At 35.6% G+C, this 144,179-nt stretch overlaps 1 pseudogene; it reads left to right on the top strand.

Annotated features, from left to right (window-relative positions):
• The first annotated feature begins 35,173 nt into the window (after positions 1–35,173).
• On the top strand, positions 35,174–118,453 carry LOC103218729 (putative solute carrier organic anion transporter family member 1B7; annotated as a pseudogene).
• The last annotated feature ends 25,726 nt before the right edge of the window (positions 118,454–144,179 follow it).

Consider the following 144,179-nt stretch of genomic DNA (forward strand, 5'->3'; position numbering starts at 1 on the left):
TGCCTAAATTACTTATCAGAATTATTTAAAATACTGTTTTTTAAAGGAATATTTAAATAGGTCAGTATCACAATGTAGTTGGCAAAACATTAATATTCTAGGTTTATAGGTTAATTTGAAGTATTTTTAACATATTATTCATTGCACGTTTTTTATTTTAATCAGATTCATAACTATCTTTTGATCTATCCAAAACCAAAGAGAAGCTACCAAAATATTTCTAAATTTTTCACATTGATAAACTACAAAGCATGAAAAATTTCACCAAATGAATTCTTTATCAGATTAAAAGACTGATTTAATTCAAGATACAGATCATTTCATTAATATTGGAATATATGCTTCCATTAAAAATTTGAAATATAATGTTCTTTCTAACAACTTGCCTATCTATACATTAAAGTTCCCCATTTACTTATTTTATTTCAAAAACACGAAACTTATTTCACCTCGAACTCATCAAAATGTCTTGTTTTCTTATTCTCTCAAGATTGTGCCTCTGCTTCTTATTCAAATGTTGATTTTAGTCCATGTTTGAACTGCAGATATCAATGAATGTTTTTAATTGTTTTTATTGCTTACTTTGAAACAATCACTTTTTCAGCAAGAAAAACTATAATTTATTTTATTTTTACAATATATAATTTAGAAATAAGAAAAGCCACAAGGTCATCATCAATCAATCAACCAACCATTCACTAATATTAATTCAGGGTCTACTATGTTCTGATTATTGGGCTAGGTCAATGCTGGACACAAAAGGAGAAAAGACAGACACAAACTCTGAGCCTGAGAGCATTATAATTTAACAGAGAAATAAATTTATGGAGATAAGTTTGTACAAGTAAGTAACATAGAATCACACACTAGATTACATGAGCAAACATTTAATAGTTTAAAAAAGTGCCAGTTAGTCCCTTGCACACAGTAGATACTCAAAATACGTAGAAAAATAATGTAAAGAATTAAATTAGAATAACCTCAGAGAGTTTTATAAAGGAAATACCTCTGGAATCAGATTTAAAAAAAACGGATAGAATTTGGATTTGTTAAAGCAAGCAAAGCGTACTCCAAGTACCTCTCAGAGCAATTCTGGTGATGCTTGACCTTGACACCATCATGATCTTGCTTTATTTTGATATTACTCATTTCTTTTTCAAGAGAAAATACATGCAGTTGAAATGTAAACTTAAAAAAAAGCAAAGATTTTTTCTTTAACCATTGTCCCCTTATCCAGAAATATAATATGTATTTTAATTAAGCACATAATGTTTTCTTTTTATAACACACGTAGCATACTATTAACACTATTCTCTATCTTTGTATTAATAAAAGCCCTCCTCATTTTTCTTTTGGCAGCAGGATATTAATTTGTCCATAATATATGTTACTAGTTCTATATTGATAAGCATTTAGGTTGTATCTAATTATTTCATATTAGAAAACGATTTTTTAGTTATTTTAAGTTCTGAGATACATGTGCAGGACACGCAGTTTTGTTACACAGACAAACATGCCATGTGGGTTACTACACCTATCAACCCATCACGTAGGTATTACACCCCACATGGATTAGCTGTTTGTCCTGATGCTCTCCCTTCCCCTGTTCCCTGACAGATCCCAGTGTGTGTTGTTCTCCGTGTGTCCATGCATTCTCATTGTTTGGTTCCCACTTACAGTGAGAACATGCCCGATTTGGTTTTCTGTTCCTGTTTCAGTTTGCTGAGGTTTATGGCTTCCAGCTTCATTCTTGTCCCTACTAACGACAGAATCTCATTCCTTTTTATGGTGGCATAGTATTCCATGGTGTATATCCTTCATCCACTTTTTGTTAGGGTTATTTGTTTTTGTCTTGTAAATTTGTTAAAGTTCTTTGTAGATTCTGGATATTAGTGCTTGTCAGATTGATAGATTGCAAAAATTTTCTCCCATTCTACTGGTTTCCTGTTCGTTCTGATGATAGTTTCTTTTGCTGTGCAGAAGCTCTTTAGTTTAATTAGATCCCATTTGTCAATTTTGGCTTTTGTTGCCATTGCTTTTAGTGTTTTAGTCATGAAATCTTTGCCCATGCCTATGTCCTGAATGGTATTGCCTAGGTTTTCTTCTAGGGTTTTTATGGTTTGAGGTCTAACATTTAAGTCTTAAATCAATCTTGAATTAATTTTTGGATAAGGTGTAAGGAAGGGGTCCAATTTCCATTTTCTGCATATGGCTAGTCAGTTTTCCCAACACCACTTATTAACTAGGGTATCTTTTCGCTATTGCTTGTTTTTGTCAGATTTATCAAAGATCAGATGGTTGTAGATGTGAGACGTCATTTCTGAGGCCTCTTTTTGGTTCCATTGGTCTATGTATCTGTTTTGGTACCAGTACCATGCTGTTTTGGTTACTGTAGGCTTGTAGTATAGTTTGAAGTCAGGTAGCATGATGCCTCCAGCTTTGTTCTTTTTGCTTTATTCTTCTTGGCTATATGGAATCTTTTTTGGTTCCATATGAAACTTAAAGTCGTTTTTTCTAATTATGTGAAGAAAGTCAATGGTGGCTTGATGGGGATAGCATTAAATCTATCAATTACTTTTCGTGATATTGATTCTTCCTATCCATAAGCATGGAATGTTTTTCCATTTCTTTGTGTCCTTTCTTATTGCCTCGAGCAGTGGTTTGTAGCTCTCCTTCAACAGGTCCTTCACATCCGTTGTAAGTTGGATTCCAAGGTATTTTATTATCTTTGTAGCAATTGTGGATAGAAGTTACTATGATTTGGTTCTCTGCCTAGTATTGGTGTAAAAGATTGCTTGTGATTTTTGCACAATGATTTTGTATCCTGAGAGTTTCCTGAAGTTGCTTATCAGCTTAAGAAGATTTTGGGCTGAGACAAGGGGGTTTTCTAAATATACAATCATGTCATCTGCAAATAGAGACAAGTTGACTGTCTCTCTTCCTATTTGAATACCTTCATTTCTTTCTCTTGTCTGATTACCCTGGTGAGAACTTCCAATACTTACCTTGTATAGGAGTGGTGAGAGAGGTCATCCTTGTCTTGTGCTGGTTTTCAAAGGAATGTTTCCAGTTTTTGTTCATTCAGTATGATATTCTCAATGGGTTTGTCATAAATAGTTCTTATTATGTTGTGATACGTCCTATCAATACCTAGCTTACTGACAGTTTTTAGCATGAAGGGATGTTGAATTTTGTTGAAGGCCTTTTCTGCATTTATTGAGATAATCACGTGGGTTTTTTCATTGGTTCTGTTTATGTGATGGATTACATTTAGTGATGTGCATTTATTGAACAAGCCTTGCATCCCAGGGATGAAGCTGAGTTGATCGTGGGATAAGTTTTTGATGTGCTGCTGGATTCTGTTTGCCAGTATTTTATTAAGGAGTTTCACACCAATATTCATCAGGGATATGGACTGAAATTTTCTTTATTTGTTGTGTCTCTGCCAGGTTTTGGTATCAGGCCAATAAAATGAGTTAGGGAGGAGTCCCTCTTTTTCTATGGTTTAGAATAGTTTCAGAAGGAATGGTACCAGCTCTTTTTTGTACGTCTGGTAGAATTTGGCTGTGAATCCATCTGGTCCTGGGCTTTTTTTGGTTGGTAGGCTATTCATTACTTCCTTAATTTCAGAACATGTTATTGTTCTATTCAGAGATTCGACTTCTTCCTGGTTTAGACTTGGGAGGGTGTGTGTGTCCAGGAATATATCCATTTCTTTTAGATTTTCTTGTTTATTTTGTGTAGAAGTGTTTATAGTGTTCTCTGATGGTAGTTTGTATTTCTGTGAGATCAGTGGTGATATCCCCTTTACCATTTTTTATTGTGTCTATTTGATTATTCTCTTTTTTCATCTTTATTAGTCTGGCTACCAGTCTATCTACTTTGTTAATAGTTTCAGAAACCAACTGCTGGATTCACTGATTTTTTGAAAGGTTTTTCATGTTCCTATCTCCTTCAGTTTTGCTCTGATCTTAGTTATTTCTTGTCGTCTGCTAGCTTTTGAAATTGTTTGCTCTTGCTTCTCTAATTCTTTTAATTGTGGTGTTAGGGTGTGAATTTCAGATCTTTCCTGCTTTCCCTTGTGGGTATTTAGTGCTATTAATTTTCCTCTAAACACTGCTTTACCTGTGTCCCAAGGGTTCTGGTACATTGTGTCTTTCTTCTCATTAGTTTCAAAGAACTTATTTATTTCTGTCTTCATTTTGCTATTTTCCCCAAAGTCATTCAGGAACATGTTGTTCAGTTTCCATGTAGTTGTGTGCTTTTGAATGAGTTTCTTAATACTGAGTTCTAATTTGTTTACACTGTGGTCTCAGAGACTGTTATGATTTCCATTCTTTTCCATTTGCTGAGCAGTGTTTTACTTCCAATTATGTGGCAAATTTTAGACTAAGTGCAATGTGGTGCTTAGAAGAATGTACATTCTGTTGATTTGGGTGGAGAGTTCTGTAGATGTCTATTAGGACCTCTTGGTCCAGAGCTGGGTTCAAGTCCTGAATATCCTTGTTAATTTTCTGTCTCATTGATCTGTCTAATATTGACTGTGTGGTGTTAATGTCTCCCACTATTGTTGTATGGGAGTCTAAGTCTCTATGTAGTTCTCTAAGAACTTGCTTTATGAATCTGGATTCTCCTGTATTGGGTGCACATATATTTAGGATAGCTAGCTCTTCTTTTTGCGTTGATTCCTTTACCATTATGAAATGCCCTTCTTTGTCTCTTTTGATCTTTGTTGGTTTAAAGTCTGTTTTATCAGAGACCAGGAAGCAATTCCTGCTTTTTTTTTTTCCTTCACTTTCCATTTGCTTGGTAAATATTCTTCCATCCCTTTATTTTGAGCCTATGTGTGTCTTTGCATGTGAGATGGGTCTCCTGAATACAGCACACCAATGGGTCTTGACTCATTATCCAATTTGCCAGTCTGTGTCTTTTATTTAGGGCATTTAGCCAATTTACATTTCAGTTTAATATTGTTATGTGTGTATTTCATCCAGTCATTATGATGCTAGCTTGTTCTTTTGCCTGTTAGTTGATGCAGTTTCTTCATAGTGTTGATGATTTTTACAATTTGGTATGTTTTTACAGTGGCTGGTACCGGTTTTTCCTTTCAATACTTAGTACTTCCTTCAGGAGCTCTTGTAAAGCAGGCCTGATGGTGACAAAATCTCTCAGCATTTGCTTGTCTGTAAAGAATTTTATTTCTCCTTTGCTTCTGAAGCTTAGTCTGGCTGGATATGAAACTCTGAGTTGAAAATTCTTTTCTTTAAAAATGTTGAATAGTGTCCCCCACTCTCTTCTGGCTTGTAGGGTTTCTGCAGAGATCCACTGTTAGTCTGATGGGCTTCCCTTTGTGGGTAACCCAATCTTTCTCTCTGGCTGGCCTTAACATTTTTGTCCTTCATTTCAATCTTGGTGAATCTCAGGATTATGTGTCTTGGGGTTGTTCTGCCCAAAGAGTATCTTTGTCGTGTTCTCTGTACCCTGAATTTGAATGTTGGCCTGTCTTGCTAGGTTGGGGAACTTCTCTTTGATAATATCTTGAAGAGTGTTTTCCAACTTGGTTGCATTCTCCTAGTCACTTTCAGGTACACCAATCAAACATAGGTTTGGTCTTTTCACATAGTTCCATGTTTCTTGGAGGCTTTGTTCAATCTTTGTTATTCTTTTATCTCTAACCTTGTTTTCATGCTTTATTTCATTGTTGATCTTCAATCTCTAATATCCTTTCTGTCACTTGAGCAATTCGGTAATTGACACCTGTGTATGTTTCACAAAGTTCTCGTACTGTGTTTTTCAGCTCCATCAGGTCATTTATGTTCTTCTGTAAACTGGCTATTCTAGTGAGCAATTCCTCTAACCTGTTTTCAAGGTCTTAGTTTTTGTTTGTTTGTTTTGTTTTGTTTTGTTGTTTTTGTTTTTTTTTGCCATGGGTTAGAACCTGCTCCTTTAGCTTGGAGGAGTTTGCTATTACCCAACTTCTGAAGCCTTCTTCTGTCAATTTGTAAACTTATTATTTGTCCAGTTTTGTTCCCTTGCTGGTGAGGAGTTGTTATTCTTTGGAGGAGAAGAGGCATTCTGGTTTTTGGAATTTTCAGTCATTTTGCACTAATTTTTCAGCATCTTCATGGATTTATCTACCTTTGGTCTTTGACGTGGGTGACCTTCAGATGGGGTTTCTGAGTGGATGTCCTTTTTGTTGATGTTGATGCTATTTCCTTCTGTTAGTTTTCCTTCTAACTATCAGGCCCCTCTACTGCATGTTTGCTAGAGTTTGCTGGAGGTCTACTCCAGATCCTGCTTGCCTGGGTATCACCAGTGGAGACTGCAGAACCTCAAAGCTTGCTGCCTGTCCCTTTCTCTGGAAGCTTTGTCCCAGAGGGGCACCCACCAGATGCCAGCTGAAGCTCTCCTGTATAAGATGTCTGTCGATACCTGCAGGGAGGTATCTCCCAGTCAGGGGGCATGGGTGTCAGGGACCCACTTGAGGAGGCAGTCTGTTCCTTAGCAGAGCTCGAGCGCTGTTCTGGAAGATCTCTTCACTGCCAGCAAGCAGGGATGTTTGAGTCTGCTGAAGTTGCACCCACAGCTGCCCCTTCCCCCAGGTATTCTTTCCCAGAGAGATGGGAGTTTTATCTATAAGCCCCTGACTGACTGCTGCCTTGTTTTCAGAGATTCCCTGCCCTGAGAGGAAGAATCTAGAGAGGCAGTCTGGCTACAGCCACTTTGCTGAGCTGCAGCGATCTCTGCCCAGTTTGAACTTTCCAGCAGCTTTGTTTACACTGTGAGGGGAAAACAGCCTACTCAAGCATCAGTAACGGTGGACGCCCCTCCCCCTACCAAGCTCAGCCATCCCAGGTAGATGGCTTCAGACTGCTGTGCTGGCAGCAAGAATTTCAAGCCAGTGGATCTTAGCTTGCTGTGCTCCACGGGGGTGGGATCGCCGAGCTATATCACTTAGCTCCGTGGCTTCAGCCCCCTTTCTAGAGGAGTGAATGGTTTTGTCTCACTGGCATTTCAAACACCACTGGAGTGTGAAAAAAAACTCCTGCAGCTAGTTCAGTGTCTGCCCAAATGGCTGCCCAGTTTTGTGCTTAAAACCCAGGTCCCTCATGGCATAGGCACTGGAGGGAATCTCCTGATTGTGGGTTGCAAAGACCTTAGGAAAAGCATAGTATCTGGACCTGAGTGCACCATTCCTCATGACACAGTCCCTCACGGCTTCCCTGAACTAGGGGAGGGAGCTCCCCAACTGCTTGTTCTTTCTGCATGAGGAGATGCCCCATCTTGCTTTGACCCACTCTCCATGGGCTGCACCCACTGTCTAACCAGTCCCAATGGGATGAGTCATGTACCTCAGTTGGAAATGCAGAAATCACCTGCCTTGTGTGTTGATCTTGCTGGGAGCTGCAGTCCAGAGCTGTTTCTATTTGGCCATCTTTCCAGGCACCATCCGTGGTTTTTCCTTTCCATGTTTAGTGTTTTCTACAGGAGCTCTTTCAAGGCAGGCCTTGTGGTGAAAAATTTTTTCAGCATTTGCTCATGTGAAAAGGATTTTTCTCCTTTATGAAGTTTAGTTTAGCTGGATATGGAATTCTGGGTTGGAAATTCTTTCATTTAAGAATGTTGATTATTGACCCCCAATCTTTTCTGCCTTGTAATGTTCCTGCTGAGAGGTCTGCTGTTAGTCAATGGGCTTCCCTTTGTGGGTGACCTGGCCTTTCTCTCTGACTGTCCTTAATGCTTTTTTCTTCATTTTCACATTGAAGAATCTGGTGATTATGTGTCTTTGGATTGATCTTCTCATACTGTAGTTCTGTGTCTTTGAACTGATCTCAGACTGGAGTTCTCTGTATTTCCTGAATTTGAATGTTAATCTGTCTTGTTAGATTAGGGAAGTTCTCCTGGATGATATCCTGAAATATATTTTCAAACTTGGTTCTCTTCTCCCCATCCCTTTTAGGTACCCTATTCAGTCATAGGTTTGGTCTTTTTATATAATCCTGTATTTTTTGGAGGTTTTGTTCATTCTTTTTTATTTTTTTTATTTTTAATTTGTCTACCTGTCTTATTTCAACAAGATAGTCTTCAAGCTATGAAACTCTTTACTCTGCTTGGTCTATTCAGATTTTGATACTTGTGTCTGCTTCATGAAGTGCTCACGTTGTGTTTTTCAGCTACATCATGTCACTTATGTTACTTTCTGAACTGGTTATTCTGGTTAATAGCTCCTGTAATGTTTTATTATGGTTTTTAGCTTCTTTGCTTTCGCTTATAATATGCTCTTTTTGCTCAGCGAAGTTTGTTGTTACCCACCTTCTGCAGTGTATTTTTGTCAATTTATCCATCTCTGCCTCCATTCAATTCTGTGCCCTTATTTGAGCAGTGTTGCAATCATTTAAAGGAGAAGAGACATTCTGGATTTTTGAGGTTTTAGAGGTTGCTTGTTTGTTTGTTTGTTTTGTAGTTGTTGCTGTTGATTCTCTCTTATTTTCATGAGTTCGTCTAGCTTTGTACTTTGAGGCTGCTGACCTTTGGATGACGTTTTCGTGGAAACTTTTTTGTTGATGCTGTTATTGTTGTTGCTTTCCGTTTGTTTGTTTTATTTTTAATAGTCAGGCTCCTCTTCTGTAAGGCTGCTGTGGTTTTCTGGGGGTCAACTCCAAACCGTTATCACCACTGAAGAATGGTTAGCAGGAGGTTAGTGCCTCATGCACCTGGAGGGGTCACCCAAGGAGGCTGCAGAACAGCAAGGATGGCTGCCTGCTGTTTGCTCTGGAATCATTGTCCCTGAGAGGCACCGACCTGATCCCAGCAGGAACACTCCTTTATAAGTTGTTTAGTAACCCCTTTTATGGGGTCTCACCCAGTCATGGGGTACAAGTTATGGGACATGCTTAATGAAGCACACTGGCTGCCGTTGGTAGAGGTCATGTGCTGTGCTGGGAGGAATTCCACTCATCTGGGTTTTATCCTAACAAACAGCAGCCTGAGCAAGCTGCAAACATAGATAAGCAAGCTAAAAGCTTGCACAGGGGAACGCCGGCAGCTGTGCTAGTAGAAAAGGGCTACATGGGGGCAGACATATCCAACATGGAGGCTTCATCTTCCTGTTTCTTAAACCACGTGTTCAGTAACAGAAAAATGGGCAACACAGTGCAGCTCAGATAGAGAACACACATGCATAATAAAAAACTAAGTTAGAGAGTACCAGAAATTTGCACCCTATGCAAATGGCACACCTACTCTAACCAGTGTTCCATGCCCAATGTAAATGAGACACTATCTTGTTACGAACTTATCTATAAAACTTCTTGTATTTCACCACAGATTTTGCAACCCATTTTTCTGTGACGCATCTCTGCAGCAAGGGTTATTCTCTTTCATTTGCCCATGAAACTTCCACTTTCAACCTCATTCTTAGTATGTCCATGTCCTTATTCTCCTTGTCCATGGGAAAACTAACTTGGAATGTTGCTCCAGGCAATGAGGCTTTTTCACTGTGGGGGTTCACCCACATCCCAATGTAGATCCAATGGAAGGGTGAGTACACAAATAAACCCCAACTCTCTACTTTCTTTTATGAAGCTTCTCGCCCTCAGTTTTTTTCAAAATAAAAAATAAAAACTGAGTCTTGTCAGCCATTGAAGAATGGTTAGCATGGCTGCCAGTCTATAAGACTCAGGGGAAAGGCTTGCCAGGGAGAACTTGCTGAGTCTTCCAGTGCCTTCTGAGTGCTAAGTATGTTGGCTCTGTTTTGAACAGATTTTCTTTCACAGAGAGCCTAGTCATCACATGGGACTAGAAGAGATCCAGAGCCAACTGACAGTGTCCACCTGGGTTTATACCCTGGTGCTACCCAAAGACTCTTGGAGTAACCCCTCCTCCAACTGCCCATTGGGCATCAGCAACAAGATCTCCAAGCTTTTTGTATTGCAATTTTTCTTCTTTCCTTTCCATGACCTCCATGTCTTCTGTTCCCTTTCTGTATGCAATGCTGCAGGAATTTTTACAGTTCAGGGAAATAATCCTTTTAGGCAAGATGAGCAAAATCCACAGGAACCGGGAACATAGCTCTAGGGAATTCCATGTTTGGGATTCTCCAGGAACAGAGGGTCTCCCCCTACCTCTGCAGTGAATGTCTCTCTCTCTCTATGTTTGGTCCAGAGAGCACATGGTATTTCAAAGTTTACAGCCCTACTTAGTGGAATAGGAATCCCCCTCATGAAGAATCTTGCTGGCACTTTTCCAAAACACTGGATTCCCAATTCTCCTCCCTTTTTGTGCCCCTCTGCTAGAGACCAGGCTTTATTCCTCTCCTGTGAATAAGAAAACGCAACAATTAGGAGCAAAATATCCTCCAAAACCAAATTTTTGTCTTGATATTGTCCTATCAGGAGGAAAACTGCCACTCAGATCCCATATTTTTGAAAGGTACCTGTTCTGCCTCCATTTACAATGTTATCTAAACAAGGGGATTTTAGGTCCACAGTTATTCAGATCTACTGCCTTAGAATAAATACTTTATTCTGGGCCATAATAGCAAAATGTAAAACTTAACCCAGAACAATTCCTTTATTAACTGGCCTTACCCAAATACAACTATTACATAGTCTTTCCAACATCCATCTATCGGGCAGCCACATAGAACACACAAGACTAAGAAGTCAAGGGGAAATTACCAGTGGAGGACTAGAGATGCGTTAGTTAGCATTACTAATCCCATCCCTTAGTTCCTCTGGATCCATGACTGAGGGTCATGCCTGCATCCACGGGCAACACCTTTAACAGATGCCAGGGTTCAGGGAACCAAGGAGAGAAAACAGTTGGGGGCATGCCCCCATTATCTTGCCCTCCACACTCGGCTATTCCAATGGAAAAGAAGGAGACAAAAAGGATGTCTTATTCTCACTTCTCTTTCTAGATGAGGAACAGACCATCTTTGTCCTGCACTCCTCTGGAGTGCATTTGAAGGACTGGGACTCCTTTGGCCCTGAGACTTTGAATAAAAAGTGACTCATTTTCTTTTCTACATGGGTTTGGCCTTCTTACCATCTTAAACAAATCTGGCCTGAGTAGGGAAGCCTTGGTTTAAATACTATCCAACAATTCGATTTTTTCTGTAGATAGGAGAGTGGATGGTCTGAGGTCTCTTACATACAGGCTTTATTTGTCCTGTGAGACAAACTAGACCTTTGCAAGTATTGCACAATTAACCCAGGTCTTTTAGGAGTCATATCAGGCAGGCCCAAATGGAACAATTCCACAAAACTAGTGGAATTGTTTGCTGCATACCATCTGATGCAGCAACTGAGAGTCCTGGCCCTTCTTTTCCTTCTTATTTGGGGCTTCCTCCAACCATGGCATCTACTCCTCCAGTTCTACCATCTCTAAAACTTTCCACTTACCCAATTTCACTCTTACCCCTGCAGGAAATGCCCAATGGAGGTGACGCCACTAGGGTTCAAGTTTCCTTCTCATTATAGGACCTTATGCAGATAAAGGGAGAGTAGAGTCAATATTCTGATGACCCCTATAGAGACATATAAGCTTTTCAAAATTTAACTCAGGTGTTTTACCTCACGTGGAGGGATGTTATGCTGTTCCAAAGCAAACACTAACAGCTGGTGAAAAAAAAATGTAGCTATGCAGGCAGCAGAGAAGTTTGGAGATGAGCAATATGTCTCCCAGAGCAGGCCAAAAAGGAGAAGAGAAAATAGGAAAAAAATAGGCCTCGAACCCAAAAGATGGGAAACTATCCAGGGGAGGACTAGCAGATAGACTTCACCCACATGTTCACAGCAGAGATCATCCAATACTTCCTCGTATGGGTAGACACTTCCAATAACTTGGTAGAAGCCTTTCCATGACATACTGAAAAGGGCTCTGAGGTAATAAAGTTATTTGTTAATGAAATAACTCCCTGCTTTGGTCTACCTAAGTACCTCCAAAGTGGCAATGGTTCCTCTTTTAAGGCAACCATCATGCAGGCGATCTCAAAGGCACTAGGCATACAGTATCATCTCTATTGTGCTTGTAGACCCCAGTCTTCAGGAAAGGTAGAGAAGACAAACGATATTATTAAAAGACACCTCAGAAAACTATCCCAAGAAACTCACCTTCCTTCTGTCACTCTTCTTCCCATGGCTTTACTGCAGGTAAGAAATAACCCTTCAAAGTTAGGTCTGAGTCCTTTTAAAATGCTGTTTGGATAGCCTTTCCTTACAAATGATTTTCTAGCACACCAAGAGACTGACCTTTGAAGTGGTAAACATGTACCCTCCCTAGCTCACTTCCAACCCAAATTAACACAATTAGAAAAAGCCCAACCCAAGAAATAGGAAAACCTTTATTTAACCCAGGAGATTCGGTGTTGGTAAATGCTGTCTCTTCTCTCTCTGTCTCCTTTCTTAAAGCCCAGTTTTGAAAGGGCCCTACCCTGTTCTTCTCTCAACCACCTCAGTGGAAAAGTTACAGGAATCAACTCCCGAATGCATCACATTTGAGTCAAAACCTGGAAAGCTGACAGAGCAACTCTTGATGTCTCAAAGGAATGTTCTGGATATCAATGTGAAGAGATAGGAGATCTTAACCTGAAACCAAAAAATTAAGTAAATGAGTGAGGGCCACTCATCCTACTCAGTCCTACCTCTACCTTGCTAGATACTTTCAATCATTTCTACCTTTCCTCTCGGGATTCACTGCCAGTTATTAGAATTTCTTTTTGATGCATATTTGCAGGGAGATTTTGATTACCCATGGGATTACATTTGTAACGTCATACACCCTTAAAGGGGAATTCGATATCTTGGCAAGTAAAATTTTAGATGAAAATTATTATTATGTAACTTTTGCAGAAATTGCTATACTCACTCTACTATTTGCCATGGGACTATATACTGTGGCACCCACAATGTGGAATTCTGGATGAAAAATTCTAATTGCTGTAATATTCTGCCTAATTTTCACTTGTATAACAGACTTAATAATTACAGGAAAGATTTAGCCAAAATTAACACTAAAGTTACTCTGGCCGCTCAATCCAATGCCACTTACATTGGATTTACTTTGGAAAAATGGTGCTTCATTAATGCTTCTAGTAAAGTACAGTGACACCTGGTGGAGACAATCCATACTACAACCCATCAAAATGGTCGCCAGGTACCAAACAAAGCCTGTCGTGGTTGTGGCCTATAATGCCCCCATTAATAATGGTTATCTTGATACTCACATCCAAACTCTGTATTCTAAACCTTCTTGTAAAATTTATCTCTTCTGACCTAGAAGCTATTAAATTCCAAATGGTGTTACAGATGAAACCATGCATGGACCCACCTTTCTTCCAAGGACCCTTAGATCCTCAAGAGGAGCCTTAACTGCTCTTCCCCACACCACACTCTTCTCCAGCAGGAAATGACCAGAAGAGTAGTATTACAACACCTGCTAAGAGCGGTCAAGGTTTTCACTCCTGAGTGGGAAGATGATACAGGACATAGAAAGAAATCATTTAGGCAGATACTGAGGGCAACAGAATCTTGGCAGAGTTTCCCTTCTAAGAAAAAAACAGCCCCCCAAATCATTTCCAACGAAGATGAGCCTGGGAATTGAGCTGCAAGCACCGATAAGCAAGTTGGAAGCTTGTACAGGGAAATGCCAGCAGCTGTGCCAATCAAAAAGGGCTACCTGCAGGCCAGGCATGTCCAAATGGAGGCTTCATCTTCTGTTTTTGTTGTTGCGACCACGTGTACAGTAACAGAGGAGTTCGCAACATGGTACAGCTCAGGCAGAGAACTTGCCTGCACAATTAAAGGATAAGCTGGGGGCTACCAAAAAGTTGCATCCCATGAAAATGGCACACCTGGTCTAAACAGTGTTTTGCACACTATGTAAATCAGGCACTGTCTCCTCATGATATCATATATAAAACTCCCCTACATTTCACTGTGCATCTAGAAACCCATTTTTCTGGGACCCCTCTCTGCAGCACAGAGCTATTCTCTTTCTTTTGCCTATTAAACTTCCACTCTCAACCTTATTCTTTGTGTGTCCATGTCCTTGTTCTCCTTGGCCAAGTAGACAACGAACCTCACATGTTACTTCTGACAATGAGACCATTTCATTATCATTCATGGGACATTTGTTGATACAGTTGCCCCAAAATATATTTGATTAATGTGTCACAGTTATTTCATAGATTCGTTTTATTCTTGGTTAAGTCTTGGAAGTACTGGAATTATGGGATGAATTAAAGAGTGTAGAGGGAGAGAACAATTGTGGAGAACTGAGAAATGTAGACCCAAAGCCAGGAAAATTAATGTAAGGCTTTATACTAATTTGAGTGAGTGAGATGCTGAGTGAGAATCTACTGAGCAGTTGTCAAAGTAGCAATCCAGTCCCACACCCAGCAGCTTCTGACTCAGGAGAACAAAGATAATGCTTTTTAAATAAGCACTTCAAATAATTTTCAGGTACTCCTGGATTTTGAGAACCATCATAGCAGAAGAATGCTTTCCATCATTTTTATGGATTTGATTTTATTCTGAATGGAAATATGGTTTGAGTGTAATTCAGGCTAATGATTTTCTCCATATTTCATTCAAGACATGTCAACATGTTTGGAGACTAATATATACGTACAATGAAGATAAAACAGTACAAATTAACTAACAACCTTTCTAATATATAAGCTAAAGATGCCAGTTGTAAAATTCTAGAATATTTTCAGAAGTCAAAGAGCATTCTCTGTGCCTTTTATCTCTTCCTAATTGTGTAAATAATTATATTGCTTATCTTGTGGTACTTATGGAAAAAGAAAAATGCATTAGATGCAAGATGTCATAAAACATGCTTCACTATCAATGTTATGCTAACAGCCATACATCTATTAGATCCAAAATTTGGTTCAAACCATCAGCTTGTATTCGTTTCAAGAATAGCCTTCATAGTTCTGATGAAATATCGTGGCCTTTGAAGTCTGATCAACTTTGACGTCAATATGTCTCTTCTACTTGCCTGCAGTATAAACATTAGTAGGTTATTTACCCTTTCTGAGCATCATTGTGCCTCTATAAAGTAGGAAGTCAATATTTGGAATAAGGATTTAGGGTATGTAAAGTGCCTTACAAAATACCTGGCACATTATGGATGCAATACCTAATTAAATTAATTGTATGACATTTGCATTTTATAAATTTTCAAAGTAGTTAATTTATGTTAAATGAGTATAAATAAAATCTCTGAGATCTGTGCCCTGCAGATATGTCCAATAGGTTTTACCTCCGGAGTTTTCAGGTGTGTATGAAAGGTGCACAAGAGGAAACCATCAGGCTCAGAGCAGCCTTCCATGGCTTGCCCATCTCACCTCCCTTGGTGCTGATTAAGAGGCAGCTCAATAAAGCTACACTCTCCTGAAAAGGATCCCCATGTCTCTGTACCCACCAATGGTCAAAGCTCTGGCATCATCAAGACTAATCTAGTTCTTTTAATAGTGATGTTAGGGTGTCAATTTTAGATCTTTCCTGCTTTCTCTTGTGAGCATTTAGTGCTATAAAATTCCCTCCACACACTGCTCTAGCTGTATCCCAGAGATTCTGATACATTGTTTCTTTGTTTTCATTGGTTTCAAAGAACATCTTTTTTTTTTTTTTTTTTTTTTTTTTTTTTGAGACGGAGTCTCGCTCTATCACCCAGGCTGGAGTACAGTGGCCGGATCTCAGCTCACTGCAAGCTCCGCCTCCCGGGTTCACGCCATTCTCCTGCCTCAGCCTCCCGAGTAGCTGGGACTACAGGCCACCGCCACCTCGCCCGGCTAGTTTTTTGTACTTTTTTTAGTAGAGACAGGGTTTCACCGTTTTATTCCTGCCTTCATTTTGCTATTTACCCAGTAGTCATTCAGGAGCAGGTTGTTCAGGTTCCATGTAGTTGTGTGGTTTTGAGTGAGTTTCTTAATCCTGAGTTCTAATTTGATTGCACTGTGGTCTGAGAGACAGTTTGCTGTGGTATCTGTTGTTTTACACTTGCTGAGTAGTGCCTTACTTCCAATTATGTGGTCAATTTTAGAATAAATGTGATGTGGTGCTGAGTAGAATGTATATTCTGTTGATTTGGGGTGGAGAATTCTGTAGATGTCTATTAAGTCTGCTTGGTGCAGAGCTGAGTTCATGTCCTGAATGTCTTTGTTAACCTTCTGTCTCATTGATCTGTCTAATATTGACAGAGGGGTGTTAAATTATTCCATTGCTATTATGTGAGAGTCTAAGTCTCTTTGTAAGTCTCTAAGGACTTGCTTTATGAATCTGAGTGCTCTTGTATAGGGTGCATGTATATTTAGGATAGTTAGCTCTTCTTGTTGATTTGATCCCTTTACCATTATGTAGTGGCCTTGTCTCTTTTGATCTTTGTTGGTTTAAAGCCTGTTTTATCAGACACTAGGATTGCAACCCCTGCTTATTTTTTTCTTTGCTTTCCATTTGCTTGGTAGATCTTCCTCCATCCCTTTATTTTGATCCTGTGCATGTCTTTGCACATGAGATGGGTCTCCTGAATACAGCACACTGATGGGTCTTGACTCTTTATCCAATTTGCCAATCTGTGTCTTTTCATTGGGCCATTTAGCCCATTTACATTTAAGGTTAATATCATTATGTGTGAATTTAATCCTATCATTATGATGTTAGCTGGTTATTTTACCTGTTAATTGATGCAATTTCTTCATAGCATTGATGGTCTTTACAATTTTGCATATTTTTGCAGTGGCTGGTACTAATTGTTTCTTTCCATGTTTAGTGCTTCCTTCAGGAGCTCTTGTAAGGCAAGCCTGGTGGTGACACAAATCTCTCAGCATTTGCTTGTCTGTAAAGGATTTTATTTCTCCTTCACTTATGAAGCTTAATTTGGCTGGATATGAAATTCTGGGCGGAAAATTCTTTTCTTTAAGAATGTTGTGTATTGTCCCCCACTCTCTTCTAGCTTGTAGGGATTCTGCAGAGAGATCTGCTGTTAGTCTGATGTGCTTCCTTTTGTGGGTAACTCAACCTTTCTCTCTGACTGCCCTTAACATTTTTTCCTTCATTTCACCTTTGGTGAATCTGATAATTATGTGTCTTGGAGTTGCTCTTCTCGAGGAGTATCTTTGTGGTGTTCTACTTTTAGTTCTTTGAGAAGTCTCTACACTGTTTTCCGTAGTGGTTGTACTAGTTCACATTCCCACCAGCAGTGTAGAACTGTCCCCTGATCCCTGCATGTATGCCAACTGTGTTTTGATTTTTTGATTTTATGGCCATTCTTGCAGGAATAAGGTGGTATCACGTTGTGGTTTTGATTTTGCAGTTCCCTGGTCATTAATGATGCTGAGCATTTTTTTCATGTTTGTCAGCATTTGTATACCTTCATTTGAGAATTTTCTATTTATTTCCTTAGCCCTCTTTTTGATGGGATTTTTTTTTCTTGCTGATTTGTTTGAGTTCATTGTAGATTCTGGATATTAGTCCTTTGACAGATGTATAGATTGTGAAGATTTTCTCCCACTGTGCGGGTTGTCTGTTTATTCTGCTGACTGTTCCTTTTGCCATGTAAGTGATCTTTAGTTTAATAAAGTACCAGCTATTTATGTTTGTTTTTATTGCATTTGCTTTTGGGTTCTTGGTCATAAAATCCTTGCCTAAACCAATGTCTAGAAGGGTTTTTCCAATGTTATCTTGCGTTGATTTTTTATAAGGTGAGAGATGAGGCCCCAGTTTTATTCTCCTACCTATGGTAAGCCAATTATCTCTCAGCACCATTTGTTTAGAAGGGTGTCCTTTTCCCACTTTGTGTTTTTGTTTGCTTTGTCAAAGACCCGTTGGCTGTAATTATTTGGATTTATTTCTGGTTTCTCTATTCTGTTCCATTGATCTATGAGCCTATTTTTATACCAGTATCACGCTGTTTTGGTGACTATGGCCTTATAGTGTAGTTTGAAATCAGGTAGTGTGATGACTCCAGATTTGTTCTTTTTGCTTAATCTTGCTTTGGCTATGCAGGTTCTTTTTTGGTTCCATATGAAATTTAGAATTTTTTTTCTAATTCTGTGAAGAATGATGGTATTTTGATAGGATTGCATTGGATTTATACTTTAATTTAATTGAAAGTATGGTCATTTTTCAATATTGATTCTGTCCATCCATGAACATGGGATGTGTTTGCATTTGTTTTTGTCATCTATGATTTCTTTCAGCAGTGTTTTGTAGTTTTTCTTGTAGACGTCTTTCACCTCCTGGGTTAGGTATATATCTAAGTTTTTTTTTGTTGTTTTTTTTGGGTTTTTTTTTGTTTTTTTTGCATCTATTGTAAAAGGGGTTGAGTTGTTGATTTGATTTTCAGCTTGGTCACTGTTGGTGTATAGAAGAGCTACTGATTTGTCTACATTAATCTTGTAGTATTTGGAAACTTTGCTGAATTATTTCATCAGTTCTAGGAGCTCTCTGGAGGAGTCTTTAAAGTTTTTGAGGTAAACAATCATATTGTTAGCAAACAGTAACAGTTTGACATCCTCTTTACCAATTTGGAAACTCTTTATTTCTTTCTCTTGTGTCTTGTCTCATTGCCCTCGCTAGGACTTCCAGCACTATGTTCAAGAAGAGTGGGGAGAGTTGGCATCCTTGTGTTGCTCCAGTTCTCAGAAGGAATGCTTTCAAATTTACCCCAGTCAGTATTATGTTTGCTGTGGGTTTGTCATAGATGGATTTTATTACATTAAGGTATGTCCCTTGTATGCTGATTTTGCTGAGAGTTTTAATCATAAAATGACACTAGATTTAATTGTATGTTTTTTCTGCATTTATTGAGATGATCATGTGATTTTTTTTAAATTCTGTTTATGTGGTGTATCACATTTATTGACTTGTGTATGGTAAACCATCCCTGTATCTCTTGTATGAAACCCGGTTGATCATGGTGGATTATCTTTTTGATATGTTGTTAGATTTGATTAGTTAGTATTTTGTAAGGATATTAGTGTCTATGTTAATCAGGGATATTGGTCTGTAGTTTTCTTCTTTGGCCTTTCCCGGTTTCAGTACTAGGGTGATGCTGGCTTCATAGAATGAATTAGGGAGGGTTCCCTTTTCTCTGTCTTGCAGACTAGTGTCAAAAGAATTGGTAACGATTCTTCTTTGAATATCTGGTAGATTTCTGCTGTGAATGCATTTGGTCCTGAACATTTTTTGTTGGTAATTTTAAAATTACCATTTCAAACTCACTGCTTGTTATTGGTCTGTTCGGGGTATCTAATTATTCCTCATTTAAACTAGGAGGGTTGTACGTTTTCAGGAATTTATCATTCTCTTCTAGGTTTTCTAGTTTATGTACATAAATGTGTTCATAGCAGCCTTGAATGATCTTTTCTATTTCTATGGTGTCAGTTGTAATATATCCAATTTCATTTCTTATTGAGGTTATTTGGATTTTCTCTCTTCTTTTCATGGTTAATCTCGCTAATGGTCCTCAATTTTATTTGTGTTTTCAAAGAACCAGTTTTTGTTTCATTTATCTTTTGTTTTTGTTTCAATTTCATTTAGTTCTGCTCTGATCTTGGTTATTTCCTTTCTTCTGCTGGTTTCGGTTTGGTTTGTTCTTGTTTCTCTAGCTCATTGAGGTGTGACCTTAGAATGTCAGTTTGTGTTCTTTCAGTTTTTTTGATGTAGGTGTTTAGGGCTGTGAACTTTCCTCTTAGCACTGCTTTTGGTGTATCCAAGAGGTTTTTATAGGTTGTGTCGCTATTGTCATTCAGCTTGAAGAATTTTTTAATTTGCATCTTTATTTTGTTTTTGACCCAATTATTATTCAGGATCAGGTTATTTAATTTCTATATATTTGCATGGTTTTCAGGGTTCCTTTTGGAGTTGATTTCCAGTTTTATTTCCCTGTGGTCTCAGAGAGTTCTTGATATAATTTCCATTTTCTTAAATTTATTGAGGCTTGTTGTGTGGCCTAACATATGGCCTATCTTGGAAAAAATTCTATGCACTGTTGAATAGAATGTTTATTCTGCAGTTTTTGGATGGAATGTTCTGTTCATATCTGCTAAGTCCATTTGTTCCAAGTTGTAGTTTGAATCCATTGTTTCTTTGTTGACTTCCTGTCCTGATGACCTGTCTAGTGCTGTCAGTGGAGTATTGAAGTCCCCTACTATTATTGTGTTGCTGTCTATCTCATTTCTTAGGTCTATTTGTAATTGTTTAATAGATGTGGGAGTTCCAATGTTAGGTGCACATATGTTTAGAATTATGACATTACGCTGGTGGAAGATGCCCTTTACCATTAAATAATATCTCCGTTTGTCTTTCTTAACTGCTGTTGCTTTAAAGTTTGTTTTGTTTGATATAAAAATAGCTATCTCTGCTCGCTTTTGGTGCCTATTTGCATGAAATGCCTTTTTCCACATCTTGTCTTTAGGTTTATATGAGTTCTTATGTTAAGTGGGTCTCTTGAAGGCACTAGATAGTTGGTCTGTGAATTCTTATACATTCTGCAGTTCTGTACCTCTTAAGTGGAGCATTTAGGCCATTTACATTCAATGTTAGTATTGAGATGTGAGGTACCATTCCATTCATTGTGCTATTTATTGCCTGTGTACCTTGGTTTTTTCATTTTTTTTTTTCTTTTCTAAACGTATTTTTGTTTTATAGGTTCCTTGAGATTTATGCTTTGAAGAGGTTCTGTTTTGATGTATTTCCAGAATTTGTTTCAAGATTTAGCACTTCTTTTAGCAGTTATTGTAGTGGTGATCTGGCACTGGTGAATTCTCTCAGCATTTGTTTGTCTGAAAAAGACTGTAACTTTCCCTCATATATAATGGTTGGGTTCACTGGATACAAAATTCTTGGCTGATAATAGTTTTATTTGAGGAGACCAAAAATAAGGCCCTAATTCTTTCTAGCTTATAGGATTTCTGCTGAGAAATCTGCTGTTAATATGACAGGCATTCCTTTATAGGTTACCTGGTGCTTTTGTCTCATGGTTCTTTTTTTTTTTTTTTTTTTTTTTTTTTTTGAGACGGAGTATCGCTCTGTCGCCCAGGCTGGAGTGCAGTGGCGTGATCTCAGCTCACTGCAAGCTCCGCCTCCCGGGTTTACGCCATTCTTCTGCCTCAGCCTTCTGGAGTAGCTGGGACTACAGGCGTCCGCCACCTCTCCCGGCTAGTTTTTTGTATTTTTTAGTAGAGACGGGGTTTCACCATGTTAGCCAGAATGGTCTCGATCTTCTGACCTCGTGATCCGCCCGTCTCGGCCTCCCAAAGTGCTGGGATTACAGGCTTGAGCCACCGCGCCCGGCCTGTCTCATGGCTCTTAAGATTCTTTCTTTCATTTTAATGTCTGTGGGATTTGTAGTGGTATCCCCTCTGTTATTTCTAATAATAGTAATTAGTGTTTTCTCTCTCTTTTTTTCCTCAGTTAACCTGATTAGAATGCTAGCAATTTTATGGACCTTTGTAAAGAACCAGTCTTCAGTTGTGTATATTTTCTCTATTGAATTCCTGTTTTTAATGTCATTGATTTATGTTCTAATTTTCATTATTTATTTACTTCTTGCTTTGAATTTCATTGGCCTTCTTTTCCAAGTTTCCTAAGGTAGAAACTTAGATAACAGATTTCAGATCTTTCCTCTTTTCTCATATATGCATTCAGTGCAATAAACTTCCCTCTAAGCACTGCTTTTGCGACCTCTCACACATTTTGATGAATTGTGTTTTTATTTTTATTTAGTCAGAATATTTAAAAATTTATCTTGAGATTTCCTTTGACCTATGTGTTACTTAAAAATGTGTTTTTTAATCTTCACATATTTGTGGATTTTCCAGTTATCTTTCTGTTACTGATTCTAGTTTAATTCCATTGTGGTCTGAGAACAAATGTTATCACATTTTTTTAATTGATGAGATATATTTTATAGCTTAGAATGTTGTCTCTTTTAGTGAACCTTCCTTGTGAGCTTCAGAGGAATGTCTATTTTACTGCTGTTACTGAAGTAATATATAGATGTTTATTATATCCAGTTGATTAATGGTGGTGTTAAAGTCATCTATGTTCTATCTGTTTCTGCCTGCTGGATCTGCCCATTTCTCATAGAGGAGTGTTGATGTCTCCAACCATGATAGTGTATTCATCCATTTCTCCTCGCAGTTCTACTTCCCAGAGTTTGATTCTCTATTGTTGGGTGCATATATGTTAAGGAGTATTATATATTTTTTTGAGAAATGATCTCCTTATCATTATGTAATGCCTCCCACCCCCTTTTTTAACCTCTTATAACTTTTCTTGCTTTGAGATTTGCTGTATCTGAAATTAATTTTGCTGCTTCTGATTTCATGTGATTATTGTTAGCATGGAATATTCTTCTCCATCGATATACTGTTAATCTTTATGTGTTTTTATATTCAAAGTGAGTGTCATGTACACAACATATAGTAGGCTCTTGTTATTTGATCTACTGTGATGCTCTCAATCTTTTAATTGCTCCATTAAGATCAATCATGTTAACCTTCATTATTATTACATGGTCATGTGACATTCAATGACAGAAATGTATTCTGAGAAGTGCATTGTTAGTCTTTATTTTTCAACTTTGCACACATCATAAAGTGTACTTACATAATGCATGTTACTATACTAAATATTGCAGGAATTGTAACACAATGGTATGTATTTTTGTATCTAAACATAGAAAAGGTACAGTAAAATATAGTGTTACAAGCTAATGGGACCACTATCATATATGTAGCCCATTGATGACTAAAATGTCATTATGTGGTGCTTGCCTATAGTTGAATTAATAGCTACCATATTTCTTACTGTATTTTTATCTGTTGTTCTTGATCTTTGTTTCTATATTTGTCTTCCACCCTTTTTGTGCTTTTTTGGTTTTAAAGGAGCATTTTATATGATACTATATTTTCTCCTTTCTTGGCATATTCATTACATTTCCTCTTTGACTTGTATAGTAGTTGCCCTGATGCTTGCAATATACATTTACAACTAATTCAAGTCTACTTTCACACACCACCATACTGCTTCATGGGTAGTGTGAATAGCTTGTAAAAACAAATTATTAACCAGGCGTGGTAGCTCACACCTTTAATCTCAGCACTTTGGGAGGCTGAGACAGGTGGGATTACTTGAGGCCAGGAGTTTGAGGCCAGCCTGGTAAACATGGTGAAACTTCGCTCCACTAACAATACAAAAATTACCCAGGTGTGGAAGTACATGCCTGTAATCTCAGCTACTCAGGTTGAGGCGTAAGAATTGCTGGAACCTGGGAGGCAGAGTTTTCAGGAGCTAAGATCATGCCATGAAACTCCAGCCTGGGCGACAGAGTCAGATTCTGTCTCAAAAAAAAAAAAAAGTTCTATTCTTCTATTCTCCTCTCCCATTTGTTGTACCATTGTTACATTTTTTACATTTATGTGTAAGCCTATATAATAAAATACATTGTAGAATTATTTTAAATAACCATTTCTTAGATCAGTTATGTATAAGAATAATACTTTTTATTTAACCCTAACTTATTTTTCTGCCATACCTGCCTTTATTTATGAAGTTCTGAGTTTTTGATCTATAGTATTTTCTCCTTCTCTAAAAAAAAATTATTTTAGCATCTTGTCAGGCAAGTAAACTGACAAAAAACTTCTTTAATTTTTGTTTGTCTGAGAAATCCTTATTTCTCCTTCATGTTAGAGGATAATTACACAGGGTTTATAATTTTAGGTTGTTGCTTTTGTTTTCTATCAATGCTTTACATATTTTATTCCACTTTTTGTGCAGCCATGGCTCCTGAGAAGTCAGATGCAATTTCTTATGTTTGTTCTTATATAAGTAGGCAGTTAGCTTTATTTGGATTAGCTTTTCCTTTGTCTGCTTATTTTCTGCAGTTTGAAAATGATATTAATAGGTGAATTATTTGGGGGCATTTATCCTGCTCGTTTTTATGTGAACGTGAACTTCTATGATCTGTTGTTTATTATGTCTGACATAAATTTGGGGAAATAGTTGTTATTAAATCAATTATTTCTTCTGTTTCCTGTTTTCTTTTTTCTTTACTGAGTGTGCCCATTATATGTAGGTTGCTCCTTTAATAGTTATCCGTCAGCTGTTGGATATTTTACTTGGATTATTCTCAGTCTTTACTCTTTTTGCTTTTAGTTTTGAAGAGTTTAATTGATATATCCTGAAGTTCATATATTCTTTTGTGAGGCATGTCAAGTATACTAATATGCTTTTCAAAGGAATTCTTCATTTCTGCTACAATGTTTTGGTCTGTAGCATTTGTTTCTGGTTCTTTATTTTTTTAGAAACTTTGTCTCTGCTTAAATTGCTTAACTGTTCTGTTGTTACATGCTGTCTTTTTTTTTTTTCTTTTTCTTTTTTTTCTGTTACAGCCCTTAGCATATTGCTCACAGTTGTCTTAAAATCCCAGCCTGATAATTCCAACCTCTCTGCCATACTTGAGTTTGGTCCTGATTCTTGCTCTCTCTCTTCTAATTGCATTACTTGCCTTTCAGGTGACTTGTAATATTTTCTTGATAGTGAATCAGAATGTGTTGGGTTTTAAAAACCTGATATGCATAGGCCTTTAATAATGTCTTGGTAAGGCATGGTCAGGAGAAGCAGCATCCTAAAATTCTGTGCTTAGGTATCAGTATTTGAATAAACCTGGACCTTCGGACTGTAAATTTCACAAGTGCTTCTCGTGGTTTTTGTTGTTGTTGTTGTTGTTAGTTTGTTTATTTTAATTTTTCCTCCCTAGGCAGAAAAAAATGGCTATAGTGGGCTGGAACTGAGTATTTTTCTCTCTCATATGGAAGTCCAGGACTGGTTGAAGTTGGATATTTCCTTTACCTCAGGTCACTTAGACTCAGACAACACCAGAGTTTATGAGATTCCAATTAACTAGTTTCTCCTGAGGGCAAGTCCTATAATCCCTATTAACAACAGAATGCTCTGGCTTATTTCAAAATGCCTTCACACTGATGGAACGAGAGAATTTTTTCTCCAATATTTACTATAAGATCCAGTTTGGGGTCTTGGGGAGAACAATCATAAAAAGTGGTGTCCTCGACTGAGGTCCTCGACTGGAATGTTTAGCCCTCAGACTTGTTCACATTGAGACTCCAACAATTCAATGATAGTACAGATTTTTTATTTTTTATTTATTTATTTATTTTGCCTTGGCATTGTTTACTTTGTTGTTTCTGTTTATGAGTTTCTGCTCCAGAAAGTCAGCTTATAACTCCCTTATGGGGTTTGTCTCTTCAATCTTGGAGACAGTGTGTTGCCATATGTCGTCACCTCTTTTATGGATCCAGGAAGAGTTGTTGCTTTTCAGTCAGTTTAGTGTTTTTCTTGTTGTTAGGACAAAATGGCACCCTCCAACCTCCTTGTCTTCAGAACTGGAAACCAGAAGTCCCAACATATTTTTTTAAATAGCATTCACTTCTCTCATGCCTTATTGGTTCTAAACTTTTAATTAAAATTTTATTATAATTTCTTCATTAATACACAAATTATTTAAAAATAAGATTTTCCTTCAAATATGTGGGGATTTTTCTTTAGAAATGTTTTCTAGTAGTGTCTGCCATAGTTGTATTGTGGCAGATATTATCTGTATGACACCTACTTTTTGAAATTTGTTGGAATTCTTTTTTTCTAACTTTTATTTTAGGTTCAGTGGGTACATGTGCAGGTTTGTTACATCGGTAAATTGTGTGTCATGAGAGTTTTGTGTACGGATTACTTTAATTCTCATGTAATATGCATAGTAACCAATAGGTACTTGATAAGTTCTCACCCTCCCTGTACCTTCCACCCTAAAGTAGGCCTCGGCATCTATGGTTCATTTCTTTGTGTCCATGTGTACTGTTGAGATGTTTTTATGTCCAAATATATCATCAATTTTTGTAATTCTCCCTCGTGTACTTGAGAAAAATGCATGTCTTTTGAATTGTTGGATGTAGAATTTTATATGTGTCTTGTTAATTGTATTATTTAGATCTTCTATGTCCTTGCTAGTATTTTGACTAGTGACCTATAATAATTGAGAAAAAGGATACATTGAAATTTCCTCTAATTACAATAATCATATTGATTTTTGTTTAATATTTTGCAGCTGTTAAGTTGAATATTTTATAATCATTTTATCTTTCAGGGTGATTTACGTATATCAACATGGAGACACCTGTATCCATAATGATGTTTCTATAAGTCTATTTGGGCTATTATTTATATGGCTATAAGATTTTCTTTTAATTGTTACATTTCTTATTCCTTTATTATCATCAACACTTCCTCACAATTTAGAATTACCTCTTATAAAGAGCATATATTTAGGTTTTTTTGGAAAATATTCAAATTGAAATATCTCTAGCTTTAAACTAGCAATTTTGTCCCTTTACATTTATTGTATTTTATATAGTCAGATTTTTTTCCACTATCTTGGAACATGATGCCAATTTACTCCCTTCTCCGCTGACTTTTAATATTTTCTTACGCTATTTGAATTGATATATCTATTTTTATAACAAGGCAAACTGTAGCCTATTGCTATGCTCTGAATATAATGCCCTCTCCCCATTCAATTGTAGGGATATTGGCAATTGATTAGGTCATGAAAGTAGACGTCTCATTAATCGGTTTAGAGTCATTATAAGAGAGGCCCCAGAGAGCTCTTTTTCCCCTTCCAACATGTGAGATTACAGTGAAATGATGACCCTGCCATGATCACAGACTTTTCAGACTCTAAAAGTGTGACAAGTAAATTTCTGTTGTTTATAACATTCCCAGTTTTGTTATATGCTATATTTTGCAATGTTTTCAGTAGAAGTCCCAAACAGACTAAAGCATAAGTTCTCAAGTTCTTTGGTATGCCTTCTTAACTTCTATACTCTCGAATAGTATCTGGATTTTTAATCTAAAGTTTTAAATTTTGGATACTACACCTATTTTCCCTCCTTTTCTATTTTTGGTCTTATTTTTTTTTAAGACAATAACAAAATTACCAAGTATTTTATTCACCTTGTTTTGCAAATCTCACACAATATCATTTATATTTTATTCTTGTTTTATTTAAGTATTTCCAACATGGATTTCAGTGTGAATCTTTTCATGCCAAACTTTTGAGACCTTATATGCTTGAGAATATGTTTTTTTATAGTTGAATGACTATTTGGTTAAATGCAAAATTATGGATTTCATGTTCTCTTACTTCAATACTGTAAAAGTATTATTAATCTTTTGTACATCCACACTTGCTGTTAAAAAGTAAAATGTTTTCTTTCCTTAAAGATTTCAACATTTTTTCTTGCCACTGATATTCTTATGTTTTACTAAACTTTCTCCATATATGTATGTATTCTTACTTATGTCTTTCACTGGGTTTTCAATGGGCACTCTCATCCTGAAGTTTTTATATTTTTGTTGAATATTGGGAAATTAACAATTATTATTTCTTTAAATATTTATCCTCTTTAATTTTTCTCTTTTTAAGGAATTCATTATTAATTTATTGTTAATTTTAATTAAAATCTTTATATACTTTATACTTTCATATATATATTTCCAAATTTTTAAAATAAAATTCTGTTTAATTTTCTAACTCATGCTTTCTTGTTTTTATCCATATATTATTTTAAACTATTACATATTTTACACTTCATGTTTTACACTTGTACTTTTTAAATCTTATTTTGAGTTTATTTCACTTTACTAATATTTTTCCTTATATATTTTGTGTATTTATTATATTTACTTTAAATTTCTGTTGTCTTCTAAAACATCTACTTCTATGATGTCTGCATACCAGTTATTTTCTCTCTCTGTCTCTCTCTTTTGAAGGGCTTTATTTTCTTCAATAATCTTGATATTTTGTCCTGTGTGTTCACATTTACCTAGTTGTGATAGTCACTCTTTATAGTAGTGAGCACAGGGGAGGACTGCCTACCTTTGCACCCTTACGAATCTCAGTTATTGTAAACCCTGGGAGGTCAGAAAGAGGGGAAGAAGATGAACCTGAAGGTGAAGACCAGCTGACAGTAAACCATATTGCTCTGTGGTTTGCCAAACATTTTTTTAATCCATGACTTCCTCAGTCCCCTGAATGAGAAACTGCTTTGGGGGAGATTATGATCAATTACTGCAGGGATATTGAGGGAATTACCTGTGGAAGAGAAGCCCCAAGGCTAATAAGCTCTACCTTTTTTACTCAGCTACTCTGTTGAGCAGGACTTTGGAGCTTCTCTAACTTTACGCTGGAGGACACATGGAATGGAAGGCTGAACTGTTATCCCAAATCCTTATATTGAGATAGAAAGCAGTGATTACCAGAGGTTGAGCTGGATCATGTAACTGTATTGAAGGCAATAAAAGATAGTATAATAGCTGTGAATTTTTCATACAGACTTTATGTAGCCTGATGACTATAGACCTTGGTGATGACCTTTTTGCAGTGAATCTCCAGGAATTGTTTGAGTTTCTCATACTTGAATATCTAAATTTATTGCAAGACCAGGGAAATTTTCCTCAATTGTTCCCTGAAATATGCTTCCAAGACTTTTTGTTTTCTCCCTCAGGAACACCAATTCTTCTTAGGTTTGGCCCTTTGCCATAATCCCATAGATCCTGAAAACTTCATTTTTTTTTTTATTCTTCTTTATTTTTGTCTGTTTGGGTGAATTTAAAAGCCCAGTCTTTGAAGTTTGAATTTTTTTCTTCTACTTGTTCTAGTCTATTGTTGATACTTTTCACTGCATTTTGTAATTTCTAAATTTGTCTTTCATTTCCAAAAGTTCTGACTGGTTTATCTTTAAGATATCTATCACTTTATAAAATGTTTCCTTCATATCCTGAATGGTTGTTTTAATTTCTTAATGTAGGCTTTCACCTTTTTCAGGTGTCTTTTTGAGTAGGTTTATAATCAACCTATTGAATTCTTTATTTTATATTCCAAAGATTTCATCTAGGTTTGGATCAATTGGAGTGCTAGTATAATCTTTTGGGGTATTACAGAACCCTATTTTGTCATATTCACAAAATTGTCTTTCTGTTTGTTTTTCTCTCATTTGGGTAGAGTATTTCTTCTAATTATTCTTTTTTTTATTTTTTATTTTTTCCAGAGTTTTGCTCTGTCGCCAGGCTAGAGTGCAGTGGCACGATGTCGGCTCACTGCAACCTCCACCTCCTGGGTTCAAGCGATTCTCCTACCTCAGCCTTCGGAGTAGCTGGGATTATAGGTGCTCGCCACCACGCCCAGCTAATTTTTGTATTTTCAGCAGAGGTGGGGCTTCACCATGTTGGCCAGGATGATTTCAATCTCCTGACCTCATGATCCACATGCCTTGGCTTCCCAAAGTGCTGGGACTACAGGTGTGAGCCACTGTGCCTGGCCTAAATATTCTTATTTATTTTTCATTTGACTGGTTTTTAAAAATTTCTTTTCCCCCTCAAGAATGTGACTTTAATGTTTGTAGTTTATTGTAGCTTAATTTGGCTCTTTGTACTTTAATGGGTAAAAATTCTGTATGAATTCCTTGGTTATAGAGAGTCTTTGTATGATGGCTTTCTCTGATGCTAGTTGTAGTAGCAATGTGCTCAGTGTGTAAGGAAGTTCATAGTCTCCTATAGAGTTGGAATGACAGAGGTCTCTTGAAGCTTATCTCATTCCACTCTGGTGTGCATGTTTTTGTTTATTTTTCCTAAGTATTTTAGTTACTTGGTTAAATAGTTCAGGCTTCAGTCCAGTGTGGGAGGTGTACATGTTTAAAAACCAGCTGTGGCTAATCTGAAGATTTAATTTACTCCTTTGAATTTGTTGGGTGGGTGGCGGGGGTGGGGGGGGGGGTGTCTCTCTTTCTTTATATGCCCTGTTATTTTTTCATGAAAAAAAGTCTGCATTTGATAAATCCAACAACTTTTCAGACTTTGTAGTCCAGTTTTCCAGAGGGAGAACTTTTTGCATTCTACATGGCTAGAGAGACTCTGGACCCCTCTCAGGCTTTTCTGGGTATGCCTTCCTCTCTGTGTGCTTTGGCTCATGTGTAATCTTCTATTTGAAAACGTTTGCTGGTTTCTACTCAAGGCCCTCTCTGTGGCCGGGTGAGGTGGCTCAAGCCTGTAATCCCAGCACTTTGGGAGGCCAAGGTGGGCAGATCACCTGAGGTCAGGAGTTCGAGAACAGCGTGGTCAATATGGTGAAACTCCATCTCTTCTTAAAAAATACAAAAAAAAAAAAAAAAATTAACCAGGCATGGTGACAGATGCCTATAGTCCCAGCTACTTGGGAGGCTGAGGCAGGAGAATGGTATGAACCTGGGAGGCAGAGCTTGCAGTGAGCTGAGATCAAGCCACTGCACTCCAGCCTGGGTGACAGAGCAAGACTCCGTCTCAAAACAAAACAAAACAAAACAAAACAAAACACAAAGCAAAACAAAAAACAAACAAACAAACAAAAAAACCCTCTCTTGTGTCTGTGATACTGTGACCTCTCTAGCATCATAGCAAATTATGGTACTGGTGTTGCACTTAGTCTTTCTGTGGTAGTGCAGATTCTGATGCACATTTATTGTCTTTGTTCAGAGAGATACCCAACCTACTTCTTCATTTCTATCAGTACTTGAATATAGGCAAGACAGAGGCTAGACCTTTGGCAGTCACCCTAAAGGTAAAAACATTGGACATAGGGAATTTAGATGCTTCCTCCCCACTGCATGACACAGTGTGGGATGGGAGGGTCTCTGGTGAGACAGAATAATGAGAATCATGATGTTTCTTTCCATGTTATATTTATGCTAACTTATTGGTGCAGAAACCTTGTAATTGGTATCTGGAGTTCCCACAAAGGCAGTTAGTTTATTTGTTGTTAAACCTGTCTTATGGGAGAATGAGGGTCCTAGGCTTCCTCTTCTGTCATTTGGCTGAAATCACTCCCTTTCACATTTTTCCTTTTTTTTTTTTTTTTTAAGATTTTGTTTGTTTGTTTTGTTTTGTTTTTAACATTTATACTAGCTTCGTGAGGACATGTACAGCTTACTTTCATGGGTAAATTGCATGTTCCTGAGGTTTGATATACAAATGATTTCACTACCCAGGTAGTTAGCACAGTACTCCATAGGTGGTAGCTTTCAACCCTCACTCTCCTCCTAACCTCCAGCCTCAAGTAGGCCCTGGTGACTATTGTTTCCCTCTTTGCATTCATGTGTACTTAATGTTTAGCACCACTTGTAAGTGAAGGCATGCAGCATTTGTTTTTCTGTTGCTGCATTAATTTGCTTAGGATAATGACCTCCAGTTCAATCCATGTTGCTGCAAATAACATTGTTTTATTTATTATGGCTACATAGTATTTCATAGTATGTATGTACCATATTTTCTTTATCCAGTCCACCCTTGATGGACATCTAGGTCCTATATATTTGCTATTGTGAATATTGCTATAGTGAACATACAAATACATATATCATTTGAGTAGAATAATTCGCATTTCTCTGGGTATATACCCAATCATGGGATTGCTGGGTCAAATGCTAGCTCTGTTTTAAGTTCTTTGAGAAATCTCTAAATCGTATTCCCCAGTGGAAGAACTAATTTACATACTCAACAGCAGTGTACAAGTGTTCCCTTTTCTCTACAACCTAATGAACATCCATTTTGTTATGGCATGGGTTAGGAAGGAGTCCCTCCTCCTCAATTTTTGGAATAATTTCAGTAGGATTGGTACCTGCTCTTTTTTATACATCTGACAGAAATTGACTGTGAATCTCTCTGGTCCAGTTTTTATTTTAGATTGTAGGATTTTTATTAATAATTTAATGTTTGCCATGTTATCGGTCTATTTAGGATTTCTCCTGGTTTAATGTTGCGAGGTTGTGTATTTCCAGGAATCTATCCTTTTCCCTTTTTCTATTTTCTTTTTTTTTTTTTTTTAGTTTTCTAGTTTGTATGAGAAGAGGTGCTCCTAATAGTCTCTGAGGCTTTTTTGGTTTTCTCTGGGGTTGGTGTCATTTGTCATTTCCTATTGTGTTTATTTGGATCTTCCCTTTTTTTTTTTTTTTAATTAATCTAGCTAGTTGTCTATCAGTCTTATTTAATATTTCAGGGCCAGGTGCGTTGGCTCATGCCTGTAATCTCAGCACTTTGGGAGGCCGAGGCAGGCAGATCACAAAGTCAGAAGTTTGAGACCAGCCTGACCAATATGGTGAAACCCCATCTCTACTAAAAATACAAAAACTAGACGGGTGTGGTGGCACACATCTATACTCCCAGCTATTCAGGAGACTGAGGCAGGAGAATTGCTTGAACCCAGGAGGCAGAGCTTACACTGAGCCGAGATCAGGCCACTGCACTCCAGCCTGGGCAACAGAGCAAAACTCCGTCTCAAAAAAACAAAAGAAAAAAGGATTTCAATTTATTTCTGGTTTAATGTTGGGAGGTTGTAGATTTCCAGGAATCCATCTGGTTTTTCTGTTTGTTTGTTTGTTTGTTTTGGTTTTCTAGTTTGTGTGAAAAGAGGTGCCCATAATAGTCTCTGAAATGATTACGACTGAACAATTTTCATTACTATTCTCTGACACAAAGACTGTATGTACTTCTGTCTGTGCAAGCTGTCAGAGGTGACTCCTCTCAGATGAGGAAATAGATTATTCATGGTCTTGTAGGCCATTGGAAAGACTTGATATTGCTATAAGGCACATGGAAAGACACTGAGTGGCAGCATGATCTATTTTTTAAAAATTATTTTGAAAAGATTTCTCTAGCTACTGTTTTGAGAAGATTCCATTAGGCAGACTTGTTCAGAACTAGAAAGATGTATCAGGAGGCTGCTGCAGTTATTGAGGCAAGACGTGGTGGTGCAAACCACTGGGAATATAGAAGGTGATAAGAAGGGATCTCTTAGTCAGTTTAGAATGGCAGAATAACAAAGATTAGTAACTGAAGAACAGAACTTTATTTCTCACATTTCTGAAGGCTGGGAAGTCTGAGATCAGGGTGCCAGCATAACTGAGTTCTGATGAGGGCCTCTTTCTGCTTTGGAAATGGCTATCTTCTCACTGTGTCCTCATATGGCATAGAGAGAGGGCGAGAATCTCTCATTTCTCTTATTATTAGGGTGCTCTACTCTTGTGACCAAGTATCCTAAAAGGCCCCATCTCCAATTATCATCACACTGGAGATTTGTGTTTCAACATAAAAATTTGGAGGGGGGAACACAAACCTGCCATTCAGAAGCGGGTAATATTTTAATAGTAGGGCTAAAGGAATAGCTTAAGGATGTAGATGTGAGCTATAAGAGAAAGGATGAATCAATAAATTTTGTTAAAAGAAAATTGGAAATTAAAACATCTACAACTACTACATCTCACATTGATACAGTCACTTCTGTTGGTCATAAAATTCCTCTTTGCCTCCACAAAGTTCAATATTTTAGCTGGCTCCTGGAAATGCTACCTTTGCAAATGTACTACCGCCCACCCTCCCAGTTAGCCTATGCTATTCACATGGAAATAAAGAATAGCTCACCATCGTGGCCATCTGAGAACAGTGTCTGGCTTCCTATAAATCAGTTAACGATATTAATTTAGAAATAACAACCCTGATTATACTCCTCTAACAATCGAATGTTGTAACCAAGTTAGAAAATCATGCTTTACTAGTGTAGTGATAATACTGTTACAGGATATTAGACCTTTGTCAGATGGGTAGATTGCAAAAATGCACAAGAAAAAAATTTAAAAACCCATCAAAATGTGAGCAAAGAATATGAATAGACACTTCTCAAAAGACAACATTTATGTGGCCAACAAACAAACACACAAGCTCAACATCACTGATCATTAGAGAAATGCACATCAAAACCACAATGAGGTACCATCTCACACCAGTCAGAATGGTGATTATTAAAAAGTCAAGAAACAAGAGATGCTTGTGAGACTGTGGAGAAATAGGAACGCTTTTACACTGTTGATGGGAAAGTAAATTATTTCAATCATTGTGGGAGACAGTATGACAATTCCTCAAGGATCTAGAACCAGAAATACCATTTGACCCAGCAATCCCATTACTGAGTATATACCCAGAGGAATATAAATCATTCTACTGTAAAGACACATGCATAGGTATGTTTATTACAACACTATTTACAATAGCAAAGTCATGGAACCAAACCAAATGCCCATCAATGTCAGACTGGATAAAGAAAATGTGGTACCTATACACCATGGAATACCACACAGCCATAAAAAGGAATGAGATCATGTCCTTTGCAGGGACATGGATGAAGCAGGAGGCCATCATCCTCAGCAAACTAACACAGGAACAGAAAACCAAACACCGAAATGATCTCACTTGTAAGTGGGAGCTGCCAGTGAGAACACATGGACACAGTGAGGGGAGCAACACATACCAAGGCCTGTTGGGAGTTGGGGGGCGAGGGGAGAGAACTGAGAGGATGAGTCAATAGTTGCAGCAAACCACCATGGAACACATATACCTATGTAGCAAACCTGCATTTTCTGCACATGTATCCTGGAACTTAAAGTAAAATTAAAAAATAAATAATAAATAATAAAAAGAAGTAAAGAAAATGTGGCTTATATACACCTTGGAATACTACTCAGTCATCAAAAGGAATGAAATAATGTCTTTGGCAGCAACTTGAATGGAACTGGAGATCATTATTCTAAGAGAAGTAACTCAGGAATGGGAAACTAAATATTGTACATTCTCACTTATAAGAAAGAGCTAAACTATGAGGATGCAATGGCACAACAGCGGTATAATGGACTCTGGGGACTCGGGGGAATGGTTGGAAGGGGAGTGAGGGTGAGACTACATGTGGGGTACAGTGTACATTGCTTGGGTGACAGGTGCACTAAAATCTCATAAATCACCACTAAAGAACCTCTCCATGTAACCCAAACCACCTATACCCCCAGAAACTCTTGAAAAAAAAAAATCACTAAAAAAAAGTTATAGGGCTGACAAGTTCCAATTTGTATAGGAAAAAAGATGAGTATGCTTTTTATGATAAAAATGTTTTTAAGTAAAGAAAAAAGCTATTTTAATTCCATGTACTTATAAACATTATATAGTTCTTTGATTAATCAATTTTCTCTTTTCTTTCTGCTGTTTTTTAGTTCTTCTCGACAGTCCTGTCATTCAGCTATGTTGCTAAAGCACTAAGTGGAATTTTTATGAAAATATCCACCACTCAAATAGAAAGGAGATTTGAAATATCCTCTTCTCTTGCTGGTTTAATTGATGGAAGCTTCGAAATAGGTAGCTTTTGTTTTTCTATTTTAATAACCATATCTGCATATGCTTAAAAAACAAACTGTTTTTAACACTTGGCTCTCAGCCAAGTGTAAATTTGTCCCTCATGAGCAATTTGGCAATATCTGAAGACATTTTTAGTTGCCATAAATAAGCTGAGGAAGGGAGGATGCTACTGGTACCTAGGGGTAGAGGCCAGGGATGCTGCTAAACATTGTGTAACGCACAGGACAGACTTACCAACAAAGAACAATCCTTCCCAAAATGTCTATAGTGATGATGTTGAAAAACTCTAATCCTACACAAACTCATTGTTTGCAAATTAATGCCTTGTGAAGCTTTACCTCTCTTGTCTCAAGGTGTCCCAGTGTGAAGAAAGGCTGAGGGAGGACTATAATTCTTATGGTTTTAGGAGGGAGGGACTGTAAAGGAGCAACCTACACTAGATTCTACTGTTTAATGGGGTACACAATCGAGGGGTTAAAGTCTTTTTTGGGGGAACATTGAAGATATTGCTTTGTTGCTTTCACTTTAATTTGTATTTCTGCAACAATTGAAATGTTTTAATGTATTGCTAGCTCATTGTCTCTGCTACTTTTCCCTCTTCTTTTTACTTTCTAATTATTTAGAAGGACCTCCAAATCGTCTATTATATAAACTGCAAATATTTTATACAATTTTTGTTTCCAACTTAACTGTATTTGCAATATGCTTAATTAAATAATATTTAAAAAGTAATTGTCAAAGGAAGACATCTCTTTAAATCAATTCAAAATATTTGTGATCCCAACATATTACACTCTACATGTCCTTCACTCTTTCACCTCTCAGGCTCAATGAAATTATCAAGGATTTTAGAATTAGAATGTTATTAGTTTTAAAGTTTAATTCACTGAATGTCTCCTTTTGTTAAGAAATTGATCCTTCATATTTGTTAAACTTGCAGCTGTTTAACAGCAGTTATTTGAACATCATTATCAGTTTGGTTTCTTTGCTTACCTCTGTTTCTTGAATCTTGTGACTTCAAATCTCATCTTTAGTCTTTCTGGAATATATCTTCATGTATAGATGACCTTCTGTATGCACAGAAGGATGTATACCACATCCATGGATTCAACCAACTGTGGATGCAAGATATATTCAAAAAATATAAAAATGAAAAAGTAGCAATACAATTGTAAAAATAATACAAATAAAATCAACACAGAATAACAACTGTTTACATAGTATTTACGTTGTATTAAGTATTAGACATTATCTAGATATGATATAAAGTACACAAGAGGGTATGGATAGATTATATGCAATATTACACCTTTTTACTTAACGGACTTGAACATCCACAGATCTTGGTATCTACAGAGCATCCTAGAAGCAATAACCCATGGACAGTAAGGGATGACTGTAATTATGTTTTTAGGAAGAATTTAAAATATAGCATATTTTCTAAGCCATTGCCTTTTGGAAAATGTGAGTATTTGACTGTCATATTTAAGTTATAATTTGTCTGGATATGGAATTAATCATTCAAAATTCCTTTTTCTCAAAACTTTCATCTGAAAGCTTAAGTCTTCCGCTAACACAGGGAATATTTTTTTTTTTAGACGAAATCTCGCTCTGTCTCCCAGGCTGGAGTGCAGTGGTGCAATCTCGGCTCACTGCAAGCTCGGCCTCCTGGATTCAGCCATTCTCCTGACTCAGCTTCCTGAGTAGCTGGGTCTACAGGCGCCCGCCGCCACACCCAGCTAATTTTTTTTGTTTTGTTTTGTTTTGTTTTTGTATTTTTAGTAGAGACGTGGTTTCACCGTGGTCTCGACCTCCTGACCTCGTGATCCACCCGCCTCGGTGTCCCAATATTTTCTTTCCTTTCTTTTTTTTGTGGGGGGAGGGGGAAAAACAGTTTTTCGCTCTTGCTACCCAGGCTGCAGTGAAATGGCATGATCTCTGGCTCACTGCAACCTCGGTCTCCGGGGTTCAAGACATTCTCCTGCTTCAGTCTCCCTGTTTTGTTTCTTTACTACTATTATTAATAACGCAAAGACTAAATATCAATAAAGGCCAAAACGAGTGAAGAAAGCGGCAGCCTTTTTATTTGCAAATATGCACGCACTCTCGCTGGTCCGCGGGAAAGGGGCCAGGGAAGTTGGCCCGCCTCTGCCAGCAGCTGACTTTCATGTTTTGGCACTGGAAGGTGAAGAGCAGTGGGCGGGATAGGGGCGTGACAGGCGCGTCTCCGTAGGCGTGACCAGGTAAGTTTCGATTTCTCCGGATTGACGTCACCTTGCGCATGCTCAGTTGATCTGTATTTTCCCGGGCGCCGGCTGCGTTTTCCTGGGCGCGGGTAAATTGGTGATGAAGAACCCGGAAGCAACAGGGACTGTTCCTTCTTGTTCACCTTCCTCCATCTTGTCCCTTCTCCCTCACCCAAACATCCCAAAAGCTGGGATTAGCGTGGCTACTTTTGTATTTTTAATAGAGACAGGGTTTCCCCCATGTTGTCCAGGGTGGTTTCGAACTCCTGACCTCAGGTTATCCACCCGCCTTGGCCTCCAAAAGTGGGATTCCAGGCATTAGTCATCTCACCCGGTCAGCCAGTTTATTTTCTGTTTTCTATTTTTTTTTTCTATTTTATTCTGTAACATATATGATATAAATAATATCTTTCCTGGCTCTTTTTGCTTTTAAATTTTTTTCTTCTAAATTTCTATCTATTTTCCTTATGTTTCATCAATCTTCTCTGATGCCATCTTATATCAAGTTCTAATATGTAAATTTTTAATAGTATTTTAAATTTATAACAATACTTTATCATTCTTTTATTACTTTTAGTCTGCCATTCTGATTTTATGGATGCAACACTACTTTGCACCTCTAAATATGCTAACAGGATTTTAAAAAAAAGTTTTTACTGTTTTTAGTTTAATCTTGTTTAAGTACTTATTCTTATGTTGCTTTATCTGCTGGTCTGTTTTGATGCTTTTCTTTCATACTATTATTTTCCATCAATGTTCAACAATCATTGTTGTCTGTTAATTGTTATGTATCAGACTACAGATAAATCTGAATTGATCTGCTCTGATTTCTCTTCTTCCAATTTTTAACCTAAATAATTTATACTTAAGATTAAATCTCAAATGACGTCTCCTCCAGGAAATTTTCACAAAGCCCCTAATTTAAGCTATTTCCGTAACCTAATAGCACTTCTATTCGTCTGTTTTATTTTCTTACTAATGTGTTTCTAGAGAACAGGTACCATGGTTTATCCTTTTTTTATATTTCTGTCTCTGAGCACCGTGGTAGGTATATAGTATGAATTTAAAGAATACTGGAAATAAATTTTAATAATGCATGAACGATGATCAAAAGATTTCTCAGATTAGGAAGATATTTTTTCCGTCCCAATGCAATGCAGTAAACTCCAAACTTTCAATAACAGTTTGCTTCTCTCATATTGCCAAATTATCTAAGTGTTTTGTTTGCATATAAAACGTATTCTGCTTATCATTAGTACTATACAAATTTCAATTAGTGTCTTAATGCGGGAGAGTTCATCTTCACAATTAAATTTCATGGTCTTTGAGGGAAGATATGATGTCTTAGGCTTTATTTGCACTCATTCTGGGGCATTCAGTTCTACCAGATACAAAATTGAACTAAGTCATGTCAACATAATTTTGTTCTCTTTCTAGGAAATTTGCTTGTGATTGTATTTGTAAGTTACTTTGGATCTAAACTACACAGACCGAAGTTAATTGGAATTGGTTGTTTCCTTATGGGAACTGGAAGTATTTTGATGGCTTTACCACATTTCTTCATGGGATAGTAAGTGTTAAACAGCACTGAGCCATTCATTATCAGCAACTTATAAATTAGCAGTAGAATTTTATTTTTATCCTTTAAATAGTCAGTTATCTTTTGAGAGTATTCACTAAATATGTCTAGAAATGGAGCATATTTCCTTTGTATGATACTTAATGTATTGCTTTATTCATCATGGCTTTCATAGACTTTGAAATAAGAATAATATTACATAAGGTGTACAGTTTCAAATGAAACAAATAAGCTATTTATTACTTTTTAGTATAACACGTGTACTTCATGTCTTTGCCTGTAAGATTTTAATTATACTCAGTAAGACTTCACAGCTTCACCCTGTGCATATAGATTTTCCCAACAGCATTTCACCGAAGTTGTTCTTTCTAAGGTAACTGGGTAGCTATGATTAGAGTAAGGTGTTCATAAGAGAAAATTGGAAATAGCAAAAAAATAAGACAGAAGCTTATTTTTTACATAAAAGTTAATGTAGCTAGTCGAAGAATGGTATCTTTTCATCATAGTGCTATGCGTTGCACGGCCTTGGCCTCATGGTACAAATTGTGGCAATGTATTTTCTGGCAGCAGGATAGAAGAAGGGAAGAAAAACAAGGAGAAGAATAAAGAATGCACACAGACTGAGGCTTAAGGAGCATTTTCAGAAGCAAAACGTTTCCATTGGCTTCACATTTACCAGAAATTAGTTACATTTTACACATAGATATATAGATGTTGGGGGGAAAAAAGACTTTATTCCAGGACGCAATGTTTCCAGCTAAAAATCCCAACTTGTGTTACTGTGGAAGGAGAGAAATAAAGGATACCGAAAGACAATGAGCAGTCCCTGTGAGAGACGCCATTTACTTACTCATTGCCATATCCAGCAATCATGCCTTTTGGTCATCATATTAATTCTGTTCTTTTGCTACGTTTGACCCTTATAAGAACTTTCTTCTTAATGGTACTACTCTAGTACTCATCATATTCCATAATCTTGATTCATTTTTCTACCTTTGTGGCCTCTTCATCATGTCCGTCCTTTTCCTCTACTTCTGACGCCGTAATTTCAGTGTCCCATAATTCCCTCTAATCTTCTTACTATCTTATTCTTCGTGATTTTTATGGAGAACATGCCTCAGATGTAACCACCACAGCTTCATCGTCCACTTCTCCCCACATTTGAGGACCACATTGTAGGCTTACAGTTCTCTAAATGTGCCATAGTATGTCATCTCTTTGCACCTGTTGTTTCTACAGCCTTGAATACTTTTCTTCCTTCATCTACCAGTGAAACTTCTATCCATCTTCAGTATTCATTTTATCTGTCACTCACATTACGAAATCTTCTTTGATCTACCCACCACCTCCAAGCAAAGCTGATCATCTCTTGTGTGTGTGTATGTGACAACTAGGGACCTTGCACATTAAACTTACTGTGTCTTTGATCATATGCTTTTATCTCAGAGAGTGTGAAATCTCTAAAGTACGAAAACTGAACTTTAGTTCGCTGAAGCTGAACATAATACCTGGCACACTATATGCTGCCCTCAGAACTCACAGGGCTCCTTAGTGCTTTTGGATATCAGCATCTGTCCCTAATTCAGCACCATCTCTTTTGTTGTTATTAACTTCTTCCTCATAAAGTTAAAATAGGTTAGAAAGTTTTAATTGACTTTTGAAGAGTCAAGCATTAGTGTGTGTGTGTGTCCATGAAAGAAAATCAGACGGACTTACTGTTTGACGATAACTCTAAGGGATAAATAGATATAGTTAACAGATTTGAAAAAACAGGTGAAACAGGATATTTTACATCTTGACCAGAATATAAGCACTCCTAGGATTATAGAAAAGTGATAACCCACTTTATCCATGGTATGTTGAATTATCTTTCTTAGTGAATGCTCCCATTTCCCCACCCCCATCACATCTTCTGACATACATGCTGGGAAATTGACAAAGAGAAGTATGGTAATTCGAAGACAGTGTCATTAAAGGGGAAATTTTTTCTGCATTTTCGGGAAAGGTGAAAATATTATATTCTGCAGATAAGCAAAATGTTCAATCCAGTGTTACTCTTATAGTTACAGGTATTCTAAAGAAACCAATATTGATCCATCAGAAAATTCAACATCAAACTTACCAAACTGTTTAAGTAATCAAATGCTATCACTCAATAGAACACCAGCTGAGATAGTAGAAAGAGGTAAGAATTAATACTGACAATTAAAAAGTATAAAATTTATATATTTAATCACTTCTAAAAATGTGATTTTTTAGCAAAATTGTTTTAAGAACAAATAGGAAAAATATTTAACCCTTACATACAGGCAGAATCATACTGTTAATATACACAGTTGACCCATGAACCACGCAGATTGTAGCTGCATCCGTTCACTTATATGTGGCTTTCGTCCAACCAAAAAGGAGAAACTCGCCCATATGGAGATCTTACTTCTATAGGTAGTTTCCACAGGGCCAACTAGAGAAAATAAGTATGCATGAATTTGGATACACATGAGTTGTCCTGGAAAAAACATCCTACTATATATGTCAAGGGATGACTGTAATATATATGAAGGATATTTATAGGTAGATGAGAAAAGAGAACAAATTTAGTAGGTAACTGGCAACAAACATATACATTTACAATTTAAAAAGCAGGAAGTGGAAGAAATATGTGAGTAATGTAACTTTGCTCTTCATAAAAAATGCAAAATATTATAGCATTTGAAGATTTTGTGCCTGTTATAACACAAATAATAAATTACAATTATAACCCAAAAGTTTTATGAAAAGAAATGGAAAAATGGAAAGGAGGAAATATAAAATTTCACATTTTATATGCTTCTGGAAGTGTGTAAATTTGTAACTTTTTTGGGAGATTAATTTTCAATATATATTAAAGAACAAAAATATACTTACCTACTTTCTTGATAAATCTTAAGAAAATAATCAGGAATGTGCACAAGGACTTATTTATAATTATAGCCATGACATCTGTGTTTGACAATAAAAAAATGGAAATATTTTGAAACTAAAAAAGAAGAGATTGTTTAAACAAATTAGGAAACTGTTATTCAGCACACTGCTATACAGTTATTAACATTTTCACATGGAAGAAATCTTAACAACATGGGGAAATTGTGATAATATAGTGATAATTATGTATGCAGCTTAAAAAAAAACCTAGATATTTAATTATATATTGTACACAATGAATATTACTCATATTTTATGCACCAGAAATGTAGAAGAGCTAGAGTAACATTTGAAATGATCTTCTGTGTTTAGTGTGATTATAAGTATTTTTTGCATGTTTTCTTTGTGCCCTTCCTTATTTTCAAACTTTGCAAAGTGAATATGAATCACTTGTAATTAGGAAAAAAAATAGAATAGCAAAGGGTTTAAAGTAGTTAAATTTCTAATAGGAATGTTAAAAATAATGTTTAAAATAAAACACTCTCTTGTCTCGATAGGTTGTGTGAAGGAATGTGGGTCACACATGTGGATCTATGTCTTCCTGGGTAATGTGCTTCGTGGCATAGGAGAATCCCCCATAGTACCACTGGGGATTTCTTACATTGATGATTTTGCAAAAAAAGGACATTCTTCCTTGTACATAGGTAATAAACAGAAAATATTAAATAGCATGGTTAATTCCTAGGTCTACCTTTGAAATAATAGTGTCATTAATTTTATTCTTTATTAGAAAAATATTTGGAGAAATGTATTGTGTAATATTACTTTTTAAAACATGTTGAATAAAGACCAAGTGTTTGTGGTATCTGATTAAATTGTTTTGTAATACCTGCAGGTATTGTGAATGCAATGGGAATGATTGGTCTAGTTTTTGGCTTTATGCTGGGATCTCTGTTTGCTAAAATGTATGTGGATATCGGATATGTGGATCTGAGTAAGTACAATCGGAACAAGGTACCATGATAGTGCCTTTTAAGTGCAGGACACCATTCTTCCAAATAATTAAATTTACTTTTTCAGTAGTGCTTTGCTTGCTATTTCCCAAAAGTTACAAGTAGGAAATAAATGCATTAATAATCAGAATAGAAATGAAATTCAGCTCTTTTTTATACTTTGCTTATAAAACTACATGTAAAAAGAGATTTTTAACAAACTTATTTTAGGTTACTTAAAATGTCCCTCTCCGAAAAGTGACTACCAAGTCCAGTACATTTTATTTTTCAGTTGATGGTGACTTGGTTGATGTGTAGGGCTCCGAGTTTGCTTTGCTAACATCTCTTTGTGGCTGCTTCATTGGCTTATGGCGGGGGTGGTTTAAGAGGCACCACAGTGCATTTTGGTTATGGTCATTTTTCCTGGTGTTTGCTGAGGACTTGGCACATGGCAACATTTAATGAGTGCTTGTAGAACAAATGAATGAAGGATAGGACATGTAAATAAAATTTATGACTTTTCTCTTCACTCCCTTCACTCTCTTTCTCCTCTCATAGAAGAATGACAGGCCATGTTATAACATCTGCCTCAACTTCATGCCCTCCTTCCTACAGATGTACCTGTACTGTATCAACATTTTTCTTGTTTTACCCATACTTATGAAAAAGTATTTATCTTTAGCTAATATTAATTGATCCAACTGGGGTTTAGATTTCATCTTTCTGCCTCTTCTTCATCTGCACCCTCTCTTTTCCTCAGCAAACCCTCTCAAGTCTCTCCCATCTATTTACATATGTACATTTTTTATATCCCCAAATGACCTTCCAGTTGATTAACTGTTTCTCAATTCATCTTCAAAGCCAAGTACCTAGAAAAACATCATCTAAGTGCCTCATCATCTCATCTCCCATGTACTTCTCATCTAATATAATCTGCCTCTACCACTAATGAAACACAAAAAAGTTCTATGTAATTTACTAATTATAATGGATATCTTTCTGTAATTTGTTTAAATATATATTTCTACTATTTATTCGTTTTTTTTTCTTAGATTTTTTTTGAAAAATAGCTACCTAAAACCCTGTCAAATGCTGGTCTCATCATCTTATTTCCAAACCCACTTTGTTCCCTATATTCCCTCTCTTGCTGAGTATCTGTACCTTAATTCAATGACTGACTGAATTTCTGTGCCCTGTAATCCCACACTCTCCTTTATTTAAAATTGGAAAAACTTTTCTCTCTTTTATTTTCATAGTTCTTAAAGTCTCTTTCAACATGTGGCTTTTCTCCCATAACTCTTACTTAATCATTTTCCATTGGTCTCAAATTTGGTGCCCCTATTAATGACCAAGAGCATGTCTTTATTGTAGCCCTTCTCACAACAATCTGTAAATATGTGTGTACTTACCCACCATCTCTTTGAGAATGACATGACAGAATGGTTTCTGTCTTAACAAATAGTAACTGATTAGTGTTTGTGAATAAACGAATATGATTTTCTATCTCACCAGGACTTAAATAAATCACTCCAGTGAGACCAAAGGATTCATTCTGAGAGGAATAGACATCACAGTAGGCCAACCAATTTGAAAGTGCTTTCTAATATAAAATAAAAGCAAATACTTGATGATGATTTATGTCTTCCATTTTAGAAATGTGACTTAATGTAGCTACACATTATGTATACTATATTTAGTCATTTGATTCCAGTTTCATAATCGCTTTTATCACTGAGTACAAAATAAGTGGTGAAGGGCTTTAGGTCTTTTTTTTTTTTTTTTTGAGATGGAGTCTCGCTCTGCCGCCCAGGCTGGAGTGCAGTGGCCAGATCTCAGTTCGCTGCAAGCTCCACCTCCCGGGTTTACGCCATTCTCCTGCCTCAGCCTCCCAAGTAGCTGGGACTACAGGCGCCCGCCACTTCGCCCGGCTAGTTTTTTGTATTTTTTAGTAGAGACAGGGTTTCACCAGATTAACCAGGATGGTCTCAATCTCCTGACCTTGTGATCCGCCCGTCTCGGCCTCCCAAAGTGCTGGGATTACAGGCTTGAGCCACCGCGCCCGGCCGGCTTTAGGTCTTTAGGATAGTAGTTTCGCAGTCTCTCTACTCTATTCAGAAATAATTACAGCATTTTACAATTCATGGTTATTCAATTTCTACTCCTGACTGTTCAAATATTATCACATCTTCTCTACTCAGTTGAGAAGCATGAAGTGAACTTATTGTAAAGTATACTTTGGCAAACTTCAATTGCTGCACAAGCCAAAGAGATAACACAACAAGTAAAGAGGGTCAAAGATCGGAAAATAGGGTTTGATGGTTAGAATGGGAAGGGTTTTGTTGGTAAACTGCTCTCGCCACACAGCCAAAAGCTCGGGTGCTGCCCAGCTCTGGCCTGTACTTTTTATGTGAAATTTTGAACCCAACATTGAAAAGACCTTCTGGTTGGTTTTCTAGAATATCCAGAAACTAAGATTTTTTTCATTTTTGTAGAATTTTCCAACTTTTAAGATGGTATGTTACCAAGGGAAACACTATCAGACAATATCAAGCTAGGTTATGTTCTTTAGTTCCTATATAAAGACCAGTGAAAGAACCAAAAAAGTCCTCAAAATTACATTTCTGGTAGGTGATAAATAATACTTAGCATGTATATGGAGTTACTGATTTAACAAATCATTTCCTGACTTCAGTCTGTGTTGTTGATTATAAAACAATATGATCACACAAATCAATTTTAAAGACAGATTCATCTGTACTGGAAAATAATTTATTTCTAAATAGTTTTAAATCAAGTCAATATTTTCTTATGTCAATGAGTTTCCTTATAGATCGGAGTAATGGCATAATTTAATTGTGCTTCAAAGTTCTATGGTGTGTGTTTTTCCAGGTGTGTGTTTTCTCAATTCTTATTGTTTTATTGTGGTAAGAACAACTGAAATAAAATTTACCTTCTTAACAGATTTTTAAAAGTACAGTTGACCTTTGAACAGCACAGGTTTAAACTGTGCAGATCCACTTATACATAGATCTTTCAATAAATGTATTGAAAACATTTTTTGAGATTTGTGACAATATGAAGAAACCTGCAGATAAACAACACAGCTTAGAAATTAGAAAATGTTAAGATACAGATATATCATGAATAAATAAAATATATATAGATGCTAAACTATTTTATAATTTGCTACAACAAAATATGCACAAATCTATTATTAAAAGTTAAAATTTGTCAAACTTTACACAGAAAAACTCTTATAGATTTTCCATGATGCCATTTGCAGTCAAGAGAAATGCAACCAAATGTAAGGATATAGTATTAAGTCATAACTGAATAAAATTAACTGTAGTGCATATTTTACTGCTGTAAAAATTCTCTAACCATCTCCTGTTGTTATTGCAGTAAGCTCAAGTGTTGAGAGTATGTACTTAAAAATGCCACGTGTCATTCATCATCTCCATGTGAGTGGTTTTCATCACTCTCCAGTAAGTGATGAATCACTTTAAAAAGTGAACTCCTGGGGTTCCTGTGTAGTTTTCATTTTGTTTAGTGCAATGCCATAAACCTTAAATAACACTGTATGAGCTGTATGAAGTGCCACTAGTGATGCTGGAAGTGCTCCCAGAAGCACAGAAACGTCATGACATTACAAGAAAAAACCAAATTGTTTAATATGTACTATAGTTTGAGCTCTGCAGCTGGCCACTGTTTCAATATAAATGTACCAGTAGAAGGACTGTTGTAAACACACACACACACACACACACACACAGAGAGAGAGAGAGAGAGAGAGAGAGAGAGAGAGAGAGAAATGGAGCAACATGAAGCCTCACTGCAGCTACACCAGTGGGCAAAAAACTTGTGCTTTTAGTGAAATAGTTTTTATCTCATGTTGAAAATGCAGCTTTTATGTAGGTACAACATTGCTATTAAATTAAAGACATGGAATCATCCCAAATGCAGATCAAGGATAGACTGGATAAAGAAAATGTGCTACGTATACACCACAGAATACTCTGCAGCCATAAAAAGGAATGAGATCATTTCCTTTGCAGGGAGATGGATGAAGCTGGAAGGTTTTATCCTCAGCAAACTAACAGGAATGGAAAACCAAAAACTACATGTTCTCACTCATAAATGGGCACTGAAAAATGAGAATATGTGGACACAGGGAGGGGAACAACACATACTGAGGCCTGTCAAGGAGTGAGCACAGCAGGAGGGAGAGCATCAGAAAAAATAACTAATGCATGCTGGGATTAATACCTTGGAGATGGTTTGATAGGTGCAGCAGACTACCCTGGCACATGTTTACCTGTATAACAAATCTGCACATCCTGCACATGTATCCTGGAACTTAAATTAAATTAAAAAATTTTTAAAAGCTTACCTGTAAGACTTAAACACAATTTGAGAAAAAGTGAAGTCATTATATGACGACTTAAAGCAACAGGAAAGTGAAGGATTTAAAGCTGGAGAATTTAATGTCACTAAAGGATAATGTGAAAATTTTAGAAAGAGATTTGTCTCAGAAAAGCATCAAGATAACTGGAGAAGCAGCTTCTGCGAATCAGGAGGTAACGGAAATGTTCTAGATAGCATTAAGAAAATCACTGACAAGTTGGATTCCTAGGTATTTTATTCTCTTTGAAGCAATTGTGAATGGAAGTTCATTCCTGATTTGGCTCTCTGTTTGTCTGTTACTGGTGTATAAGAATGCTTGTGATTTTTGCACATTAATTTTGTATCCTGAGACTTTGCTGAAGTTGCTTATCAGCTTAAGGAGATTTTGGGCTGAGACAATGGGGTTTTCTAAATATATAATCATGTCATCTGCAAAGAGGGACAATTTGACTTCTTCTTTTCCTAACTGAATCCCCTTGATTTCTTTCTCTTGCCTGATTGCCCTAGCCAGAACTTCCAACACTATGTTGAATAGGAGTGGTGAGAGAGGGCATCCCTGTCTTGTGCCAGTTTTCAAAGGGAATTTTTCCAGTTTTTGCCCATTCAGTATGATATTGGCTGTAGGGTTACAAGGGATGTAAAGGACCTCTTCAAGGAGAACTACAAACCACTGCTCAGTGAAATCAAAGAGGACACAAACAAATGGAAGAACATACCATGCTCATGGATAGGAAGAATCAATATTGTGAAAATGGCCATACTGCCCAAGGTAACTTATAGATTCAATGCCATCCCCATCAAGCTACCAATGAGCTTCTTCACAGAATTGGAAAAAACTGCTGTAAAGTTCATATGGAACCAAAAAAGAGCCCGCATCTCCAAGACAATCCTAAGTCAAAAGAACAAAGCTGGAGGCATCACGCTACCTGACTTCAAACTATACTACAAGGCCACAGTAACCAAAACAGCATGGTACTGGTACCAAAACAGAGATATAGACCAATGGAACAGAACAGAGTCCTCAGAAATAATACCACACATCTACAGCCATCTGATCTTTGACAAACCTGAGAGAAACAAGAAATGGGGAAAGGATTCCCTATTTAATAAATGGTGCTGGGAAAATTGGCTAGCCATAAGTAGAAAGCTGAAACTGGATCCTTTCCTTACTCCTTATACGAAAATTAATTCAAGATGGATTAGGGACTTAAATGTTAGACCTAATACCATAAAAATCCTAGAGGAAAACCTAGGTAGTACCATTCAGGACATAGGCATGGGTAAAGACTTCATGTCTAAAACACCAAAAGCAACAGCAGCAAAAGCCAAAATTGACAAATGGGATCTCATTAAACTAAAGAGCTTCTGCACAGCAAAAGAAACTACCATCAGAGTGAACAGGCAACCTACAGAATGGGAGAAAATTTTTGCAATCTACTCATCTGACAAAGGGCTAATATCCAGAACCTACAAAGAACTCAAACAAATTTACAAGAAAAAAACAAACAACCCCATCAAAAAGTGGGCAAAGGATATGAACAGACATTTCTCAAAAGAAGACATTCATACAGCCAACAGACACATGAAAAAATGCTCATCATCACTGGCCATCAGAGAAATGCAAATCAAAACCACAATGAGATACCATCCCACACCAGTTAGAATGGCAATCATTAAAAAGTCAGGAAACAACAGGTGCTGGAGAGGATGTGGAGAAATAGGAACACTTTTACACTGTTGGTGGGATTGTAAACTAGTTCAACCATTATGGAAAACAGTATGGTGATTCCTCAAGGATCTAGAACTAGATGTACCATATGACCCAGCCATCCCATTACTGGGTATATACCCAAAGGATTATAAATTATGCTGCTATAAAGACACATGCACACATATGTTTATTGCAGCACTATTCACAATAGCAAAGACTTGGAATCAACCCAAATGTCCATCAGTGACAGATTGGATTAAGAAAATGTGGCACATATACACCATGGAATACTATGCAGCCATAAAAAAGGATGAGTTTGTGTCCTTTGTAGGGACGTGGATGCAGCTGGAAACCATCATTCTTAGCAAACTATCACAAGAACAGAAAACCAAACACCGCATGTTCTCACTCATAGGTGGGAACTGAACAATGAGATCACTTGGACTCGGGAAGGGGAACATCACACACCGGGGCCTATCATGGGGAGGGGGGAGGGGGGAGGGATTGCATTGGGAGTTATACCTGATGTAAATGACGAGTTGATGGGTGCAGCACACCAACATGGCACAAGTATACATATGTAACAAACCTGCACGTTATGCACATGTACCCTACAACTTAAAGTATAATAATAATAAATAAATTTAAAAAAAAAAAAAAAAAAGAAAATCACTGACAAGAAAGGACATCTACCCGAACAGGTTTTTAATTAGATGAAAATCCCTATTCTGGAGGAAAAAAAGCCACAATGTACACTTATTAATAAAGAAGATACGTGAGCACCAGGATTTAAGGAGGAAGGGATAGGCTAACTGATGTTCTGTGCAAATACAGTGAGGTTTATGATCAGAACTGTTCTTACCTATGCAACTGCTAATCCCTAAGCCTTGAAGAGGAAAGATGAAAAACAATTGTTAGTCTTTGGGTGGTACACTAAGAAGCCCTGAACAATAAGAACATTTTTTTTTTTTTTTACTAAAAAGTTCTGACAGTTTCCATCGATACTTTGTTCCTCAAGACAAGGAGGATGTTGGCAGAAAGGGTTAGCTTTTTTAAGTTCTTTTGGTAATAGACAATGCTCTTGGTCATCCAGAACTCCATTAATTGAGTACTGAAGGTGCTGAAGTGGTCTGCTTTATCCCAAACACAATTCTCTAATTCAGCCTATAGATCTGAGGTTGTAAGGACATTTAAGGCTCATTACACGTTACACTATAGAAAGTATTGTTGATACTGTAGAAGAGAACTCCTATAGAGAGAACATTATAAAAATCTGAAAGGATTACACTGTTGAAGTTGCCATCATCTTTATAGAAAAGGCCACAAAAAGCTGTCAAGCAGGAAACAAATTTCTACTGGAGAAAACTGTGTCCTGATGTAGTGCATAACTTCACAGGATTCACAACATGGTCATTCAAGGAAATTACGAAGAGATTGTGGATATGGCAAACAAAGACGTGAATAATTTCAAAAGATGGATCTTGGAGACATTCAAGAGCTAATTGGCATTACACCAGAGGAATTAGTAGAAGACTACTTGATGAAGAGAAGTCCTTCTGAACTGGTCTCAGATGATGAGGAAAAAACATCGAAGAATCAGTGTCAGAAACAAGTTGACATTAGACAGTCCAGCAGAAGTGTTCTGATTATTCAAGACTGTTTTGACGTCTTTTACAACATGGAACCTTCTGCAATGTGGGCACTGAAACAAAAGCAAACAGTGGAAGAAGGATTGGTATCATATATAAATATTTTTAGAGAAATGATTAAACAACAAAGTCAAATAGCAGTTTCGATATATTTCTGTAAAGGTACACGGTGTGTAGCTGCCTTTCCTGTCTTCCTTTTTACCCCCTCCACTGCCTCCACCTCTACCACCCTACAGAAAGCAAGAACAATGCCTTCCCTCCCTCCTCCACCTACTCAATGTGAAGAGATGAGGATGAAAAACTTTATGAGACCCACTTTTATTTCATGAATAGTAAATATATTTCCTTGTGATTTTCTAAACATCATTTTCTCTAGCTTACTTTATAGTAAGAATACAGTCTCTAGTACATATAACATGCAAAATATATGTTGACTGTTTATGCTATTGGTAAGATTTCTGGTCAACAGTAGGCTATCAGTAGCTATGTTTTGGGGGAACCAACAGTTATACACAGATTGTCAACTGTGTGCGGGGTCAGCCACCATAAATCCCATGTTATCCAAAGGCCAACTGTACAATACAGTATTATTAACTATAGGCGCAATGTTGTATGGCAGATCTCTAGAACTTACTCATTTTGTATAACTGAAACTCTACACCCATTGACTAGCAACTCCCTATTTCCCCTTTCACTCAACCACTGGAAATCACCATTCTACTTTCTGCTTTCATGAGTTTGACTCTTTTATATGCCTCACATTAATGTAATCACTCGGTATTTATTCTTCTGTGATGGGCTTATTTCACTTAGCATAATGTCAGCAAAGTTCACACATGTTATCACATATTGCAGGATTTATTTTCAAGACTGAAGAGTATTCCATTGTATGTATTTATCATATCTTCTTAATTTATTCATCTTTCAGTAGTCATTGGGTTGTTTTCATATCAAAGCTGTTGTGAAGAGGGTTGAAATGAACATGCAAGTGCTAATATCTCTGAGATCCTGATTTCAATTCTTTTGAATATACACGCAGAAGTGAGGTTGCTGCATCATGTAGTAGTTCTATATTTAATTTTTTCAGGAATCTTCATACTGTTTTTTATTCTGGCTGCACCATTTTGCATTCTACCAACAGTTTGTAAGTGTTCAAATATTTCCATATCCCTGTCAACATTTTTTCTTATTCTTTTATTTTTTTGATAATAGCCATCCTAATGGGTATATGGTGACATCTAATTGTGCTTTTGATTTTCATTACCCTGATAATAAGCGATGTTGAACATCTTTTCATATCCCTGTTGTTATTTCTGTGCCTTCTTGGGAGAAATTTCTATTCAGGTCTTTAGCCTATTCTTAAATCAGATTATTTTTATTTTTTTGCTATGGAGTTTTAAGCATGTCTTATATCTTTTAGAAATTAACCGCTTATCACATATACACTTTGCAAATAAATTTTCATATATTCTGTATGCCTTTTTACTCTACTGATTGTTTATTTTGCAGGGCAGAAGCTTTTTAGTTTGATGGATTTCCATTAGTTTAATTTTGCCTCTGTTGCCTGTGCTTTTGGTGTTATGTCCATGAAATTGTTGACATGACCATTTTAATGAAACTATTTCCCTAGGTTTTATTCTAGGAGTTTTAGTTTCTGATTTTTAATTTTAGTCTTCAAAGCAGTTCGAGTTGATTTTTTTTTTGTTATATGTAAGATAAGAGTATAACTTCATGTAAATATCCAATTTTCTCAACACCATTGTCGGAGAAACAAACATTTCAGCATTGTGGCCCCTTGTCAAAGATCAGATGACTGTATATTATTCTACTGGTTTCTATATCCACCTTTGTGCCAGTACCATACTGTATTAATACTTTAGCTTTGGAAAGAATTTATAATCAGGAAGTGTGAGCTATCAGCTTTGTTTCTTCTCAAGGTTGCTTGGCTATTTGATGTCATTTTTTGGTTTCATATGAACTTTAGGGTTATTTTTTATATTTTTGTAAAAGTGTCCTTGGGATTTTGATAGGTATTGCATTGAATCTGTAGATACATTTAGGTAGTATGGAGATTTAACATTATTAGATTCATTAGTCCATGGACACAGGATATATCTTTCTGTTTGTGGCTTCTTCGATCTGTTTCATCAATGTTTTGAAGTATTCAGTGTACAAGTCTTTCACCTGCTTAGTTACATTTATCGTGTTTTATTTCTTTTTATTTAATTATGAATGGGATTGTTTTCCCAATTTCCTTTTCAGATAGTTATTTGTTAGTGAATAGAAAGGCAATGCATTTCTTATGACTTTTTTATATTGCAACTTTACAAAAATTGTTTATTTAATTTTAACAGTTTGTGTGTGTGTGTGTGTGTGTGTGTGAAGTCTAGGATTTCCTACATATAAAGTCATCATCTGCAAATAGGGACAATTTTACTTCTTCCTTTCTAGTTTGATGCCTTTTAGTATTATTTTTTCTTGATTATTAGCTCTGGCATACAATTCCAGGGCTATGTTGAATGTAATTGGTGAGAATAGTCATCCTTTCCTTTTTCCTAAAAGCTTTCAGTTTTTCACTCTTGAATTCGATGTCTGCTATGGGTTTCTCATGTATGGCCATGATTATATTGAGCAAATTTCCCTCCATTACTAGCTTGTAGGAAGTTTTTATAATGAGAGTGTTGAATTTTATCAAATGCTTTTTTGAAATTTACTGACATGATTGTGTGATTTTGTCTTTTATTTTGTTAATACGGTTTATTGCATTGATTGATTTTTGTGTGTTGAACTTGGCATTTCAGGTGTAAATCCACCTTGGTTATGGCATAACATCCTTTTAATGTGATCTCAAATTGGGTTTGGTAGTATTTTGTTGAGGATTCTTTGCATCTGTATTCATCAGAGATACTGGCTTGTAGGTTTCTTTTGATGATTTTTGTCTCGCTTTGATATCAGGGTAATGCTGGCCTCACAAAATGAGTTTGAAGGTGTTCCTTCCTTTCAATTTTTGGCAAGAGGTTGAGAAGGATTGTCATTAATTTTTTCTTTAAATGTTTCTAACATTCACTAGTAAAGCCATCTGGTCCTCAGCTTTTTGTTGTTTAGAGGTTGTTGATTAGTGATTTCAGCTTTTTACTATTTGTAGGTCTATTCAGACTTTCTTCATGATGTAGTCATGGTGGGTTTTTTTTTTTTTTTTTTTTTTGTATCTAGGAATGTATTCATTCCTTCTCAGTTATTTAATTTTTTATATATAATTGTGCATAGTAATCTCATGATTATTTTATTTCTGTGATATTAGTTATAATTTCTCTGCATTCTTTTCTTATTTTAGTTGAACCTTCTCTTTCTTACTCTAAAGTTCATCAATTTTGTTCACTTTTTGAAAAACATTTCAACTCTTAGTTGTGTTGATTTTTTTCTATTCTTTATTTTATTTGCTCATTTTCTAACCTTTTCTTTCTGCTAACTTTGGGCTCAATTTGGTTTGCTTTTTATGGTTTCTTGAAGTTTACAGTTATGTTTATTTGACATCATTCTTTTTTTTTTTACTGCTGTAGTTATGTAAAATGTATTGGTATTTATTGACAATAAACAATTTCCCAGATGCTTCTAGTGACCAGAAATTAGAGAAGTTAACCTCTGAATATAGTCTACAGGAATAAAACTCACTCTGCTAACATAGGATTTATCATTATAAACTTCCCTCTTACTGCTGCTCTTGTTGCATCTCATGTTTTCTAATATTATGTTTTCAGTCTCATTTGTCTCAAAATATTTTCTAAATACCCTTTTGGTTGATTTGAACAATCAATGTTTCAAAGATGTACGGTTTAATATGCATATTTATGTGAAATTTCCAGTTTTGCTTCTGCTATTGATTTCCAGTTTTATTTCGTTGTGATTGCAAAAGATAATTAGTGGGATTTTATTCTTAAATTTGTTAAGACTTGTGTGGTGTTACATGTGATCTAACTAAAAATTCTTCCATTTCTGCTTGAGAAGAATGTGTATTCTACTGTTAATGAATAAAGTGCTCACTGTCAGTTGGATCCAATTGATCTATAATGTTGTTCTCTGTTTCCTCATTGATATTCTCCCTGGTTGTTCTATTGTAACTAAAAGTGGAGATATTAAGGTCCCCTACTATTACAGTCAGCCTATTATGGAGGGCCACTGCATGTAACCATTTTATATAAGGGACTTGAGTGTCTCTGTATTTTAGTATCCATGGAGGGTACTGGAACCAATTCCCCGCGGGTACCAAGAGATGACTGTATTTTATTCCTCTATATTTCTTCCTTCAGTTCTGTCCACGTTTGCTTTATATATTTATATTCTCTGAGGTTGAGTCTATAATATATCTATAATTGTATCTTCCTGGTGAATTAATTTTTAAAATCATTTTATAATGTCATTTTTTGTTTCTTGAGACAGTTTTGATGTAAAGTTTATTTTGTCTAATATATGTATATCTACCCCTGTCTTATTTTGGTTACCATTTGTATTGAATGCCTTTTTCCAGCCCTTCATTTTCAGCCTATGTTGTGTTATTATATCTAAAGTGAGTCTCTTAGAGACAGCAGGTACTTGTATCTTGTTTTATCCAATTATCCACTCTCTATCTTTTGTTTGGAGAATTTAATCCATTTATATTTAGAGTAATTATTGATAAAGAAGGATTAACTTTCTATTTTTAAACTGTTTTCCTGTGTCTTGCAGTGATTTTCCCCTCTTTTCCTGTTGTGCTGTTTTTCTTTATGGTTTGTTGATTTTTGTAATCATACATTTATTTGTTTTTCCTTTTTTGCTACTTCTATAAACGTTTTCTGGGTATCATGGGACTTACATAAAATATAACAGTCTCTTTTAAGCTGATAATAAATCAACTTTCATTGCATAGAAAAATTCTACACTTATTAGCCTGCTCATACTTTATCTTAGGGAAGTCATAGTTTACATCGGTTTATATTGTGTATACATAAATATATTTTAGATATACTTATTTTAATGCTTTTGTCACTTAAATTTTCATAATAGAATTAAAATAACTTGCCCACAATTGATATACTAATATATTAATCTGTAATTGTCTATGTATTTGCATTTCCAATGACTTTTGTCCTTTGAATGCCTTATATTGCTATTTGGCATCATTTTGTATTAAGTAGAAAATTTCCCTTTATTTATTTTATTTTTTTTTACACAGGTTTATGGGTTTAGTATTCCCTCAACTTTTGTTTGTCAGGGGGTTTTATGTCTCTTTTTTTTTTACTACACAGGTACATATTGTTTTTGTTTATTTTTTGAATTTTAAATTCTTAATTTTCGTGGGTACATAATAGTTGTATATATTTATGGGCACATGAGCTATTTTGATAAATACATGTAATGTGTAATAATCACATCATGCAAAATGGGGTATCCATCCCCTCAAGCCTTTAATCATTATGTTATAAACAATTCAGTTATACTCTTTTAGTTATTTTAATATGTACAATTAAATTATTGTTAACTATAGTCACCCAGGTGTGCCATCAATAAATCTTATTCATCCATCCTAACTACTATTTTTGTACCCATTAACCATCTCCACTTTCCCCCCAAACCCCTCCTGCACTTACTACCCTCTGGTAACCATTCTTCTACTCTCTATCTCGATGAATTGAATTGTTTTGATGTCTAGATTCCATAAATAAGTGAGAAAATGTGATATTTGACTTTCTGTCCCTGGCCTATTTTACTTAATGTAATGACCTCTAGTTCCATCCATTGTGTTGCAAATGACTGGATCTCATTCATATTTATGGCTGAATAGTACTCCATTGTGTATATGTATAGTATTTTCACTTTATCTGGTGTTAGTTGCAGGTTGCTTCCAAATGTTGGCTATTGTAAATAGTGCTAAATCAAAAGTAGGAGTGTGGTTATCTCTACAATATATTGATTTATTTTCTTTGGGATATATACTAAGTAGTGGAATTGCTGGATTGTATGGTAGATTTATTTTTAGTTTTTTGAGGAACCTCCAAACTGTTCTCCAGCAAGGTTGTACTAATTTACATTCCCACCAACAGTGTGCCAGGGTTACCTTTTTTCCACGTGTTCATCAGCATTTGTTATTGCCTTTCTTTTGGATATAAACCATTTTAACTTCAGTGAGATATCTTATTGTAGTTTTAATTTTCATTTATCTGATGATCAATGATGTTGAGTATCTTTTCATATGTTTGTTTATCATTTGTATGCCTTCTTTCAAGAAATGTCCATTCAAACCATTGGCCCATTTTTTTTAATGGATTATTAGATTTTTTCCTATAGCGTTGTTTGACCTTCTTATATATTCTGGTGATTAACCTCTTGCCAGATGAGTAGTGTGCAAATATTTTTGCATATTCTGTGGGTTGTCTCTTTACTTTATTGGTAGTTTCCTTTGCTTTACAGAAGCTTTTAACTCGATGGAATCCCATTTGGCCATTTTTGCTTGTATTTCCTGTGCTTGTGAAGTATTACTCAAAAATTTTTGCCCATCCTAATGTTCTGAAGATTTGCCTTAAGATTTTCTTATAATAGTTTCATAGTTTGAGGTCTTAGATTTACGTCTTCAATGCATTTTGATTTTATTTTTTTATATGGCAAGAGATAAGGGTTGAGTTTCATTCTTCTGCATATAGATATGCAGTTTTCCTAGCACCGTTATTGAAGAGACAATCTTTTCCCCAGTATATGTTCTTTGGCACCTTTGTTAAAAATCAGTTTTCTCTAGGTGTGTGGATTTCTTTCTGTGTTATCTTTTCTTTTCCATTGGTCTATGTATCTGTTTTTATGCCAGTACCATGCTGTTTTGGTTAGTGTAGCTCTGTAGAATAATTTGAAGTGAGATAATGTGATTCCTTCAGTTTTTCTGCTCAGGATATCTTTGCCTATTCTGTGTCTTTTGTGATTCTATGTAAATTTTAAGATTTTTTTTTCTGTTTTTGTGAAGAATGTCATCAACATTATAATAGAGACTGCATTGAATCTGTAGATTGTTTTGGGTTGTATGGACATTTTAACCACATTGATTCTTCCAATGCATGAACATGGAATGTAATTCCATTTTTCTGTCTTGATTTCAATTTCTATCCACAGTGTTTTAAAGTTTTCATTGTTGAGATATTTCCCTTCTTTAGTTAAGTAGACCTCCACACATTTAATTTTTTTGTGACCATTGTAAATGGGATTTAATTATTGTATTCAGATTGTTCACTATTGACATATAGAAATGGTACTAATTTTTATATGTTGATTTTGTATCCTGCAATTTTACTAAATTTGTTTAACAGTTCAAATAGTTTTCTTTTTCTTTGGTGGGGTCTAGATTTTTCCAAATATATGATTATATCACCTGTAAACAAGGATAATTTGACTTCTTTTCCTTTTGGATGCCCTGTATATCTTTCTCTTGTCTAATTGCTCTAGCTAGGTCTTCCAGTACGATGTTGAATAACAGTGGTGAAACTGGGTGGACTGGTCATATTCCAGATATTAGAAAAAAGATTTCAGTTTTTGCCCAATCAGTATGCTACTAACTCTGTGGGCCTGTTATCTGTGACTTTTATTACATTTGGGTATATTCCTTGTATATCCAGCTTTTTGATGGTTTTTACCATGAAGCATTGTTTAATTTTATCAAATGATTTTTTAGCTTTCATTGAAATGATTATATGGATTTTATCCTTCACTCTGTTGATATCTGTGTCATGATTGATTTGCATGTGTTAAACCATTCTTACATCCCTGGGATAAATCCAACTTGGTCATGATGAGTAATCTTTTTAATGTATTATTTAATTTGGTTTGCTAGCAGTATGTTGAGGACTTCTGAATCGATATTCATCAGAGGTACTGGCTTGTAGTTTTCTTTCTTTGATATGTGTTTGTCTGGTTTTCGTAGCAGGGTAATTCCGACCTTGTCTTAGGTTGGTTTTGCCACTAAAATGAATGGCAAATACTGCAATTACTTTTGCACCAACCTAATAGAATGAGTTTAGAAATATTGTCTCCTTATCTATATTTTATAATAGTTTGAGCAGAATTGATATTAATTCTTCTTTAAATGTTTGGTAGAATTCAGCAGTGAACCCAGCAGGTCCTTAACTTTTCTTTACTAGGAGACTTTTAATTACAGCTTTAATTTCATTACTTGTTATCAGTCTGTTCAGGTCTTGGATCTCAGTTCAGTCTTGATAGGTTTCATATATTTAGGAATTTATTCATTTCCTCTTGATTTTTCAATTTATTGACATATGTTTGCTCATAGTAGCCTCTAGTGGACCTTTAAATTTCTGCAATATCATTTGTAATGTATTCTTTTTCATCTCTGATTTTACATATCTGGGTCTTTTCACATTAGTCTGGATAAATTTCTGTCAATTGTATTTATGTTTTCAAAAAACAGATTTTTTGTATTATTCATCTTTTGCACTGTTTTCTTTATCTCACATTTATTTATTTCTTCTTTCATCTTTATTATTTATTTTCTTCCATTAATTTTGGGTTTAGTTTGCTCTTGTTTTTCTAGTTCTTCAAAATGTATCATTAGATTAATTATTTGAAGTTTTTCTTCTTTTTGATGTGAGCACTTAAAGGTATGAATTTCTCTCTTGGTATTACTTTTACTGTATCTCATAGGTTTTGGTGTGTGCTTCCATTATCATTCATTTCAAGAAATTTTTCAATTTCCTTTGTAATTTGTTCATTGACCCACTGGTAATTCAGGGGCATATTGTTTAATTTCCATGTGTTTGAATAGTTTCCAAAATTCCTCTTGTTATTGATTTCTAGTTTTATTCTGCTGTGGCCAGAGAAGATGCTTGATGTGATTGCTTTTTTTTCTTAATGTTTTAAGACTTCTTTTGTGACCTAATATATAATCTCTCTTTAAGAATGATTCATTTGCTGATGAGAGAAAATGTTTATTTTGGAGCCCTTGAATAAAATATTCTGTAAATATGTACTAGGTCCACTTGTTCCATAGCTCAGGTTAAGTCTGTTTCTTTCTTGATTTTCTGTCTAATAGATTTTTTCAATGCTGAAAGTGAGTTTTTGATATTTCTGGCTATTATTATATTGAAGTCTGTCTCTCTCTTTCACTCTAATAATATTTGCTTTATATTTCTTGGTGCTTCAGTGTTGGGTGCATATATATTTACAATCCGTTTATTCCCTTGCCTAATTGAACCACTTGTTATTACATAATGACATTATTTGTCTCTTCTTTCAGTTTTTGTCTTGAAATCTATTTTGTCTGATGTAAGTATAGCAACATTGGCATGTAATAACATCTTTTGCCATCCCTTCATTTTCAGCCTGTGTTTATGGTGAATTATGTTTCTTGTAGTCAACAGATCATTAGGTCTTGTTATATCGCCCATTCAGACACTCTATTTCTTTTGACTGGAGACTGTAGTTAATTTACATTCAATTTTATTAAAGGTAGGGACTTACTCCTGCTATCTTGTTATTTGTTTTCTTATGGTTTTGGGGTCTTCTCTTCTCCCTTCTTGTCTTTTAGTGAAGGTCATTTTCTCTAATGGAATAATTTAATTTCTTCCTTTTATTTTTTTAGTTTTTGGTCTGTCATATGTATTTTGATTTGAGATTACCATGAGGCATGCACATACTTATTTATAACCCATTATTTTAAACTGGTAATAGCTTAAGATGAATGCATTAAAAAAATGCAAAAAAAGAAAAACTAATAGGCTGGGCACAGTGGCTCATGCCTGTAATCCCAGCACTTTGGGAGGCAGAGGCAGGTGTCACCAGAGGTCAAAAGTTCAAGACCAGCCTTGACAACATGGTGAAATCTCATCTCTACTAAAAATACAAAAATTAGCCAAGTGTGGTGGCAGGCGCCTGTAGTCTCAGCTACTCAGGAGGCTGAGTCAGGAGAATCTCATGAAGGTGGAGGTTGCAGTGAGCTGACATCGCACCACTGCACTCTAGCCTGGGTGACAAGAGCAAGACTCTGTCTCAAAAAAAAAAAAAAAAAAAAAAAAAAACTGATAAAACCTCTATACTACAACATCATCCTCTTATGTTTAAGCATTTTTTTAGTCTCTCTTTGGATCTTATGTACTGTGTATATCTCAAAAAGATTTGTAGTTACTATTTTTTATTGTTTCATCACTTAGTCTTTCTACTTGAGTAGTTTGCACACCATAATTACAACAGTATAATATTCAGTATTTTTCTGTGTGCCTACTTTTGACACTGAGTTTTTTAACTTTGGATGATTTCTTCTAGCTCATTAACATTATTTTCTTTTAGATTTTAGAACTCCCCTTAGCATTTCTTATAGGACAATCCTGGAGTGCATAAAATCCCCCAGTCTTCTTTTTATTAAACTGGGAAGGTCTTTATTTCTTATGTTTGAATTATATTTTTGCTGGACATAATATTCTAGGGTAAAAGTGTTTTTCTTTCTTTATCCTTCGCATTTGAGAGTTGGGTTGCTAAGTGCCTTGAGGTACTCTTCTTCAGGTTATATTTGCTTGGTTTTCATTAACATCCTTGTACTTGAATGTTGATATTTTCTCTAGGTTTGAAAAGTTCTGTAATGTTATCCCTTTGAATAAACTTTCTGCCCTTTCTCTATCTCCCTTTTAAGGTAAATAACTCTTAGTTTTGCCCTTTTGAGGTTATTTTCTGTATCTTTTAGGTGTGCATCATTCTTTATTTTTTTGTCTCTTGTGACTGTGTAATTTCAAACAGCCTATCTTCAAGCTCATTATTCTTTCTTTTGCTTGATCAGTTCTGCTCATAAGAGACTCTGAAGCATTCTTTAGTATGTCGGTTGAAGTTTTCAACTCTTAAACTTGTTCTTGATGGATTTTAATAATTTTAGTCTCTTTCCTTTGTTTTGAGAATTTTTTTATTTTTAATTTTTTGAGTATATAATAGTTGTATATATTTGTGGGGTACATAAGATGTTTTGATACAGGCATGCAATATGAAATAAACACATCATGGATAATGGGGTATTAAGCCCTCCAGCATTTATCCTTTGAGATACAAATAATCTAACTACATTCATTAAGTTATTTTAAAATATAAAATTAATTTATTATTTACTATAGTCACCCTATTGTACTATCAAATAGTAGGTCTTATTCTTTCTATTTTTTTGGTACTGATCAACTGTCCCCACCTCCCACCTCTAATCCTCTGCTACCCTTCCCAGCTTCTGGCAACATCCTTCTTCTCATTATGCCTACAAGTTCAATTGATTTGATTTTTAGATCCCACAAATAAGTGAGAACATGTGATGTTTGTCTTTCTGTACCTGGCTTACTTCACTTAACAATCTCCAGTTCTCTCCATGTTGATGTAAATGACTGGATGTCGTTCTTTTTATGACTGTATAGTACTCCATATGTGCCAAATCTTTTTTATGAATTCATTTATTGATGGACACTTAGGTTCCTTCCCAATCATAGCTATTGCAAACAGTGCTACAACAAACATAGGAGTGCAGATATGTCTTAAATATACTGATTCCCTTTCTTTTAGGTATATACCCAGCAGTGGGATTGTTAAATCATATAGTAGCCCAATTTTGAGTATTTTGAGGAAACTCCAAACTGTTATCCATAGTGGTTGTACTAGTTTACATTAATACCAACAGTGTATGAAGGTTCGTTTCCTTTTCTCTACGTTCTCACCAGCGTTTGTTATTGCCTGCCTTTTGAATAAAAGCCATTTTAACAGGGGTGAGATATATCATTCATCAGATATCTCATTGTAGTTTTGATTTGCATTTCTCTAATGATTAACGATGTTGAACACCTTTTCATTTGCATGTTTGTCATTTGTATGTCTTCTTTTGGGAAATGTCTATTCAAGTCTTTTGCCCTCGTTTTGATCAGATTTTTAGAATTTTTTCTATAGAATTTTTTGAGCTCTTTATATATTCAGGTTATTAATCCCTTGTCAGAGGGGGAGTTTGTAAATATTTTCTCCCATTGCATAAGTTGTCTCCTCACTTTTCTGGTTGTGTCTTTTGCTGTGTGAAGTTTTTTAACTTGATGTGATCCCATTTGTGTATTTTTACTTTGGTCGCTTGTGTTTATCAGGTATTGCTCAATAACTTTTTTCGCCCAGACTAATGTCCTGATGATTTTCACCAGTATTTTCTTGTAGTAGTTTCATAGTTTGAAGTCTTAGATGTATGTCTTTAATCAATTTTGATTTGATTTTTGCATATGGTGAGAGACAGGGGCCTGGTTTTATTCTTCTGCTTATGGATATCCCATTTTCTCAGCACCATTTATTAAACAGACTGTCTTTTCCTCAGTGCACACTTTTGGCACCTTTTACTAAAACGAATTAACTATAGTTGTGTGGATTCTGGAGTCTCTATTTTGTTCCACTGGTCTATGTATTCATTTTTATGCCAGTAGCATAGTGAATGTTGTTTGGTTTCCATAGCTCTGTAGTAAAATTTGAAGTCAGGTAATAGGATTCCTCCAGATTTTTTTTTTCCTTAGGATAACTTTGGCTATTCTGTGTCTTTGTGTTGCATATGAACTTCAGATTTGATTTTTCTATTTCTGTGAAGAATATTATTGTTATTTTGATAGAGATTGCATTGAATCAGTAGATTGCTTTGGGTAGTATGGACATTGAAACAACATTAATTCTTCCAATCCACGGACATAGAATATTTTTTCAATTTTTGTTGCCCTCCTCAATTTCTTTCATCAATGTTTTAAAGTTTTCATTATAGAGATCTTTCACTTCTTTTGTTAAATTAATTCCAAAGTATTTGTGTCTATTGTAAATGGGATTACTTTTTTATTTCTTTTTCAAATTGTTCACTGTTAACGTATAGAAATGGTACTGGTTTCTATGTTGTTTTTATACTGTGCAACTTAACTAAATTTGTTTATCAGGTTGAGTAGCTTCCTTGTAGCATATTTAGGTTTTTCTACATTTTAGATCATATCATATGCAAACAACTGTAATTTGACTTCTTCCTTTCCAATTTGGATGCCTTTTATATCTTTGTTGTCTGATTGCTCTAGCTAGGACTTCCAGTATACTATGGTGAGTAAAAATGGTGACAATGGACATCCTGGTAGTGTTACAGATTATAGAGGAAAGGCTTTCAGTTTTCCCCTTTCAGTATGATACTAGCTGTAAGTCTGTCATATATGGCTTTTATTATGTTGGGCTATGTTTCTTCTATCCTCAGTCTTTTTTAAGGTGTTTTATTATGCAGTAATGTTAAATTTTACCAAATGCTTTTTCATCATCAGTTGAAATGACCACATGATTTTTATGTTTGATGCTGTTGATACAATGTGTTCGGTTGATTTATTTCCATATAAACCATCCTCGCCTTCCTGGGATAAATGCCACTTGGTCATGGTGAATGATCATTTTAATATATTGTTGAATTTGGTTTGTTAGGATTTTGTTGAGGATTTTTGCATAATTACTCACCAGAGTTATTGGCCTGTAGTTTCCCTTTCTTGATATGTGTTTCTCTGGTCATGGTATGAGGGTAATACTGGCCTCATAGAATGAATTTTGAAGTATTCCCTCTTCCTCTATTTTTTGGAATAGTTTGAGTAGTATTGGTATTCATTATTTTATTCTCTTTGTTAAATTTATCTGATAGAATTCTGGATTCCTTCTCTGTGTCATCTTGAATTTCTTTGAGTTTCCTCAGAACAGTCATGTTGAAATCTGTCTGAAAGAACACATACGTCTGTTTCACCAGGATTAGTTCTTAGTGCCTTATTTAATTTAGTTGGTGAGGTCATGTTTCTCTGGCTGACCTTGGTGCTCATAAATGTTCATTGTTGTCTGGGCCTTGATGAGTTAGATATTTATTGTAGTTTTTGCAGTCTGGGTTTGCTTTTACCCATCCATCTTGAGTTTACTTCCTAGTTATTTGAAGTGACTTAGGTCCCGTGATCAGTGATACTGTGGTTTGTGCAGTCTTATAAAGGTACTGCCTTGGTGGCCTCAGATAAGATCCAGACGAATTTTCTCAATTACTAGACAAAGACTCTTGTTCTTTTCCTCTATATTCTCCAAAACAATGAAATCTCTCTCTTTCTGTACTGAGCTGCCTAGAACTTGAGGCTCAGTGATGCAAGCACCCTTTTGCCCACCACATTTTCAGACAACAATGAGGATTCGTATTTTTTCCATGAATAGTTATTAAGTGATCCATGGGCTTAAGACTTCAATGATGACAGCTGTCCAGTCATGAAACCTGAAAAGTCACCAAGCACACAAGCTCAGGAAATGAGAACAATGTCATGACTGATTTCTGGCCCACAGCAACTGCAAGATGTCATCAAATGTTAGACTGATTCTAGTTTCAGAGATAACAAAATACGAAAAGAAGAAATAGTGTCTTAGAATTTATGACATATACTTTACTTTATTCATCTATGGAGGACTGCAATCATTATCATTATTTAGGACCTACTGTATTTCAAAATGATTTTTGACTGGCTTCTTCTATTTATTCTAGGCACTATCAGGATAACTCCTAAGGACTCTCGTTGGGTTGGAGCTTGGTGGCTTGGTTTCCTTGTGTCTGGAATATTATCCATTATTTCTTCTATACCATTCTTTTTCCTGCTCCCAAATCCAAATAAACCACAGAAAGAAAGGAAAGTTTCACTATTTTTGCATGTGCTAAAAACAAATGATAAAAGGAATCAAATAGCTAATTTGACTAACCGAGGGAAAAATATTACCAAAAATGTGACCGGTAAGTAATTTACATTCATTGTCAACTTGGAGGTGTTAATTTCAATGAAAGGGAGTAATGAGTATTCAAAAGTAATAAAGCATACTGAAATCATCAAGAGTTAGCTTTCTGGCTGGGCGCGGTGGCTCAAGCCTGTAATCCCAGCACTTTGGGAGGCGGAGACGGGCAGATCACGAGGTCAGGAGATCGAGACCATCCTGGCTAACACGGTGAAACCCCGTCTCTACTAAAAATACAAAAAACTGGCTGGGCGAGGTGGCGGGTGCCTGTAGTCCCAGCTACTCGGGAGGCTGAGGCAGGAGAATGGCATAAACCCGGGAGGCGGAGCTTGCAGTGAGCTGAGATCCGGCCACTGTACTCCAGGCTGGGCAACAGAGCGAGACTCTGTCTCAAAAAAAAAAAAAAAGAGTTACCTTTCTTCTGCACTAAATTTAGCTGAATTATTTTTCTAAAAGTCATACTAAAGTTGACAAATATTTCTTGAGCACATAACAAGCAGACGTGGATTAGGATTTTGCTCTTGAGCAGGCAGAAACCAATCAAAGGCTACAAATAAAACATCATTTCCTTATAAGCCAATGAGTATATATTCATTGTAATATTATGTAGTGTAAACTGTGAGGGTTAAAAAGATTATAATATTTCATTCATTCACTTATTCAACAAAAGGTACCAGCCACCACACTATGCCCTGGTGATAGAACGTCACTTTTGTTTTTCAAAAACCTAGTGGATAATATTGAGAAGTATATAGATCATTGTAATAAAGTATCTTAAGTAGTGGTAAGGTAATACTTAACTATTCTCAAGTGCAGAGATAGAATAAGGAGAAGGAATTCAGGAGAGGTTTCTCTGTAGTTAATTGGAGTAAGATTATTTTTCTTGCTAACCAAAATTATATATATGATTTAATTAAAATTATATATATGATTTTGTTAAAATTATATATATAATTTATATATATATAATTGTAGCTTATCTAAGTATTCAAAAATGAAGTGGAAGCAATAGTTTTAATTAAAGTAATTGAAGTCAGTAATGTGAATTAGGATACTTTACCACTTGATAGTGACTCCTCTTTTGAATATAAGCCCTGGCAGGCTAATGGAGAACCACTGAGAAGCAGTAATTGAGAGAATGATCTGGCAGCAGCCAGAGCAAAATATTTGAAATGGTAAGGTATTGACAGTGGTTTTCAGATCGGGACAAAATGGTGAAATCATAAAACCTAAAGTAGTGCAATCAGCACCTAAACTCTTGGCAAATGTTTCAAGTTTTTACTGAAGTAAGATTACAAACTTCCCAAGGTAACCCATGCTTTCGTTCTCGTCAGTTCTTTCACTTCCTGTTTGTTGTTGTTATTATTGTCTCCTCTCTACTACACTAACCCAAGGGCAATGGGATGATGGAGCCTTTTATATTCACTCATGAGAGTGAATTGTTCAATTTCAACTGCACTGGTAGCTTGAAATTGTCCATGGTAGGAGAATTTACCACCATACATTACCATGGAAATTGAGAAATCCTACAAATCAAGTTTTCCAACCAACAAATCAGTTGTTAAACATTTACCAGCATACCACTGTTTTAAAAGTTTTGTAATTTAACAAGCATACTAAAAATAGAATATCAAGGAATTTTTATTTTGTGTATGCTATGTTTCTACTTTATCTAATCAAATCCATAATAACTAATGGATTTTCAAACCTGTAAGAGTCAGAGTTGACTGTGAATCCAAAAATAATAAAGAGGATAATGAAGATACAAAAATGGTACAATTGTAACATTGTCTATATTATGAGCTGGTGTTTTTGGGGGGGTAGTGATGTGAATTGTAAAGAGAATCTTAATTATTAACAAGTGCCTGTTAGGAATGGATAACATACCTAAATACCTATAGTCAGAAGAAAAAATATATTGGATTTATTCTCTATGTTCTCGATTAAAACTAAGACTAATTGGGAAGTTTAGCACTTTGGCCTAACAATTTTAAATATTGTTTATTCTTACTATACATTTTCTTACCTCTTTTCTGTTCTGTGTCATTTCCTTAACTGTATTTTGTATTATTATAATCAGAGGAAACTATTTTTTAAAGAAACTACTGTTAGTACTGTTCATATCTAATGAAAATCTTTAGAGGTCTATAGAGAACAAGGTCTTTCAAAGCCCGTATCATCCATCTCTCAATAACCATTTCTGGGCCTGTCTTGCTGTACTCTAAAACTTCCTGTGTTTCTAAGTAGTTCCTGCCACTTTTAACGTCTGTTATAGTTGATTGACCTGGCAATCACAGTACTAGAACATAAAATTTCTGCCATGGACAGAAGTTAGAAATTTGTTATCACACCTATTTGTAGGCATAGGTTGTTGTACTATTACTGTCATAATGTCCCTTGGGACCAACATTTTTATCCCCTCCCTCTCTTTCTTGCATCTTAATACAGGGGATTTATAATACTGCCAGATTTACTGAGGCAGTATTTTATGGTGCAAAAGCTGTATACCAGGGAAAAAATAAGTCTGAGCCCTCATACTAATTTTGTCTTTAAAATTTTTGAACATCATAGATTGTATTTTTGTATCTTAGATTATGCTGTCTTTAATTTAAATTTATATTTAACAATTTTATTTTAATATAATAATTATATTATTCAGTACTAATACATAAGGGACATCACATTTCTTTTCTTTTCTTCTTCTTCTTCCCCTCCTCCTCCTCCTCCTTCTTTCCTCTTTTCCTTCTCCTTCTCCTTCTTCCTCTTCCTCTTCCTCTCCTTCTCCTTCACTGTGACAGGGTCTGGCTCTGTCCCCTAGGTTAAAATGCAGTGGCATGTATATGACTTGCTGCAGCCTTGATTTCCCAGGCTTAAGTTATTCTCCCTCATCAGCCCTCCAAGTAGCTGAAATGATGGGAGTGTGCCACCATGCTAGTCTAATTTTTGTATATTTTGTAGAGGGGGGATTTTGCCATGTTGTGCAGTCTGGTCTCTAACTCCTGGGCTCAAGCAGTCTGCATGCCTCTGCCACTCAAAGTGTAGGGATTAGAGGCATTTTAGCCACTGCACCCTGTGAACATCACATTTCTGATTCACTTTTTTTTTTTCTGGGACTCCTAGTATATTGCCTAGTACCCAATTGAAAACCAAACATTAGTGGAATGAATGAATAAATTAATTAATCTATATGTAATAGTATGGTAGAGTGTCAAGGATAACCAAATGTTAAGCGAACAAAGTAAGTTACAAAACAGCATTTATGCATGATGCTATTTGGAAGTAAAATGAACTAAACCAATAAATAATAATATGCATATGAAAAATATTGAAGGGATATAGTTATACTGTTAACAGTAGCATTGAAGGGTACTCTTTCTGTGTTATGTAGTTTTGTAATTTTAAATCTTATATAACTCATATTTACAAAATTCAGATATTAATATATTTAAATTACATTGAAATATTTTGTTTACTTTTATAATTCTACAGGTTTTTTCCAGTCTTTGAAAAGCATCCTTACCAATCCCCTGTATGTTATATTTGTAATTTTTACATTGTTACACATGAGCAGCTACATTGCTTCTATTACTTATATCATTAAAATCATGGAGCAACAGTATGGTCGGTCTGCATCTGAGACTAACTTTTTGTTGGGTAAGATATATTTTTACCTGTTTGCTTGACAAATGAAACATTACTGAGTACTTGTGTTAAAAGACACATTTTATTGTGAAGGTGATTTCACATTTTGCTACATATACTTTTAGTATCTCTCGTAACATCTCTCAATATTGTGATATAACCACTGTTCTGCATTTGAAGTTGCATCTCATGTTACATGAGTTCTAAAAACAAAGTTGCTTTTGAATAAAACATTTAGGTGTGGTATCTGCGTAATTGGATCTTATAGTGCTGAGATCCTGAGACAAACCCTTTTGTAATCTAATCGTCATAATCCTGTTATTCATGGACTGAAATAAGGCCTCAGCCACTTACAAAACATATGATATTGATTTTTTTTAAAAAGAATCAATTTAAATGTATCACAAAATATGCATGATTCAAAAAAATATATTTTAGAGAGTATTTTTTTCCTACAGTATCTATTTTCAGTGTCATATTGAGACCTGCCTATTAAGAAGAAGTTATAACACTTTGTAGAAACTATTCTACAAATCTATTATACAAAACTATCAATTTGTAGAAGCATTGTAGAAGTTTGACAAATACGTGATGAGTTTAAAAAATTTATCAAGTGGTATGTGACTAGGTCATGAGTACATGAGAAAATAAGAATTAGAAAATGAATATACTGAAGCACTAGACCAGGCACCTGGATGATCTCCCTGTTGAACCTCAAAGTTTAAACTTAAAAGTTAACTTTTGACTCCCAATAACTTGATCTGAATTTTTTGTTAGAGGAAACGTCATCTTTAATAACTCTTACAGGACATAGTAAAATTGTAGGAGGAATTGACCATTTTTAATCCTGTATGTTGATCTTTTTTATTGTACCCTGGTACAATGTGTACCCTAGTATATATGTGTTTTGATGAATAAGGATGAGACATTGCTTCAGGAATTCAATTCTAAATCTCTGGGAAAATTTGAAGTAAGCTTCAGAGGTTTGGAACTCTATTGTGAGAGATGTAAAGGATTTTAGATGGCAGGCTCAAAATTTCATAGGAAAAAAGAGTTTGTTTTGTTGTTGTTGATTTCCAGAAAAAAAGAATGTGCTTCATAGAAATAATCTGTTCAGACACACAAATATCCTTAGCCATTGCCTTTTGCTCTTGAAGAAACCAAACCCTCATAACTGGCAGGAAGAAATTATTTTTGTCTCTCTTATATGGTACACTGGTCCCCCTACCTCCACCTTAGTCTGCCACCCTCGTCTTAAAGAAGTGATATGATGGGATGAATTTGGTTCATCCAACCTCGTACTGTGTTTCATATAAAAACACGTATCTGAAAAAATGTATATATTTATATCTATTCGTTTAAATATATCTATTTAAATATGTGTATTTATTTTTATATATTCATTTAAATATATATATTTAAATATGTGTATATATTTTTATGTACATGTACATTTTTTGATATATATACACTAATGTTGGCAATAGGAAAATGACCTGAAAAAGATTACACAACTACATATATTTATATATACACACATATATATTTTTATATATATTTATATATTTATTATATATTTATATATTTTATATATTTATATATAAAATATATTTATTTATTTATATAGTTATATATTATATTATAATATATGCATAATATATAAATATATGTGAATATTTATATATTATGCATATAATATATAAATGTTATAAATAAATAATATATAAATATAAAATATATATTTATATATATTTAAGAGAGTGTGTGTGTATATATATCTATTTACAGCTTTTTTCTCTTATTTCTAGGAATCCTAGCCCTACCTGCTATTGCAATCGGCATGTTTTCAGGAGGATATATGATTAAAAAATTCAAATTGTCTTTAGTTGGACTTGCCAGATTGGGATTTTGTTCTGCAGCAGTGCATCTCTTATCTCAAGTTTTATATTTCTTTCTAATCTGCGAAAGCAAATCAGTTGCCGGCCTTACCTTGACCTATGATGGGTTTGTATATATCATTATATCAATTGCATAATATGTTAACCATACAATTAAAAGATTATGTGTAAGGAAAATAGGGTAGAAAACAATTGTAATTAAACTTTCTTTTCATTGAGAGAAATTTCATTTTTGAAATTCTTAAAATGTTCACTCCCTAAGACCTTAAGGTGATTTTATTCTTTCAGTAAAGAAAAACAATATAGGTTGAAATAATAATGTCTATAATTTATGGGTAATTGTAGTGAGTGGTGGGTAATTTTATCTGCATTTTATAAATGAGAAAGTAAAGACTTTGCCTTTTTATTCACATTCTCTCATGAAGGTATAGTGATATTTTAAGACTATATGATATATGTTGATGCCACCAGTCTGACAGCTAAAAATATGTGTGCTTATGTATTAAAATGTATTAATATTAACTTCTACTAGAGTGTCTATAGATATAACTAATTAAAACAAAAAAACATTGGGTCCTTCAATACTTTTTGAGACTCTGAAGGACTCCTAAGAAAAAACGTATTTGAAAACTGTTGAAAAATTATTTTTCCCCGAAAGTCTCTATGAGGTTGACATTTTTTACAAAGAGTAGTCACATTGCTAAGCTATGGCAGAACTAATCTCAACACAAGAGGATCTGATTGCAATTTCTGGACTAGGTCATTATCTTAGTCCATTTGAGCTGCTATAACAAAATATTGTGTCATTTGTAAATACACAGAAATGTATCTCTCACAGTTTTGGAGGCTGGAACATACAAGATCAAGGTGCTGGGAGATTTGGTATCTGGTAAAGGCACACTTCCTAGTTCATAGATTGTGACTTCTAGCTGTGTTTAGTCATGGTGGAATATGCAAGGGGTCATTAACTCCATTCAGGAGGGTTCGCCCTCATGACCAGATCACATTATGACAGCCCTGTCTCTTAATACCTTCACATAGGACATTAGATTTCAATCTATGAATTTAGGGGCGCACAAATATTTAGACCATAGCAATCATAAACCTTTCTCCATAGCTACTCCCAGTAGGATGTTCTCAAGCAAAATAACGAATTAGATGACTTTAAATGAAATTATTAATTATGTTTTTTCTAAATTACTGATGGACTTTTTTCTCAATTTAAATGACATACTTATTCACAGGTACTTCATCAATCCCCATTCATTAACAAATTTTTGCAAAACAAAATAACTTTTAAAATCTTGAAGCAGAAAATTTATACAAATAATATGCTTTATAATTTTAGCCATGATTAAAATTATATTTAATAATTTATAGCCTTATTATAAAGTAAATCAGTTTAAACATATTGTAGTGTCACTTAAAAAATATACAGAACTTTTCTAGCCCTTTTCAACTGATTCTATTATTTTTTGTTTTTCATTCTTCAGAGGTTCGGCTCTAACCAAAATGAATTCTTATTTTATGTAGTTAAGATACAGATTTTAAAGTTCAACCACATTAACTAGCATCCATAGATTCACAGAAGTTTATAGTGACCTGAGAGGAACTTCAATCTAATGCCATTCCCTTTATCTCACCTCCCCAAAAAAAAATGAGTCTAGAAAAATAAAGTTACTTTTCTAATGTGAAACTTCTTGATGGAATCGTAATAACCTCTTGTGTAAGTCTTATCTAATCCCTGATTTATTTTTTAAGTTTTACTTTTTCTAAGTAATAAATCGTGTCTTGGTATAGAAGGAGAGTTACAAGCATTAAAAAATTAAAAGCATTTTAAAAAACCTCTTTTGGCATTATCAGATCAAATTCTTGATCTAATTAAAGAAAATCCTTTATTTCATTTCTCTCTTCTTTCCCTCACCTTCCCTCCTCCTTTATTTCCCCTCTACTTCCCCCTTGTCTCTCTCCTCCTCTTCCTTCTTTTCTTCCACTATCTTCTCTTTCTCTCTTTTTGATATATGTCTATCATATATTTTCAGAAATAGTCCAGTAAGATCTCATGTAGATGTACCACTTTCTTATTGCAACTCAGAGTGCAATTGTGATGAAAGTCAATGGGAACCAGTTTGTGGGAACAATGGAATAACTTACATCTCACCTTGTCTAGCAGGATGCAAATCTTCGAGTGGTAATAAAGAGCCCATAGTGAGTATTTGTTTTTGTTTTTCCTTCTCTCCTTAATCAAAATCACAGATTTGATTTTTTAATAATTGCTTATCGTATCTTCCTATAGCTAAGGTCTCCAGTATAAAGGATAAAAGATTTCAGTATTATCTGTCATTGTGATGGATGTGAAGTATAAACAAAGCTTCGTATGAAGTCCTGCTTAGGACACAACCAAGATTTTCTGTTATTTGAATTCTATTTTGAGATTACCCCACTTTTTTCTTGAGAGTGTAGAAATATGACCTATTAAAATTTAATCCACTTAGGATTTCTAAGAAGCATCTGATTTGACTGAAGCACAGGATTTCAATTAATTTGGAATTAATTTATCCATCAGAAGTTAGAGGAAAGTCCTGATTAACCTGTTGTCAGCACTACCTACTTTACTGGGACAATAATCTATGTGCATTTTTATATATACATCCTGATGTGTTTAGCTAGGGGCTCTCTGGGGCTTTTGACTTTCCAATAAATTAATCAAGGATTTATGCTCACTTAACTGCCCAGTTCTTGATTTCCTATGTTGATTTCCTCACAGCCAGCACTTCTGTTACCCAGGATAATTTAGTATCCTGCTCACTTGTTGCCAACATATCCATTAAAAATTCCATTTTTTTTCTTCACTCAAAAGGTTTTTTTCCATGTGAGCCTCAGGTTTTTCCCAATATCCTGGGTAACTCCCAATAGTTGGAAATTGGGTATGGTATTCCGCATACCTACCATTCACTCAACATCTCACAAAGTTGTGTAATCATTTTTCAGGCCATTTTCCTATTGCCAACCTTAGCAACATAGTCAGCTATGATAATTACTCTCCACCACACTCTTGTATGTTTCATTTTTAAACATTTTTCATCTTTCCCTTGCCCACTGTCATGCTGATATATCATGGAAAGGCATGGAGAAATTTGAAGAATAAAGCGTCCTAGGTTCCTTGAAGATAGGCCGTAACTTTAATAAACTTGTGCAACATATATGGCCCAAAGACTATACTTAAAAGCCCACATCTCATATTCCTCGACTATAATATCTTTCAGTAAGGGTGCCCTCATTTAATCCCTAGTTTCACTTTGTCCACTAGTGAAGATCTGAAAGAAACATAATATTAGAATCCTAAAAAGAGCTTTGTCTACATGGAGATATCTTCTTAATATGGACAATGGCTGTACCCTCTGGGGGCTACTGCAAAATTCCTTTACTAAATCCTCAGTTAAAAAAAAAAAAAATCTCTTTCTAAAATAATGTTCTCTGTATCAAATTTGGTTTTATTGGCCAATGTGCTTTCTCTAAAAAGATTGCTCCGTATTATTCTTAGTGGAAAAAAAGAAGGATTAGAGGAAGCTTGGTGGAACTATAAAAGTATAGATTTAAATTCTTTTAAAATTCTTCCTTCAGTAATTATTCTTTAGCACTAGTAGGTTAAAGGCAAACTTCCCTTAAACTTTTGTTTAGCCTAGAATCAGAAAAGATTTTTTTTAAAGCCACCTACCTACAAACATTGCCTAATTAAACCTCTCAAATCACTTGATCCCAATGTTCCCCTTCTGTACTCTTACCATTAGTCAGGACATTCTGTTGTGTTGGACCTCTCTGGTAATAATATTATCTATTTTATTATCTGTCATTATGGTCTTGAATGCTGCTTTCGACTGCTTAAATAGAATTCTGGCATCCATGCCCATCTCTGTTTCCTCTGTACTCTGTCCTATTTTCATGAGTGGCTCTAGTTCCAGATTTCGGCCCCTTTCAACCTGCTGTATTTTCTCAAGTTTTGGGGTAATCCTTCCCCAGGCATGTCACTAATACTTAGTAGAGATTGTTAAAGTGAGTAAAAATGCGTATTTTAGGAAGTAGGTGTGGGTGAAAGAGCAATATTGAAAACAATTTATATTGATGAGAAAATTATATACAGTTTCATATGCTAATTTCTTAAATTATTTCCCAATTTTAATATTAATAATTTATTAAATGTTAATATTCAATTACATTAGCTTATACAGAAAGTAATTCAGGAAGCAATTTTGTCTTTCATTATTAAGCAACTGTATTTTTATAATATTTTTAAAACTATAAATATTTTAGTTTGAGACTTCTTTAAATATAATGGAATGTATTCATAGCCCAGTTGCATGTGGCAAATGTATTTGGTAATATTTCAAAAATTATTTTTAGGTGTTTTATAACTGTAGCTGTGTGGAAGTAACCGGTCTCCAGAACAAAAATTACTCAGTGCACCTGGGTGAATGCCCAAGAGATGATGCTTGTACAAGGAAGTTTTATGTTTATTTTGCAATTAAAGTCTTAGATTCTTTCCTCTGTGCAATTGGACTTACCTCATATTCTGTGCTGGTGATTAAGTAAGTATGATGTTTTAAAACACTATCATGTATATTAAACTAAAAACACACCCAATGATATACATATTTTCCGTATTTAGCTCAAATTCATATTTTGTTACATTTTGATTTTCTGGGAATTCATTTTCTTAGCATTATTATGATATTTCAATGCTATCATTAATAATATAATTTTGTCTCTAATACTTCCATTTTGAAATCTAGACTCTATACATTGTTCTTTTATTGAGAATCTTAAGACACACACTGATTGACAATTGCCTCGATTGTAAACGAGTCTCTATATGATTCAAAAAGAACTTTTAATTTTCAGTTGCCTTGGATCCTAATGGGCCAGTTAGAGAAAATCATCTGTTGATTTCATTGAAAGAAAACCTTTTGCAACAAGATATAAATATAAACTTCTGTGTGTAATGAAATTCTAATGCTGTAAATTTACCCACAGCATGGCTTCTGACCTAGTATCCCTTAATACCATTGTAGACAGAAGAAAAGTGTATGTAAAGAATTCATTCGTTTCTTCACTCATTAAACAGATATTTAGACAGGATGTGATGCTTAATGAAGAATATTTCTTGGTAAATAAAACCAATAAGGTACCTGTTGTCTCATAGCTTAGAAAATCGATGAGTGATCTGAGACAAATAAGTTTTAAAATAAACATATAATTACAAATTGCTCTTAGTCTTAATAAGGAAAAAGACTGCTAATAAAAGGAATAAAAAGAGAAATGAAGTTTGGGAGTGAAATGAGAGTATATGAGGGAAAGGACTCACAAAGTACGTCTTAAAAGAAGTGATGTTTTATCTAAAGGCATACAGAAAAAGCCAAATGAAGGACTTTCAGGAAGAGGGTCTAGGTACTGATTCCTTAACACAGGAAAGAACTAGCGTGTTTGAAGACTAAAAAGAATCCAGTTCATTGGACCATACTGAGTGAGAGGGGTGTGGCATAAGATAAGTTTGGAAAATTAGGGAGGAAGCAGATAATGTGTGCCCTACTGGCCAATATAATAATTCAGTCAACTAAAACTGTAAACATGTAAAGACAGGCATGTGGATCTTAAAAATATACATGATAAGTAGAATAACCTGGGTTAACATCTGATTGTACTTTTAAAACATACTAGTTGATCACATTCATGGTCTGCTAACAGCATGACATGATAGAAAAAAAAATGTGTTTTTAAATTTTGTTAACATGAAAGTAAACCTGTAAACTAAATTTACAGTTGTCAAATTTTGACCCTGACTGCAAGTCTTATCAAATTATTTATAGTAAATATTCCACAAATACAACTTCATCTTCAATATAAAGTGTCTACTCAGAGGGAGAAGCATATATTTGCTAAAATACAATTTCATTAAAATAAAAATTCACCTCAAAACCTCATACTAGTTTGTATCTCAACATGTTTCAACTTCTTAATTAAAAATTTTTATGAGGAGAGTTTTAAAAATACTGTTTCATCCTTGATAGTTATGATTTATCTAATTAGGAAAGTTATGAAATCAACATTACCACTTGTCAAAAGCATTTATTAATCTCTCACTAGCCTTTGATTTTCTTTGAAGAAAAGTTTTGTGAAGCAGACTAGAGAACACAGATATAAAATACGAACTTCAGTCTGTTAATGATTTTCTAATGCTTATATCATAAGACTATTGCTAAAACTAGACTAAGCAGGAGTGTAGGCATTTACTCATCCAATACATATTTATTATGTGTGTCAGCCACAGGTCCATGCAATGAGGATGGAAATGTGAATGAAAGTGGTAAAACTTCATTGGCATCCAGTGGGCATGGGGAATGGGGGATGGATTGGCACAGGAGAAGAACTAATAAACAAATAAGCAAGTAAATATGTAGCATAGGGTAAGTGTGCAACACTAGAAAGAAGGATCAGAGTAAGAAAATAGAAAAAGTAGGGATAGGTAAGAGACACTAGCTCAGACATTGTGCATTGGAAATCATATGATAAGAAGCCTAAATGAAGAGCTGAAGAGTGAAACTACAAGCCATGCTAAATGGGGCCAGGGAAGGAACAATCAAGCAAGGTAGAGCAGAGGTAAAGCCCTGATGTGGAGCATACTTGACATATACATGGTCAGAAAAAAGTGTGTGAGGAAGAGAGAGATATGAAGCACAATGACAGAGCTAGCATGATCCAGATTATGTTGTTCACAGGAAAGTCTTTGGAACTTATTCTAAACGTGTTCAAAGCTCTAGAGGGTTTAAGTGTTAGTATTACCTAATGCTTATGGCTTACCTAATGAGAAGAACACTCGAACTGTGCATGGAGAGGGAGTGTGTTTTTGGAAGACAAAAATGAAATCATGGAAAACAGAAGGCTATGATCATTCTTCACAAGATGGGGTCTCAACTGAGCATGGTTATGATTAAGGAAGTGGGAAGTGACTTGAGTCTCAGTCTTTGTTTTGTTTTTTAAGGCAAAGCCAATATAATTTGCTGCTCAATTGAATATGGCAGGTGAGAGAGAGAATTTAAGGATGATCTGAAAATTCTGGTCTGAGTTCTGAAAAAATTATAGTACTGTCGAACAAAATGGGAAAGACTAAGGAAGAGTAGTTTTGGGAAAGTGGACAAGTAAGACTTCTTGTGTCTCTAAAACTGAGCTGCCTGTTAGATATCTACCAACAATGTCATGTGTAGAATCTACTATTCAGGAGAAACACTAAAGTTCGAAACATAAATTTTAGAGTTAGCAACATACAGATGCTATTTAAATTCAGTGCTCTATTGAGATCTTCTAGGGACTCAGTACAGATAGAAACTAGATCCTAGGACCAACACCTAGTGCTCTAACTTTAGAGATCAATAATAGAAGAAGCCAGTGAAGGAAACTGAGGAAGTCCCGTGAGTTATGAGAAAAACTGAGAAAAGATCATGTTCTTGAAGCATAATGAAGAATATATGAAGTAGTGAGTAAAGCAACTATGTCAAGGGCTGCTGAGAGTTCACAGGAGTTAGGGACTAGAAAGTGACCCTCAGATTTCATTATATGCTGATCACTGTTAGCCCAAACAAAACTGGTGTATGAAGAAGGAAGGGAAATATAAGGCTGCTTTAGTTATTAAAAAGTGTTTCATTTTTATGGATTTAGGGGTACAAGTGCAGTTGTGAAACATGGATATACTGTGCAGTGAAGTATGGGGTTTTGTGTTCTCGTCATCTGAATAGAGTACATTGTATCCGATAGATAGTATTTCATCCCTCCCACCCTCCCGTCCCATCCCATCCCTGCCACCCTCTGCCAACCTCCCACACTTTAGAGTCTCTAATGGTCTATTGTTTCACTCTGTATGTCCTTATGTACCCACTATTTAGCTCTCACATCAAAGTGAGTACATGCATTTTTTAACTTTCTGTTTCTGACTCATTTCACTAAGGATAATGGCCTCCAGTTCTACCCATAATGCTGCAAATGACTTGACTTCATTTTTTATGGCTGACTAGTATTCCATGATATATACATATATATCAAATTCTTAATGTAACTCTCAGTTAATGGACATTTAGATTAATTCTATGACTTTGCTTTTGTTATTAGTGCTATCATAAGCATACAAGTGCAGGTATTTTTTGTTTGTTTGTTTGTTTTTGTTTTGAGACAGAGTCTTACTTTTTTTGCCAAGACTGGAGTGCAGTGGTGGGATCTCATCTCCCTGCAATCTCCGCCTCCTAGGTTCAAGCAATTTTCCTGCCTCAGCCTTCTGAGTAGCTGGGATTTCAGTCTCCCACCACCATACCTGACTAATTATTTTGTATTTTATTTTATTTTATTTTGTTTTATTTATTTTAATTTTTAGTGGAGATGTGGTTTTCACTATGTTAGTCAAACTGGTCTCAAACTCTTGACTTCAAGTGATCTGCCTGCCTTGGCCTCCCTAAGTGCTGGGATTGCAGGCGTGAGCCACTTCACCCAGCCACAGGTGTCTTTTTAATAAAATTATTTATTTTTTATTTAGGTAGACATCCAGTACTGGGATTTCTGGATTGAATGGTAGTTCAGTTTTTAGGTCTTTGGTAAATCTCTATACTGTTTTCCATAGAGGTTGTACTAATTTACATTCCCACCAACAGTGTATAAGCATTCTCTTTTCTCCTCATCTTCACTAACATCTGTCGTTTTTTGACTTTGTAATAATAGCTATCATAAGGATATAAGATGATACTGTGATTTTAATTTTAATATCTCTGATGATTAGTGATGTTGGGGATTTTTTATATGTTTATTGAACACTTGTATGTCTTCCTTTGAAAAATGTCTGTTCATGTCCTTTGCCCACTTTTTAATGAGATTCTTTTTTTTTTCATGGAGTTGAGTTCCTCATATATTATGGATATTAGCACTTTATCAGATCCATTGTTTACAAATATTTTCTCCCATTCTGTGGGTTGTCTGTGTCCTCTGTTGATTATTTCTTTTACTCAGCAGAAGTTTTTCAGTTTAATTAAGTTCCATTGGCGTATATTTGTTGTTGTTGTATTTGCTTTTGAGGATGTAATCATAAATCCTTTGCCTAGATCAATGTCCAGGAGAGTTTTCCTAGGTTTTCCCCTAAGATTTTTTATAGTTTCAGACCTTACATTTAAGTCTTTAATCAATTTTGAGTTAATTTTTATATATGGTGAGAGATAGAGATTCCATTTTATGACTGCATATATGACTCTCCAATTTTCCCAGTACCATTTATTGAATAGAATGTCCTTTCCTCAGTGTATATATATTTTTGCCTTTGTCAAAGATCAGTATGTTGTAGGTATGTGGTTTTATCTCTAGCTTCTGTAGTCTGTTCCATTAATCTATGCATTTATTTTTATACTATTACTATTTATTTTGGCTTATAGACTTGAAGTATAATATAAAGTATAATATAAATAGAAATACTGAACAAATAATGAGTAATTAAATTGAATTGAATCAGTAATAAAAAAGAAATCTCCTAATAACAATAAAAAATGCAAGAACAGTTGACATCACTGCCAGGTAAGGTAGTGTAATAGTCAGGTAAGGTAATAACTTCAGCTTATTTTTTGCTTAGGATGAATTTGCTCTTCAGGATCTTTTTTGGTTCCATATGAATTTTAGGATTTTTTTCTAATTCTATAAAACCTGATATTGGTAATTTAATGGAAATTGCATTGAATCTTTATAGGTTGCTCTGGGCAGGATGGTCATTTTACATAATATTAATTATTTCAATTCATGAGTGTAGGAACTTTTTCCATTCCATTTTGTCATATATGACTTTTTAATCAGTTTTTTTTTTTTGTAGAGATTTTTTACCTCTTAGGTTAAATGTATTCCTATTTATTATATTTTTTATCTATTATATAGATCAGTAAAAAAAATCTTGTTATAGACAACTGTATTATCTATCAGTTATCTATCAGATAGATAACTGTATTGGGATTCTTTTGTTGATTTGGTTCTCAGCTAGATCATTATTTGTGTATGGAAATTATACTCATTTTTGTAAATTGGTTTTATATCCTGAAACTTTACTGAAATAGTTTATCAAGTCTAGGAGACTTTCAGAGGCATCTTTAGGATTTTCTAGGTATTAGATTATATCATAAATAAAAAGAAATAATTTGAACATTTGTTTTCCAATTTGGATACCTTTTATTCCTTTTTTTGTCTGATTGCTCTAGATAGAACTTCCAATACTATGTTGAACAGGAGTGGTGAAAGTAGGCATCCTCATCTTGTTTCCATTCTTAGAAGTAATGCTTATATTTTTCTCTCACTCAGTATGTTGTTAACTGTGGTTTGCATTTTATGGCTTTCATTATTTTGAGGTATGTTTCTTCTATGCCTAGTTTAGTAATGGTTTTTATCATAAAGGAATGCTTGATTTTATGAAGTGCTTTTTCTGTATCAGTTGGTTTTATATGCTTTTTGGTTTTAATTATGTTAGTTTGATGAATCACATATATTGACTGGCATATGTTGAACCATCTTTGCATTTCAGGAATAAAGACCGTTTCATCATTGTGATGAACCTTTTGATGTGCTGCTGAATTCAATTTTCTACTGTTTTATTGAGGATAATTTGATCTATGTTCATCAGGAATATTGATCTGTAGTTTTATTTTTTATTTATTATTTACTTGCCTAGTTTTGGTGTCAGGGTGATGCAGACTTCATAGAATGAGTTAGGGAGGATTCCTTCCTTCTTGATTTTTTGAACAGTTTTAGTAGAATTGTTATCATTTCTTCCTTGTTTCTTTGGTAGAATTTGGCAGTGATGCCAACTGTTCTTGCACTTTTTATTGTTATTAGGAGATTTCTTTTTTATTACTGATTCAATTTAATTACTCATTATTTGTTTAGTATTTCTATTTTTTCTTGGTTCAAATTCGGGAGGTTGTATGTTTCCAGGAATTTATCAATTTTCTGTAGGTTTTCTAGTTTGTATATGTAGAGATGTACGTAGTAGACTTTGATGATCTTTTGTATTTCTGTGGTAATAGTTTTAATGTCACCTTTATCATTTCTGATTGTGCTTATTTGAATCTTCTTCCTTTTAATGGTTATCTACTAGCAGTCTAGCAATCTTGTTTATATTTTCAGATAACCAACTTTTTTTTTTCACTGATCCTTTGTAAATTTTTTTGCCCACATTTCATTTAGTTTTGTTCTTTGTTATTGCTTTATTCTGCCAGTTTCGGGTGTGGGTTGTTCTTGGTTTTCTGGTTCCATGTGGCATGATATTAGATAGGCATTTAATGCTACAAACTTCCCTCTTAGCACTGATTTGATGCATCTCAGAGGTTTTGATATGCTGTCTTTATTTTTTATTCATTTTGATTTTTAAAAATAATTCTGCCTTGATTTCAATAATTGTTCAGAAACAAATTATTTAATTTTCATTTATTTGTATAGTGTCAAGAATTCCTCTATGTACTAATTTCTATTTTTATTTCACTGTGTTCTGAGAAGGTACTTGATGTAATTTTGATTTTTAAAAAAATGTATTCACTCTTGCCTGTGGCATGGCATATGGTCAAATTTTTAGCATGTTTCACGTGTAGATGTGAAGAATCTTTATTCTGTGGTAGTAATATAAGATGTTCTGCAAATGTTTGTTAGGTTCATTCGGTCTAGTGTTCTATTTACCATTTTTCTTTATTGATTTTTAGCCTCCATGATCTTCCTATTTCTGTTGGTGGGTTATTTATGGACCCTACTAACATTGTATTGGCATCTCTCTTTCTTCAGTCAAGTAGTATTTGTTTTATGAATCTGAGCGCTACAATGCTCGATGCATGCTTTTAGAATTGTTATGTCCTCTTGTTGAATTGAGTCTTTATAAAATATGATAACCTTTTTTTGTTTTTTTACCGTTTTTTATTTGAAATTTGTTTGATCTAACACAGTATAGCTATAGTTGGTTTATGTGACCATGGGATATCTTTTTGCACCCCTTTACTTTGACTCTGAAAATGTCTATACCAGTTAGTTTATTAGGTGGGTTTCTTGTGTGTAGCATAAAGTTGGATCTTTTTTTTAAAACATTCTGCCAGCCTATGTTTTTTTTTTTTTTTTTTTAATTTATTTATTATTATTAAACTTCAAGTTGTAGGGTACATGTGCACAACGTGCAGGTTTGCTACATATGTATACTTGTGCCATGTTGGTGTGCTGCACCCATCAACTCGTCATTTACATCAGGTATAACTCCCAATGCAATCCCTCCCCCCTCCCCCCTCCCCATGATAGGCCCCGGTGTGTGATGTTCCCCTTCCCGAGTCCAAGTGATCTCATTGTTCAGTTCCCACCTACGAGTGAGAACATGCGGTGTTTGGTTTTCTGTTCTTGTGATAGTTTGCTAAGAATGATGGTTTCCAGCTGCGTCCATGTCCCTACAAAGGACACAAACTCATCCTTTTTTATGGCTGCATAGTATTCCATGGTGTATATGTGCCACATTTTCTTAATCCAGTCTGTCACTGATGGACATTTGGGTTGATTCCAAGTCTTTGCTATTGTGAATAGTGCTGCAATAAACATACGTGTGCATGTGTCCTTATAGCAGCATAATTTATGATCCTTTGGGTATATACCCAGTAATGGGATGGCTGGGTCATATGGTACATCTAGTTCTAGATCCTTGAGGAATCGCCATACTGTTTTCCATAATGGTTGAACTAGTTTACAATCCCACCAACAGTGTAAAAGTGTTCCTATTTCTCCACATCCTCTCCAGCACCTGTTGTTTCCTGACTTTTTAATGATGGCCATTCTAACTGGTGTGAGATGGTATCTCATTGTGGTTTTGATTTGCATTTCTCTGATGGCCAGTGATGATGAGCATTTTTTCATGTGTCTGTTGGCTGTATGAATGTCTTCTTTTGAGAAATGTCTGTTCATATCCTTTGCCCACTTTTGGATGGGGTTGTTTGTTTTTTTCTTGTAACTTTGTTTGAGTTCTTTGTAGGTTCTGGATATTAGCCCTTTGTCAGATGAGTAGATTGCAAAAATTTTCTCCCATTCTGTAGGTTGCCTGCTCACTCTGATGGTAGTTTCTTTTGCTGTGCAGAAGCTCTTTAGTTTGATGAGATCCCATTTGTCAATTTTGGCTTTTGTTGCCGTTGCTTTTGGTGTTTTAGACATGAAGTCTTTGCCCATGCCTATGTCCTGAATGGTACTACCTAGGTTTTCCTCTAGGATTTTTATGGTATTAGGTCTAACATTTAAGTCTCTAATCCATCTTGAATTAATTTTCGTATAAGGAGTAAGGAAAGGATCCAGTTTCAGCTTTCTACTTATGGCTAGCCAGTTTTCCCAGCACCATTTATTAAATAGGGAATCCTTTCCCCATTTCTTGTTTCTCTCAGGTTTGTCAAAGATCAGATGGCTGTAGATGTGTGGTATTATTTCTGAGGACTCTGTTCTGTTCCATTGGTCTATATCTCTGTTTTGGTACCAGTACCATGCTGCTTTGGTTACTGTAGCCTTGTAGTATAGTTTGAAGTCAGGTAGCGTGATGCCTCCAGCTTTGTTCTTTTGACTTAGGATTGTCTTGGAGATGCGGGCTCTTTTTTGGTTCCATATGAACTTTAAAGCAGTTTTTTCCAATTCTGTGAAGAAGCTCATTGGTAGCTTGATGGGGATGGCATTGAATCTATAAATTACCTTGGGCAGTATGGCCATTTTCACGATATTGATTCTTCCTATCCATGAGCATGGTATGTTCTTCCATTTGTTTGTGTCCTCTTTTATTTCACTGAGCAGTGGTTTGTAGTTCTCCTTGAAGAGGTCCTTTACATCCCTTGTAAGTTGGATTCCTAGGTATTTTATTCTCTTTGAAGCAATTGTGAATGGAAGTTCATTCCTGATTTGGCTCTCTGTTTGACTGTCACTGGTGTATAAGAATGCTTGTGATTTTTGCACATTAATTTTGTATCCTGAGACTTTGCTGAAGTTGCTGATCAGCTTAAGGAGATTTTGGGCTGAGACAATGGGGTTTTCTAAATATACAATCATGTCGTCTGCAAACAGGGACAATTTGACTTCTTCTTTTCCTAACTGAATCCCCTTGATTTCTTTCTCTTGCCTGATTGCCCTAGCCAGAACTTCCAACACTATGTTGAATAGGAGTGGTGAGAGAGGGCATCCCTGTCTTGTGCCAGTTTTCAAAGGGAATTTTTCCAGTTTTTGCCCATTCAGTATGATATTGGCTGTGGGTTTGTCATAAATAGCTCTTATGATTTTGAGGTACGTTCCATCAATACCGAATTTATTGAGCGTTTTTAGCATGAAGGGCTGTTGAATTTTGTCAAAAGCCTTTTCTGCATCTATTGAGATAATGATGTGGTTCTTGTCTTTGGTTCTGTTTATATGCTGGATTATGTTTATTGATTTGCGAATGTTGAACCAGCCTTGCATCCCAGGGATGAAGCCCACTTGATCATGGTGGATAAGCTTTTTGATGTGCTGCTGAATCCGGTTTGCCAGTATTTTATTGAGGATTTTTGCATCGATGTTCATCAGGGATATTGGTCTAAAATTCTCTTTTTTTGTTGTGTCTCTGCCAGGCTTTGGTATCAGGATGATGTTGGCCTCATAAAATGAGTTAGGGAGGATTCCCTCTTTTTCTATTGATTGGAATAGTTTCAGAAGGAATGGTACCAGCTCCTCCTTGTACCTCTGGTAGAATTCAGCTGTGAATCCATCTGGTCCTGGACTTTTTTTGGTTGGTAGGCTATTAATTATTGCCTCAATTTCAGAGCCTGCTATTGGTCTATTCAGGGATTCAACTTCTTCCTGGTTTAGTCTTGGAAGAGTGTAAGTGTCCAGGAAATTATCCATTTCTTCTAGATTTTCCAGTTTATTTGCGTAGAGGTGTTTATAGTATTCTCTGATGGTAGTTTGTATTTCTGTGGGGTTGGTGGTGATATCCCCTTTATCATTTTTAATTGCGTCGATTTGATTCTTCTCTCTTTTCTTCTTTATTAGTCTTGCTAGTGGTCTGTCAATTTTGTTGATCTTTTCAAAAAACCAACTCCTGGATTCATTGATTTTTTGGAGGGTTTTTTGTGTCTCTATCTCCTTCAGTTCTGCTCTGATCTTAGTTATTTCTTGCCTTCTGCTAGCTTTCGAATGTGTTTGCTCTTGCTTCTCTAGTTCTTTTAATTGCGATGTTAGAGTGTCAATTTTAGATCTTTCCTGCTTTCTCTTGTGGGCATTTAGTGCTATAAATTTCCCTCTACACACTGCTTTAAATGTGTCCCAGAGATTCTGGTATGTTGTATCTTTGTTCTCATTGGTTTCAAAGAACATCTTTATTTCTGCCTTCATTTCGTTATGTACCCAGTAGTCATTCAGGAGCAGGTTGTTCAGTTTCCATGTAGTTGAGCGGTTTTGATTGAGTTTCTTAGTCCTGAGTTCTAATTTGATTGCACTGTGGTCTGAGAGACAGTTTGTTATAATTTCTGTTCTTGTACATTTGCTGAGGAGTGCTTTACTTCCAATTACGTGGTCAATTTTGGAGTAAGTACGATGTGGTGCTGAGAAGAATGTATATTCTGTTGATTTGGGGTGGAGAGTTCTATAGATGTCTATTAGGTCTGCTTGCTGCAGAGATGAGTTCAATTCCTGGATATCCTTGTTAACTTTCTGTCTCATTGATCTGTCTAATGTTGACAGTGGAGTGTTGAAGTCTCCCATTATTATTGTATGGGAGTCTAAGTCTCTTTGTAAGTCTCTAAGGACTTGCTTTATGAATCTGGGTGCTCCTGTATTGGGTGCATATATATTTAGGATAGTTAGCTCTTCCTGTTGAATTGATCCCTTTACCATTATGTAATGGCCTTCTTTGTCTCTTTTGATCTTTGATGGTTTAAAGTCTGTTTTATCAGAGACTAGTATTGCAACCCCCGCTTTTTTGTGTTCTCCATTTGCTTGGTAAATCGTCCTCCATCCCTTTATTTTGAGCCTATGTATGTCTCTGCGTGTGAGATGGGTCTCCTGAATACAGCAGACTGATGGATCTTGACTCTTTATCCAGTTTGCCAGTCTGTGTCTTTTAATTGGAGCATTTAGTCCATTTACATTTAAGGTTAAGATTGTTATGTGTGAACTTGATCCTGCCATTATGATATTAACTGGTTATTTTGCTCGTTAGTTGATGCAGTTTCTTCCTAGCCTTGATGGTCTTTACATTTTGGCATGTTTTTGCAATGGCTGGTACCGGTTGTTCCTTTCCATGTTTAGTGCTTCCTTCAGGGTCTCTTGTAAGGCAGGCCTAGTGGTGACAAAATCTCTAAGCATTTGCTTATCTGTAAAGGATTTTATTTCTCCTTCACTTTTGAAACTTAGTTTGGCTGGATATAAAATTCTGGGTTTAAAATTCTTTTCTTTAAGAATGTTGAATATTGGCCCCCACTCTCTTCTGGCTTGAAGAGTTTCTGCCGAGAGATCTGCTGTTAGTCTGATGGGCTTCCCTTTGTGGGTAACCCGACCTTTCTCTCTGGCTGCCCTTAAGATTTTTTCCTTCATTTCAACTTTGGTGAATCTGGCAATTATGTGTCTTGGAGTTGCTCTTCTCGAGGAGTATCTTTGTGGCGTTCTCTGTATTTCCTGGATTTGAATGTTGGCCTGCCCTACTAGGTTGGGGAAGTTCTCCTGGATGATATCCTGAAGAGTGTTTTCCAACTTGGTTCCATTTTCCCCCTCACTTTCAGGTACCCCAATCAGACGTAGATTTGGTCTTTTTACATAATCCCATACTTCTTGCAGGCTTTGTTCATTTCTTTTTCTTCTTTTTTCTTTTGGTTTCTCTTCTCGCTTCATTTCATTCATTTGATCCTCCATCGCTGACATTCTTTCTTCCAGTTGATCGAGACGGTTACTGAAGCTTGTGCATTTGTCACGTATTTCTCGTGCCATGGTTTTCGTCTCTTTCATTTCGTTTGTGAGCTTCTCTGCATTAATTACTCTAGCCATCAATTCTTCCACTTTTTTTTCAAGATTTTTAGTTTCTTTGCGCTGGGTACGTAATTCCTCCTTTAGCTCTGAGAAATTTGATGGACTGAAGCCTTCTTCTCTCATCTCGTCGAAGTCATTCTCTGTCCAGCTTTGATCCGTTGCTGGCGATGAGCTGCGCTCCTTTGCCGGGGAAGATGCGCTCTTATTTTTTGAATTTCCAGCTTTTCTGCCCTGCTTTTTCCCCATCTTTGTGGTTTTATCTGCCTCTGGTCTTTGATGATGGTGATGTACTGATGGGGTTTTGGTGTAGGTGTCCTTCCTGTTTGATAGCTTTCCTTCTAACAGTCAGGATCCTCAGCTGTAGGTTGTAGCTGTAGGAGATTGCTTGAGGTCCACTCCAGACCCTGTTTGCCTGGGTATCAGCAGCAGAGGCTGCAGAAGATAGAATATTTCTGAACAGCGAGTGTACCTGTCTGATTCTTGCTTTGGAATCTTCCTCTCAGGGGTGTACTCCACCCTGTGAGGTGTGATGTGTCAGACTGCCCCTAGTGGGGGATGTCTCCCAGTTAGGCTACTCAGGGGTCAGGGACCCACTTGAGCAGGGAGTCTGCCCTTCTCAGATCTCAACCTCCGTGTTGGGAGATCCACTGCTCTCTTCAAAGCTGTCAGACAGAGTCGTTTGCGTCTGCAGAGCTGCTGCGTTTGTTATTATTTACTGTGCCCTGTCTCCAGAGGTGGAGTCTACAGAGACAGGCAGGTTTCCTTGAGCTGCTGTGAGCTCCACCCAGTTCGAGCTTCCCAGCAGCTTTGTTTACCTACTTAAGCCTCAGCAATGGCGGGCGCCCCTCCCCCAGCCTCGCTGCTGCCTTGCCGGTAGATCACAGACTGCTGTGCTAGCAATGAGGGAGGCTCCGTGGGTGTGGGACACTCCTGGCCAGGTGTGGGATATGATCTCCTGGTGTGCCTGTCTGCTTAAAGCGCAGTATTGGGGTGGGAGTTACCCGATTTTCCAGGTGTTGTGTGTCTCAGTTCCCCTGGCTAGGAAAAGGGATTCCCTTCCCCCTTGCGCTTTCCAGGTGAGGCAATGCCTCGCCCTGCTTCAGCTCTCGCTGGTCGGGCTGCAGCAGCTGACCAGCACCGATCGTCTGGCACTCCCCAGTGAGATGAACCCAGTACCTCAGTTGAAAATGCAGAAATCGCTGGTCTTCTGTGTCGCTCGCGCTGGGAGTTGGAGACTGGAGCTGTTCCTATTCGGCCATCTTGCTCCGCCCCCCAGCCTATGTTTTTTTAAGTGGAGCATTTAGTCTGTTTACATCTAAGGTCAGTATTTGAAGTTTTGTTCCCATAATATTGTTAATTAGTTCTTAATTACTTTGGGGCATCAATTAGGTGATTTCTTTATAAGATCTGTGTGTTTTATACTTTTGTGTGTTTCCATAATGATTAGTATTGCTCTTTCATTTCTGTTTTTAAAACACCTTTGAGTATTTCTTGTAGTGCCAGTCTGTGACAAATACAGTTAGTGTTTGCTTATTATCTAGGAAATACCTTATTTCTCTTTGAATTATTAAGCTTAGTTGAGGAGGATAAAAAAAATTCTTGTCTGGCCTTATTTTGCAAGAAGACTCAAAATAGGACCCCAGTTTCTTTTTGGCTTGTACAGTTCCTGCTTACAAGTTTCCTGCAAACTCTGGTATGAATTTGATGAGATTTCTTTTATAGATGATTAGACACTTCTCTCTTGCCACTTTTATGTTGACTTTGGATAGTCTGATGACTATATGTCTTTCTTAGATTATTCTTGTAATACATATCCCAGGAATCATCTGAGATTTTTATATCTGGATGTTTAGGCCTGTAGCAAGACCAGGGAAGTTTTCCTGAGTTATTTATTCAAACAAGTTACCCACACTTTTTACTTTCTCTTCTTCTCCCCTTGTAATGGCTATAATTCATAGGTTTGGATGCTTTACATGATAACCTAGTTCTTGAAGGCTTTGTTAAGTTTTGCAATTTATTTTTCTGTATTTGTCTTACTGGGTTTACTTAAAAGACCTGTCTTCTAGCTCTTAAATGATTTATGCTGCTTGTTCAGCCTGTTGTAAAAGTTTTCAGAACTATTTTGCAGTTCCATCAAAATATTTTTCATTTTCAGAAGTTGTGTCTGTTTTTCTCAATAAAATCTATATTTTCTTTTTTATGCTACATCATTTTCCTGGTGTGTTTATGATGGCTTTCAACTTTTGGATCTCAATCTTTACATAATCCTGTATTTCTTAAAGGCCTTATTTCTTGGAGGATTCTTTTAGAATTCTTTAGAATCAATATTTTGGATGTTTTCTTTTTAGAGTTGGAGTCTCACTCTGTCACCAGGCTGGAGTGCAGTGGCATGATCTCGCTCCCTGCAACCTCCACCTCCTGGCTTCAAGCGATTCTCCTATCTCAGCCTCCTGAGTAGCTGGGACTACAGGTGCATATTCTTTATCGACTATATCAAAGATTTTATTTTGTTTAGAATCCACTGCTGGAGGTTACTGTGGTCCTTTGGAGAGGTTGTAACACTCTTTCTTCTTTATACTTCCAAAATTGTTTATCTGATTCTTCCTCATTTAGATAAGCTCTCTCTCTCTTTTTTGAATTTATTTTGTTTTAACAGGATTTTTCTCCCTTTGAAAATGTGACTATAACGTGTGCTGCACAGAATGTGAAAGGCTATATTGAAGAGGATCAAGAAAAATTGCTAGAAAGGAAAGTGCAAACAGTCAGTATGGAAAGTTCTTTTCAGGAGAAGTGTTACAAGAAGAAGCAGAGAAAAAATGTGGTAGCTAGCATGATTGTGTCATCAAGAGTTCTGTTTATGTTCAGTGCTAGAAATAATACCATGCTTGCATACGAATGAGAATTAGCAGTACAGATGAAGGAAACTGACAATGCAGAAGAGAGGGAAAGTAATTATAGAGGAAGATGAAAAGGGGTGTTAACAAGGACACAGAGTTTTTCTTTGTAGAAGGGAAAATTGTCTATGTGGGTAAAAAGCCAGTAAATGTGTACCTGTAGTGATGAAGAATATTGAGACTTTTTTCTAATTGCTTCTACTTTTTCTGTTATAAAAAAGCAATGTAATCAGATGAGAAAGAAGAGAAAGAAAAGAAAGAGTGTTCATATAAGAAAATGTTACCTAGTAATCTTGAAGACTGGAGAAATATACTGACTGGGCCAATGGAGTAGTAAAATATTAGACAATTGCACTGGAGGTCTCCTGAATATTTTTGCTTATTTAAAGTGAGCCCAACCAGCATGTTTGAATTATTTCCTCCAGCCATGCAGCACACTGTACATAGGTGCAGAGAAGGCAGAGGTTTGGATAAAAGCATTTTTGCTTGTCCAATACAGTAAAGGATGAGATAGACAAAAATGTTCAAGATATATGCAAAGGATTGATTATAACAAAACATCATGATGAGAGAGGACGTGAAGAGGTGAAACTAGAGATGGCCTGTGAAGAGGTCAGAGGAGTCATAAGCCTAAAGAGCTGGAGCTGGGGTATATTGCAGCAGATGTATGAAAGGGAGTCATTTTAAACTTTGAGAGGTGGTTATGAGGAGTGGGATGCTCAAAATGGAGAGTTTAAAAAGTGGGTACTGATGAACTGATTGTGGGTGAAAGAAATATGACTTTCCAGAGAAAAGACCAAGAAACTGGAAGAGCAGAGCATTGAGAGCATAGTCTATACGAATATTAAAATAACTAGGAAAAAGAGCAGAAATCATTTTGATGAAAACGACAGAGAACCTAGAATGAAAATTGTCAAGAAATGGTGAGAGTTGTGCTGTGCCAGTCTACAGCTAACTTTGACAAGGAGGTTAGAGAATAGCATATTAGGGTGGTGCACCTCTTCCTGGGATCTAGAGGTCTTTCAGAGGAGAGGACTTCCACATTTCAGGCCTGTTGATATGGGGGCGGTGGAAGGAAAACGATAGAGTTGCATGGAAAGAGTGTTAAGGAGAGTTAGACTTCATTTAGAACAAGAAAGTAAAAGAGCTAAAAAGAATGTAGGAAGTTGGCCAGGCACAGTGGCTCACGCCTGTAATTCTAACACTTTGGGAAGTCGAGGCGGGCGGATCAATTGAGGTCAGGAGTTCAAAACCAGCCTGGCCAACATGGTGAAACCCCATCTCTACTAAAAATACAAAAAAAAAAAAAAAAAAAAAAAAATTAGCTGGGCATGGTGGTGGGCACCTGTAATCCCAGCTACTCAGGAGGCTGAGGTAGGAGAATTTCTTGAACCCAGGAGGTGGAGGTTGCAGCGAGCTGAGGTCATAGCACTGCACTCCAGCCTGGGCCACAGAGTGAGACTCTGTCTCAAAAAAAATTAAATAAATAAAAATAAACATTTTGCTGGTAATAAACAAGAGTTTCCATGGGCAAAATAAAAGGGTTTGGGTGATGGGAAAAGAGTAGAAAAGTGAGTTGGATTAAGGGATGTGTATTAAACCATGTGGAATGAGTCTTGGTACCCAGAGAAGATCTCAAAATCTTGGCATTCTGCTGGTGACAAGGGTGTGAGGCATGATGTAAGCTGATGACAAAGAAAACATCAATCTTAAATGACCCAAAGAAGGGTAATGTTTTAGAACTTAAAAACAAAATACATTTTAATGGCTCAGCCAGAAAAGATTTGGCTCCTTTAGGATATAAATTAGAGTTTTTCTTCGATATTTTGCAAACAGGATGCACATCCTGCGCATGCACTCCAGAACTAAAAATAAAAATACTAAAATAAAATAAAAAGGAAGTGAAATAAGCCCCACATATTTTTTTAAAAATCATCAATAATTAAATGAAATGACACATTTAACTTCTTGGGGTGTTTTTTGTGATGAGTTCATCGCAAAAGATATCCATGAAAATCCAGAGCTGCTCAATATCATATATGAAGCAGGCGTCACTCTACAGTGAAAAATATCTTTCATGATAACAGTGCATGGGTGTGTGCATGCAAGTGAGCATGTGAGTATGAGCATACAAGGAGTAGTGTGAGTGTGCATGCATGTAAATGTAGGAGTGTGTATGGTTGTTATTGTATATGTATGTTACTATATCACACATATCCATCATTTCCACAGAATTGAAGATTTCAGGCCCACTCCAGAAAATATTCACCCTATCTGCAAGTCCCCCAATTCTCCTGCATGCTACCCCTTTCCCTGGGTGAAAATACAAGTTGATAACAAATGTCAGTTTGCCTTGTGCATGTAGTATACAAAGTGCAACTTCTGAAAATGAATTACAGTGAAAAATACATGTCAGGCAATTGTCAGAGAGCTCAACCAGGGGTGAAGTGCAATCTCTCCCTTCCCCAAACCTCCTTTGTGAAATCTGATATTTGAGAGTAACATCTTAATAGAAAAGCTAACCTCCCCTTCCTGCTGATTTTCTCCTGACCACCTCTTTATGAAATAAATTTCCTCCTTATCTAGCAGACACGGATTCATTGTCTTCAGTGTGGTGTTGTGTCCTCAACTGGGCTAACAAAATACTGCTGTACTTGGTGAAAGCAGAGCCAAAACATACTTTCCATTTATTGTCTCTCCTAATATATAACTATCTTATATTTAACTTTTAATATATTATGTTTAACTTTTGCCTTTTAAAATTTTATAAATCCTGTTGAATTCTTTTCAGAATCTCAATAAATGAAAGCTGTTCTGTATAGATGTGATTATGTGTAAATGAAATTGAAGTTTAGAGTTCTAGCTCATTTTATTGGATTCTTATAACATGAGATAAGCATTATTATCTTCACTTAGCAAACAAAGAAACTAAGGCTAAGAGAAATTAAGTGACACACTTCTCCAAGTCACTTAGATGAGAAGAAGCATAATTTGTCTATTTACTCCCAAGAACGTTAACTAGCATAGTATCTCTCAGTAGGTGCTCAGTGAATGTTCGTTGATTGATGACAGCTACATAGCTCTCTGAAAGAGTAACCATCCAAGAGTTCAAGAAAAAAAACACCTTTTTCATCAGTTAATTTATTATTTCAGTAAAACTGGGTGTTTTGAGCCACAGTCACCCTCCCTTTTTTTTTGAACACAAAAAAAATGGAAATGGGGAAATGCAAGAGTGAGTTAGTTTCTAAGTGAGGATACAAGTATACTCTTTACCTTTAATATGACGGTTAAATACACAAGACACTAGAATACAGAAAAGTTTTTTGACCCATCTCGTTGTATTATATAATTTATGAATCTCATTAGTAAACTACTCGCTTAACACTGGTGATAGAAATAAGATGGCAAAAAGAGGACTGCTAAGAATTACTTTTGGATAAGGGTATATAATATTTTCATAAGAGCTACCTTAACTAAATAGTCCACACAAAATCATATTCTTCATAAACACAAGTCCGTTCATCACTTTTTTACAGGATTTTCACAAGGAGCAAATATGAAAATTTTGTTAAACTGTCCTGAAATCATAAAGCATAGAATAAATAAGAAATAAAAATAATTATTACCACCCAGGTGTTTGCCTTTTAAAACAATTGAAAATATAACTATATTTAACATGAGCCATTCACTTAAGAGTTCTCATCCTACTATGAAGAAAAATGATACTGATAAATGTTTTGATATGAACTCAGTTTGATATTTTAATGATATGTATTGTTTCTTTGCTTTAATCATATTACAGGATTGTTCAACCTGAATTGAAAGCACTTGCAATCGGCTTCCATTCAATGATTTTGCGATCACTAGGTATGATAAATATACAGATGAGAAATTTAACATGTAAATATTCATGTTAAGGCTTAAAGACAATGTAATTAATTTTCAACTATGAGAATGTATAAAAAAGGAATAAGTAAGAATCATTTCCATTTTTGTGATAAATGAAAATAATAACAGGAAAATTGAGTGGCCTAGTAGAGAATTTGATTGTTAATTCTCGTTAAAGCCAATCTGTTAAGAGCAAGGAATCATCATATTTATATTATACTTCTTCTAACAGAAAGATAGGTAGTATCTGAAATTTTCCTTCTTTTAGAAATATAAGAATATTTCTACCAGTTATAGGCAGAGTGGAGAGCCTTCCTTCTAAATGGAGACCTTATTTAGGAGAGACCTCAACTGGCTTAGGAGCCCTAGGAATCTGGTCAGGCTGAAGTTGTATAAAACAACAGGAGTTGTTAACATTAACTGTGTCACTTCCCACTACCTGGTCCTGTAAGGATGAGCAGCTAACCATTGGTAGGAATTAATGCAAAAGGGAATGAGAATTCAGACTCTAGAACTTGGCACCTTAGATTAAGAATGTGTTCTGAATAAAAGAAAGATCAGAAAAATGTGATTTATTATTGGCGAAGAGCAAGATTACAGACTCCAGAGGCTAAAGGCCTTTTTAAATTTTTTTTAATTTATTTTTTGTCATTTCAGTAGGTTTTTGGGAAATAGGTGATGTTTGGTTACAAGAATAAATTCTCAGTGGTGATTTCTGAGATTTTGGTGCACCCATCACCCAAACAGTATGCACCATACCCAATGTGTAGTCATTTATCCATTAATACTTTCTCCTGAGTCCCCTAAGTCTATTGTATCATTCTTATGCTTTTGTATCCTCATAAAATATCTCCCAATTATAAATGTGAACATTTGATATTTGGTTTTCCATTCCTGAGTTACTTCACTTAGCATAGTAGTGTGCAATTCCATCCAGGTTGCCGTGAATACCATTATTTCATTCATTTTTATGGCTGGGTAGCATTCCATGATATATATATACCACATTTCCTTTAGCCACTCATTGATTGATGGGCATTTGGGCTGGCTCCATATTCTTGCAATTGCAAATTGTGTTACTATAAACATGCATGTGCAAGTATCTTTTCCGTGTAATTACTTCTTTTTCTCTAGCTGTATACCTAGTATGGGATTGCTGGATCAGATGGTAGATCTACTTTTATTTCTTTAAGAAATCTCCACACTGTTTTCCATAGTGATTGTAGTAGTGTATGCTCCCTCAGTGTAAAAGTGTTCTCTTTTCACCATATCCACATCAACATTTATTATTTTTTAATTTTTTGATTATGGCCATTCTTGGAGGAGTGAGGTGGTATCGCGTTGCAGTTTTGATTTGCATTTCCCTGATAATTAGTGATGTTGAGCATTTTTTCATATGCTTGCTGGCCATTTGTATATCTTCTTTTGAGAATTGTCTATGCATGTCCTTAGCCCATTTTTTGATGAGATTGTTTGGTTTTTGTCTTGCTGATTTGTTTGAATTGTTTGTAGGTTCAGAATGTTAGCACTTTGTCAGATGTATAGATTGTGAAGATTTTCTGCTACTCTGTGGATTGGCTATTAACTCTGCTGATTATTTCTTTTGCTGTGCAAAAGCTTTTAAGTTTAATTAAGTCCCACCTATCTTTGTTTTTGTTGTATTTGCTTTCGGGTTCTTGGTCATGAAGTCTTTGCCAAAGTCAATGTCTAGAATGGTTTTTCTGATGTTATCTTCTAGAACTTTTATGATTTTAGGTCTTGTATTTAAGTCTTTGATTCATCTTGAGTTGATTTTCATATAAGGTGAGAGATGAGGATCCAGTTTTGTTCCTCTACATGTGACCTGCCAATTATCCCAGCACAATTTGTTGACTGGGGTATTCTTTCTCCACTTTATATTTTTGTTTGCTTTGTCAAAGATCAGTTGGCTGTAAGTATTTGGCTTTATATCTGGGTTCTGTATTTTGTTCTATTGGTCGATGTTCCTATTTTTATACCAGTACCATGCTGTTTTAGTGACCATGGCCTTATAGTATAGTTTGAAGCCAGGTAATGTGATGCCTCCAGATTTTTTTTTTTTTTTTTTGCTTAGCATTGTTTGGCTATGCAGGCTCTTACGTGGTTCCATGTGAATTTTAAGATTATTTTTTCTAGTTCTGTGAATAATGATGGCGGTATTTTGACAGGAATTACATTGCATTTGTAGGTTGCTTGCAGCAGTATGGTCATTTTCACAATATTGATTCTACCCAGTCATGAGCATGGGATGTGTTTCCATTTGTTTTTGTCATCTGTGATTTCTTTCAGCAGTGTTTTGTAGTTTTTCTTTTAGAGGTCTTTCACCTCCTTTGTTAAGTGTATTCCTAAGAATTATTTTATTTTTTTGCAGCTATTGTAAAAGGGGTTGAGTTCTTGATTTGATTCTCCACTTAGTCACTGTTGGTGTGTAGCAGAGCTACTGATTTGTATACATTGATTTTTGTATCCTGAAACTTCGCTGAATTCATTCACCAGCTCTAGGAGCTTTTTGGATGAGTCCTTAGGTCTTTCTGTGTTTACAATCATATCACCAGTGACAGTTTGGCTTCCTTTTTACCAATTTGGATGCCTTTGATTTTTTTTTCTCTTCTCTGATTGCTCTGGCTAGGACTTCTAGTACTATGTTTAATGGAAGTGGTGAAAGTAGGCATCCTTATCTTGTTTCAGTTTTCAGGGGGAATGCTTTCAACTTTTCCTCATTCAATAAAATGTTAGCTGTGGATTTGCCATAGATGGCTTTTGTTACCTTAAGGTGTGTCTCTTCCATACCAATTTTACTGAGGGTTTTAATCATAAAATGATGCCTGATTTTGTCAAATGCTTTTTCTGCATCTATTGAGATGATCATGTGATTTTTGTTTTTAATTCTGTTTCGTGGTGTATCACATTTATTGACTGGTGGATGTTAAATCATCCCTACATCCCTGGTATGAAACCCACTTGATCATGGTGAATTATCTTTTTGATCTGCTATTAGATTGAGTTAGCTAGTATTTTGTTGAGGGTTTTTGCTTCTATGTTCATCAGGGATATTGGTCTGTAGTTTTCTTTTTTTGTTATATCCTTTCTTGGTTTGGATTTTAGGGTGATACTGGCTCTATAGAAAATTTAGGAGGAATACCTTCCTTCTCTATCCTGTGGAACAGTATCAATAGGATTGGTCACAATTCTTTGAATTCCTGATAGAATTCAGCTGCGAATCTGTCTGGTTCTGGACTTTTTTGTTGTTGTTGTTGTTGTTGGCAGTTTTAGATTACCATTTCAGTCTCACTGGTTTTTATTGGTCTGTTCAGAATTTCTATTTATTCCTGGTTTAAGGGTTGTTTATTTCCAGGAATTTATCCATCACCTTTAGATTTTCTAGTTTATGCACTTAAAGGTGTTATAGTAGTCTCGAATAATCATTTGTATTTCTGTGGTATCAGTAGTAATATCTCCCATTTAGTTTCTAATTGAGCTTATTTTGATCTTCTCTCTTCTTGGTTAAGCTTGCTAATGGTCTATCAATTTCATTTATCATTTCAAAGAACCAGATTTTTGTTTCACTTATATTTTGTATTTTTTGTTGTTGTTGTTTCAATTTCACTTAATTCTGCCCTGATCTTTGTTATTTCTTTTCTTCAATTGACTTTGAGTTTGGATTGTTCTTGTTTCTCTAGTTCCATAAGATGTGACCTTCTTTTGTCTATTTGTGCTCTTTCAGACCTTTTGATATAGGCATTTAAAGCTATGAACTTTCCTCTTAGTACCTATTTTGCTATATCCCAGAAGTTTTGATAAGTTTTGTCACTATTTTTATTCAGTTCAAAACTTCTTTAAATTTCCATTTTGATTTCATTGTTGACCCAACAATCATTTAGGAGATGGTTATATAATTTCCATGTATTTGCATGATTTTTGGTGTTCCTTTTTCTGTTAATTTCCAATTTTCTTTCACTGTGGTCTGAGAGAGTACTCGATATAATTTCCACTTTCTTAAATTCACTGAAACATGTTTTGTGGCCTATCATATGGTCTATCTTGGACAATGTTCCATGTGCTGATGAATAGAATGTATATTCTGCAGTCATTGGGCAGAATTTCGGTAAGTATCTGTTAAGCTTATTTTTTCTAGGGTATAGTTTAAGTCTATTGTTTATTTGCTGACTTTCTATCTTGATGACCTGTCTAGCACTGTCAGTGGAGTATTAAAGTCCCCCACTATTATTGAGTTGCTGTCTATCTCATTTCTTAGATCTTGTAGTAATTTTTTATATATAAATTTGGGAGCTCCAGTGTTAGGTGCATATATATTTAAGATTGTGATATGTTCCTATAGGACTAGTTCTTTTATCATTATATAATGTGCCCCTTTGTATTTTTAAACTGCTGTTGCTTTAAAGTCTGTTTTGTCTAATATAAGAATAGCTACTCTTGCTCACTTCTAGTGCCCCTTTATGTGGAATATCTATTTCCACTCCTTTATTTTAAGTTTATGTGAGTCTTTATGTGTTAGGTGAGTCTCTCCTGAAGACAGCAGAAACTTAGTTGGTGAATTCTTATCCATTCTGCCATTGTATATACTTTAAGTTGGGCATTTTGGTCAGTTACATTCAACCTTAGTATTGCGATGTGGGGTACTATTCTATTCATCGTGCTAGCTGCAAGAATACCTTGCGGGGTGTGTGTGTGTGTGTGTGTGTGTGTGTGTGTGTGAGATTGTTATACAGGTCCTGTGAGATTTATGCTTTAAGGAAGTTACATTTTGGTGTATCTTGAGGATTTGTTTCAAGATTTAAAGCTCTTTTAGCAGTTCTTGTAGTGCCAGCTTGTTAGTGGCAAATTCTCTCAGCATTTGTTTGTCTTGAAAAGACTGTATCTTTCCTTCATTTATGAAGCTTAGTTTTGCTGGAGACAAAATTCTTGCCTGATAACTTTCTTGTTTAAGGAGGCTAAAAATAGGAACTCAATCCCTCCCAGCTTGTAGAGTTTCTGCTGATAAATCTGCTGGAATTCTGATAGGTTTTCCTTTATATGTTACCTGATGCTGATATTTTTGCCTCACAGCTCTTACGATTCTTTCCTTCATCTTGATTTTAAATAACCTGATGAATATGTGCCTAGCTGATAATCTATTTGTGATGAATTTCCCAGGTGTTCTTTGAGCTTCTTGTATTTGGATGTCTAGATCTTTAGTAAGGCTGGGAAAGTTTTCCTTGATTATTCCCTTAAATCTGCTTTCCAGATTTTTAGATTTCTCTTCTTCCTTGGGAACACCAATTATTCTTAGGTTTGGATGCTTAACCTAGTCCCAAACTTCCTGGAGGCTTTGTTTATTTTTAAAAATTATTTTTTCTTTCTCTTTGATGAATTGATTTGATTTGAAAGCCTTGTCTTTGAGCTCTGAAAGTCTTTCTTCTGCTTGTTTGATTCTATTGCTAAGACTTTCCAGTGCATTTTACATTTCTCTAAGTGTGTCCTTGACTTCCAGAAGTTGTGATTGGTTTTGATTTATCTTATCTATTTCACTGAGAAATTTTCCTTTCATATCTTATATCATGTTTTTTATTTCCTTAAGTTGGACTTCACCTTTCTCTGGCACCTCATTGACTAGCTTAATAATGGACCTTCTGAATTATTTTCTTGGCAATTCAGAGATTTTGTCTTGGTTTAGATCCATTGCTAGTGAACTGGTGTGATCTTTTGAGGGTGTTAAAGAACTTTGTTTTGTCATATTATCAGAATTGTTTTTATCGTTATTGCTCGTTGTGTAGATTATGACAGAAGGAAGATCTGGGGCTCAAGGGCTGCTGTTCAGATTTTTTTGTTCCATAGGGTGCTCCTTTGATGTGGCATTCTCCTCATTGCCCTAGGGGTGGGGCTTCCTGATAGTTGAACTGCAGTGATTGTTTTTACTCTTCTGGGTCTAGCCACCCAGTGGAGCTACTGGGCTCTGGATTGGTACTGGGGAGTTTCTGCAAAGAGTCCTGTGATGCGATCCATCTTCAGGTCTTTCAGCCATGGATACCAGCATTTGCTCTGGCAGAGGTAGTAGGAGAGTGAAGTGGACTGTGTGAGGGTCCTTGGTTGTGTTTTCATTTAGTTCACTGGTTTTGTGTTGGTTGGCCTCCAGCCAGGAGGTGGTGCTTTCAAGATTACATCAGCTGCAGTACTATAGAGAGGAAGCAAACTTGCCCTAGGGTCATCCTGTTAAGTATTCAGGTTTCTCAGTTGGTGGGCAGGGCCTTAGAGCTCCTAAGAGATTATGTTCTTGTCATCAGTAACCAGGGCAGGTAGAGAAAAATCATTAGGTGGGGTCAGAGATAGGCATGTCTGAGCTCAAACTCTCCTTGGGTGGGGCTTGCTGTGGCTGCTGTGTGCGATGGGGGTGTTGTTCCCAGGCCAATGAAGTTATGTTCCCAAGGGAATGATGGCTGCCTCTGCTAAGTCACACAGATCTCAAAGGAAGTGGCAGCGGGCCAGGAGCGGGTGCGGGGGAAATAGCAGTAACAGGCCTTACCCTGCTCCTATCTAGCATGCAGTCCTACAGGCTGGTCTCACTGCCACTGTGACCCCCAACAGCACTGAGTCTATTACCAGGTATTTGGTGACCAAGGCTGAGAACTTGGCCCTGACCTCCAGCCTCCGTGCTGAGAAAGGAAGCTGACTCAGTTTTTTTTGTCATCTAAGGGAGCCTGCAGCTGGTGATATAGTTTCTTCAAAGGTTTGTGGACTCTCTCAGCTTTCCCAGTATGTTGCTATGGTAATTCTTGGAGAAAAAGTTCACAATGTGAGTCCACATGCTGCTCTGTTTGTCTAAGTGGGAACTGCAAGCTAGTCCTGCCTCCTATCTGCCACCTTTTAGAGATCTATATTTTAAATATTCAAAGTTGATTAGAAAAGATTTAGAAAATTACCCTTCCTCCCTTTTTACCATTTGCCTTTTTTTACTGCACAGATTCCTGTTGTTAAACAATGTCTAGCCTCACCCCCATGAGTGTTCTTTCGTAAGAACTGTAAATCTTATATGCCTATTCCTGGGAAGTAGGATAAGGCCAACATTCATCTAGGGGTTGGTGCAGATGACTGATTATGACCCATAGGTAACCACTGATGGCAAAAAGAAAAGGAAGTGGGAGGATTCAGTTTCTGGGACCCATGCAAGCAAAGGAAAAAGTATGGCCAAATTACAATTGAGTTGTCATGAAGTGTATTTGGTGAGAAGGTCACAGATCCTGAAAGGTAAAAAGAAATGCAAAGGGAATAGGAGAGAGAAGATGGGAGATGCTGCAGGGTTACATCAGTTCTCTTCCCAGTATTCCCTTTCTGTGTCCCTGATCTTCCAGTCTCTGTAATCTTGGCAGTTCTCTACCTTCAGATTCAGAGAAGATATCTTACTCTTTGAACTTGGAACACAGAGGCTGAAAATAGTTCTGGGTAGTTAGCATCTCTTCTGATATGTTGAAATGAGACTATGAAAATAGAAATTATTTTAGCAACATAAAATAGAAAAAAATGAATCTGGCCATCCTAATTGTGAGCATCCAATTTCAGTGTGTCCGCTATATGCCACAATGAAGCTCAAATACCTCTATGGGAAAAATCCACACTTAGTATCAAACTTCCAATTCACAGTCATCTTAAATATGATATGTGTGTAAATTGTGGAAGGCCTATTATAATATATAGTGTATTAAACTGAAAAAGGTATTAGAAAATAGGTCATCAGAGGTTTTTAATTCCAGTAATTAAGTCCTAGTTTGTTAGTTAACACATTTAGTTCACAGACTTTGTTCAAACCAGTGGCATAATGTGAAGAAAATTAATTATTGGCATTTATTTTTCATTTTTCAAAGATGCTTCTGAGTTTTTGGAATCTGCAAATTTCTCACCCATTTTGTCAGTACTAGATTGCCTCAGATACATTGGCCTCAGGCACCATTCCCTTGTGATTCTACTATTTCTTACTCTCAGAAAATTGAGAATGATTAAAAATAAGCAGAATCAGTAAACTGTCTTCTATAAATCATTGTCATGTTTTGTGACAAAATAAAATCTGAAAAGTATGAATCACACAAAAAAAAAACAAGAACAAAGTAAAATCTTGTATGTTTCAGTTCTAACATCTGAAGGATAGCTCCGTACTATGATGTCCTTCAGAATTTTGACCAAATTACCTATGCTTAAAACTAGGAGTTAATCTCAGAATGTATACTTCTCATATAAACAATTGTATTCCTGGAATGCTGTACCTTCCGTGAAATCATGCACTACAAATAAAAATTGCCTTAGGGACTGACCATTGAAATGTATGCACTATTGTGGTAAGACCACTAACAGAAGCAAAATTTAGCAGCGACCCTAACCTGTACAGCCTAGGCTGCTTTAGGAGATAAGAAAAACATTAAATCAATGGACAGAAAATGCTGAATTGTGGGCTATAAGAGCACCAAGTAGGAGGAAATGGTACTCTGAGCCCAGAAAGAAGTAAAACTGGCCAGCAGCTGAGCACTCTTTGAAGCTGGGCCTGAACGTCTCTGGGAAGGGAATCCTGATGTAAGCATTCACTTTTTAATTTTCTTGAAATAATATTAAAAATCTTTACTTTGCAGCAGTTGAGGTGAGAGCTTTTTCCTTTTCCCATAAAGTTATAATTTTATTCCCAATAATCCAGTCTTTCTTGCCTAAGAAAAATTTTATATGAATCAACATGATTTTCATGTTTTACTAATAACATTCCCCTTTTACTAATCAGGTTTAAGTTAATCAATGTTATAGGAAGAACAGAGTATATAGGTATATAATCCTTCTTCCCTATGAATATAGGGAGAGAAGAGTAGATCAAGAGTAGATCGGGTATGTCTATGACATTACCATATGCTTTAAGCCTTTGAGATTCCTAATAATTTTGATTTCTGGGTGGATGTAGGCCAAAATAATGGCATAATTTTCCAAATTTTAAACTTTTTTAAACTCAAAATGTATCAATGTAGAATATCACCCAGTTACATTTGAAGCATTTCACTTGGATTGATATCTTCTTATCTCATGTTGTAGGAGGTATTCTAGTTCCAATATATTTTGGGGCTCTGATTGATACAACGTGTATGAAGTGGTCCACCAACAGCTGTGGAGCACGAGGGGCTTGTAGGATATATAATTCCACATCTTTGGGGTAAGTAGTCATAAATACATTTTATTAATAGATTTTTTCTTTGACTATGTTAATTTCTAAAGTCTATCATTTTTAGTGTGATTATAATATTAATAATGATAGCTACCATATAGTGAACACTTGCTTTGTATTTATTATTGTGTCAGGCATTCTGGTATCTCATTTCAATAATCATAGAAACTATAGAAAATTGTTATTCTCTCCTTCTTCTTTAAATATGAAGAAAACAAGTTTCAAGAATAATGAATAACTTGTCCAAAATAGCACAACTAAAAGAAATACAGCTAGATTTGCATTTTAATCTCTTTTTATTATAAAATTCTCCTCCTCTGGCTTCTCTAGGAAGATATAGAATGACCAGCTGGGCTTCTGGTTATATGGTCATTGAGGAAAATATGAGAAAAATATGTTTCAATACTCTTCATAGGCAAAGGTATTCTCTTAGTGACTTTAAGATAACTGGGTGATCATCTGGAAGAAAAGAAACTACTACAATCGTACCTTACCTATTATAGAAACACTAATTTGAAATTTATATATTGACCAAATACACAAATTTTACATGTGAAACTATAAGTATTACAACTACTCATATAGGATTCCTTTTAATTATCTAGGAAGAAAAAAAATGTGTTTCTAAGTGTATTAGTCAATTCTCACACTGCTAATAAAGACATAGCCAAGACTGGGTAATTTATAAAGGAAAGAGGTTTAATTGACTCACAGTTTTTCAGGTCTGGGGAGGCCTCAGGAAACTTACAATTATAGCAGAAAGGGAAGCCAACACATCTTTCTTTACATGGCAGCAGCAAGGAGAAGTGCAGAGTGAAGGAAGGGAAGAGCCCCTTTTAAAACCATCAGAACTCATGAGAACTCATTCACTTTCATGAGAAGAGCATGGATGTAACCATATCCATAATACAGTTACCTCCCACTGGGTCCCTGCCATGACACATGGGGATTATGGGAACTACAGTTCAAGATGAGATTTGGGTGGGGACACAGCCAAACCATATCATTCCATCCCTGGCCCCTCTCAAATCTTATGTCCTCACATTTTAAAACAATTATGCCTTCCCACCAGGCCCCCAAAGTCTTAACTCATTTCAGCATTAACTGAAAATTCCAAGTCCAAAGTCTCATCTGAGACAAAGTAAGTACCTTCTGCCTATGAGCTGGTAAAATCAAAGCAAGTAAGTTGCTTCCTAGGTACAATGGGGAGTACAGGCATTGGGGTAATACACCCATTCCAAATGGGAGGAGTTGGCCAGAACAAAGGGGCTACAGACCCCATGCAAGCCTGAAATCTAATAGGGCAGTCATTAAACCTTACTGTTCCAAAATGACCTCCTTTGGCTCCACGTCTCACTCCCAGGTCACACAGATGCAAGAGGTGGGCTCCCATGGCCTTGGACAGCTCTACCACTGTGGCTTTGCAGGGTACAGCTTCCCTTCAGGTGACTTTTATGGGCTGGCATTGTGTCTGCAGCTTTATCAGGCACGCAAAGCAAAGTGTTGGTGGGTCTACCATTCTGGGGTATAGAGGATGATTGGCATCTTCTAACAGCCACACTAGGCAGTGCCCCAGTGGGGACTCTGTGTGGGGGTTCCAACCCCACATTTCCCTTCCACACTGTCCTAGCAGAGATTCTGCATAAGGGCCCCATCCCTGCAGCAAGCTTCTGCCTAGAAATCCAGGCAGTTCCATACATGTTCTGCAATCTAGGTGGAGGTTCCCAAACCTCTATTCTTGACTTCTGTGCATCTACAGGTTCAACACCACACAGAAGCTGTCAAGGCTTGGGGTTTGCAACCTCTAAAGCCATGGCCCAAGCTGTACCATGGCCTCTTTTAAAAATGGCTGGAGTGGCTGGGACTTCTAGGCTACACACAGCAGCAGTCCCTGGGTCCAGCCCACAAAATCAGTACTTCCTCTTAGGCCTCCTGGCTTGTGATGGAGGGGCTACCGCAAAGTTCTCTGACAAGCCCTGGAGACATTTTCCCCATTATCTTGGTAATTTACATTAGGCTTCCCATTACTTAGGTAAATTTCTGCAGCTGGCTTGAATTTCTCCCCGGAATATGGATTTCTTTTCTGCTGCATCATCAGGCTACAAATTTTTCAAACTTTTATGTTCTGCTTCTTCTTGAACACTTTGCCGCTTAGAAATATCTTCCACCAGATACCCTAAATTATCTTTCTCAAGTTCAAAGTTCCACAGATCTCTAGGGTAGGGGCAAAAAGTCACCCAACTCTTTGCATAGCAACAGTAAGCTTTACTCCAGATCCCAACAAGTTCCTCATCTCCATCTAAGACCATGTCAGCGTGGACTTTATCATTCATATCACTATCAGCATTTTGTTCAAAGCTATTCAACAAGACTCTTGGAAGCTTCAGTTTCCCACATCTTCCTGTTTTCTGAGCCCTTCAAGTCTCTAGGAAGTTCCAAAGTTTCCAACAATTGCTGTCTTCTTCTGAGCCCTCCAAACAAGACCAACCTCTGCCTGTTACCAAATTCCAAAGTTGCTTCCCCATTTTGGGGTATCTTTACAGCAGTGGCCCCTTACTTGGTACCTATTTACTGTAGTAGTCCATTCTCATACTGTTAATAAGGACATACTCAAGATTGGGTAATTTATAAAGGAAAGAGGTTTAACTGACTCGCAGTTCTAGATGGCTGGAGAGGCCTTCGGAAACTTAAAGTCACAGCAGAAGGGGAAGCAAACACATGCTTCTTCACATGGCAGCAGCAAGAAGAAGTGCCAAGCAAAGAGGGAGAAAAGCACTTTATAAAACCATCAGATATCGTGAGAACTCACTCACTGTGAGAACAGTATGGAGGTAACCATCCTCATAATTCAATTACCTCTCACTGGGTCGCTTCCACGACCTTTGGGGATGATAGGAACTATAGTTCAAGATGAGATTTGGATGGGGACACAACGAAACTATAACACTAAGTATTACCCAAATGCCCCAAATGATAGTTTAAAAACAAATGGTGGAAGGATTTTTATTGCTTTGGGTTTATACCCACTAATACAATTAATGGGCTGAATGGTCATTTTGTTTTACATTATCTGATAAATCACCAGACTACTGTCTACAATGGCAGAACTAATTTACAATTCCACCAGTAACATATAAGTGTTCCCTTTTCTTCACCACCTTGTCAGTATCTGTTATTTTTTTTCTTGTTAACAATAGCCATTCTAACCAGTGTGAGATGGTAACTCATTGCAGTTTTGATTTGTATTTCTCTAATAATTAGTGATTTTGAATAGTATGGAACAGAAAATCAAATACCACATGTTCTCCCTTTTAAGTGGGAGCTAAACATTGAGTACATATGGACACAAGGAAGGGAACAAGAGACACTGGAGTCTATTTGTGGATGGAGGGTGAGAGGAGGATGAAGATACAAAGCTATAAGTGACTATGATTATTACCTGAGTGACAATGAGTCTATACACCAAACCTGCACATGCAATTTACCTATATAACAAACCTGCACATGTACCCCTGAACCTAATATAAATGTTAAAACAAAGAAGATAAAAAAAGGAACAAATAATAAAATATTTTAAAAAGTACATCACCAAACTTATTTTAAGTGAAGTTCAAAAACAAAAGATAAATTGGAAGAATTTCTAAGTCAGACACAGACACAGGCAAATGTCTGATGTATATAAAAAGCTCTCAGAAATTAACAAAAACACCACCAAATACTGGCAAGAAAGAGATAACAGGAATTTTCTTTCATTGCTGGTAGTAATGTAAACTGGTACAGCTATGTTGGAAGACAGAGTTAAAGTTTTTTACAAAGGAAAAGATAGATTTATTGTATGATTAAGCAATCATGCTCCGAGATATTTACCTAAATTAATTTGAAACATGCTCACAAAAAAACCCTGCATTCGAATGCAAAAAAGTGGAAGCATTTAAGATGTCCTTAATAGGTAAACAAATAACTGAACTGTAGTACATTCATACAATGGAATATCAGTCATCAATGTATTAGTCCATTCTCAGGATGCTATAAAGAACTATATGAAACTAGGTAATTTATGAAGAAAACAGGATAAATTCACTCACAGTTCAACAAGCTTTAGAGGAAGCATAACTGGGAGGCCTCAGGAAACTTACAATCATGGCAGAAGGCAAAGGGGAAACAAAGCATATCTTCTCATGGCAACAGGAGAGAGAGAGAAAGCGCACAAAGGTTTAAGTACCATGCACTTCTAAACCATCAGATCTTATAACTCACTATCTTGAGACCAGAAAGGGGGAAATCCACCCTCATAAACCAATCATCCCCCACCAGGTCCCTCCTCCAATTTGACATGAGATTTGGGCAGAGACACAAATCCAAACCACATCAACCAATTAAAAAAATGAGCTATCAATCTACAAAAAGAAAGAAAGGAAATTAAAATGTGTAAATAAAAGAAGGCAGCCTACAACAGCTTCAGATTGTATAATTTTAACTGTATAACTTTGTAGAAAAGGCAAAACAATGGACAATGAAAAGATCAGTTGTTTCTTGGGGCTCAGTGGGGAGAAGGGATTGATGAATAGGTCTAACACAAGACATTTTTTAGGCCAATGAAACTATTCTATATGATATAATAATGTTGGATCATAATATTATGCATTTGCCAAACCTTTGGAAATTTACAACATAAAAAGTGAACTCTAATGTAAAATATGGACTTAATAATGTATGAGTATTCTTTCATCATTTGGAACAAATATGCTGTACTAATACAAGGGGTTAATAATAGGAGAAACTACTATGCAGCCATAAAAAAGGATGAGTTTGTGTCCTTTGTAGGGACATGGATGCAGCTGGAAACCATCATTCTTAGCAAACTATCACAAGAACAGAAAACCAAACACCGCATGTTCTCACTCATAGGTGGGAACTGAACAATGAGATCACTTGGACTCGGGAAGGGGAACATCACACACCGGGGCCTATCATGGGGAGGTGGGAGGGGGGAGGGATTGCGTTGGGAGTTATACCTGATGTAAATGATGAGTTGATGGGTGCAGCACAGCAAGATGGCACAAGTATACATTTGTAACAAACCTGCACGTTATGCACATGTACCCTAGAACTTAAAGTATAATTAAAAAAAAAAAAAATAGGAGAAACTGTGTATATGTTGGGCAGGGAGCCCTCCATACTTTCTGTACAATTTTTCTGGAAAACTAAAATTGCTATAAAATATAGGAAATAGTAAAGAAAAATATCATCAAACATTTTCCAAAAAAGTCACTAGAGGTTATGAAACATGTGAAAAGATGAACATCTTTTTTTTTCATTGACAATAACAGAATTGCAATTAAAAGTCACCCAGACTGTCAACAAAGGTGTTGCTTGCAGATTGTGATTGCAAAGTATATGACTTTGAGCCAGTGGGAGTACTTCTAGGAATTTATCCTGTAGCTAGCTATATTCCCAAAATACTGAAAACATGTAAATATCAATCAATAAGGTATCAAATAATGACACATGCAGGCAAATGAATATACTGAGTTCTTAAAAAAAGAAGAAAAAAGATACATATTTTCTAATATGGAGCCTATTCAAATATATTGTTATGTTAAGAAAAAGAGAAAGCATAAAGAATACGTGGAGCATGCTATTATTTATGTAAAGTGGGAAATGTTTCTTAGTTCAGGTTAAATCCCTGGAGAAAACTCCCTGAGTCAAATTTACTAGAAGAACTTTCTCTCACTTAATGCGTAAATTCACTGTCTAACATTCCCAACAAGTAATGATCCGGGTTTTCCTGGAATTCTAGTAAAGCAGCATTCACTACCCCACATTCTCCTAACTTTAAATGTTATTATACAAAATGTCTTCCTAAATGGTAGATTTTATTTCTATGAATAAAAGTATGGAAAGAAATAAAAAAGCAATACTTACTAAATTTACATTAATGACCTAATTTTAAGAAAGTGCTTATTTTTAATTGGAATTATAACTCATTTTAAGGGCGACTGGCAAGATGCTCCTCATAATCTCCCCAAAGCAATGATCACCAAGTCCAAGCATTAACATCGCATTTTAGGATAGCCATTACTTTAGTTACTTTAGTTTCAGTATGATAAGATCCCTAAAATATTTTTTTTTTTTTTAAAAACCATACTAGTTTCTTTTCCTTTAGTGAAGGTTTAGGTAAAACTAAAAGGAAATGTGTGCATGTGTGTGTGTTGTGTACACACACACACACATATGTATATATGCATATGTAAGTGGGAAGCAACAAAAGAGATCAGAGGGATGTGATTGAGAACGACTATGCATATTGTTGCTGGTTTTGAAGTTGGAGGAAAGGGCCCAGAAGCCAAGGAATGTAGGTCGCCTCTAGAAGTGGGAAAAGACAAGGAAACAGATTCTAGAGTTTACAGAAAAAAAATGCAGGGCCGGGCGCGGTAGCTTATGCCTGTAATCCCAGCACTTTGGGAAGCCAAGGAAGGTGGATCATTTGAGGTCAGGAGTTACAGACCAGCTTGGCCAACACGGTGAAACCCCTTCTCGACTAAAAAATACAAAAATTAGCCTGGCATGGTGGCAGGCGCCTGTAATCCCAACTACTCAGGAGGCTGAGGTAGGAGAATCACTGGAACCTGGGAGGTAGATGTAGCAGTGAGCTGAGATCTTGCCACTGTATTCTAGCATGAGCAATAGAGTGAGACTCCATCTCAAAAATAAATAAATAATAATTTTTAAAAAGATGCAGCTCTACCAAGACCTTGATTTTAGCCAATTAAGGCAAGTATTAGGCTTCTGACATCCAGTGCATGCTTCAAGCTTATCTTATACACCCTTTGTTGAAAAGTTTGCACCACTTCAGCCAACTAGAAATAATCATTCCTCTTTACAACTCTCCTGGCATATTATAGCTCACACATGGCCCTTACTACTTTTATTTTAGTCACCTGTGTTCACTGCTGGATTGTTTAAAGTGGAAATTTTTAAAAGAGCAATTATTTTCCAATTAATACACAGAAAGTTCAATGATTATCTTATGATTATTAAAGGACTTTATTTTTTAGATTAGTTTTAGAATCACAGTAAAATTGAGGAGAAAGCACAGAGATTTCTCATATCCTGCCTGCTCCAACACATGCATAGCCTCTCCCATTGCCAACATTTCCCATCAGGGTGGTACATTGGTTACAGTTGACAACCCATATTGACATATCTTTATCACTCATGATCCATAGTTTACATCAGGTTTCACTTTTGTTGTGGAACTTTCAATGGGTTTGCATGACCATATAATGATATATAATCCACCATTACACTATCATAAAAAGTAGTCTTGCTGCCCTAAAAACCCTCTGTGCTCTGCCCTCCTTTCCCTCTAATCTCTGGAAACCTCTAGTCTTTTCACTACTTCCATAGTTTTGTCTGTTTGAGATCACATAGTTGTAACCATACATTATGTAACCATTTCAGAGTAGCTTCTCTACTCAGTAATATGAATTGAAGTTTCCTCTAGGTGTTTGTTTGATAGATTATTTCTTTTTAGCATTGAACAATAATTTATTGTCTAGATATACCACAGTTTTGTCTACTGAGGGGCATCTTGATTGCTTCCAGGTTTTGGCAATTATAATTAAAAGTTCTGTAGATATCTGTGTGCAGTTTTTTTGTGTAGATACAGATTTCAGCTCCTTTGGATCAACACCAAAGTGCAATTACGTCATCATATGGCAAAAATATGTATATTTTATTTAAAAATGTCAGACTGGCCTCAAAAGTGTCAGTATCGTTTTGCATTTTCTCCAACAATGAATGAGAGTTTCTGTTGCTCCAGTTCCTTATCCACATTTAATGTTTAGTGTTCTGGATGTGGGCCATTCTACTAGGTATATAGTAGTATCTCATTGTTGTTTAAATTTGCATTAAATTTGCATTTCCTTGATGACATAAGATGTGAATCATCTTCGTATATGCTTATTTACCACCTCTACATTTTCTTTGGAGAAGTATCTGTTAAGGTCTTTGGCCCATTTTTTTTAACTGTTTTTTTCTTTAAATTGTTCAGTTTTAAGAGTTCTTTGTAAAATTGAGCAGAAAGCACAGAGATTTCCCATATTTATTATTTGGATGTCTTTTGTGAATATTTTCTCTCAGTCTGTGTCCTCTGACTCTCATTTTATCATCTTGACAGTATATTTCTCACTTACTGAGAGATGAATTTGTTTTTGTTTTTTTTTTTTGTTCAGAAATGGGTCTTGCTCTGTTGCCCAAACAGGAGTGCAGTGGCATCTTCTTAGGTCGCTGTAGTCTTGAACTCCTGGGCTCAAGCGATCCTCCTGCCTTAGCCTCCTATTGATGTAATTTTGTGATTATTTATCTTATTTAGCTTATTAATATAATGAATTATATAATCAATATTTGAATACTGAATAGGCAAGATATTTGAATACTGAATAGCCAAGACAAATTGATAGTTGAATGTTGAACCAGTCTTGCAAACCTGAGATACATGCCTAGATAACTCTTCTATTCAGAAAGTTTTAATTTTAATGAAGACCTGCTTATCAATGATTTATTTAATGAATTGTGCTTTTACTGTTGCATCTAAAAAGTCATAAACAAATCCTAGGTTGTTTTCTCCTGTGTTACCTCATAGATTACAGTTTTACATTTTACATTTTTTATAGTTTTACATTTTACATTTGTTATTTTGAGTTAATTTTTGTGAAGCATAATTTCACTATTTTTATATGGATCTCTAGCTATTCCAGCATCATTTATTGAAAATATTAACTGTTTCTCTATTTATATTGCTTTAGTTCTTTATTTAAGATCAGGTGACTATATTTAAGTGGGTCTATTTCTTGGCTATTTGTTCTTTCCACTGATATATTTGTATATTATTTTACCAAAATTACACTGTCTTGATTACTGCGGCTCTATAATAAGTCTTGAGGTCAGGTAGTATCAATACTATCATTTTGTTCTTTTCCTTGAGTATTGTCTTGGCTGTTCAGTATCTTTTACCTCTTCGTATAAACTTTAGAATTAGTTTGTCAATATCCATAACATAATTAATGAAGATTTTGATTGGGAGTGCTTTGAATCTGTATATCAAACTGGGATGAACTGACATCTTGACAATATTGAGTCTTTCTATACTGTACATGAACATGGAATATCACTTCATTTTTATAGTTCTCTGATTTATTTAATCAGAATTTTATAGTGTTCTGCATGCAGCTTTTGTATATATTTTAAATTTTTACCTCATGTTTTGTATTCAGGGTTACCAATGTAAATAGTAATGTATTTTTAATTTCAAATTCCACTTGTTCATTGATAATATATAGGAAAACTTTTCATTTTGTTATATTCATCTTGTATCCTGCAATCTTACTATAATAGCTTATTAGTTCCAGGGTATTTTTGTCTATTATTTGAGACTTTCTACATACACATATGTAAAAAATAAAATAAAAATAAAAAGACAGTTTTGTTTCTTCCCTTCAGCTTGTATACATTTCATTCCCTTTTCATTTTTTTTTTTTTAAATCACATTAGCTAGGATTTCTGGTACTAGTATACATTTCAACCTGTATATATTTCCTTTCAACCTGTATACATTTCATTCCCTTTCCATTTTTTTTTAAATCACATTAACTAGGATTTCCGGTACCATGTTGAAAATCAGTCATGGGAGGTGACTGATTGTCTTGTTCCTGACCTTGGCAGAAGATCTTTGGGTTCTTTGACGTTAAGTATGATAAGTGTAGGATTTTGGCAGATTTTTAAAAATCAGATTGATAAAGTTCTCTATTCCTGGTTTAATGAGAGTTTTAGTCGCGAATGTGTTTGGTTTTCTCAAATGCATTTCTGCATTTTCTGATGTGATCCTGTGATTTTTTTTCATCTTTATCCTGTTAATATAACGAATTATATAATTCATTTTTGAATGTTGAACCAGTCTTGTAAACCTGAAATGCATTCCACTTTGTTGTTGCATATAATTTTTTATATAATGTTGGATTCAATTAGCTATTTTTGAGAATCTTTGCATCTGTATTTGTGAGATTTATTGCTCTGTAGTTTTCTTTTCTTGTAATATGTTTGTCTGCTTTGTGTATTAGGATAATGCTGACCTCATGGGATGAGACAGGAACTATTCCTGCTGCTTCTATCCTATGAAGGAGATTATAATGAATTGGTATAAATTCTTACGTGAGTGTTTGATAGAATTCATCCATGAGCCCATCTTGGTTTGGTGATTTCCATTTTAAAAGGTTATGAATTATTGATTCATTTATTTAGCAGATATGGGCCTATTCAGATGGTCTATTTCTTCTTGTGTGAATTTAGGTAGATCGTATCTATCAAGGAATTGGTCCATTTCGTTGAGGTTAATAAAATTGGGGCCGTAGTGCTGTTCATGCTATTCCTTTTTTTTTTATCCTTTTAAGGTCAATGGGATTGCAGTGATGTTCCATCTTTCAATTCTGATATTTATAAATCGTGTTTTTCTTTCTATCTCCATTAGCCTGGCAAGGGGCTCATCAATTTTACTATTTTTTTTTCCAGTGGAATAGCTTTTGTTTCTGTTGATTTTCTCTGTTCATGTTCTGTTTTAAATTTCATTGATATGTGCTGTACTTTTCATCATTTCTTTCCTTCTGCTTACTTTGAATTTAATTTACTCTTCTTTTTCTACTTTGTTAAGGTAAAAGATTAAGACATAAATTTCAGATATTCCTTCATTTTAAATATATGCATTAATGCTACAAATTTTTCTCTAACCCTGCTTTTGTGGTATCCCATAACTTTTGATACTGTAATTTTATTTTCTCTTATTTCAAATATGTTTACATTTCTCATGAGATTTCACTTTGACTCATACGTTTCTTAGAAGTGTATTGTTTCATCTTCACATATATTAAGATTTTCCAGTTGTCTTCTGTTATTGATCTCTAGTTTAATTCCACTGTGGTCTGAGGAAATACATTGCATGATTTCCATTCTTTTAAATTTGGTAAGATATGTTTTATATCTCAGAATGTGGTCTATCTCAATGAATAATCTATGTGAGCTTGGGAAGACTTTGTAGCCTGTTGCTGTTTGATGGAGTAGTCTACAAGTGTTCATTATATGCTGTTGATTGATAGTGTCATTGAGTTAAACTATGTCCTTACTGATTTTTGCCTGCTAGATCTGCCCATTTCTGATAGAGGCATTTTGAAGTCTCCTAACACAATTATGGATTCCTTTACATTAATTGTCCACTTATTGTCAATAGGTTCTTAGAAACTGACATTAAGCAAAACAACACACTGTATGCCATAGGAACTTAACTCTTGTTTACACCAATTATCTGTGGTAAAATTGGTTTCATTATACAATATAAAATTTCACTTAAATTTACTAGTTTCCAGGAACCTGTTGACCATGTTGAGGACTTCATTTCTTTTTGAAGTTCTATTATTTTTTCCTAACATATTTTGACACTCCATTCTTAAAAGCTTACGTATTAAGAATTGTTATGTTTTTCAAGGGACAATAAGAGAACTGATCCTTTCATTATTATGTAAGGTGTTTTTTTAATCCTTGATCAATTTTCTTGCTTTGAAGACTGCTGTGTTTTAAATATAGTAACTCCCACTTTCTTTTGATTAATATTAGCATTAATTCCTCAGTCTAATTATTTTTAAATCAGCAATGAACAAGTGGAATTTGAAATTGAAAACATTTTAAAAAATATTTTATTAAATCTTTTATTAAATTTTTACCTCATGTTTCATATTCAGGGGTGCCAATGTTTTAATTCACCAACAATCTTATTATTAATATTTTTTGAGACAGGGTCTCACTCTGCCACCTAGGCTGGAGAGCAGTAGCTTGAACATGGCTCACTGTAGCCTCAACCTGCTGGGCTCAAGGGATCCTCCTGCCTCAGCCTTCCACGTAGCTGGGATCACAGGTGTACACCACCATACCTGGCTAATACTAGAATTTTTGTAGAGATGGGGTCTGACTTTGTTGCCCAGTTTGGTCTCGAATTCCTGGACTCATACATTCTTCCTTTCTTGGCCTCCCAAAGTGCTGGGATGACAGATATCAGCCCCATGCCCAGCTAATTTTGATCTTTTAATTGATGCATTTTGATCATTGACATTAAAAGTGATTACTAGTGTAATTGAATTAATATTACCATATTTGTTACTATTTTCTATTTGCTGCCCTTGTTCTTTGATCCTATGTTTGTCTTCTTCTTTTTGTCTTCCTGTTATGTTTTAATTGAGCATTTTATATAATTTCATTTTATCTTATTTATTAGTTTATTAGTTGTACCATTTTAATTAAAACATTTAGTGGTTTTCCTAGAGTTTGCAATATACATTTAGAACAAATCCAAATTTACATTTAAATAACACTTTATAACTTCACAGACAGTAAGAGTACCAAATAATACCAGAATAACCCTCATTCTTCCTTCCTATCCATTGTGTCATTGCTGTCATTTACTCCACTTATGTGTAATCATACATAAACATATGAATAAGCATGTAAATTAAATACTATTAAACACATTGTGCCATTATTGTTTGGAACAAACTGTTTTCTATTAAATCAATTTAGAATAAAACTGTTTTTATTTTACCTTAACTGATTTCTTCTCTGATGTTCTCCCTTCTTTATATCCAAGTTTCTGACCTATATCCTTTTCCTTCTCTCTAACAAACTTCTTTTGACATTTCTTGAAAGACAGGTGTACTGGCAACACAGTCCCTCAGTTTTTTATTGTGCGACAATGTCTTTATTTCAACTTAACTTTTGAGAGATAATTGCACAGGGTACAGAATTTTAAGTTGGAGGTGTTTTTCTCTTAACACTTTAAATATTTCAGTCCACTGTCTTCTGGAGTGCATGGTTTCTGAAGAGAAGTCTGTTGTAATCTTTTGCTCCTCTATACATAAGGGTTTTTTTTGTTTTTGTTTTTTGTTTTTTGTTTTTTTTTTTCTGGCTTCTTACAGGATGTTTTCTTCATCTTTGATTTTCTGCAGTCTGAAAATAACAAATCTATGCGTAGTTTTTCTGGAAATTTTCCTTCTTAGTGTTTTCTGAGCTTCCTAGGTCTGTAGTTTATTGTCTGACATTCATTCAAGAAAAACTTTCATGCTTATTAGTTCAAATATTTCTTTTGTTCCTTTCTTTCTCCCCTTCAAGTATTTCCATTATACACGCGTAGTTATCACAAAGTTCTTGGCTATCCTGTTCTGTTTTGGTTTTTTTCCTCTAGTCTTACTTTTCTTTGCTTTTAATTTTGGAGGTTTGTATTGGGATATACTTAAAGATAGTTTCTTCAGCTGTGCTCTGTCTAATAATGAAAAAATTAAGGTATTTGTCATATCTGTTATAGTATTTTTAATCTTTAGTGATTCTTTTTGGTTCTTCGAATTTTTATCTCCCTGCTTACATTGCTCACCTGTTCTTGCATGCTGTCTACATTATTCATTAGAGCCCTTAGCAAATTAATAACAGTTGTTTTAAATTTCTATTTTGATAATTCCAACATCCCTTATATACCTGGATCTGGCTTTCAATCTTATTCTTTTCAGACTGTGTTTATTGCCTTTTAGTATGAGACTTGCAATTTTTTCTTGACAGCCAGACAAAATGTACTGGGTAAAAGGAACGGCTGTATATAAGCGTTTATTAATGTGGTGTAAGGTGCTGGAGAAAAAGTAGCATTCTACAGTTCTATGATAAGGTCTCAATCTTTTTAGTGAGACTATAACTCTGGATTGTGAAGTTCAAACTTGCTTTTCAGTTTCTCTCTCCCGCCCTTAGGTAGAATGAGATGGTTTGAGGGGGTTGGAGCTGTATATTTTTCTCCCTCCCAGAGGAAGGCTAGAGACAGCTGGAGTTTAGTTTCAGTAGCTTCATATTAAAAAAAATAATAATAACAATAGGACAGAATTTTATGTCCCAATGAAAAGAATAAACAGAATTGCTTTCTTAATATTTGTGTGTATAACTTCTGTTTGTTTGTTTGTTTTTTCTTTTAAGGTCTGCATACTGGGGAGAAAAAAATGTAAAATATTTTACACAATTTAATAATCTATTTTCCTTATTCTTTTTTCACAGAAGAGCCTTCTTCGGCTTGAAGGTAGCCCTAGTGTTCCCGGTACTTGTTTTACTTACTGTATTTATTTTTATTGTAAAGAAAAAATTCCGTGGAAAGGATACCAAAGTGTCAGAAAATGAAAGACAAGTAATGGATGAAGCAAACTTAGAATTCTTAAATAACAGTGAACAGTTTGCACCATCTACTGAAGAATAGTAAAGCGTGTAATTAAGGGGAGAAAAAACAAGCTATTTTGCTGCTGTTTCCAACTAATGCATTGATTCAGTAAGATGTTCCTTTTGTGGTGTTCTGAGTCTTTTCACTGAGAATTCCCACATTCTTCACTTATGATGCAACAATGAATAAGCCTACGAATTTATAATGAAACAAACTATAAAAAATGGTACCCATGGTTAGGACATAGCTATGCATTTGTAGTTTAGAATACATGATTCATAAAAATTTAAAGTGAGAGGAATAGTTAATATGTAATAGAAGAAAAAGTACTTGCTCAGGTAGTTGTAACTCTTAATAAAACCAATGACTAGGATACAGTGGAAGTAAAAAGGCAGAGATAGATTAATAGCCTAAATAAGGAGAAACGCCTGACGCCTTTTTTAAAACAAAACAAAACCATTTAGACATTTTACTTGGGCCTAAAATCTAGCCAGGTTTTATATCTTTTTTTCATGTTAAATTGTACATTACTCAGAAATTATGAATACTATTAATTTATAATTTGAAATTGTGTTTGCTAACCACCTTGATGTTTTCTTCCAACATCCCATTAAGATACTACTGAAAAAATAGAAATATTCAAATATTTGCAAGGTATAATTGTCAGGCAACATATTATAGCATGTGTTAAGTTTCTACTAGGCCTATGGAAATGGTTTAAGAAAAGCTGACTTTGACTTGAGAAACAAAACCCATTGATAAGATGTGTCTTCATTGCATCTGTCTGTTCTCTGAGAGAAATAAAATCTGTGTCACTCTCTTGCATACTTGTTTGTTGGTTCATCATGCACAAAAAGATATCTTCCACATCTCTACAAGCCAGGCAAGACAGAGGGAAAATAAGATCAAACATTTAAATATTGCATTTTCTAGTAGCAACAACTCTACTGTAATGAATGCTAGAGGTTGTAGTTTCTTATTCTTAATTGTTTTGAAGATTTTTTTTGTATGAGAGTCAAGTGTAAAAATATATTTTCTTTTTTTTATTATACTTTAAGTTCTAGGGTACATGTGCATAATGTGCAGGTTTGTTACATATGTATACATGTGCCATGTTGGTGTGCTACACCCATCAACTCGTCATTTACATCAGTTATAACTCCCAATGCCATCCTTCTCCCCTCCCCCGTCCCCATAATAGGCCCCGGTGTGTGATGTTCCCCTTCCCATGTCCAAGTGATCTCATTGTTCAGTTCCCACCTATGAGTGAGAACATGCGGTGTTTGGTTTTCTGTTCTTGCAAAAGTTTGTTGAGAATGATGGTTTCCAGCTGCACCCATGTCCCTACAAAGGACACGAACTCATCCTTTTTTATGGCTGCATAGTATTCCATGGTGTATATGTGCCACATTTTCTTAATCCAATCTGTCACTGATGGACATTTGGGTTGATTCCAAGTCTTTGCTATTGTGAATAGTGCCACGGTAAACATACGTGTGCATGTGTCTTTATAGCAGCATGATTTATAATCCTTTGGGTATATACCCAGTAATGTGATGGCTGGGTCATATGGTATTTCTAGGTCTAGATCCTTGAGGAATCGCCATACTGTTTTCCACCATGGTTGAACTAGTTTACAATCCCACCAACAGTGTAAAAGTGTTCCTATTTCTCCACATCCTCTCCAAATGCTCGTCATCACTGACCATCAGAGAAATGCAAATGAAAACCACAGTGAGATACCATCTCACACCAGTTAGAATGGCGATCATTAAAAAGTCAGGAAACAACAGGTGCTGGAGAGGATTTGGAAAAATATATTTTCAACAAATGTAATTATAGACCTACTTTAGAGATTCTGAATTCAAGCATTTGTGATATAGCTTGGACATCTTTAAAATATTCCACATGATGCTAGTATTCCATGATAGACAGAAAGCCATGTGATAAGACAAGGTATACCTGAGTGTAGCAAAGTCACACAAAATAAATATTACTAGAATCTGGGAAATGTTCTGAAAGTTATATATATACATACACAAATACATATATATGTAATTTCCTGTATGTACACACACACGTATATGTAACTTCATATATATACACACACATATATACACAAACACATATATATAACTTCCAGTGTGTATATATATACACACACATACACATACACACATATATAAAATAGTATTAATATACATAATTAATAAATGTATTAATGTTTCCCCAGTCTGTAAACTAGAGAAAAGAAACATTAATCACACAAACAGAAACTTGAGGAAAACCACACATTTGCTAGGTTTGTAGGTGTCATATAACAAATTTGATGGGATCATATGCACTCACATAAACACATACACATATAATCATATATATTTATGGAATACAATATGATGTTTCAGTACATGTATACATTGTGTAATGATCAGATCATGGTTATTAGCATATTGATCACCTTACACATTTATTATTTCTTTATTGTGAGTACATTCAAAATCCTCTCTTCTAGCTTTTTGAAAGATACATTGTTGTTAGCTATAGTCACCCTACTACACAATAATTACCAGCAACTTATTCTTCCTACCTAACTTTAACACTTTACTCATTAACAAACCTCTCCCTGTCTTCCACTTCCCCTGTTTTTCTCGTCTTTGGTAACTGCTATTCCACTCTCAATGCCTTTGAGATCAATTTGTTTAGATTCTTCACATGAATGATATCATGCAGTATTTTTCTTTCTGTACCTAGCTTATTTACCTTGACATAATGTTCTCCAGGCTCAACTATTTTGTTGCAAATGACAGGAGTTCATCTTTTTTTGTGGCCGAATGAAGTTCATTACGTATATATACATCACATTTTCTTTATCCTTTTCTCTGTCGATGGCGTTTAGGTTGATTCCATGCCTTGGATAATATGAATAGTGCAATAAACATGGAAGTGCGGAATGACTCTTCAACATACTTATTTCATTTCCTTTGGCCCTATACCCAGTAGTGGGATTGCTGGATCATATCACAGATCTATTTTTAGATTTTTGAGGAACTGCCATACTGTTTTTCATAATCCCTGTGCTAATTTACATTACCAACAGTGTATAAAACTTTCCCATTCTCCACAGTATTGCCAGCTCTTTTTTTTTTTTTTTTTTTTTTTTTTTTGCCTTTTTGATGATACCCATTCTATCTGAGTTGAGGTGATATCTCAATTTGGCTTCTATTTGCATTTCCCTGATTGTTAGTGATATTGAGCATTTTTTGGATATAACTGTTGGCCATTTCTATATCTTCCTTGGAGAAATGTCTATTCAGGTATTTTGCCCATTTTTAAATTAGGTTTTTCCTATTGAATTGTTTGAGTTCCTTATAAATTCTTGATATTAATCAAAAATATTTTTGCCCATTCTGTAGGTTTTCTCCCTAGACTCTTGATTGCTTCCTTTGTCATGCAGAAATGTTTTAATTTGATGTAATTACTCTATTTTTGTTTTTGTTGCCTGTGTTTTTGAGATCTCACCTAATAAATCCTTGCCCAGACTGAAGTTATGTAGCATTTCTTCTTGTATTATTCTAGTACTTTCATAGTTTCAGATCTCACATTTAACTCTTTAGTCTATTTTGAATGGAACTTTGTATGTGATGAGAAATAGAGCTCTAGCTTTATTCTATTGTATGTGGATATTCAGTTTTCCTAACACCATTTATTGAAGAGACCGAGCTTTCTTCAATTAGTGTTCTTGGCATCTTTTTTGAATCATTTGGTTATAAATGCATGAATTTATTTCTGGGATCTCTGTTTTGTTCCATTGATCTTTTTGTCTTTTCTACTTTTTTTTTTTTTTTTTGTGGCCAATACAATGCTGTTTTGATTATTATAGCTTTGTAGTATGTTTTTAAGTCAAGTAGTGTGATGTCTCTAGATTTGTCCTTTTGCTCAGAATCACTTTAGTTATTCAGAGTCTTTTGTGGACCTCCAGTAATATGTTGAATAGGTCTGGTAAGAGTGGGGACCTTCATATTGTTCCTGATCTTAAAGGAAAAGCTTTCAACAATTCCTCATTCAGCGTTATGCTGCCTGTGGATTTCTCATACATGGCCTTTGTTATGTTGAAACATGTTATTTCTATACCCAATTGGTTGAGAGTTTTTATTATGAAGAGGTGTTAAATTTTGTCAAATGCATCTTCATTTATTGAAATGATCATATAATTTTTCTGATTCTATTGATGTAATGTATCATGCTTATTGATTGACATATGTTGAAATATGGCATCCCTGATGTGATCCTGCTGAAATTTTTTAATATGTTGTTAAACTTGGTTTGCTAGTACTTTGTTGACAATTTCTGCATTTAAGTTCATGAGGGATATTGACCTCAAGTACTTGTATTGCTGCTATATCTTTCTCTGGTTTTGGAATCAGTGTAATTATGGCTTCATATAATAAGTTCGAAAGAGTTCCCTCCTTTTCAATTTTTTGGAATAGTTTGTGAAAAATTATATTAGTTCTTTTAGAAATATTTTATAGAATTCAGCAATGATGCCATCATGTCCTGGACTATCTTTTAATGGAAGAGTTTATTACTACTTCAAATCCCATTACTCATTATTTGTTGTTTCATATTTTCTACTTCTTAATACAGTCTTGGCAGGTTTGATAAATTGATTCTATTCCTATAGTTTTTGGGTTACAGGCAGCCTTTGGTTACATGGATACTTTGTTTAGTGATGATTTCTGAGATTTTCATGTACCTATCACCTGAGTGGTATATATTATACCCAATATGCAGTCTTTAACTCTCACCCCTCCTCCCAACCTGCCCCACCCTTGATAGGTTTTTGTGATTAGGAATTTATCCATTTCTTCTAGATTTTTCATATTGTTGGCATATAATTAATTGTTCATAGTAGTTTCTTACGGTCTTTTGTGTTTCTATGGTATCAGATGTAATGCCTCCTTTTTTATCTCTGATTATTTTACTCTCCTCTTTTTTTCTTGGTTAGTCTTGCTAAAGGTTTGTCAATTTTATTTACCTTTTCATAAAATCCACCCTCTATTTTATTGATCTTTTGTATTGTTTTTAAGTCTCTATTGTACTTTGATCTTTATTATATCTTTTCTTCTCCTAATTGTGAATGCAGTCTATTCTTGCTTTTCTGTCCTTGAGATCCTTCATTTGGTGGTTCATTTGAGAGCTTTTTTCTTTTTTTGATGTAGATATCTATTGCTATAGACCTCCTTCTAATGACTGCTTTTGCTGGATTTCATAAGTTTTAGTATTTTGTGTTTTCATTTTCTTTTGTCTCTAGAAATTTTTTAAATTTTTCTTTTGATTTCTTCATTGATTTATTGGTTGTTTAGAAGCAAGTTGTTTAATTTCTATGTACTTTTAGCATTTCAGAGCTCCTCCTATTGTTGATTCCTAGTTTAATTCATTTTCATGAAAAAAGATACTAGATATGATTTTAATTTTTTTAATTTGTTAAGACTTTTTTGGTAGACTAACATATGATCTATCCTGGAGAAAATACCACGTCCAGTGTAGAAGAATGTGTATTCTTCAGCTGTTGGATGGAATGTTCTGTTAATGTCTGTTGAGTTCATTTGGTCTAGAGGGCAGTTTAAATCTGATGTTTTCTTCTTAGTTTTCTGTAAATAATCTGTCCATTGCAGCAAGCAGGGTGTTGAGTTTCCCTACTATTATTGTATTACTGTGTATCTCTCCCTTTAGATTGATTAATGTATCCTTCATGTATTTAAATGCTTTGGTGGATGTTGGGTGTGTATGTGTTCATGATTGCTACATGCTCTTTTATTAATCCTTTTATTATTATATAGTAGCCTTGTATCTTTATATAGTTTTTACTTGAATTTTTTTTGATCTGTTATGAGTATAGCTACTTTTGCTTTGTTTTGGTTTTTATTTGTATGAGTATCTTTTTTTCACTCATACACTTTCAGTATATGCATGTCTGTACAGGTGAAATGAGTCTCTTGTAGGCAAAATATAGTTGAGCCTTGTTATTTTTATCCACTCCATCAACTTTATGTCTTTCAACTGCAGAACTCAGTCTATATATATATTCAATGTGATTATTGAAAGTAAGACCTTACTACTACCATTTTGCTGCTCCTTTTTGAGCCATAATTTTGTATCTTTTAATAAATCTCTTCCTATTCCTCCCTTCTCCTTACCCTTTCCAGCCTAGTATCCTCTTTTTTACTTTTTACTTTCATGAGATCAACTTTTTTAAGCTTTTACATATGAGTGAAAACATGTGGTGCAAAACATTCTGCTCCTGGCTTATTTCATTTAATACAGTGTTGTCCAGTTCCATTTGTGTTGCTGTGAATGACAAGATTTCATTCTTTATTATAGCTAAATAGTATTCTCTATATCTCTCTAAATATGCAGAGTTCTTTCTTTCCTTCTTTCTTCATTCCTTCCTTCCTTCCTTCCTTTCTTTTTCTTCTTTCTAATCTATCTTACATTTTATTTATCTGTTCATCTATTGTTGAACACTGAGGTTGATGCCATATTTTGGCTATTATGAATAGGAATAAGATAAATATCAGGGTGCAGATGTCTCCTCAATATAGTGATTTCATTTTCTTTGATAAATTCCCGGTAGGGGGGTTGCTAGATCATAAGGTTTTTCCGTTGTAGTTTATTGAGTAACCTCCATACTGTTCCCTCTGTGGCTGTGCTAGTTTATATTACTACCAACAGTGTGTAAGAATTCTCTTTACTCTGCATACTAGCCAGCATTTTTTTTTTTTTTGCATTTTTTTTATGATAGCCGTTCTAACTAGAGTGAGATGTTACCTCAGTGTGTTTTTTATTTGCATATCCCTTTTAAGTAGTGATGTTGACATTTTTAAAACATATTTGTTAGCCATTTGTATGTCTTCTTTTGAGCAATGTCTGTTCAAACTCTTTGCCCCCTTGTTTAAATTAAATTGCTTGTCTGTGCTGTTGAGCTTCTTGAGTTCCGTGCATATTCTGGATATTAACTACCTGTTGAATCAGTAGCTTGAAAATATTTTCTCACATTTTGTAGACTGGCTCTTTACCCTGTTGATTATTTCATTTGCTGTATGGAAGCTTTTTCATTTGTTATAATCTCATTTATTCATTTTTGCTTTTGTTGCCCGTGCTTTAAAAGACTTACTCATAAAATCTTTCCCAGACCAATGTACTGAAAAATTTCTCCCATGATTTCTTATAGTTGTTTTGTTGCTTCAGGTGTAACATTTAGTACTATGAGCTATTCTTAATTGATTTTTGTATGAAGTAAGAGATAGGAGCCCTGTTTCATTATTCTGCATATGTATATTCAGTTTTATCAGCACAATTATCTAACGGACTGTTCTTTCCCCAATGAGTGTTCTTGGCATCCTTGTTAAAAAAAAAACAGTTGGCTGTAAATATGTGAATTAATTTCTGGATTTTTTCTTCTGTTTCACTGGCATGTGTGTCTGTTTTTATGCTAGTATCATGCTGTTTTGATTACCACAGCTTTGTAGTGTATTTTGAGATATGATAGTTTAATGAATCTAGCTTTGTACTTTTTGCACAATACTGCTTTAGTGATTTGAGGACTGTGATTCTGTACACATTTTAGAATTTTTTTCTATTTCTGTGAAGAATGTCATTGGTATTTTGATATAAAATCCATTAATCTGAAGACTACTTTGCATGGAAGCGTCATTTTAATAATATTGATTCTTCTGATTTATGAACACAAAATGTCTATTTATTTGTATCCTCTTCAATGTTTTTCATTAGTATTTTGTACTTTTTCCTGGAGAGGTTTTCACCGCTTTGGCAAAATTTATTCCTAGGTCTTTTTTTTTTTTTTTTTTTTTGAGCTACAGAAAATAGGTTTATCTTTTTATTTCTTTTTCAGCGAGTTCATTGTTCATTTACAGAAATACCACTCATTTTTTGTATATTAATTTTGTGTAGAGTCTCTAGATTTTCTATATATGAGATCAGGTCATCTGCAAAAATGGACAACTTGACTTCCTCTCTTCCAATTTAATGCCCTTTTTTTCTTTTGCTTATTTGCTCTGGCTAGAAATTCCAGTATTGTGTTGATTAAGAATGGTGAGAGTGGACATACTTGTTCCATTTCTTAGAGAAAAATCTCTCAGATTTATATTACCTAGGAAATAGATGTGAGTTTTTCATATATGACCTTTAGTATGTTGATGTATTTTTCTTCTATACATAATTTATTAGGAATTTTTATCATGCAGGAATATTGAAATTAGTCAACAGCATTTTCTGTATCTATTAAGATGATCATGAGGGCGTGCCCAAGATGGCCAAATAGGAACAGCTCCAGCCTCCAGCTCCCGGCATGAGCGATACAGAAGGCTGGTGATTTCTGCATTTTCAACTGAGGTACCGGGTTCATCTCAATGGGGCGTGTTGCACAGTCAGTGCTGGTGAGCAGGTGCAGCCCAACCAGCCAGCGAGAGCCGAAGCAGGGTGAGGCGACCTCACCTGAGAAGCACAAAGGAGAAGGGAATTCCTTATCCTAGCCAAGGGAAACTGAGACACACAACACCTGGAAAATTGGGTAACTCCTACCCTAATAGTGTGATTTACCAAGGGTCTTAGCAAACGGCACACCAGGAGATTATATCCCACACTTGGCCCGGAGGGCCCCATGCCCACGGAGCCTCCCTCATTGCTAGCACAGCAGTCTGAGATCTAACTGCAAGGTGGCGGCGAGCCTGGAGGAGGGGTGCCTGCCATGGCTGAGGCTTAAGTAGGTAAACAAAGCTGCCAGGAAGCTCGAATTGGGTGGAGCCCACAGCAGCCCAAGGAGGCCTCCCTGCCTCTGTAGACTCCAACTCTGGGGACAGGGCATAGCTAAACAAAAAGCAGCAGAAACCTCTGCACATGTAAATGTCCCTGTCTGACAGTTTTGAAGAGAGCAGTGGTTCTCCCAGCACGGAGGCTGAGATCTGAGAATGGACAGAATGCCTGCTCAAGTGGATCCCTGACCCCTGAGTAGTCTAACTGGGAGACATCCCCCACTAGGTGCAGACTGACACCCCACACCTCACATGACTGGGCACTCCTCTGAGACAAAGATTCCAGAGCAAGAATCAGACAGCAACACTCGCTGTTCAGCAATATTCTATCTTCTGCAGCCTCCACAGCTGATATGCCAGCAAACAGGGTCGAGAGTGGACCTCAAGCAAACTCCAACAGACCCACAGCTGAGGGTTCTGACTGTTAGAAGGAAAACTAACAAACAGAAAGGACACCCACACCAAAACCCCATCAATACGTCACCATCATCAAAGACCAAAGGCAGATAAAATCACAAAGATGAGGAAAAAGCAGTGCAGACAAGCTGGAAATTCAAAAAATCAGAGCGCATCTCCCCCTCCAAAGGAACACAGCTCATCGCCAGCAACGGAACAAAGCTGGACGGAGAATGACTTTGACGAGTAGAGAGAAGAAGGCTTCAGTCCATCAAACTTCTCAGAGCTAAAGGGGGAACTACATAACCAGTGCAAAGAAACCAAACACCTTGAAAAAAGAATGGATGAATGGATAACTAGAATAATCAATGCAGAGAAGAACATAAAAGAACTGATAGAGATGAAAACCAAGACACAAGAACTATGTGACAAATGCACAAGCTTTAGTAACTGACTTGATCAACTGGAAGAAAGAGTATCAGTGATTGAAGATCAAATGAATGAAATGAAGCAAGAAGAGAAGTGTAGAGAAAAAAGAGTGAAAAGAAATGAACAAAGCCTCCAAGAAATATGGGACTATGTGAAAAGATCAAATATACATCTGATTGGTGTGCCAGAAAGTGATGGGGAAAATGGAACCAAGTTGGAAAACACTCTGCAGGATATCGCCCAGGAGAACTTCCCCAACTTGGTAAGCTAGACCAACATTCAAATTCAGGAAATACAGAGAACGCCACAAAGATACTCCTTGAGAAGAGCAACTTCAAGACACATAATTGTCAGATTCACCGAAGTTGAAATGGAGGAAAAAATGTTAAGGGCAGCCAGAGAGAAAGGTCAGGTTACCCACAAAGGGAAGCCTATCAGACTAACAGCAGATCTCTCAGCAGAAACTCTTCAAGTAAGAAGAGAGTGGGGGTCAATATTCAACATTCTTAAAGAAAAGAATTTTCAACCCAGAATTTCATATCCAGCCAAACTAAGTTTCATAAGTGAAGGAGAAATAAAATCCTTTACAGACAAGCAAATGCTTAGAGATCTTGTCAACACCAGGCCTGCCCTACAAGAGACACTGAAGGAAGCACTAAACATGGAAAGGAACAACTGGTACCAGCCATTGCAAAGACATGCCAAAAGGTAAAGACCATCAATGCTAGGAAGAAACTGCATCAACTAACAAGCAAAATAACCAGCTAATATCATAATGACAGGATCAAGTTGACACATAACAATATTAACCTTAAATATAAATGGATAAATGGTCCAATTAAAAGATACACTGGCAAATTGGATAAAGAGTCAAGACCCATCAGTTTGCTGTATTCAGGAGACCCATCTCACATGCAGAGACACATATATAGGCTCAAAATAAAGGGATGGAGAAGGATCTACCAAGCAAATGGAAAACAAAAAAAAAGCAGGGGTTGCAATCCTAGTCTCTGATAAAACAGACTTTAAACCATCAAAGATCAAAAGAGACAAGGCCATTACATAATGGTAAAGGGATCAATTCATCAGGAAGAGCTAACTATCCTAAATATATATACACCCAATACAGGAGCACCCAGATTCATAAAGCAAGTCCTTAGAGACTTACAAAGAGACACAGACTCCCATACAATAATAACGGGAGACTTTAACACCCCACTGTCAACATTAGACAGATCATTGAGACAGAAAATTAACAAGGATATCCAGGAATTGAACTCAACTCTGCACCAAGTGGACCTAATAGACATCTACAGAACTCTCCACCCCAAATCAACAGAATATACATTCTTCTCAGCACTACATCACACTTATTCCAAAATTGACCACATAGTTGGAAGTAAAGCACTCCTCAGCAAATGCAAAAGAACAGAAATTATAACAAACTGTCTCTCAGACCACAGTGCAATCAAACTAGAACTCAGGACTAAGAAACTCAATCAAAACCGCTCAACCACATGGAAACTGAATAACCTGCTCCTGAATGACTACTGGGTATATAACAAAATGAAGGCAGAAATAAAGATGTTCTTTGAAATCAATGAGAACAAAGATACAACACACCAGAATCTCTGGGACACATTTTAAAGCAGTGTCTAGAGGGAAATTTATAGCACTACAATGCCCACAAGAGAAAGCAGGAAAGATCTAAAATTGACACCCTACATCACAATTAAAAGAAATAGAGAAGCAAGAGCGAACACATTCAAAAGCTAGCGAAAGGCAAGAAATAACTAAGATCAGAGCAGAACTGAAGGAGATAGAGACACAAAACACCCTCCAAAAAATCAATGAATCCAGGAGCTGGTTTTTTGAAAAGATCAACAAAATTGATAGACTGCTAGCAAGACTCATAAAGAAGAAAACAGAGAAGAATCAAATAGGTACAATAAAAAATGATAAAGGGGATATCACCACCAACCCCACAGAAATACAAACTACCATCAGAGAATACTATGAATACCTCTACACAAATAAACTAGAAAACCTAGAAGAAATGGATAATTTCCTGGACACTTACATTCTCCCAAGACTAAACCAGGAAGAAGTTGAATCCCTGAATAGACCAATAACAGGCTCTGAAATTGAGACAATAATTAGTAGCCTACCAACCAAAAAAAGTCCAGGACTAGACGGATTCACAGCCAAATTCTACCAGTGGTAAAAGGAGGAGCTGGTACCATTCCTTCTGAAACGATTCCAGTCAAGAGAAAAAGAGGGAATCCTCCCTAACTCATTTTATGAGGCCAACATCATTCTGATACCAAAGACTGACACAGACACAACAAAAAAAGAGAATTTTAGACCAATATCCCTGATGAACAGCGATGTGAAAATCCTCAATAAAATACTGGCAAATCGAATCCAGCAGTACATCAAAAAGCTTATCCACCATGATCAAGTGGGCTTCATCCCTGGGATGCAAGGCTGGTTCAGCATATGTAAATCAATAAACGTAATCCAGCATATAAACAGAACCAAAGACAAAAACCACATGATTATCTCAATAGATACAGAAAAGGCCTTTGACAAAATTCAAAAACCTTTCATGCTAAAAACTCTCAATAAATTCGGTACTGATGGAACGTATCTCAAAATAATAAGAGCTATTTATGACAAACCCACAGCCAATATCATACTGAATGGGAAAAAAATGGAAGCATTCCCTTTGAAAACTGGCACAAGACAGGGATGCCATCTCTCACCATTCCTATTCAATATAGTGTTGGAAGTTCTGGCTAGGGCAATCAGGCAAGAGAAAGAAATAAATGGTATTCAGTTAGGAAAAGAAGAAGTCAAATTGTCCCTGTTTGCAGATGACATGATTGTATATTTTGAAAACCCCATCATCTCAGCCTAAAATCTCCTTAAGCTGATAAGCAACTTCAGCAAAGTCTCAGGATACAAAATCAACGTGCAAAAATCACAAGCATTCTTATACACCAGTAACAGACAAACAGACAGCCAAATCATGAATGAACTCCCATTCACAATAGCTTCAAAGAGAATAAAATACCTAGGAATCCAACTTACAAGGGATATAAAGGACCTCTTCAAGGAGAACTACAAACCACTGCTCAGTGAAATAACAGAGGACACAAACAAATGGAAGAACATACCATGCTCATGGATAGGAAGAATCAATATTGTGAAAATGGCCATACTGCCCAAAGTAATTTATAGATTCAGTGCCATCCCCATTAAGCTACCAATGACTTTCTTCACAGAATTGGAAAAAACTGCTTTGAAGTTCATATGGAATCAAAAAAGACCCCACATCACCAAGACAATCCTAAGCCAAAAGAACAAAGCTGGAGGCATCATGCTACCTGACTTCAAACTATACTACAAGGCTACAGTAACCAAAACAGCATGGTACTGGTACCAAAACAGAGATGTAGACTAATGGTACAGAACAGAGACCTCAGAAATAATACCACACATCTACAGCCATCTAATCTTTGACAAACCTGACAAAAACAAGAAATGGGGAAAGGATTCCCTATTTAATAAATGGTGCTGGGAAAATTGGCTAGCCGTAAGCAGAAAGCAGAAACTGGATCCTTTCTTTACTCCTTATACAAAAATTAATTCAAGATGGATTAGAGACTTAAATGTTAAACCTAAAACCATAAAAACCCTAGAAGAAAACTTAGGTAATACCATTCAGGACATAGGCATGGGCAAGGACTTCATGTCTAAAACACCAAAAGCCATGGCAACAAAAGCCAAAATTGACAAATGGGAACTAATTAAACTAAAGAGCTTCGGCACAGCAAAAGAAACTACCATCAGAGTGAACAGGCAACCTACAGAATGGGAGAAAATTTTTGCAATCTACTCATCTGACAAAGGGCTAACATCCAGAACCTACAAAGAACTCAAACAAATTTACAAGAAAAAAACAAACAACCCCATCAAAAAGTGGGCAAAGGATATGAACAGACATTTCTCAAAAGAAGACATTCATACAACCAACAGACACATGAAAAAATGCTCATCATCATTTGCCATCAGAGAAATGCAAATCAAAACCACAATGAGATACCATCTCACACCAGTTAGAATGGCAATCATTAAAAAATCAGGAAACAACAGGTGCTGGAGAGGATGTGGAGAAATAGGAACACTTTTACACTGTTGGTGGGACTGTAAACTAGTTCATCCATTGTGAAAAACAGCGTTGTGATTCCTCAAGGATCTAGAACTAGAAATACCATTTGACCCAGCCATCGCATTACTGGGTATATACCCAAAGGATTCTAAATCATGCTGCTATAAAGACACATGCACACGTATGTTTATTGCAGCACTATTCACAATAGCAAAGACTTGGAATCAACCCAAATGTCCATCAGTGACAGACTGGATTAAGAAAATGTGGCACTTATACACTGTGGAATACTATGCAGCCATAAAAAAGGATGAGTTCGTGTCCTTTATGGGGACATGGATGCAGCTGGAAACCATCATTCTCAGCAAACTTTCACAAGAACAGAAAACCAAACACCGCATGTTCTCACCCATAGGTGGGAACTGAACAATGAGATCACTTAGACACAGGAAGGGGAGCATCACACACCAGGGCCTATTGTGGGGTGGGGGGAGGCGGGAGGGATAGCATTAGGAGATATATCTAATGTAAATGAAAAGTTAATGGATGCAGCATACCAACATGGCACATGTATACATGTGTAACAAACCTGCACGTTGTGCACATGTACCCTAGAACTTAAAGTATAATAATAATAATAATAAAGAGATTTTTTCAAAAGAAAATAAAAAGTAAAGAATGAAAAATAAAAAGATGATCACAATTTTCATTCTATTGATGAGACCTTATTGATTCACATATTTTGAATCATCCTTGCATTCTTTTGATAAATCTCACACAATCATTGTGTATTATTTTTTGATATGTTGTTGAATTAAGTTTTCTAGTATTTTGTTGAGTATTTTTGCATGTATATTCATCAGGAATATTAGCCTGTAGTTTCCTAATTTCCTGGTGTCCTGATTAGGTTTTGATTACAGTGTTATGCTGACCTCGTAGAAGGAGTTAGAAAAAATTCCTTCTGCCTCACATTTTTATAATAGTTTGAGAATAATCAGTTTTAATTCTTCTTAAAAAGAATGGTACCAGTAGAATTATACAAGTAGAATTCAACACTGTAGCTATACAGTCCTCGACTTGTATTTGTTGAAAGTCTTTTTATTACTAATTCAACAATGTTACTTGGTTTTGGCCCTGTCAGATTTTCCATTCCTTCTTCATTCAATCATGATAGGTTGTGAGTCAGAAATTTATCAATTTTCTCTAGGTTTTCAAATTTAATGGAAATAAATAGTTCTTCAGAGTATCTTCTAATGATTCTTCATATTTCTGTGATAGCTGTTGTAAAGTTCCCTTGTTTTTACCTGATTTTATTTATTTGGGTCTTTTTTTCTTAATCTGGTTAATGGTTTGTCAATTTTCATTTTATAGAACCAACATTTTTGTGTTGATCTTTTGTATTTTTTTTACACTCTTTGTCAATTAGTTCTGCTCTGATCTTAATTATTTCTTTTCTTCTACTAATTTTGGGTGAGGTTGGATTTTTTTTTTTTTTTTTGACTTGATTGAGGTATACACTCAGGTTTTTATTTGAAATCTTTCTAGGTTTTTGATGTAGGCCTTTATTGCAACTTGCCTTTTAATGCTAATTGTACTGTGTCTCATAGATTTTGGTATATTGTGTTTCTACTTTCATTTGTTTTAAAGAATTATTAAAATTTTATTAATTTCTTCCTTCACTCGTTGGTCACGCAAGAACATGTTGTTTACGTTCCATTTATTGTAGAATTTTTAATGTTACTCTTGTTATAATGTTAGTTTTATTTTACATGGTCAGATAAGATACCTAACATGAATTTGATTTTTTGTAATTTTTGAGACTTCTTTTGTGTCCCAACATATTTCCATCGTGGAGATTGTTCCATGCACTGATTAAAAGAATATACATTCTTCAACTATTGGGTAAAGTTTTCTGTAAATATTTAGTAGGACCACTTATCTATGATGAAATTTGTTTAAATTTCCTTTTGAAATTTTAGATTCAGAGGTACATGTGTAGGTTTGCTACAAGAGTGTATTGCATGGTGCTGAGAGTTGGGCTTCTATAGATTCTGTCACCCAGATAAAGAAAATATTATCCCAAAGGAAGTTTTTTTTGTCCCTTGTCCCCATCTCTCTCTCCCTCTGTTTGGAGTCCCCATTGTCTATTTTTCTCATGTTTATGTCTGTGGAAATGTAAGATTTAGCTCCCACTTTTAAGTGGAAACATGTGTTTCTTATTTAGTTTGCTTATGATAATAGCCCCCAGCTGCACCCATATTGCTACTCAGTGCATGATTTTATTCTTTCTTATGTCGTGTAGTATTCCATAGTGTATATGTACCACATTTTCTTTATCCAATCCACCATTGATGGACACCTAAGTTGATTCCATTCTCTGCTATTGTGAATAGTTCTGCAAGGAACATATGAGTTCCTGTGTCTTTTTGATAGAATGATTTATTTTCCTTTGAATATATACCTAGTAATGGGATTACTGGGTCAATTGGTAGTTCTCTGAGAAATCTTCAAACTGCTTTCCATAGAGGCTGCACTAATTTGCAATCCCAACAACAATGTATAAGTGTTCCCTTCTCCCATAACCTCAGCAAATACTGTTATTTTTTGACTTTTCAGTAATAACAATTCTGACAGGTGTGAAATGATATCTCTTTGTGGTTGTGATGTTCATCTCTCTGATGATTAGTTATAATTTTTTATTTTTTTATTTTTGTGGCTGCTTCTATGTCTTCTTTAGAAAAACATCTGCTCATATCCTTTGCTCATTTTTCAGTTGGGTTTTTGTGTTGCTGTGATTTAAGTTGCTAATAAACACTGAATATTAGTCCTTTGTTGGATGTATCGTTTGGAGATTTTTTTTCATATCTTGTGGGTTGCCTGTTTGCTCCATTTACTGTTTCTTTTACTGTTTAGGAGCTCTTTGGCTTAAATTCTAATTGTCTATTTTCGATTTTGTTGCACTTGCTTTTGGGATCTTTATCATAAATTATTTTCCCATCCAGTATCTAGATGAGTACTTCCTAGGTTTTCTTCTAAAATATTTTTAGTTTGAGGTCTTACATTTAATTATTTAACTCATCTTGAGTTTACTTTTGTATATAGTGAGAGGCAGGGGTCTAGGACTATTCTTTTGCATCTGATTAGCCAATTTTCCCATCACCATTTATTGAATATAGTGTCCTTTCTCTATTGTTTATTTTTGTGAACTTTTTCAGAGATGAATTTGTTGTAGATAAGCAGATTTATTTCAGGAATCTCTGTTCTGTTCCATTGGTCTATGTGTCTATTTTGTACCAGTACCATGCTGTTTTGTTTACCATGTTCTCAGAGTGTAGTATGAAGTCATGTAGTGTGATGTCTCTTTCTTTGTTCTTTTTTGCATTCACTATTTGGGCTCTTCGTTGATTCCGTATGAATTTTGGAATAGTTTTTTTATATTCTGTGAAAAATAATGTTCATAGTTTGATAGGAGTAGCATTGAATCTTTAGATTGCTTTGGGCTGAATGGACATTTTAATGATATTGTTCCCATCCACGAGGACCAAATGTTTTTTCATTTGTTTGTATCATCTTTTATTTCTTGCAACATTGTTATGTTGTTCTCCTCATGGAGATCTAGCATGTCCTTGATTATGTTTATTCCTAGATATTTTTATATGGTTATTGTAAATGGGATTGAGTTCTTGATTTGGTTCTGAACTTGAGTATTATTGGTGTATAGAATGCTACTGATTTTTGTATGTTGATTTTGTTTCCTGAGACTTTACTGAAGTTTTTTCTTTATCAGGTGGAAATGTCTTTTGGCAGAATTTTTAGTGTTTTTGAGGTATAGAATCATATCATCAGCAAAAGAGATAATTTTTGGCTCCTTGTTTTCCTATTTGGATGACTTTTATTTCTTTATCTTGCCTGATTGCTCTGGCTAGGACTTCCAGTACTAGGTTTAACAGGAGTGGTGAGAGTAAGACAGCTTTCTCTTATTTCAGTACTTTAGAAGGCTTCCAGCTTTTTGCCCATTCCGTATGATATTGCCTGTTTTTTTTTATGGATGATACTTATTATTTTGAGGTATGTTCCTTCAATGCCTAGTTGTGGGTGGGTTTTTTCATGAAGAGATGTTGTATTTTATCAAATGCTTTTTCTGTGTCTATTGAGGTAATCCTATGGGTTTTGTTTTTAATTTTGTCTAGGTGCTGATTTACCTTTATTTATTTGTGTATGTTGAACACTCTTGCATCCCAGGAATATAGGCCACTTTATTATGGTGAATTAATTTTGTGTTATACAGTCAGATTTTATTTGCTAGTGTTCGTTGGGGATTTTGCATCTATGTTTATCAGCCTGCAGTTTTCTTTTTTCCCTGTGTCTTTGTCAGATTCTGGTATCAGGATGATACTTGTTTCAATAATGAATTGGGGAGGAGTCCCTCCTCTTTAACTTTTTTTGAATAGTTTTAAAAGAATTGGTACCAGCACTTCTCTATATTTATCGGTAAAGTTTGGCTGTGAATCCATCAGCCAACGGCTTTTTTGGTTGGATGGGTTTCTAGCACTGATTCAGATTAGAACTCTATATTGATCTATTTAGGGTTTCAGTTTCTTCCTGGTTCAAACGGGAGGTTGTGTGTTTCCAGGAAAGTAAGGATTCTCCCATTTAATTCATGGTTCCAACCTGTCCACTGGTGAAGGCCTTAAAGTGACATGACATCAGAATCCTCAAGAGAGCTCTGTCTACATGGAAACATCATCTTCTTAATATCCACATACACAACTCTAACCACTAGCCAATTGGCACCGCAAACTTTGATGTTGTCCCAAGTTCCATCATTATAAGTTTATGTCTCTAAATTAAGACTTAGCCTCCAGCAAAGTTGGAAGAGAAATGTTTTCATTCACTGTGTATTGTGAGTGATATATTTCTTTTTTAAGAAGCAGGTTTTTGATAGGAGTGAAAATAGAACATGAGGATATGCACAAACTGAGAGAAAAGATCAGAAAAGTGAGACTATAAATACAATTGTCTACTCACCAGTTTCTTTAGGACTGATCTTACAAAAAATATTATATACATTTAAATTCTCTACAAATAAAAGTTTCTTTGAGTCACATACGTTAAAAATTAATCTACCTTTTGTCTGATAATTCCAACATCTGTGTCACATTGCAGTTTGGTTCTGATGATTGCTATATCTGTTTAGTACATGTGTTTATTGCTTTTTGATGTCTCAGAATTTTTGGTTGAAATCCACAAATGAAGTATAGGAATGTCAATACTTAAGTAAATATTTATTTTACATGGAGATAATTACATCTGTCCTGCTAGGCATGTACTGTGGGGGGTTGTGTCAATAATAGGGCTGGGTTTCAAGTTTGTTGTTGCTATGAGTACCCTGGGACTATCAAAAGCTTTAAATATTTTAGGAAATACATGTATATAGATCTGCTGCCCCTCTCTAGATTTGGTTTCCCCTTTTTCTGTATTACCCAGAAACAATCTGTATCTCACAGATCTCCCAGCTATATTCCACTCTGATTTTTTCTAGATACTCATTAGCATTAGGGTGATGTTCCCATGAAGCTCAATATTAGGCAAGCTCTGTAAATCTTGGTCTTGAGGATGACCTATTTTTCTCTGAGGAGTGGAGCTTTTCTCCTGGCTTCCTTTCCCAGCTACAAGAGTTTTCACCAGTACTCTCAAACCATAGTTTTTGTTGCCGTTCTCTATTGAAGATAAGGACTTTTATTCTTTAACGGAGAAAGGAAAGTTTGGTCTTGAATAGGGCTTGAACAGTAGTTGCTGTTCTCATGTCCCAGCCAGTACCAATGGGGATCTCTGAAGATTATCTCTAATCTTCCTACAGGGTACATAGTGAGGCTATTAAAGAAATAGTAAAGAGGCATAAAGCCCCTTATGTCTGCAGGCATCAGGGGCTTCACTTTCTTTTGTCAACCCATCCTTGGTATTTACCCACTTATTAAAATTTTCCAGCTGATTCATTACACTTACTTATACAGCATTGGGTGACTTCTGCCCCAGGTGAATAAGTGTGCAAATCCGGTTTCTTCCTACAGGAGCCCATCACTCTCAAGATTTCTAGTTAGCTGTTTACCCAGTAAGCTCAACTCACTAATGGGCTCAAGAAAAGTTAGATTTGCATGTTATTCATATTTTATTCACATTTTTTTTCTATCATAAGGATGTGGGTGAGACACTCCTGCTCCCTGCATCTCTGATGGAATGTGAAAGTCTCATTTTTATTCCTTTAGTATAAAGGGAAATGTGTTTCAATTGCCCTCATAAATTTTCAAAACCAATTTGAATTATATGAGAGTACCTCTCTCCCTTTCCCTCACCTGATTTTACTTAATAGATTCTCTAATAATTCATACATTATGTATTCAGTAAACAAAGAGTTTCCTGAAACAAACAGGATATATCAGAGTTTAAGTAACCCTGGATTATTTTACCAAAACATCAATCCCTCACACCTCTCCATTCAGAGTTTTAGTGATGTTCCCCTCCCAATATCTCCCATACTCTTAATCCAATCTTTTCATTAATATAAGGTCTCTAAACAACTGAAAAAGAAAAAATAAAATGATGCCATTAATATTGAAGGTGGAAGAAAAAGTGTAATTGTGTAAATGTATCTGATATTTTGAATAATTGCAAGAACATTTCCAGTGTGGCAAACTTGTTAGATGTTATTAGGTATATACTACACTAGGTCTGCAAGTGACTTTTCTCATAGGCCTTAAGAAAACAAGCAGAATTATTAAACAATAAGATTTTAAACTCGTATCAATGACCTATATACCTTTCCACGACATTAGCTATTCCAAAAAAGTAGCACAGTGTATCTTTACTAACAGAAAGAATGTATCTCTTTCAACTTTTATTGCAGTCATTTAGTCATCAAAAATGATGTTGTCGAAGGGTATCTTGAATTTCTCAAACTTTTCATGTTATCAAGATAGGTTAAAGTAGTATTTTATTCAATAATTGACCTCAACAGTAATGATAAACATCTGAGGGCTAGAAGAGTCCTGTGATGGTCTTTAATTTGATTTTGTTTTTCATAAAATTTGCTTAAATTTTTCTTAGAACCAACCATAAGAAAAAAGCAAAGGTTTTTCACTTTGCTTTTATCATTATGAAGCTTTACTTTATTAACAATTGTTTTTAACAAAGCTCTGAGCGCTTTATTTGGGATATGAAATAGCAGCTGCCTCACCACGTGGATCATTTCTGTAATTTCTGTCCTTTATGAGTCATGAAAAAATAAAAGGAACATAGCTACATTGTTCATAAACATAAAAATAATCTACTCAGACAGTTATTTGTTGGATCTAAAAATTACTTGAGTGATATCTTTTAAAACTAGATAACGATCATACATTTAAATATTATTTCCAAAATTTCCTGCGCCCGTGTGAACAAACTGAAAAACATTTTAGATATACCGTCAGTAAAAACAAAGCCTTTCTTTCTATTCATCCTAGAGTGGGAGAAAACATGTAATCAATTTAAGTTTTAAAGCCATGATATTGTGCAATGGCATTTATTAATCCAGTCCTAGGCATAATTGAACTAAGGGTGACAGATAAGTAGACATATGTTTCTATTCTCCAGGCATGGGCCTTCCATCATAATATTCACTTTCAAAATTTATTAACTATTCAGTTTTTTTCTTCTTGTCCATTCCATTCCATTCCCTTTCTTTTTCTTTTTTCCTCTTGTCCATTTTTCTTTCTGAATAATTTGAACTTGACCCATTAGATGGGACCTAGCAAGTGGGACTGTATATCAAGAAAGGGGGTGGCTCTCTAAGAGAAATTATAAGCACCTGAGTGTGGTGTAAGAACCCAAGGGCCCAAGCAGTGTTAGAAGAGTGTCCAAGGAGAGTGATGGTTCAGTGGTGTGTCAGAACCCACTGAACTAACTAAAAGCATATTAGGCTTCTCCAGAGAAAAAAAACATTTCTATGTATGTCTTAATACATATGCATGTGTCTGTATGTGTGTTTGTATCTGTGTATACTTGTAGTTGTCCCTTGAACTACATGAGTGTTACAAATGCCAACCTCACAGTCGAAAATCCACATTTAATTTTTGACTCGCCACAATTTATGTACTAATTGCCTGCTGTTGACTGGAATCGGTACCATTAACATTTGATTAACATGCCTTTTATACGTTGTATGTATTATATACTGTATTCATTCCACAAAGTTAGACAAAAGGAAATGTTATTAAGAAAATCATTGGGAAGAGAAAATATATTTACTATTCATTAAGTGGAAGTGGATCATCATAAAGATCTTCATTCCTGTTTCTTCACACTGAGTAGGCTGAAAGAAAGAGGAAGAGGAGAGGTCGGTCTTGCTGTCTCAGGAGCGGCAGAGGCAGAAGAAGTGAAGGAGGTGGAGGAGGGCTTAGGAGAAGCAGACACACTTGGTGTAACTTTTATTGAAGGAAATCCATGTATAAGTGGACCTGTGAAGTTGAAACCGGTGTCGTGCGAGGGTCAGCTATACACACACAGACCCAGACAAAGACACACACACACCCACCCACACACCCACACCCCCCCCCCCACACATATATATATAAGGTTAGACTAGTGGCTAGACTAGTGGCTATATATATATATGTGTGTGTGTATGTGGGTGGGTGGGTGGGTGTGTATATATGTATATACAGACAGAGAGAAAGAGATTAACTCTGCAAACTAGAGACCCAGAAAGGAATTGATGCTGTAATTCAAGTCCAGAGGTAGTGTGCTGGCAGGATTTCTTTGGGAAAGGTGAATCTTTTTCTATTAAGACTTTTAATGGGAAAGGTAATATGTTTTACTCAAAGTCTATTGATTTAAATGTTAATATTTTCTAAATACACATTCACAGAAATATCTAGAATGATGTTTGACCAAACATCTAGGTACCCTGGCTCAGTCAAGTGGAGACATAAATCACAGAGAGCAAGGAGAATATCTATACATGGGGTATCCTGGCATGGGTGTCAATACCTGAATAGGGTGAGGAAGATATCACTGTGGTGGAGGGTGAGCAGGGGAGAGGTCTGATATGAAGTGTTAGAAATTGAGTAAGGTTAGACTAGTGGCTAGATAGGAGAGTAGTTCAGTTCCTAGTGTGGAATCCCAACTGAGGTGAGGAAGTGATCTGCAGGGGAAAAGATAGGAGATGGGTCGTCAGTCCCACATTGACTCAGTTACTTTGGCTTTATAGGAATTAATATCCGAAGCTGGCTTCCTCCACCTTCATTCTTCCTCAAGATTGCTCTCGTTATTCTTGGCCTTTTACATTTTAAAAGAAAGGTTAACATTATCTCATTAATTTCCACATTTCAAAGAGTACTGGGATTTTGTTTGAGATTTCACTGAAACTATAGATGTATCTTTGGAGAGCCAACAGTCTTACAATATTGTTTTTCAACTAATGAACATGATATAGTTTTTAATGTCTTTAAATAATGTTTTGTAGTTTGGGAGTAGTGGTCTGGGGCACCCATTATGAAATCTATTCCTCGGGTTTCAATTTTTTTAAAACTGCACTAAGTAGTATACTTTACTAATATTATTTCCTAACGCGACTAATGTATAAATCACTACATTTGATTGTGTATATTTTATTCTATCCAGATAACTTGTAAAAATTAGCATTAATTTTGAGAGTTTATATGTAGTAACTTTTAAATTATCTACCCATACCACATGTCACTGACATTTTATTTTTTTCTTTTCTTGTTCTTAAATTTAAATTCTTTTTCTTGCCATTTCTCTGACTAGAACATCCAGGATAATGTTTAATGGAAATGGTGATAGCAGGCATTATCTTCTCACTCATGACATCAGCAGGAAAGCTTTTAATATTCCCCATTTTAATATAATGGTTGCCGTAGGGTTTGTTTGCTTTCTTTAAAGTCATGATTATATCCTGAAGCATATCACATGAAATTCCTTGTAACTTTTTTCTCATTCTAAGTAAATATTTGCTTCATATGCTCATTTTTATTTATAATTTTGAATTATTGTCTTATAAAGGCCTTCCCTTAAATTTTATAATCTTATGAGCACAGGAGTTCAAGGCTACAATAAACTACGATCATACCACTGCACTCTAGCCTCGGTGCTGGAGAGAGAACTTGTCTCTAAAAGAAAAAGGAAAAAGAAGACCTAGAAGCATAAAACTCCACAACACCTACCCCTACCCCTACCCCTGTCGATGCAGATATTCAGTTCTGCCTTGGGTAATGACCCTCCAGCAGCCTCCCAGCTCCGCTACCCTTCCTGTGTTGTCTTTCTTCCCTAGGCTTGTTCCCTCATGACTGCAAGGTGACTACTGCTCCCCATGGCTAGTATCCCCAGTTCAGAAGAGAAGAAGAAAAATGTCTTCTCAGAAAGCTTTGTTGTTTTATTTCGGAAGGAAATTCCTTCCTAATTAGCAGCCTCTGCCAATATCTCGTTGGCCTAAGGGGTAACCACTGAATCGTAGCCAGTAGCAAAGGAGACAGTCTTATATTTGCCTCTATTATTAATTACATCAGTAAGGACTGGATTTTGTTATTCCTCTTCATCAATCTGCAGTCATCATATCTCACTAAGTCCTGCATTAAAAGCATAGCAAAAAACTCTGATTAGTTAGTGACTTATCACATTTCCGTAGGATTTGAAATTAACTAATACTTTTACTTGTTGTTCTGTAATTCTTTTCTGTGTATATTTATTTATTCATCCTAATAAAAAGATATCAACTTGAATTTTATACCTTACAACTTAGTAAGTTACCACCTTCCTCCCATACCCACACCAACACGCCTCTCCTCTGCAATAAAGAAAGGAAATGAAATGAGAAATCAATTGTTCCATAAACATCTATTGGGGATCTTCAATAACTCTTATAATTTGGGGACTCAGTTTCTTCCCCTTTGATAAAATGCATTATTTCAATTATTATTATTATTTTTACTGATATGAGGTTCTTTATAAACATGTTATTATTATTATTAGAGACAGGGTATTGCTCTTTAGCCCAAGCTGGAGTGCAGAGGCACAATCACGACTCACTGCTGTCTCAGTCTCCTAGGCTCAAACAATCCTCTCACCTCAGTCTTCTAAGTAGCTGAAACTACAAGACCTCATTATGCTGCCCAGGCTAGTCTTGAACTCCTGGACTCAACTGGGCTCAAGCAATTCTCCCACCTTGGCCTCCCAAAGTGCTGAGATTACACTCATGAGCCACTATATCTGGCCAAGGTGTTATTTTTTAATTATATTTTTTCTGTACTAGAAAAAAAAAATCAAATGACACAAAAGGAATTGAAATGAAACACAAATGTATTGTCCTGTGATCCTCCTTATGACTAGTCCAATGCCCCAGAGACAAACACTTTTAAGCAGTTTTGTTTTTAGGTCCACTGGTAGTGAACTCCATAAATCATATATGTATACCATTAAATCTTAATTTATCAAGTTTAAAACATCTTTTAACTCCATGCCATAAAGTACTAGACATTGTTATTCCTCTATTTATATTTTTCCCAATTTTCATTTTTTGAAGTGGTTTTCAAAATTCCTGTAAATATTGATTGCATTTGGAAACGTAAATAATATGTTAAATCATAATGTTTAATTTCATTAACTTGAGACTTCTCACGATATTAAATAAGAAAAAAACTGACCCTTAACTTCTCACCACCTGTTTTGTCTCTTTCCTCTGCGTTTGTCTGCTGTTATTATCTCCTCCCTCATGAGAGTAATGCCAGTGCTCAGAATAAGAACTGAACCCCCAGACCTCATGGATGCCAATGACAGAGATCATAATGGATCCAAAAGTGCTCCAACACCCACTTTCTCTGACCTGCTTTCCCCCACCAAGAAGTGTCAAAGGAGAAACCTATACTTTCAGAGTAAAATA

This window comes from Chlorocebus sabaeus, chromosome 11, assembly GCF_047675955.1.
Source record: "Chlorocebus sabaeus isolate Y175 chromosome 11, mChlSab1.0.hap1, whole genome shotgun sequence".
Lineage (NCBI taxonomy): Eukaryota > Metazoa > Chordata > Mammalia > Primates > Cercopithecidae > Chlorocebus > Chlorocebus sabaeus.